Here is a 105,494-nt window from a genome sequence, read left to right as displayed (position 1 = left end):
TTTTTTTCATTGATTGGTTGTGGTTTCAATGCATATTGCAATTGTTTCTTGCATTTCAGGACAAGAATGTTTTACTGTATGAAATGATCCTGCTTTATACTACTCTACTATTATGACATTTTGAGGCGGTTTCATAGTGCTACCTCACAGAATCAACAGTTGCTTAGCCAAATAGTTTTTACACAAAATTACTTGTTTGAGAAGCAGTGAAAGATTTAGCACTCACTAGTCGTAAGTAGAAAACTTAAATACATGTACCATTTATGTTTGCCAATGAGATAGTCATTCAAAAAAAACAAGTAAGTAACGATTAAGCTTCTACAAGTGAAATCACCACATGGTTATCAATAATGGGCAAACCACATACCATTAAGCAATCTATAAAAAGGCCCCAAAACAAATAAAGTAAAATTATTTACAAAAGACAATAATCAACCTAATCTACAGAAAACAATGAAGTAATTTTTTAGGTCAGTTGATAGAGTGACAGCTTGCAGTGCAAGTGATTCTAGGTTGATGGCTATACATGTATGAAAGTGACTTTTACATTTGAAGCACAACATATTTAAACCTTGTTCATTTGTATAAGAAATATGATTTTGAAAATCTTTATTTTCAAACTTCAGCTTCATATTAGCTTTCATTACAGTGCAAGCAGAGATTGAACAGCATTGAAGATCATCTAAATTCTACATCTTTGAATTCTTTTCAGTCATATATATGCCATGGATGACCTGGAAGTATAAAAATCGGTAATAAATATACATAGTACTCATATTCAAAGTTACTGTGATTCATGATTCCTGTATTGAAGTAGACCTCTATTTAAGTAAACCCTACATTATATGGCTCATTGGATGTTTTTTTTCTTCAAACAAAACATCCCATTATGTTAAAATATTATGTCTATGTTACAACCTTCATTTAAGTGTCATGGGAACTGTAGTGCTACATTTTAAGCAATAAACACATATGGGATCTATCTACATTACACATGTAGAAATAATACAAATACATTTCTAAAATAAATTGACTAATGAGAGTTTATAGTGAATAATCAAAAGACTTTGAAAGTGGGGGTCCAAGCTATTAATTTCCTCATATTTGCAAAAATTTTCCACATTACTTCCAACATTTCCCAACAAAAGAGGTGGTTCCTACCTTTGGAACACCTCAAATCAATATTAATTTTTTTTTCTCCAGAAAACAAGGCATAAAAATATTGTATACAGAACCTCAAATACCTACACAATCTATTATCATACTTCATTTGAACAGAGCTTCCTGTTATGTATGACTTGTCTGGTAACTTGTATCATTCGTAGGTGAACACGATGGCTGCATCCAAAATTTTCTGGAAAATATCAAACATATTTCCTTTTAATATGGAAAGAGATACTGAAAATCAACATGGATAGACTTTTATCATACTGTCATGACTATGGTATAATTGTACATGTCCATGACAACATACTGTGCAAAAGAATTCTGATGACTGATAAAACTAGTTCCTTATCCTTAGTTACAGATATACAATGTAAGTCAACAGCTTGTATTTATGGATCTATTAAAAAAGTAAAAAAAATAGCACGATAACTTCTTAAAAAATTGGAAATTGTGTCTTATATAAGGTCATACAAATGTATATGTTAATGTTTAGATTAATTTCCAAATTATATAATTCATGTAGTTTATCCCAAGTTATGTATAAATGTTCTCATATGACTTACACGTACAATACCATGGAACATTAAATATTGCTTTTGATTGCTCTTGGTCAACTATTCTGCAATACTTGTTTCACTGGAGTTTCCTTGACCTTGTACATGAATTTATTTTTGTTCTCAAAAATGAAATATGAGGTACTGTATACACAAATAACAGATTCTTCAAAGGTTTTGTTTGTGTCACCCTATAATCAAGTAACTGTACAACTCATCATGTTCAACAAGTTTGTATCATAGACTGATTCATTTAAATGAAAACCAACAGTCATTGACTCAACAACTCTTCATGTCTTTATAAAAATGTTTGTATGGACTGGAACATGTATACAGTACACGTATAAGGCTTAAAAAAGTTTTTTGTGTACCATATCTCCTGTAATTTGAACTGCACTCATTTACTTAGACTACAGCACATGATTTAGACAAATTATAATTAACAAATACATGGTATATGAAAAACACTTAAGTTATTTATCATAATTCTTTATTATTGTAACTGTGTTCGAGCTAAATAAAATATTTGTATTTTCATCATGACGGCACTGTAAACAATAGTGAATACATATCATTAATGTTCGTTTGTTTTGACAATCAAAATGTCGACTTTAAAAATATAAAAACAAAAAATTATCGCCAAAAATTGTAATAAAATCAAATATAACAAATTACTAGCGACAAATATGCCGAAGTTCATAAGCAAGCTGCTGGTAAAAAAACACAATGGAGAAAATTTTAATTTGTTTTGTGTTTTTTTGTAGAAGGTTTGGAATTATCTCAAACTACGATTTTCAGGTTCATTTGTATCCACCTTAAAGTGTCACTTACTTTTTGGTGGAATATATGTCCACATGTGAGTACATGAAACTCAAATTCAGACGACCCCTTTAAATAGCGCTTATTTTTACTTACTTTACTTAGGGAAACAAAATATCTATACAAAATTTAATTTGATTTATGATTGGTTGGTTTTCTTTGACACGGATAGGATCGATTAGAAAACGTTTCGAATTTTTGAACCAAGTTACGCTTCCATAACTAACGTCGGGACAATTAAGGCTTGTCCAAGAAGCGTCAACCGTTCTAAATTGGTTATATTGTATAAATTTGTCAAAAAATCAAAATTAAATATTTTCCACGGCATGTACTTCGGTTTTTGTCAAGGACCAATCTGAACTTAACTGAATAAGAGATTAAGTCATTTCTTCCGTGAGCTGGCAATAATATTACTTTTGATTACTCTAATATTTTAAATTATGTGACTTTGTACAACCAATTGACTACATCAAGCCAAAAAGTCTGCGTTCTTATTAGTATATTTGAATGAGTGTTACAGTACTGAACGATAATTTGTGTGGGAATATCTTGCCCATTCATTTAATATCATTTCAAGGGTACGTTAATTAAGCTGTAAAAAAATCAATGATTATTTTTTCAAATTCAGAGAGATTCTAATCAAAGAATATCTACGAATTCCATTCAGTCAGCATGTAGGATCTAACAACACTCCATTCTGTTCAGATGACCCTTTCATAATCCTCGGGTTTTTGCCTTTGAATAATGCTTTCAAAATCATGATAGATGAAATCCAATTGGCTGATCAGAGAGGTCATCAGAGCAGAAAAAAGAATATAATAGAATGGAGTGTTGTTAGATCCTACATGCTGTGACTGAATGGAACAAGTGATAGGTCGTACTTTTATTAGATTGACAAAGCAACTATAACTTGAATAATTGAAAAATCTGAAGGGGACATTACCGTGTGACAGTACACCGTTTTAAAGAATACCCCATTACAATATTTTAACCAATAAGAATAGCTCATAATTCTTTAATATGATATAATTCAAGGAACACATTCCGATGGATAAAATGAGAACAAAATACTTTTTTTCACTTTAGAAGCTGGAGAAAAAAAAATAGTCCGGTCCTTTGTAAACTTAATTTATAAAGCACATGTATACACATAATATATGTGTCAAAACCCCTAGAGTATTTATGGTTCAGTAAAAATGACTTATTTGGTATTTTCTGTTTAGTATTATCACAATTTATACTTCTGGGGTTTTTTTTTTGATGATTTTTGACGGTTTTCGTAGTCAAAATTTATCAAAAAATGCGAAAAATGGGATTTTCGATTTGTCGGTGAGAAGTCATATAAATTCGACTTTACAAGTTATTGCTGTTCTAGTTGGTAATACTTTCCTCAAAAACACGGAATAGTTTATTTGTTGATATGATAGGGGTAGACAGTAATCTTGGCAGAGTGTGTGTACAATATATATGGTATGATTGAGTCCGTTTGTACCACGAAAACTCCATTAATATTCATTGTGGTAATTAGATGTCTCTTTTACTTTTCGCGCATGTGTGAACATTTATTCGGAAATAGACATCCGTTATTTGATAGAAGACGAACAGACACTATGGTGAGGTCTTCCTAGAACCTTTTTCTTAAGAACAAATGAAATTATACTGAATTACTTTATCGTCATAAACACATTTTGAGGCAAATTTATCGTTTTAGAATGGAGGGGTGATTTTGTTGATAGCTGCATCCTTCTAAGTTAGGTTTTTGTTACAGCATACATGTGACTCAACAGAATTGAAAGCATACTATATTGATTCTAGCTGCGAAACGCAGCTCTAACTATTTTTTTGGTATTTTCTTAACGTTAGATCGCAAAATAAAAAAAAAGTTCAAGAGCTACGATTTCATAGCTATATTGATCCTAGCTAGTCCAAATAATTATACCGTCTTGAGAGGCTAATTTTTATTTTGCTTGGCACTATTGTGACACAGTGAGGCATAAATATCAGTTTGAAATGCTTAATTAACAGTTAAAAGTTGATCAATTTCACCAATATTGGATCTCATGTACTTGGCGATCGCAATACTGGTATAAAAAACTTGTTCCAGTATTGTGATTTTGTTTTTTTCAAAATTTTGTACAGCGATGTTCATCCACCGATCGCTTAGGTTTGCATGTCCCTGGGGAAAAAGACCTACTTGGAAAGAATATAAAGACCTAGTCAAATTACTACAAGAACAAAGTTCACTTAAGACTAAGACCATTGACCATTTAAGACTGACTCTAATGACAGTAGCTGTGTATCACCACCTTAATATGTAATTTTATCATGATATTTTGATTTGTGTTTTCATTAAAATAGTGCTCAATTTTCCTCTAACATGTACGAAATAAATAACATACAACAGTTTTTGCAGTCTTTCATATCAAAGTCAACATTACTAAATCAATAAAAGTTAATACTGTGCAGAAATGAGTAATTACAAAACAGTACTTGAGTTAAATTTTTACAATACTTACATGTACTACAATACTATAGATATATATGTACAAGTACAATGTTTATTTTTTTTAAATCACAATACTGGTATACAATACTGGAACAATTTTTTATACCAGTATTGTACACAATACTGGTATACCAGTATTGCGATCGCCAAGTACAAGAGATCCCCAATTTCCCCTCTGCCAATTACTGATATTGTCTTTGATTAAATAAGTAAGTCATCCGGTGGTTTTTACTCACACCTGAAAGTTACCCTATTTTCAACAGAGAAATTGAAAATTTTAAAAACTTTAAAAAAAAATACGTATTGAAACAGTTGTTTCAAACACTTGCATCCAGCTGACAGTCACGCTTAGTTATGGAGCAGTCCGGTATGTCTGCGCACCTAAGACTTGCTGTCTTTTATAAACATAAGCTCATGGTTAACTGTCCTTTAAAATTTCAAATACTAAATCTACATACAATGTTTTTATAGGAAATCATTCTTTATCATCAGTGGCATTAGCAAATTTGATTTATTTGTTTTCTATATAACAAACATGCTGTTTTCTTGTAAACAATGAAAGTCCAGTCATTCTGGGCATGCCTAGAATAAACACCTGGGTATGGATAAAGGAATGATTATGAAATTTCAAATTAAGTTTTACAAATTGTTCAGAACATTCATTGAACAAAGCAAACTGTTTTAGTTGATTTTAACCGATAAAAGTTGCAAAACAATGGGTTCAAATTGTAGTTGTTGTGATATGTTAGTGATAATGTGATATTTAAGTGGAGCTAAATTTACGAGTTTCTTTCAGTAAATGAACTGATTAGGCAGTTATAAGGTTTAATAACCAATTCATATATATTTATTGTAAATATCTATGGTACAGTCACAAAATCAAGCTATTTATAAGATGCTCTGTGAGGTAACACACAAGGGACAGTAGAAGTTATCAGTTTTAGATATGTGTTCCTCCTGGGTACAATACTTCAAATGGACCCACTTGAGACAGCAATCCCACTGTGCCCAGTTAACAATTTTAAGGCTTATATCCATTCTCAGTTCATCTGGCTGACATTTTCCACACACAATGCAAGTTTCTGTATCCTCATCTTCAAGTTCGTCACCATCCTCTAAAACATTTAATTTCTTTTCAGAAGTTTTTGTTTTTGTTGTCTTTGCAAGTCCTTTTCCTTTAGATTTGTTTTCTTTTGAAGACCCCTTCCTAAATTTTCCATTTGTTTTATTTTGAACCGATTTGTTTGCTTTTGACACTGCATTTGATGTTGATGGAATTTCTTTCTCAATGCTAGCATATGGTGTTTCAATTGGTTTTCTTTTCTTTCGAGCTGGTTCTTCTATCTCAGTTTGACTCAACTCATCATTTTTCTTTTCCCTCTTCTGTGTTTTATTTGATTTAGTTTTTTCCTTTTCTGTCTCCTTCAGGATCAGTAAGTCTCTGAATGTTTCTTCAGTAATTGCTGCACCATAGTGAGGTACAAAAGTTGTTCTTTTCTTCTTGGGTTTCTCAGTTTGATTTGACTTCAAATGTTTCTACTTTCTGTGCAAACAGTACTTTGATGGACCTCATATCTGTACGTTCTTTCCTGCTAGGCGTGTTTGTTGATGACACTGGATTAATTTGTGGCACTGACCGTTTTGGCTGGACAGCCTCTGGGTTCAGTGGGAAAATCCCTGTCTTGCGGAGCGGAAACCCAACGTGATGTTTGCAATGGTCATAGAACTGTTGTATGCAGTGTTAATGAATGAAGGTAACTGATCACATGTAATTACTGAATTAGGTTTCTCATGCGTATGTTTGTGGAATTCAGTATTCAAACTTTTTTTGAATGAACTAAAGACAGACACGTCCAGGGGTTGCAACATGTGAGAACTATGTGGAGGGAGAACAAATAGATGAACATTTGATTTCCTGGCAGATTCAATGATATCAATGGTGATGTGGGTAGAGAGCCCATCATACAATAGAATTAAAGGCTGTTGAGTGACATGGACAAGAAAATGGTTATTGAAAAAATCCAAGAAAATCTCAGTGTTAACCCATCCATTAGGAGATGTATTGTATTTGGTACCAGCCATTCCTTTGCTTACCAACTCATGTGTCAGAAGCTGACCTTTATATATAATGTAAGGAGGTATGGTCTCACCAAGTGTGCTTACTGCAGCCACTAATGTTGTTGATGACCTTCCTGAAGTAACAGAAAACGCATCACAGCCACGACGAGAAAGTACTTTGGGTGGGGAATGGTCATGAGAGATTCCAGTCTCATCAACATTCCAGATTTGTGAGGGTTGGTTTGTAAGACTGTATTCATCGAGAATACATTTCAACTCCTCAAAATACTTTGTAATGTGCTCAGCCTTGACATCATTTCTGACCTTTTCTCTTTTTTTAGGCTGGACCATTTTGACATTAGAATTTCGGGACAAAAAAACATAAAACCAATGTTTAGTCGGAGCTTTGTTTCTTCCTTTTAAAGTGCACATATTAGCTGCCATTTGGCATTTCCATTATTTGCCATCGTGCATACCCATAACCTTTTTCTGCCATTTACACACAATGCCTTGTTAACTCAATCTCTTCTGAAGTTGTAAAAATGGTCGGACTACCCATTCTTAAGTTATCAACCCCTGTAATATTGTTTAATCGTAATCTGAGTGTGCTCTGTGGGATACCATGTCTTCTAGCTGCACCTCATACTTTCTCCCCTAATTCTGACATCATCAAAAGCCTCTTTAACATTTCTAAATTATAATTTGCTCTTTTTTTTTCTTTTGCATTATCTAAAATTAAAAGAAATTAAAGAAAATATTTTTTTTCTAAAAGTTTTTTTTTTCATCAACATCAGTATTAATAACACATTGAAATCTTTCCTTTATTTACTACTTTAGAATAATGTTCTAACCAATCAGAATATAGCACCATCTAAGGTCAATGTCAAGGTAAAGCAGACGCCCTTGTGTGATGATGGCAGATAAAACTTTCGTTTATCTTTATATATGTTTAAATTTGCATATGGCGAATCATATCCTTCAGAGATTATTAAGAAAGGAACATAGTTTTGAGCTAATATGTGAAAATGTATAACAGGTAAGCCATTCTAAATCACACGTAGTGCATTGTTTACTAGGTCATCATTTCATGGGTCATTACACATTAGGGAATCCCCTCTAATCCAGTCAACTTATTGACTTCTACATAATTTTAGAGATTTTTTTTAATAAGTTTACTTACAAGAGGTATTGAAAGAACAAAACTTACCAAATATGTCTTGTATTCTTGATTGATATTTTGTTTTACGGATGAAAACAGGTCATTATCAATTTTCTATTTACGGATATGACGTCAGAGCAGACATACCAGATGCGCAGAGTTCAGGGAAAACACTATGCAAAGAAAAAAACCCTGTTTTGCTATCATGTTAAAAAAAATTAGGGTCGATAGGTGTTGGGTTACATTAATAACCATTCTTGAGCCAATGCTTCAAGTCACTATTTGGAATTTCACTGCTGACATTTTGGAAATTTTGAGCATATTTCTTTTTTGGAATAATTTGCTTTCATATAAAGTTGAAAAATTATTTTATACATGTTAGATATACTGGTAAATGTATGTAACTAAAGCAATCTACAAACTCTTCAGACATAATATTTTGTCTTTTGTCATCCAATTGCCTTCGTTATATATTGAAATGTGTTTGTTTCTTTCAGGGACAACAGCAGTCTGGTGGTCAGGGAGGACAAGGAGATAAGAAAGATGACAAAGTATGTAACTTACTGAATGCCTAGATGTAAAATATGTGTGCTCTGTAACCTGCACCACTAAATTTTTACTTGCCATGCTGAAAGGAACTGTAGGTTTGCAGTCTGTCAGTCTGTCCTTCACACTGTACTTTTTAGCTCACCTGGCCAAAGGCCATGTCTTCCGTTTTTGTTAACAATTATACAAAACTCTTCTCCTCTGAAACTACTTGACCAATGGAAACCAAACATGGTATGAATGTTCCAAGGGGTATCCTGCATAGAACTAAGCCAGCACTCCACAGTTTAGTTTAGTTTCCCACTTTTGCCTAGGGATGAAAAATGACATAAATGGAAATCGGTGGTTGCTATAGTGATTAAAAATGAAGAATCTATTGTTGATAAAACATTTTCTGAAAAAAGGGGACTTTTAAAAGTATTTTGCAATGTTTTATATATTTTCAATATTGAAGGGGCTTTTTTTCAATGACAATTTGACTTCATTGTGAAAGTGAAAGTAAGTCAATTTTTCACCATGCTAAATTTAATAAGTGGATTACAAAGTGAAATAGCTCAAAATCTAACCGGCAATGCCCATATGAGGAAGGGGTTTTCGAAGGAAAAAGTTTGAACAGTTTCAGGGGATGAAATAAAAATTGCAGATATTTTGCGGGAAATTTGATATTTTTAAACCTGATTTTATGAACTTTTTTGCAAATTTTTGCATGGTTTCTATGGTAACCCTATATGCTGTGGGTAATTTTTTTCCAGAAAATTTTTACTGCATCCTGAAGGCCTTGGCTAGAGCTATTTGTAAATATATAGATTTACAGATGCTTGACTTTTTTTTAAAGTGATAAATGTTACAAAGCATCAGATTACAGACCAAAATTAGGCAGTTCTACAATACTGTGGAGTGCTGGCTAATGTGGGGATTTTTGATTCGTCAAAAAACATGGCCGCCATTACTAAAAATAGAACATAGGGGTCAGACAGTAGTTTTTCACATATATCTCCTAAACCGTTAGGTTTAGCTAAATTCTGGCTGGGTGAAAGTATTCAGCTTGATGAGATCTATCTCTGGTCAAAGTTTAGCCATTTTGGAGTTATAGCCCTTCTTCAATGATTTTTGCCATTTTTAATGTTATTTCTTTCAAAAATATTCTCAGACACTACTTGATCAAATGAAACCAAACTTGGTATGAATTTTGCTTGGGGTGTCCTGCATAGAACTGAAGTGGGGATTTTTGATCCATCAAAAAACATGGCAGCCATTACTAAAAATAGAACATAGGGGTCAGACAGTAGTTTTTCGTATACATGTATATCTCCAAAACCATTAGGTTTAGCAAAATTCTTTCAATAGCTGAAATGATCCATATTATTAGGACTGCAAAAGTCTTCAGATACAAGAGTTGTCAGATGACATCTTGTAAGAGTTATTGCCCTTGAAATGGGAAAGATGGCTCCTTTTTTTAACAGTTTTCAGTCAATATCTTGAAAACTATAATAGATTAAAAGAAACTTTCAATTGCTGAGAAGATCTTATGATAAGTCCTACCAAGGAATTCTTGAGTCAAAATTGTTGGACAACTTCTGGTTAAATTAATTGCCTTTGAAAGGCAAAATTCAACCAGGTGAGCGATTCAGGCTCCTGGGAGCCTCTTGTTTTCTAAACCTTGTAGCTATTGAGGCAAGGGGTATGCACAGTAAATGTTAAGTATATCTAAACTTGGAGAAGTAGTTCTACAACTGTGGTTCACAACTTCAATTAGAACATCCCAATGCATTAAAAATACAATTTTAATAACTATTTTACAGGAGAAAAAAAGAAAATATGAACCTCCAATTCCTACTCGAGTTGGTAAAAAGAAGAAAAAGATGAAAGGCCCTGATACTGCTAGCAAACTTCCTCAAGGTAAGGATTAAGGTGTTGGTTAGTCATGTTTGACCATATATAACCTCACTATTGATCTATTGATTTAAAAACTAGACAAAAAACTGTTACCAATGCTCACTAAATAAAAAACCCCATCCCCATTTAATAACATGAACTTTTTGACATCCTAATCGATTTGGGTTTATCTAAAATGGGAAATGCACAATTGGAATATAAAATCAGGATTATATGAAAGTTTCTTTAAATTCCATTTAGTTGTGTAGAATGAGAATGGTACCCCGAGATCAGGGAATGATAAATTCTATGCTGATGTGAGACCTACCACAAAAATTCTAATATAGAAGACACACTTATTCCAGTGATATTGTTTGCTTTAAATTACCTCCGATAAAAAGACTCCTCCCCACATGAAAGTCAGGGATTGCGCTGTGCTTTCCCAATGTCGTAATTTTGCGATTTTTTTTTTGGATCTGGCAACAACCAAAAAACAGTTGGCCATTTTCTTGGTGCCTAGTTTTTGTATATTAAAAATGACCGGAAGTTAGTCAGCAACCTATATTTTCTCCAGTTAAACAATTGTGTTGACACCTGGTCAGAGTTAATTGACCATAACCAATTCACGACTGAAACCAATCAAAGGAAATTGGACCAGGTGACTGTGTCTCACAATATCCTCATGAGAAGTGTAAATACATTATTGAGCCAATCGAAACTCTAGTCATCTGGTCAAAGGTAAATACAGTTTTGCCCATGTCATGGCATGTGCGGTGGATACATACAAGCTTCACAGCCCTGTTAAACCATATGATTGATTAAAAAACAGATTTACCTTATAACAGAATAAATTAACAATGATTATCCCATTCGGAAGTGTCTAAAACACTTTTAAATGCAAGAATTGATAAAAGAAAACGGATGACATTTGTTTACACTTTTACCATATGGCTTTTTTGGTAGTAAAATCGGTAAACAAATAGAATGGGGATTCCCAAAATCTAATTATGGAAACACTGAAGGCATTAAGTGATAAAATTCAGATATCAAATAGAGTATGAGGGAACAAAAGATACAAAATGTAATTAGAAAGGGCCACAATAAATAGTCCATGGTAGTTTGCTAGAAATTTTATCACTTGAAAAAATAATGAAATCCTGCTCTATACATGCATCAAGAGAGAATTTGGGTACATCTATGTCATGAATGAAGGGGTTATTTTGATGAGAACTTTTTATTTCAAAAAATAGAAAAAAAAATTTTTGCACTCATTTTGGCTCTAATATATGAAAATTGGCGTAATAATAATCCCAAGTGTTGTGAAAGAGTAATCAACGGAATCAAGGTTATAGCAGTAATCAAAAGAATGTAATCCAGGGACAAAGACCAGACATGGAAAACAAAATATGTGAATTTGAATTTTCATCTGTTTTTCCTTTTTTTTTAAAGTTTACTTCCCGTATTTTGCTACTGATGTTGTATGTTTGTTACGTTGTTGTTGAGGGAGAATGTAAATGACTTTTGTGGACATGTTTTGTCGATGTGTGATGTTTTTGAATGATTAATGTCCAAATTAACTGTTTATGTAAACCACAGTGATGTTGATGTGAGGATACAACCGAATAAACATTTATGTTTTTTCTATATTGGACTTATTCAACTTTTACTACCACTCGACCCAGATAATTATAGTTACAATGCAATCTAACATGATTTTGCAACACATACTAAATACAATACCAAGTAAGATATTGTTTTCCTTTGTAATCAAAGGATAGGATATTTCTGTTCAAAATTACACTTACTAAAATCTATTTGACTTGTCTTCTCCTTGACATGCTTTATAAAATTAATCATCTAAATTACAAATTCAGTGTTTTGTACAGTTATTCCAAATTTCCCAATTTAATAAAATGACGCATATTTTCCCCCTAAAAAGGATAGTTCAATTTTGAAAAGGCAAACAATATCACTGTATTCAATACTACATGTATATAAAGATTCTGTGAAAGTTTACATACTGTTTTCCCAAGGAATTTGTGAAGGCATGGTTATTTAAGTATGTTGAGGGCACTCAACCGTCACAGAGGGTTTCATTTAGGGGCACCCCACCTTGACACTAGGGCAATTTATTTACTGAGATCTGCAATAAACATCCTTCATCCTAGTATGATATTGTAAAAGTATCATAAATGGGTGTCAACACACCAGGAGTACATGTTGAACATGCAAATTTGTTGAACATAATTAAATTAAACTTGTAACTTGAAAGTTGGGTATGGCCACCTGGGGGCACATTGTAAAATTCATGATGAGGGCAGCATGGTGCTAGAAGATGAAGGCATGGTGCAGTGCCATGCTATATTGGTCTAGAGAAACCTCTATTACATTATGTGGTGTGAGAAGAGTAAGGGATAAGAGATGTGTACCACCATGTCCCCATTTTCATAAATTACTAAGTCCAATAAAGTGTTATTTGAAACTCCCTGATTGATTTCAATTAAAATCTTAAATAAGAGGTGTACAATGAGATAATGTAATAAATACTCAGTTATGTAGGAGGACTAACAGATAAGAAGTTGGTCTGTATTTCATATGTGTACTCAATAACTACACCAAAAATTTTTCAATATTTTCAAGTCGTCGTCTGTTTTTCTCAAGGTCAGGGTTAATTTTGAAAGTGACAAATAACTGTTGTTTTTTTCTCATTCAATTTTGTGGCTGTAAAAGGGAAATTTGGTTTGATTTATCCCTGATGCTTTTATAATTTTAATTTGTATGCTCCAATTTAAATGATGAATGATTATTGTTGAGATATAATCCGACTTTTTCCTTTCATTGTCAGATGTTGTTTGGTCTAACTATTTGAGAAAGGAGACGTATTTTCGTAACTGTATAATGTACACTTTTATTGTGTTATAAAGACAATGGTAACAAAAAACTGCAACAAAGTTCTTTAAAATGTGATTTTTTTTTCAGTGAAAACATTGCCGACTTTCTTCAGCCACGTTTTTGTTTATACTGAGAACAAGTTTTTAATGAAAGAAAGCAACTCAATATTTTCTCTAGAGGAAATATTGAGCTATTGTCATCACTTGGTGTTGATAGTCTTACTAAATCTATAACAATTTTTTAAATCTCTTCTCCTCTGAAACTACTTGACCAATTAGAACAAAACTTTGTATGAATGTTCTTTAGGGTATTGTGCAAAGAACTTTTGTGGGTATTTTTGATCTGTCAAAAAACTATTACTAAAAATAGAACATAGGGGTCAGACAGAAGTTTTTCGCATATATAATCTCCAATTCATTAGTTTAAGCAAAATTCTGACACTGGGTAAAAGTGTTCAGAAAGATGAGGTCTATTAGTGGTCAAATTTTCCTGTAAATTTGTTAAGCCTGTTTGAGTTATTGCCCTTTTTCAATGTTTTTTGGCTATTTTTAACGTTATTACTTTCAAAAATCTTCTCCTCTGAAACAACTTGACTAATTTGAATCAAACTTGGTATGAATTGTCCTTAAGGTATTCTGCATTTTTGATAAAAAAAACATGGCCATTGTTGCTAAAAATAGAAGAAAGGGGTCGGTCATTCAAGTTTTTCTCATGTATCTCCAAAACCGTTAGGTTTAGCCAAATTCTTTCGATTGCCAAAATGATCCGTATTATAAGGCCAACAAAAGTCTGCACAGGACCGAAGTTGTAGTAGGACTCCTTGTTAGAGTTGTTGCTATTGAAAGGTGGTAAATGATGTTTTTAGCAGTTTTCAGCTAATATCTTAAAAATTATGATAGATGGAAAGAAACTTTCAGTTGATGAAATGATCCTTATGATAGGTCCTACCAAAGTCTTTATTGAGTTAAAATTGTCATCACTAGTTGTTGTCTTTATACATTTGGTGTCATGACATTAAACTGAAGTATAACTGTATTAGTCTTTATGAAATTATACCACAGGGTACCAAACCATTGAAAGAAGGCCATGCTTTATTTAAAGGGTTTTGACTTGAACCTTTTAAGTAGTATTGGTCAAAAAGGGGGAAGAAACAAATACTTCATGATGCCTGGACAATAAATTGACTTAAAGGAGAAGACTATGTTATTGTGCAAGTCATAAATATCGAAACTAATCTTTTAAATGTTCATGAAAATTAAATTGAAGCAAAATAATTTCCTTTTCTTAACTAATTAATCACGATTTATAGTAAGGGAATTTGAATTTCCTGCGCCACCATGATCGGTTGAGATGTGACATCACGAAGTCGGTTTATATAGTGAAAGTAAATAGGTAATTCATTATGACGTCTGAAGAAATTCCCCCTATAATTTCAACCCAGAATAAACAGAAGAAAAGATTTAGGCACAACATGTAAGCAAATGTCAGTTAACTTGACAAACAATGGGATTTGCAGCCAGAAGACTAGTATGTCATAGGAAAATGTAATGGTTACTTCTAAAGAATGTTCATGTTGCCGGTCAAAAAACTTTTGGAATTTCTCTTTTATCTGCAATTGTAAGCTTGACAAAACAACATGTTTTGTTGATTAGATGAACAAGATTGTAGAAATATTTACAGAATATTCTTTGTTGACATATTATTTGCAGTACTTGTATCAGTACCAAACTGACTTAGTGATGTCACGAGCCAGTCAGAACCTATCGGTAAAAATCAATAAAGACTGCTTATGATTTTCATTCAGATAAGAGAGTTCTGCAAGATGGCTATCTACATATATTTCGAAGATTTCAAAGCGCATTTTGCATTAAAGGTTGTTTATTTTTTTGTTTACGTGGGTATGATATAAATCATAAGAGCCTAACTTAATGCAGAGGTGGTCTTTCCCTCTAAGTTAAGGGATTTCTCCAAAATTGTACCACAAGGCCCTATACCACCAAAGGAAGGCTTGGATTGATTTAAGGGGTTATGACTGGAACCATTTAGAATTTAGGAACAAAAAGGGGCTTCTTCAGTTCTGGTCAATTTTTTATCCTGTGCAAAATGTTAAATTTAAGTCCAGAGTTGTGTCATGCTTGAGTTCTTTGTCCACACTTGCTCCTACTGTTCAGGGCACAACCTCTGTGTTTGTATCAAGCTACATCCTGCAAAGCATTTATTTTAAATCATTTAAGTATTCTTGATAATTTTTTTTTCTATGCAGTTACTCCACACACAAGATGTAGGTTAAAGTTATTAAAACTAGAAAGGATAAAAGATTATTTGCTCATGGAGGAAGAATTTATTAAAAATCAAGAAAGACTAAAGCCACAAGAAGAGAAACATGAGGTTAGTATAGTGTTTTGAGTAAGACTTTTAATTTGTTTTGTATCCTTAAGGAAAAAAGCAGGAAATTAGTATTTATACCAGTATGATTTGAATAAATATTGATTTGAAAGGCTTATAACTATTTATTTATTTAAGCATACAAATGAATACTGTTAGTCTAAAAAAATTAGCCCTTTCCTACATATTTTCAGTAGCTAACATTACTGTATTTTTTTAACTTACTATTCAAGGTAGTTAAATATACATGACCCCATCTAATAACAAGAATTACTTAATACTTTAACTTACTGATTAGATATTTTGTAGGTTTACCTATATAAGTAGACACCTCAAAATATAAGACAGATAAGACAAGATTTATGTAAATGAACTTTTGAAGTTTTCCAAAACTTTCAATATTTTTTTGGGGGGTTTTTCGTTATTAGAATGCTTATGTGAATTTAAAAACTGCAAAGAGATTATGAAAGTAAAACTCTGTTTCTTCTGACAAATTTACACACTATTAATTTTGTTCCTCATAAAGAACCCACAAAATTGTAAATTTCTGATTCAAGAACTGTGATGTTGGATGTTTTTTCTACAAATACCAACAATTAAACCACCATCATATGATCAAATGTGTTGTGTTTAGGAGGAGAGAACTAAAGTGGACGAGTTACGTGGCTCCCCAATGTCTGTTGGTTCTCTGGAGGAAATTATAGATGACAACCATGCAATTGTATCAACATCTGTTGGCAGTGAACACTATGTCAGTATCCTGTCTTTTGTTGACAAAGACCAGCTAGAACCTGGTTGTTCTGTTCTGCTGAACCACAAGGTAAAAGGGGTAACATAGTATTGTATTAGGATTTATTTGCATCTTAAATTACAATATTTCAGTATTTGATATACTATTTTTTACAGCACTATGTAAAGAACTTGAATAACACCAAATGTATATATATATACAGCATAAAACTTATTTTTATACACCACATTAAATTTGCTGTTGTATAATGGTATGCTGCCTACATCCGTAGGCAGTTTGGTTTCCAGACAGTAACTTAGGTATAAGTGTATGGATTTTTATGAAATGGGTATCACGAGGTTCCATTCTACAAAAGGAAGTCTGGAATTGAATTTAGGGGTTATATTTTTAACCATTTAAGAAAAGCAGACCAATTAAGGCCAGAAACAGGCATTTTCCTTAATGTCCAGACAATAACTTGACTACAAATGAAAGGCCAGAAAAAAGGATTTGCAATGATGTCCAGATGATAACTTGACTACCAGTGAATTGATGTTTTTAGAATAGTATCAAAAGGTGCCATACCACAGATTGAATGGATTGATTTTGGGGTTTTTGACTTTTCCTGTATGATTTCAATTGATGTCTACAAATAAAATGCATTAAATACATGAAATAGGTGTTGGTACTTATATTGTCTTGCAAGACAAAAAGTTGACCTATATAAAATTTGTATGCATGTAACTTCTGGTGATCTTAATCTGGCATGTCTTGTAAGGGTCGATTCTTTAAAAAATCTCATTGTAAAGCGAAAGTAGTTAATCAACATTAAAGAAGACCCATTTTTTTGGCAGACTTGAGCTGTAAAAAAGTTTGAATATAACACAAGGATCCTTTTGTAATTTACATACAGTGATATAATTTGGCACTAATGTGGTCATTAATTGTCATTATTTATTTGAAAACTAATCAAGAAATAGATGAAATGAAATGAAAACAAGACATGTGCTTACCTGTGTATCCATTGAAGCTATTTTTAACCCAGGTGAATGTCCTGTCAGCAATCTTCGGAAGTAATAGTGAAAAATAATTAGATCAGAGTTATTTTCTCTGATTAAAACAACATTGTTTCACAATATTCTGCAGGTATTATTGACATTGATTGCTTCAGCTGCAACTTATTTCAAATTTGGCAGCTAAAGCAGCTTTAAAGTGCCACAAACAAGCATTTAATGATGTCTATACAATACCTTGACTGAAGGTGAATGCTCAGAATAAAGGGACCAAAAGTTGACTGTTTTGATTCTTGCTGAATTCTTTTTTGTGTCAAATTTTTAATCACAATCAAAATTCAGAGCTTTCCCAAGCTTGAATGGTGTGTCCATGCATCTACTTGCCCAAACCGTACAGGATTCCTCTTAAGCAGTCATTTCAAGTTGTGCAATGGGAAGCATTTTATTGATTTCAAGACTTGAAATGAGACCAGATTTTTTTGGCATTTCTGAATTAATGACAAAAATAACAAGTGCTAGAAAAATCACTGATAAAGTAAATATTCATGTAGATTTTTTTCTGGTATTTGTTGTTAGGCTAGGTCATATGACACTATATAATGACAGGCATTTTATCTTGTAATTCTTGAATGTTCAAGGAAAATTTTAACTGTAGTATTATTACAGAATGGGTGAGTTTACATGAACTGAAGATTTGAGGGACTCCTTTTTGGATTTTCAGTAATGAATTAACTTGTAGGGCATGAAGTACTTGCAGTAATGTGTCAAGAAATATTAAATGTGCCAAGCATGTTCCTTCTAATATAATTATCAGTCAAAACCTCCATCCTATCATCAGTATTTTATGATTAATAAACATGAAGTGAAGAGTAGTGATTTTAACCCAAGTAAAATTGGGAGGAGAATTCAAATTGATTAAAAGTGTCTAGTTTTGAAAATCTTGATATGTTGTTCAAGGAAATAATTTTTTTTTAAGCTGAAATTGGTTCTATTTTAGTATAATTACAAGTGTCAGACAATACTCTGTTGAAATACTTTTGAATGTGATTGCAAATTAACTTGGACTGGTTTAAAAAAATTGGGAAAAATGTGAAACAGAACAAAATTTGGTAATGTGTGTGAAGTTGGACGCTGTTTAACTATCGATTACAGTTTTTACTTCAGTAATCATTGATTGATTCAAATTCAGTCAGAAAAAAAAAAACAGTTCTAAAAAATGTATAATTTCATTTTATTTTACATCAGGTAATATTATAAATTTTGTTCATGCAAGTCAGGGATTGATTTTGGAGGTGTTTATCACATCCATGAAGAATTAGGGACTGAAACCAACGCATTTTGGAAACCAACATTGTCAAACATGTACTAGTATTCCTTGACTCAATGGTTTTTTTCCTTGCTTGAGGATTTTAGGGAATATAAAACTCTCACAAATATTTGTGATTTACATTAGTTAATTATAATCATGTTGATTTTAAAAACTATAACTCTTTTCTGTACTGTATCTTCCCGTACTGTAATTTAGGTTCATGCTGTAGTTGGGGTTTTATCAGATGATACCGATCCTATGGTTACAGTAATGAAATTAGAAAAAGCACCACAAGAAACATATGCTGATATTGGTGGTCTAGACCAACAAATTCAGGAAATTAAGGTATTGTATTACTTGATATTATTCCCCCACTTTATTGTATTGGCCTGTCTGTGTATTTCACACAGAGGTTGAAGATGCATTAATTTGAGAAATTTGTTATAAGGCCAAGAAAATAAATGTCTGTTTAAGGTTACCTTTCCTATTTTTTCTGCCTGCCTTGGCACATGTTGTTGTTGGTTTTTATGCCCCTGCAACAAAATGTCGAAGGGCATCCCTGTCCATCAGTTCATCCATCCGTCCATCCATCCAGATTACACATGATCATGGCTTGTCCGGCTATCTCCTCGTACAGTTTTTGAACTACACCTAAAATATTTTACAGGATATTTCTGCACATGATGAAGATGTGCAGGGCCAAAGGATTTTGATTTTCATGAAATTTTACAGAAATTGGTGAAAGTTACACTTAGTCATTTTACTCAGAAACAGGACTGTATGGCTTGTCCGGCTACCTCCTTGTACAGTTTTTGAACTACATCTAAAATATCTTACAGGAAATTTCTACACATGATGAAGGTGTGCTTGGTCAAAGGATTTTGATTTTCGTGAAATATTACAGAAATTGGTGATAGTTACACTTAATCATTTTACTTATTTTCGTCAAAAATAGGGCTATATGGCTTTCTGTAGTTTTTGAACTACATCTAAAAAAGATTTTGCAGGATGATACTACACATAATGAAGGTGTGCAAGGGCATAGAATCTTGATTTTTCGTGAAATATTACGGGAATTTGTGAAAGTTAGACTTAGTCATTTTCATCAGAAATAGGGCTATATGGCTTGTATGGCTATCTCTTCATCTATAATATTTTTTGCAGGATGTTTGTACACATAATGATGGTGTGCAAGGTCATAGGATCTTGATTTTCATGAAATATTATAAAACTGGGTGATAGTTGGACTTTGTTATTTTTGTCAGAAATATATCCCAAGCAACAAAGTTAGGGATTTGTTATGAGGGGTATTAACATTTTTCTGTGTCCATTAATACGTCCATTGGTCCTCTTTTTCTCATCGCAACTAGCCTGACACTGTGTGGCCAGGATACAATATGTAGATATGCATATATTGAGGAATTTCTGATCCCCAAATAGATCCCCAGACCATGAGTAACACAAGTCTTGGAAGGATTTCTGAATCACAAACCATGTCTTCATACAAAAATAAACATGTTCCTAATTTGGCAAATCTAGTGAGTGGGAGTATCATTAGTGTCTTACAGACACATTTGATTTACTAAAAAAAAAAAAAAAACACTAATAACAATTGAGGCGCTCCTGTGGTAAACAGGCCTTCTAGTTTTTTTTTTTTATGAAATGCCGTTAAACTATCATTTTAGTTAAGCACAATTGAAGTTAAAAAAATCTCCAATAAGTGTCTATATAAAATAGTCTTAAAAAATAAAATGATTTACCTCTGGACTTGTCCTATTTTTTTTTTATCCAATGGTTTGGGAGTTATTGGCTAGCTATTAACTAAAGTTTCTTTTTTGTTTTAGAGCTAGTGGCTAGCCAATTACAAAAGTTTCTTTTTTGGTTTGGGAGTTAATGGCTAGCCATTAACAAAAGTTTCTTTTTTTGGTTTGGGAGCTAGTGGCTAGCCATTAACAATTGTTTCTTTTTTGGTTTGGGAGTTATTGGCTAGCCATTAACAAAAGTTTCTTTTTGGTTTGGGAGTTATTGGCTAGCCATTAACAAAAGTTTCTTTTTTGGTTTGGGAGTTAATGGCTAGCCATTAACAAAAGTTTCTTTTTTGGTTTGGGAGTTATTGGCTAGCCATTAACAAAAGTTCTTTTTTGGTTTTGAAGTTAATGGCTAGCCATTAACAAAAGTTTCTTTTTTGGTTTGGGAGCTAGTGGCTAGCCAGTAACAAAAGTTTCTTTTTTGGTTTGGGAGTTATTGGCTAGCCATTAACAAAAGTTTCTTTTTTGGTTTGGGAGTTATTGGCTAGCCATTAACAAAAGTTCTTTTTTGGTTTTGAAGTTAATTGCTAGCCATTAACAAAAGTTTCTTTTTTGGTTTGGGAGCTAGTGGCTAGCCAGTAACAAAAGTTTCTTTTTGGTTTGGGAGTTATTGGCTAGCCATTAACAAAAGTTTCTTTTTTGGTTTGGGAGTTATTCGCTTTCCATTAACAAAAGCTTCTTTTTTGGTTTTGGAGTTAATGGCTAGCCATTAACAAAAGTTTCCTCTTTGTTTGGGAGCTAATGGCTAGCCATTAACAAAAGTTTCTTTTTTGGTTTGGGAGTTAATGGCTAGTCATTAACAAAAGTTTCTTCTTTGTTTGGGAGTTATTGGCTAGCCATTAACAAAAGTTTCTGTTTTGGTTTTGGAGCTAGTGGCTAGCCAGTAACAAAAGTTTCTTTTTTTTGTTTGGGAGTTATTGGCTTTTCATTAACAAAAGTTTCTTTTTTGGTTGTGGAGTTAATGGCTAGCCATTAACAAAAGTTTCTGTTTTGGTTTGGGAGCTAGTGGATAGCCATTAACAATAGTTTCCTTTTTGTTTGGGGGCTAATGGCTAGCCATTAACAAAAGTTTCTTTTTTGTTCAAATGATTTCCAATGCCAAATATATAAATGTCCCTTAGAGTTTCAGACTTTAATTGAAAATCAAGTCGATTAAAATTGACTGTGTTACCTAATTGGTTCTCAGTATGCAGATTCTGTGGTTGCAATGTATGGGACTGTCACTATTTTGTATGAATTTTTCTATGGTGAGCCAAACTAGGGAAAATTTCAAGTTGCCAACTAAATTTTCACATTCAGCCATAATATTTTTAATCACATGGAGAAGAAAAAACTTGGTTAAAAGAATTAATTATTTTGTATACTGGGAGATCACTCTTATGTTCAAAGACTTACCATAAACATTTTTTTGTTCACCTTGCCCAAAGAGTCAAAGGGTCATGTGAGCTTTTACCATCACTCCATTGTCATCATAAGTTAATAAAAATCTACCACTGAAACTACTGAGCAGAATTTTATATGAAATTTTGCTCAGATTTTCCTTGTGGTACCTTGCATGAAACTTGTGTTTAGATTTTTGATCCATCTAAAAACATGGCCCTTGTAGCTAAAATAGAACATAGGGGTCTGACCATTTGTTTTGACTTATATCTGTAAAACCAAAACAGATAAAAATCTGCGACAATTTTGGCTCTTTAGTTCATGATAATTGAATTACCAGCTTTGGGGTTATTTCCCTTATAATGGCTTATTATGCTTATTTTACCTATTTTTGGCAGTTTTTGGGTTATTTATTTGAAAAATTTAGCAGTCAGCTTGACAGTTTAAACTGATCCATCATTGGTGCGGATAATTAAGAAAAAGGATAGCGGATTGATGATTAATGTAAACTGGAAAAATATTAAGCAGAATAAGATCTATCCTTGGTGCAAATTTAAGAAAAATCTGTTGACTTTTGTTGTTGTTACGGCCTCTTAAAGTGTTATTTTTCCAGTTTTTCCAGATTATTAAGAAAAGGATTGCAGATTGAATAATCCTTAATTTTAATAGTTAATTATACCCTTGCAAACAAAGTTTGGGAGTATAAAGGTTTCACCCTATCTGTCCGTCCGTCTGTCTGAACTGTTTTATGAGCAGCTTGGAACATTGTTATGAAACTTTTTGGGATGTTATATAAGCACATGGATATATGCATACCTTCAGAAAGTTATGTTTGGACAAAATTGTAAAAATGACAGCTGTTGGACTTGCGGGTTTCCAGCAAAACTTGGTCATATACTCAATGGGGTGTTAAATTACCATAATAAGATGTGCAAGATGACAGTTGGAACTTAAGCATTTTTCACAAAATTTGGTCTGATGCCTTGTCCACAACTTTTCCTTAAGGACTTGCAAGATTGTTATGAAACTCAATGGAGTGTTAGATTACCATATGCAAACGCTCATATTGTCACGAATCAGTCATTTTCTGTTCCTGTGTTGTCAACAAAAAATAGTACTGATAGCTTTTTGGAGTTGGATGAATAAGAAATGGTAGGGAATTTTGTGTCAAATGTGTGTAGTCTATCCACCAAAAAAATTGTGTCCAATGTGCATCGTATGTTCACATTGCTCCCCAAATGAACAGGGATCAACAGTCTGTGGAGGGTATTAGTCCCATAAGGGGCTATGTCTAGTTAACTTATTATCTCCAATAATGAGAAGTGATTGGGATTACCGTGCAACATGCACCATAGTCGCATTTCCTCTTAGAATGGCACATTGAGTGACTAATGTGTCGCTTCATGTGTGTGCATTAAGTTTCCATCATTGATGGTGGAGTGTTGTCCACTACTTGTGAGATTAAAAAAGGCAGGAATGTGTCTTTTAACTAGGTTTTTATTAGCTGCAGGCGGATGTTTTGATTGCCATGTTTTCGAGGGGAGTTAAAGACCGGGGAATGAAGCAGTACTTTGTCGATTTTTTTAGATTACATGTTCTTGATCGCTCACACATTTGAAAGAACAATAAACATTGTTTTTAAGAATAGAAATAGTTTGATAATATCAGAAAAGTGTGGACTGGTCCCATTTGAAATTGAAAATGCCACCAAAGACATTTTTAAGCTAGACCCAAAACAGAAGAAATTATCTTTTCCAAAGCCTAAAAAAATATTAATATTGGTAATTACTAAAATCAAACTGCAATTGTTGTAGAAACTAACTTGGCAGCTGGACACGGTTATGAACCCCCTATTGAAAGTATTGATAATAAGTTTACGCCAGCCTTAGCTGCTATTCCGAATTCTGTCCCATGTTTTTTTGTCCCCCGCAACGCGTTGGAAGAGGACATGGAAATGCCGGACGTCTGTCTGTCTGTCCACCCTGTCACGTTTTCCGCACTTTTTATGCCCCACAACATACTGCTTGGGGGCATATTAATTTACCCCTGTCCATCTGTCTGTCCGTCCACCTGGATTACACATGATTATGTCTTTTGCGGCTATCTCCTCGTACAATTTTTGAACTACATGTATATTATTTTACAGGATATTTCTACACACAATGAAGGTGTGCAGGGCCAAGGATTTTGATTTTTGTGAAATATTACAGAAACTGGTGATAGTTACACTTAGTCATTTTACTCAGAAATAGAGCTATATGGCTTGTATGGTTATCTCCTCATTTAAAATATTTTTTGCAGGATGTTCCTATACATAATGAAGGTGTGCAAGGTCATAGGATCTTGATTTTCTTGAAATATGACAGAACTGGGTCACGTGGGTAATAGTTGGACTTTGGAATATTACAGAACTGGGTGATGTTAGACTGTAATTTTTGTCAGAAATATATCCCAAGCAACACAGTTAGGGACTTGTTATGGGAGGTATAAACATTTTTTATGCGACAGTCTATCCATTGGTCCATTTTTTTTCATCGCAACTAGTCTTGACTCTACCAAACAGAATTTCATGTGGCCAGAATACAATATGTAGATAAATATATTTAGGAATTTCTGATCCTCGTTTGTCATTGCAAGTCTTTGAAGGATTGAGCTGAACCAACAGACCATGAGTATCACAAGTCCTGGAAGGATTTCTGACTCTGCAAACCATGTCTTCATACAAAAATAAACATGTTCCTAATTTGGCAAATCTAGTGTGCGGGAGTATCATGTGTCTTACAGACACATTTGATTAACTTAAAAAAAAAAAAAAAAAAAAAACCAAACTACTAACAAATGAGGCGGGGGCTCCTGTGATAAACAGGGCTTCTAGTTTTTGTAGTGCTTTCTCCAATTGATTCAAATTTTATATGTAGTCTTACTATGAGAAGTTACAGATTAAGTTCAACTGGTTAGGGTTGAATGATTTTATGGAAGTTATGGCCCTTGGACTTATATATGTCAGGAAATGAAAATTTCAGTGAATTTAAAGTTTTCCTCATCTTTTCTTTTGCGGGGGAAATTCATTGGAATGCTGTTCTTTTATTTTTGTTTAGAATGGCCCATTGAAATTGAAAATGTTCCATTGAATTGAAGGGTAAGGTTGCCATAGTCCCATTAACAAAATTTTTAATCCCAATCACTGAATGAGTAAGGTTAACTTCGTTCTTACTTTTTTAAATCATTTTCTATAGAAATATGCATGTTCAACCAACAAAACAAACCATACACTTTTGCTCCATTTTTCATAACCATTAAACAAATTATAAAAAGTTATTGCTAATTTATACTACCAGTACATGCACAAGCATGTTAACTAAAAAGTCATGTTTCATTATAGATACAACTTAAAGTAACCTAATCCATGAAATCTTTAATTTGATTTTGAACAATTAGTACATACTTGTCCTGTAATAAGTATTAGTTTGCATAGATTAGAATCCTGCATTTTAGGTTATACCTTGGTGATATATGATAGCTATAACACATTCTTCATTTCATTAGCAGACATGACTTCTGAAAAATTATTCTTAATATATATGTATGTGGATCTACATCTGATTTATTTTCAGGAATCAGTTGAGCTACCTTTAACACATCCAGAGTATTATGAGGAAATGGGTATCAAACCACCAAAAGGTGTTATACTGTATGGTCCACCTGGAACAGGTAAAATTTACTGCCACCAAAAACTGCATGGCTTATTTAAGAGCACATCACTATGTATCATACTCTCCTGAAATGAGGAATGGTATACTGTTTTACCTCTGTGCATCCATCCTTACAAACAAATATTGTCAACAGAGCTCCAGATAATGAGAGTAATTACTCAAATAAAATGGACAAAAACCATATTAGGATCACATTCTATGCATTAGAATTTCAGATCTGTAGCACATCAACTTCCTGTTGAGTAACTTGCATATTTTTCAAACATTTATGGTAAGTTGCAATGTTTTTGTCACACTTTTCTCAATAACTACAGTTTTCAGCCACTTGATAACTTCCTGTTTTAGTGATAACTGGGGTATAATGGGTGCTCAGATACCTTGTTTCATCTATAGGTGAAAATAAATTTGGCTCCTTATGTCTCCCCTATCGGCTTCAGCAGAACGGGACTTTAGATTTGCACTCTGTCAGTTTGGAAAAAAGTTTTCTGCACATTTTTTCTACACACTTACAGATATTAAGCTGATTTTTGGTTTGTGAGTCAACCTTGATGAGTTACAGATCAAATGCAAGTTTCATTTTGCTTTGCTGATTTTTGTCTGAGTTATGGCCCTCGAACTTCGAAAAATATACCAAAATATAAGTTTTCCACACTTTTTTTTTCTAAACGCTTGCAGATCTAGTTAAGGTTTGGTTCTGCTTCACTTATTTTTTTGTCAGAGTTATGGCCCTTGAATTAATCAAAATTTAAGTTTTCTGCAGTTTTTTCTAAATGCTTGCAGATATTTAGATGAGTTTTGGTGTTCGTTTACCTTGATGAGTTACAGATCAAGTTAATATTCATTCCGTTTGGTAATATTTTCCAAAGTTTCAAAATCAAGGCCATTTCCTCAGTTTGTCAGTTATACTGGATGATCAAAGGTAGAATTTCTGTCATTGATATAAACAGCCAGTAGTGGACTATGTATTGTTTTGCAATACTCTTAGAAGGCTTGTTTTGCTTGACAGGCCTTTCTAAACCTTTTATAGACAAAGGTTAAGAGTTAAAAATCAAGTCTTGATAGGGGTTATATCAGTGCTCGCCTTTAGCCACAAGCTCAAAGCCCACAGCTAGTAAAAATTGATTCTAGCTTGTGAATGATGTGTACTTTTCTTGTTTCGGGGTAATTGAATCTTATACTGTCATCTGCTATTCGGGCTAGTTGTTGAGAGAAAGTAATCAAGAGAACCAAGGTTATAGTGGTAATCAAAAGAATGTAATCCAGGGCCAACACCAGACATGGAAAACAGACACACACAACAAAGAACATTAAGTAACTAAAATCATACATACAAAGTAACAAAAGTAAATGAGCAACTCGGACTCCACTAAAAACTGGGAGCATGGACCAGGTGCACCGGTAGGGTAAACGTCCTCTGCTTTTCTAGAAACACCCGCCGAGTTGCTCATAGAAAGTCAGAATGAGAATTTTAAATAAAGGACTGTTACCTCTTATAGGCATCTTGACTTTTTAGGGTTTCCATCTCAAAAACTGTAAAGGATAAATAAAAATATTTTGATAATAAGAGTTATCCTTTTAACCAGGCCTACAGATATCATCATTCAGAGGGATTGAAGTCTCAAAGCAAATCTGTATAGAAGCCATTGTCTGTGAAAAGCAAAATGTTAAGGCCAAATCCTCTTTAACAGCTGAATAGTTTCTAATGAAAACTAATGTATATAGAAATTAAGTATCATTAGTATACATGCATTTAGAAAGAAAGTTGTCCCTGTATGCTAAATGGGGGAGGTAATCAAATTTAATGGGCTTTTACATCAGCACAGTTCTTCCAAAACCACTTGGTGGATTTTTGTGAATTTTACACAACTGCGAAAATATTTGTGGTCATATAATTGTATGGAACTATTGTCTTCTCTGTCATCATTGTCAATATTGTCGGGTGGCATCCATAGACATGTGATAATTTGATAGTTTGTGGATCTTGATAAAATTTTACAAAGAGTTTCAAATTATGAAAGAAAGGTGCCATGTAGATATTGAATTTAAGAATATGGTCCCAACCGTCATGGAAGTAGGGGTTAAAATGGGGCCAAAAGGGAATATTTTACTACATGACTCAAGTATAAGCATATGGATCTATATGGCATTGTAACAAAATTTTCTATTCCACGAATATCAGACTGAGATTAATTTTGTGGGTTATGACCTATGCTGATTAGGCATTTCCACTAAAAGTGGCTGAAATCAATAGTTTTACTTACCGTATATACTTGCATATAAGTCGATCCGCGTAGTAGTCAGAACCCTCTTCTCAGCCCAAAAAATCTGGAATCTAGACTTGACTCGCTTATAAGTTGGACTGAACTCGGACTGAATTTTTACAGTTACAATATAACAATCAGTGTAAGGAAGGGCAATTTTTGGTGGAAAATATGAAGAATGATCATGTGCTTGTTGTTTTTTCGTGCTGTGGAAGTATTTACATCCAGAGCGTACGTTGTGTCCGACCAACATAAACGTGTATGTTTTTTGTAATCAAATTACTATTATTTGAAATGATTTACATAATAAATAAACAAGCTATTTGAGTTGTCATCATTCAATGTTTACCGGTGACCCAAGGGAGACAGCTAATTTGTTTATACAAATAAATGACCAGATTAGAATAGGTAAAAACTAAGAACTGTGAAGAACAACTTTTTAACAGAAACTTGGACACTTTTTGAGATCAAAGGATTTTAATAAATTAATTACCCATTAAGGTGGTCAAAGGAATGATTGCTTATTAATGTTATAACACCCTTTTAACCGGTAATCATCTTTCATTGTTTTCTTTTCAATCAAGTCCATCTAGACAGTTCTCGTTGACATTTACACCATACCCATTATCGTTATATTGTAATGAAATTACCAATAATGATTATGTTAACATCTTTTTCTTATAATTTAAAATCAAATTTGAATTATTTCTTAATATTGCTAATATTTCTTGTAAACTACGGTACATCGCTTAGTCATGTTTCATGCCATCTCTTTGGTATTCGGATATATTCAACAACCATGTGACATGCAAGTGAAAATAACAAACACAAGAAGCTATGCAGGAAATACAAATTTTATTAAAGATAGTTTAGCTGTAAGGCATAATAAAAATAAAACTGCAAATATTCATTTATTTCATCACTTTATAAGCATACACAACAATAACAAATATGACATATAGGTCAAATTTTACAATACACAAGTATGGCGCCAATAAGTAAGTTTTATTGAAATAAAGACTAAACATTGATCTATCATCAATTAACAAAGAAACATGACTGTTAAAGGTACGTGTCATTTTTGTGTCAATACCTTGATTCTCCCACTTGCTCCGACTAAAATTGTTATCCCACGGCCAAGATCTCGTTTATAAGTCGGAACCCCTCTGAGCAACCCCAAATTTACTCCCAGTATATACGGTAGTTCCTGTTGAATAGGAATAGGGGGTAAAAGGGGCCAATAGCAATTGTATTAACTCAACTGTATAACTTATGTACAAATGTAAATATGTATGGATCTAAGTTTATATACCAACATAATCAGACTGGGATTGATTAGGAGATTTTTTTATGTATCCACGTCAGAATGATCAATAACCAGTAGATTTCTGATTCATGGGCAATAACAATAATGTATGGATCTCTGTGAAAAGTACAAATGTACTAATAGGCTACATACAAGTGGTTTTGAGTAGTGTATAGGAATTAAAAGGCCAAAAACGGTCCAGAATAAGCATTTTTTCACATTTGTAGAAATTACTGATTTATTATAATAACAAATTATTAAGTTCTGGAATAATTGTGAAATTTAGAAAATGTCAGAGTAAAAAGATAATTGATAAAACGTATCCCTACTAAGGGAGTCTAAATGTAACCCCCATAAGTAAAGGTTAGTTTTACAAATATAAAATAATTCCAAATTTAATAATAATTTGTTTGTACAGTATCTACTGTTTGATTTCAGGGAAGACGTTACTGGCTAAGGCTGTGGCTAATCAGACTTCAGCTACTTTCCTTCGTGTTGTAGGATCTGAATTAATTCAAAAATATTTGGTAAGTATACAATTAATGTTGATTATGTCTCAGACCTTTATAATTTTTACTTAATTCTTTGAAATTAACATTCAGCATTAACTTGACATGATTGACATCTAAATATCCATATGAATATGTTTTAGGGTGATGGCCCGAAATTGGTAAGAGAATTGTTTCGTGTAGCAGAAGAGCATGCTCCATCAATTGTGTTCATCGATGAAATCGATGCAGTTGGAACGAAAAGGTAAAATAGCTTTAGAGGGCTGCCAATATTACATGAATACATTAGTGTAGTGAGTAGGTTGTCTATTTTGTGCTTTTGCCTAGTCATGAGATGTTTAATATTTTGAATTGTGAGGGGGGTTTGATCCTTCAGAATCAGGAAAATTCAAATTGGTAAAAAGTTTTGGAAAATCTTATGTTCATCATGGAAATTATTTCCTGATACTGAAATTTGTTTTATTTGAGTGTTTATGATGTAGGATAATACTCTGTTAAAATAGTATTTAGCGGAAATGTAAAATACCTTTAGGACAAGTTTATAAATTTGGGGAAAATGTGAAACGGAACAAAATTTATAAATGTATGTGAAATTGGATACTGTGTAAGTATCAATTACAGTTTATACTTCAAAAATTGGTAGTAATGATTGACAGTCATTGTATACATATTAGGGAGAATGGTAGTAATGATTGACAGTCATTGTATACATATTAGGGAGAATGGTAGTAATGATTGACAGTCATCGTATACATATTAGGGAGAATGGTAGTAATGATTGACAGTTATATACTAGGGAGAATGGTAGTAATGATTGACAATGACAGTTATATATTAGGGAGAATGGTAGTAATGATTGACAGTTATATACTATGGAGATAAGTTCTAAATAATATAGAATAATATAGGAAATGCAAATGTATGACAACAATTTTATTTTAAATCATCTCTTTTGAAATTTTGTTCATGCTACAATTTTCACAAAAATTGAAAACCACCAGTGCTAACAGCACTTGGCTTTACTATAACAAACATATTTGCAGTCGTGTAATAATATGGGGCTATCATTCTCAAGAATTTAAGTTTGAGAAACAGTGTTTTTATCATATGATGTACATGTATTTTAATTCAAGAACACAAATTAATAATCCATGAAAATTTGTTAAAGTGTTTTTTGTTTTTTTTTTCTCTTAATCTCTAAATTTGGTCATTGGTTTCATAAACGTCATGATAACAGAATGCATACCAGATGTTGATGAGTTGCTCATGGGTTATTGTTAGTAATTGTCAGATTAGGCCAAGGAAAAAAAAATTCCTGTGCTTCAACAAGTATGCTTTAAAAATCTAGGGTTGGTAGATAGGCAAAACTTTTGACTGGTTTGTGTTGTAGTCACATTTAGACTTGAATAGTGCTTGTAAAAAAATGCAAAAGAAACTTTATGGTAGGCTAAAAAAAAGTATGGTCGGTAACACAGATTTTAGACCTTAACAGTTCTATTGTGAACATTCAGTTTTGGAAGTAAGGACCATTTTATAAAACTGTTGTGTTTCTCTCAGGTATGAATCAAACTCTGGTGGGGAGAGAGAAATTCAAAGGACCATGTTAGAATTACTGAATCAGTTGGATGGATTCGATTCCAGAGGTGATGTAAAGGTACGAAATATTTTTATTCTTTATCTACCAATAGATGCTTTCATTGTCATTTACTACCTAATCCTTTTCAAATTTATTTGTCCAAAAGGCAAATACCAAATTTTACCAGTGTTCCTCTTGAATTCATGTCCAACCTCTTGTTTCTATTTATGAATCTTTGCTATGACTCCCTTGATGATCTTCTCCTGTATCCTGATATCCTTTTAACTTGGCCAGTATTACCCATTGCAGGGAGTATTGCCCAACTTGGGTAAACCCTGGTTTTCCCACCTGGGTAAAACTGGACAGTCAGTACTTTGCCAACCATGTAATTATGCAATGTTTACTCTACTAAATTATCCCTAAATACTGAAGTATATTATAATTAAAGCTGTGTATGTGACAAAACTCATGTGATCAAAATTATAATGACTTGATCCAAATTAATTTATTGCAATCAATTACGCAGAAGAAAGGTATGTAATGGATTGCAAATTACTCAAATAATTGATTTCCAATTATTGCTACTTTATGTAATTGATGTGCAAATCTGCCTTAGAATGGAATTTAGTTGCATTTGCAGAATGATGTTAATTCTACAATACCTTTTAGGTAGGGATAGTATAAGTTCTTTGTTGGTGTTGCAGAATGATATTGCCCGGTTTAGGTCTGGGTGTCAAAAGAATAGGCCTGCAGCGGTAAGCTTGCCGTAAAAGGCGACTAAATAGTGCTCAGAACCCTGGCCGTGGTTTGAGCACTCTGCCCACAGAGCAATTGGGTTGTGTGCCCCAGATGGTGGAATGGGATAACCCTGGCATGTTCCAAGCTGGGGTCGTTAGGCCATAATACAGAAAACTTGACCAAAAACCCTAGTGGTGCAACGTGTTGGGAAAGATGCAACGTTCCTTGCACGTTAAAGAACCCTCTTGTGGTATTCTCCCGGAGTAGGAACCACAGGGCTCCACCACAAGAGGCTAAATTGCCAGACCCTACCCACTTCTCCTTATTTCCAGTGGCAATCAAAATTTGTCGACCCCTTAATCTTTTTGTCCCATCCCATTTTTCATTTCATTATCATTTCATGTTCATTTTATCACCCATTTCACGTTCATTGTCTGAATATAGCTGAAAGATTGCTGCCAACAATCAATCAATCAAAATGATATTAATTCTACAATTCTTTTGAGATTGGAATAGTATTAGTTCTCTGTTGGTGTACAGCCAGAATGATGTTAATTCTACAATACCTTTGAGGTTGTGATAGTATTAGTTCTCTGTTGGTGTACAGCCAGAATGATGTTAATTCTACAACACCTTTGAGGTTGGGATAGTATTAGTTCTCTGTTGGTGTACAGCCAGAATGATGTCAATTCTACAATACATTTTATGTTGGGATAGTATTAGTTCTCTGTTGATGTTGCAGAATGATGTTAATTCTACAATACCTTTGAGGTTGGGATAGTATTAGTTCTCTGTTGGTGTACAGCCAGAATGATGTTAATTCTACAATACCTTTTAAGTTGGGACAGTATTAGTTCTCTGTTGGTGTACAGCCAGAATGATGTTAATTCTACAATACCTTTTAAGTTGGGATAGTATTAGTTCTCTGTTGGTGTCCAGCAAGAAAATATAAAACAGTACGAGAAGAAAATTTTACGTACCAAATTTCCTGCTCAGTAATTCATTTTAAAGTAATCTTGGGTAATTACTCTTGTTTTTTCACTAGATATTTAATTTTCCAGGTGAGGAATTCAGAGACTCTACTTTAACTCCACTGTGAAGGAGAGTTGATATACTGTTTAACTTCTGTTTGTCCATTTGTCGAAGACATAATTTTGTTGCACTTGTCACAGTTACTTGATTTTTGGTATTCAACTTCAGTTTAATGTCTCATACCACACTGACCAAATAAAGACCTTACCAACTTATTTGATAATAAAAAAACCTGTCGTTTAACGTATCATCCATAGATATTTGGTGTCTTGAAAAAAAGGTGTATACCGGTAGATCTTTATAATTTTTATACGCGCGTCAAAATTTTGGCAGGACATATTATGGTATACAAACATCTGGGATCTGTCTGTCTGTCTTAAACATGCCATGCTGTAACTTCTAAAACTTATCCAGATTTTTTTAAACTTAACATAGTTGTTTCTAATGATTGTCAAACGGTCTGTATACTTTTTGGTGAAAATTGATTATTGCTTGAAACTTAACACACTTGTTAGTTGTATTAATCTGAAGATCTGTGTACTTTTTGGTGATGATTCTTTATTTTATTTTTGAGCTATTGATTTTTTTGTTGAGTTTTTTAGTATAAAAGTGGTGTTTTTATTTTTTCACATTGCGAGGTCTGTGAGGGACTTCAGAAGGTGCAGTAATCTTTAAAAAAATATGTATGGGAAGTTGGGTCACAAAAAACTGCCATCCAACCTTCCCATGCATTTATTGGTGGAATAACCCTTGGGAAAAAAAACAATAATGGGAATTTATTTTAGAGAAACATTATACCATGAAAGCTAAAAACAATTGTTGTAACAATTTTTGTTTCTCTCTTTTATCTGAAATATTGCTACTGGGACGTCAAACCCCAACAATCAATCAATCAATCTCTTTTATCAACTTTTTGTTTTATGGAACTTTAAAATTTTCAATTTATGTGTTGACATGCAATTATCTTTGTTCCCTTAATCAGAATTACTGCTTCAATTTGGTATCATATAAACATGTAAGCAATTTTTGTCGGTGTCTTATGTAAACTTCGTTTTGAGCAAGAATAAGGAATGAGTCAGGATATACTTGGCATGACATCCTGTATATCCCAAAAATCAATATTTTTTATGACTCTTTTTCTTGGCAAATATTTGACCTTTTTTCCTGTGACTCTTTTCCATTTACCCTTAACATTTACACCCCCCCCCACCTCTATACAATGTAAAAGGGATAAATAGGAATTAAATATATGCCTGACCAGTCATTACCTCATAGTTGCTACTCCTTCAGGACCATTCAATTGGTTTTGATAACTTTATTCTAAGGAGAATGTACAATGTGCAAGACAATCATTTCGGAACATTGATTTTGTTAGCCTTATTTACCAACTGAATTCGGCCCTGCGTAGTTTTCCCAAAATGATGAAAAATATTTTTCCCTAACAATTGTCAGGTATAATTGATTGGAAACCAGGTAAAAGAAAACCTGTGTAAAGTTCCTAGAGGTGTATTATGGATTTTTTTCTAGCATTCAAATAGAGGACCCTTTCTCAAAGAAAATTATATCAAAATCATGCTATATTCCCGAAATTTTGACTTTACCTATCTAACTCCAAGATGACAAATTTGTTGATTTTTTTTTCCCCCAAAATGCCTGAATAAGGCATTTCCCAAAATACCTAGATAAACTCCTGTCCAGTATTTCTCAGCTTCAGTACTTAGTTTACTTAAAAATCAGATGAACATTCATTTTTGCAGGTAGTAATTGGGAATACCTTTTTGTTAGGAAAGCACCATTTTTTGGTTCCAGATTTGCACATTAGACCCAATTCTATCCATGTTGCCAATTATTCCCTTGTTGTGGAAAAATTGTCTCTCGACTCAAAATATTACAAAAAGAAAATTTATGAAACAAGATGCTGAAGGCATTAAAAATATAGGAACATTATTCAATAAACAGAAGAGTGAAAGTTCTCCAACTAGTAGTAAAGGACAGGTCATTTACTTTCATATTGGGGAATGTGAGGAAATTTCTGATTTTCTCTTGTTTTTTTTTCCAACATCTTTCTATGTAGATAGGGAAAAAAATTCGAGACTCCCTTCCAGAATGTAATAAAATTTCTAAATTCTTGAAGTTGGAAGTTTCAAGTATGATTTTTTTTTAAATTTCTGCATAAATGTGTTGCCAAAAATAAGTCTATGCATCATCATCATCATTCATACAAAAGAAACAACCTGGAGCAATAAATAGAGGTGTTTAGTACACATAACATAGAATTGTTCTGTGAAATGTAAGGACCCAGACTGCCGATGAGACCCTGGGTTCTTGTAATACAGATAAAGCAAACTGTGATTAAAATTTTGAGGGTAATTAAAACACCAGTTTTTACATGTTGTCAAAATAAGTATTAAACCTATATCATTTATCCCTTGCACAGTGTTTATAAACATATTAATGATGTGCTCCTCTTTTTTTTAGAAAAAATTGACAAATATTTAATATTAATACTCCTTGAAGTTAGTCGTATTTCAGCATTATATAAAATTTGTAGATAACTGTAACCCAGTCTGTAGTGTTTTAACTTACTTATTGTTTTGATACATTTTTCATATTAGGTTGTCATGGCAACAAACAGAATAGAAACATTAGATCCAGCTCTTATTCGACCAGGTAGAATAGATAGAAAAATAGAATTTCCTCTACCAGATGAAAAAACTAAGAGAAGAATTTTTACCATCCACACAAGTCGTATGACACTAGCCGATGATGTCAATATAGATGACTATGTAATGGCTAAGGATGACTTGTCAGGAGCTGATATCAAGGTTTGTAAAAAATAAGCCTAAATAATAGTAGGCTGTGAAATTAAAAATTGTATTTGGCTAGTGCAAAATACTGAGCACTCCTCAAGATGGCAAGTCTTGACAAGCATTGTAAAGACCCTTGACATCGTTTCACAAAGCTCACAAAAGTATTACGAGTGCTTTCTAAAATGATGCCCTGAAGAATGTTTCTTGTACATTGTTGAAGGGTTGTACTTAAACCAAGCTGGCTAGTAAAAAATAATATTTTGCAAGTTGAAATGGAAAGTTACTTGCTGATTTAGCAAGAAGTATAAAAAAAAGCTTCACACTTGCTGTGAGAAAACTGTCAACATCTATCAAAGCAGCTGGATCATGATAAGTTGATTATTTAATATAGCTGATATCATTACTGTAGTATCAAGTAGTTCAGAATTTATACTGGTGAATATTAAAGAGGTATGGATGTTTTCAAAGTTCAATAATTCTATTTCCTTTTCTGCTAAAATAAGAATAAATGTTAAGAGTGTTTTAACAGGCCTCAAAATTCCCTTTTGATTTACCTACTAATTTTGAAGACACAATTTTTTTTAAATCTTGATACAATGTAAAAGGCATTTTGACAATGGCTAACTGCTGAATGTTATGTAAACACAATTTGTTACACAAAAACTGGTTAATTTGATGTTTAAACCATGGTGTCTTTGAACTGATTTAAGTTGTTTTGTCAGATATATTGTATCATGCTATCCTGCATCCATAGACATTTGATGTCTTAACAAATTCTTGAATAATCACAATAAAACATTAAGAGCTGCAACAAGCAAATGTCTAAGCTTATCCCAACTGTTCAGGATTCTCTTGGTCGTATCAAGCTGTTCCTCTGAAGAACTCTATTTTTCACTTTTCGTGGAATAATATTTAAGAACCCCTTCTTTAATGAACTTTTCACAATTGAACAGTCTGTATACTTTTTGGAGAATACTCTGATACTGTTACTTTTTCATATTTTATGCTTGATTTTTTTCTGCATGTCACTCTAACTTGAAAACTCTTGTTCAGTTCATCTTCAAACATTACACAATTGTTTGGTATGATGATCTTAAGGTCTGTAAAACTTCTTGGAGAAAATTTCTTATTTTGTGGGATGTTTTGAAAGAGTAATCAAGGGAACCAAGGTTATAGCGGTAATCAAAAGAATGTAATCCACGGACTAAGACCAGACATGGAAAACAGACATACACAACAAAGAACATAAAGTAACTAAAATCATACATACAAAGTAACAAAAGTAAATGAGCAACTCGGACTCCACTAAAAACTGGGAGCATGGACCAGGTGCACCGGTAGGGTAAGCGTCCTCTGCTTTTCTAGAAACAACCGCTGAGTTGCTCATAAAAAGTCAAGTCCGGGGTAGACAAACGAGGAAAGGAAAACTATGACCCGTTGAATAAATCAGTTTTCATGGTGCTGATGGATACACCATAACGATCCACAAGTTCATGATGGTGACCATAAAACTTCTGTAGTGATGACTGCTATCTTTAGATGACCTTGTAGCAACATAACCCTGTTCCAGAAGCCTATTTGTTAGAGTTCTAGCGCGATACAAAAAGTCTGCGTAGTTTCGGCAAGCTCTGGCATAACATATGAGTTGTGATATGAACACTCCATACGCAGGAGCCGAAGGGATGTTGCCACAGATGAAAGGAAAGTTGACAATTCTGAATGAAAAGTCATCACGTTTGTCGTAAAGTTTGGTCAATAGTTTTCCTTTACCATCGATTTCTAAGTGTAGGTCAAGATATGAGGCTGACTTCACAGTGTCTGTAGTATCCTTTATCTCAAGTTCTTTTGGGTAGATGCGATGTATCAAATCCCCAAAATTAGGATTGTTTAAAGATAACACATCATCTATATAGCAGAAACTGAGATTGAAGGATCTAGCCAAACAATATTCTTTCTTTCTGATCAGATCAGCTATAAAGTCAGCCTCAAAAGAGTGAAGGAATAGGTCAGCTAGTAAAGGAGCACAATTTGTTCCCATTGGAATGCCGACCGTTTGTTGAAAAACATGTCCTTCACACTGGACAAATATGTTGTCGATTAAAAATTCCAGTATTTTGTAAACATCTTCCTCTGTATATTGGAAGATGATTTGGAATTATTTCTTACAAAGGATGAGGAATCTCTACCAAGAACTATATATTTGTATCTAGGTGTACCATCTTTTTTGGAAAAACAACGATGTATAATGTTTTTAAGTCGGGATTTTAACTGAGTATGGGGAATAGAAGTATACAGTGTTGAAAAATCATAGGTTTTAATGCTATTATATTCAGATAATAGTCTTGAACTGATTGTCTCCAAAAGAACTTTCGATTTTTTCAGGATCCACATTGTATTAATACCACTACTAGAGTAACAAGTGTTGTGGTAGGACTGTAGACCCTCTTTGACAGTTGTGAGTATAGAAGTTAAAAGTTTTGAAAGAGGTTTGGTGGTACATTTTGCAGATCCAGCTATGAAACATTGGTATGGATTCTTGTGAAGTTAAGGAATCCAGTACATAGACGGTAAATCACAATCATCGTCCTTGGTAGAGAGACCAAAAGAGGATAGCACAGATTTATGGTTTTCCACAATCTCCTCTTTGGAAAGAGTGGTAGCAGTGTAGGTCTTATCACTGCTATTATTTTCTACATCTACCTCTAAAGGCACGCGTGAGTTTTTTTTATGTCTGATTGTTTGATGTTTGTATTTTTTTTTTTTTTTTTTTTTTTCAGGCAATTTGTACTGAAGCTGGTTTATTGGCTCTGAGAGAACGAAGGATGAAAGTTACTAATGAGGATTTTAAACAAGCCAAGGAGAATGTTCTGTATAGGAAGAATGAGGGAACACCAGAAGGACTATATCTTTAGTCATATTTATTTCATTTCTGAATGGACACTTATATATAAAATAAAATAAAAAATGTTCTTTCTTTTTTTAGGCTCAACTGGGACTGTTGTTTGCCTTTGTTTTAAAATGGGATGGTGTTTTCCAGTTTCGCATAGGTTGTACCGATAAACTTGAATCTTTGAGAAAATGTTTATATTCATAGTTAGAAGCTTCCTTCGATTTTTTGAAATATTCTGACTGATCATTTGAACTCCATTGCAGCCATTTGTGTGATACATGATGAAATTTGATCAAGATCTATTCAATTTTTAAGACTTTTTTATATATTTTCATCTCTATGTATTCTCTTACAGGTACGTGTATATATTTATGGACTATTTGTGGACCACTTGACAGCTTAGTACCTTTGTGAAAATGTGTCAATAGACAAATCTTTTATGTGCATCCCAGGCCCCATGATGTTTCTAGAATAGTTATACTTGGAGTTTTTCATTTGTTTCACAATTGTGTTATTTGGAGTTTTGGGCATCACTTGGTCTAGTTCAAATTTTCATATATGAATCAGTTATTTTAAAAACCAGGCTCCTAGCAGATGTAGATTTAGTGAAGTTACACATGTGATTAAATATAGTATTTTTTGCCTGAACCAAGTCTGTATGAGCTTTTTTCTTGAAATATATCGTAGGGCTCATAGCTTGACACTTTCCACTTTCTATAACTGCACAGTATTTTGATCAATGATGTATGAAAAGATACAACTAACACTTTGTGAAAAACATCAACTAGAACTCCCATTCCTAGCAATAATTTGTGTTTTAGAGGATTTATATGAAATTTTGATGTACAAAGTTTTGCATCTCAAAAAAAAGGTTTATAATGAAATGGAGGGTCCTGACCCCAACACTGAGAAATTGTTAGTATATGTGCTCAGGAATCAAAACTATTTCATAATCAAAAGGATATGACTGATTATTAATCAATGATGATCCAAGGTTCACATTTTTAATGAAGATTTCAAAGTTGTTGTAAAATCAGTTACATTGACCAAACTCATTTACACAACTAATGAAAAGAGATGGCAAACCTAGCTTTCAAGACATTCATTCCAATATTTTTCAACCAGCAAATTCTTCTATCTTTTCGTGAATAAAAAAACAACAATTGAAATCTGGATAACGGAACTCTTTTAACATGTTTTAAGGATGACATACTAGTGATACAAAAACTTTAAATTGGACCGAATTCTTATGGTGTGACCATATTTTAGCTTATCCATCTGCACCATGAAAACTTGTCATAGTTTTCCTTTGCTCTTTCGTCTACCCCGGACTTGACTTTTTATGATCAACTCGGCGGGTGTTTCTAGAAAAGCAGATGGCGCTTACCCTACCGAAGCACCTGGTCCATGCTCCCCGTTTTTAGTGGATTCAGAGTTGCTCGTTTGCTTTTGTTACTTTGTATGTTAGTTACTTCATGTTCTTTGTTGTGAATGTCTGTTTTCCATGTCTGGTCTTTGTCCCTAGATTACATTCTTTTGATTACCGCTATAACCTTGGTTCTCTTGATTTTTCTTTTAAACCTCTGCGGACGTATCAAACTACTCCCTTCAAGACATTTTATTTTAGTCATTCTATTTTGTAAGGGAGCATTAGAATGATTGACTTAAACCTCGTGAATTTTAGTCTCGTTATACTGTTTGCTTGAAGAGTTAGGCTATGTAGTGGTAGAGATGACCATTCTTCTGCTTGTACTTCAGTTGGCTAGAGTCGTACCCGTCTTTTATCTGTTACTGCTTCTCCCCACAGACTGAATTTTAATCAAACTTTTACGCAATACGTTTTGAATATAAGTATTGAAGATTTTATTTTAGATTTGGATCTAAATGTTTTATGAGGGGAATTTCCATAGTGAAACATGGACTTAACCTTTTATGCATATAGTAGAAATAGAAGGATATGGTGAAACGTAATAAATGCACCCGCGTATAACCCAAATACAATATATAAATAAATACTTTCAAAGATCACCAAGTGTAAACAAACCTTGAAGTAATCCCTGGAACTCAGCATTTAGTAGGCAAGATTATATGTAGTGTATCCCTACTCAAAAATCACTTAGTTTTTACGCAGGGATGCAATTAAGAGTCGAATATCTCTGTGAAAACAAGGTTTAATTTGAAAATCTTATTCTTTACTAATCTTTCACGTGCGGTTGATAAATTCATAGGATTTTGTTTGAAAGAGTGGCTTTATAAACTACATATTACCGTAAAAAAAATGGGTGAGGAATACCACTTAATTGAGAAACCGAAGTGCTAATACATTTTTGTATCAAAAATTTGTATGGGTGAAAAAACTCAGTAAATGCTTTTAGAAGTTTGTGAAATCAGTACTCTGGTGCAAAAGGTATTCTGTAAGGAATTGGTATAGGTGACGCATGCTTGTCGGCAACTCCTCTTACACCACTGAATTGAATTTACTGTCTTTATTACATAATCCAATTGTGCACCTCCTATATTTAGAATTCTGATCCAAATCATAATTTGTGCTTTCACATAACTAAACACGGACTTCCTCATTTGTGAAAATTGGGTAACCTACCCTAATGTCTCAACACAACAAAAATGATGTTTGAAGTATTTCCCAGCTGTGACTGCTGTTTCGTCCTTTGATTAAATTTCAAGGAGTCTTAAACTTTGCAGACCTCCTATCTTTTTGTATCAATGTAAGGCACCATCTACTTATCCATTAATCTCCCTACATCAATGAATTGTATTCAATGAAACTACCACGGAATCTTTATTATACCCCACCTGCTAAGTTGGTGGTATATAGTCATAGGGGAGTCCGTCCGTCCTCCCTTTCGTTACACAGGTGGGACCTATCACTTATCCGTTACTACTCCTACACCACTAAATGGAATTAATGTTCCTTGGTGTATCCTGCATAGAACTGATGTGGGGATTTTTGATTCGTCGAAAAACATGGCCGTTGTTACTAAAAATAAAACATAGGGGTCAGACTGTTTTTTGCATATATCTCCAAAATCGTTAGGTTAAGCTAAAATCTGACAAGGTAAAAGTGTTTAGCATGATGAGATCTATCTCTGGTCAAATTTTGGTTTTAATCCGTTAAGCCATGTTGGAGTTATTGCCCCTTCTCAACGATTTTTGCTATTTTTGGTGTTATTTCTCTCAAAAATCTCCTCTGACACTACATGACCAATTGAAACCAAACTTGGTATGAATGCTCCTTGGTGTATCCTGCATAGAACTGATGTGGGGATTTTTGATTCGTCGAAAAACTTGGCCGCTGTTACTAAAAATAGAACATAGGGGTCAGACTAGTTTTTTGCATACATCTCCAAAACCTTTAGGGTAAGCTAAATTCTGACATAGAGTAATAGTGTTCAGCATGATGAGATCTCTCTATATGGTCAAATATTCGTTTTAATCGGTTTAGCCATGTCGGAGTTCTTGCCCTTTTTGATGTCTTTTTGCTATTCTTAATGTTATTTCTTTCAAAAATCTTCTCCTCTAACATTATTTAATCAATTGGAACTGAACTTGATATGAATGTTCCTTGGTGTATCCTGCATAGAGCTGATGTGGGGATTTTTTATCAGTCAAAAACAAATGGCTGCTGTTACTTACAATAGAACATAGGGAACAGACAGTAGTTTTTCGCATATATCTCTAAAACCGTTAGGTTAAGCTAAATGCTTTCAATAGCTGAAATGATCCTTGTTATTAGAACTACAATAGTCTTCAGGGACAAAAGTTGTCAGACTACTCCCATTTTTCGCATTTGTTTGATAAATTCTGACAATGAAACTCGCCAAAATTCATCAAAAGAATCCCAGAAGTATAAATTGTGATAAAACTAAACAGAAAACATCAAATAACACATTTTTTACTGAAGCATTTTACCGCAAAACCCTAAGCGCAACTTTCTTGGTACTACTGTAAAGCTGAGACATTGGGCTACATGATGATACATACATATGTCAGTTTAATACTTTCTGTAGAAAAAAAAGACGTTCGTATAATAACAAAAAAATAAAAATAGATTTTTGTCTCAACGAGGTATAAAAAGTAGCCAAAAATGCAAAATTGCTTCAGTTTATTTTCTGGCGACAAAGAGATTCGTAAATGGGAGGTATAAGGGTACCTAAAAATCCTATTTTGGTTAATGAGTGGGGAGTGCACAGGGGGTTATCTCAGCCCACGTACTATAAGTTCTACCAAAGACTTCATGTGTCAAAATTGTTGGACAACTTCTTGTTAAATTTATTGCCTTTGAAAGGCAAAATTCAACCAGGTGAGCGATTCAGGCTCCTTTGAGCCTCTTGTTTACATAATCTCATTGTGCACCTCCCATTTAGATTTTTATTCGAATCAAAGTGGAGGTTAAAGATGCGTGTTATCAAATTGTTAGTAACTTTTAGTTTAATATTGAAGATGTTTCTTCCGTTTTAATCTATTTTCATACGAACACCTTTCCACCTTTCTAGAAAGGTCGTATTATAGTATACCGATGTTCGTCCGTCGTTCGTACTTCGCACTATAACTCGAAACCACTACCATTTTTGTGGTGAATTGTTTCATTCTTTATATTAATTATAAATTTTTGCTTTTTTTTTTTCGTTTTTCAGTTATATAGCTTAACTCGTACAAAAATGGGGGGGGTATTTTTCGGACTATAACTCAGAACCCTTGCAACAATGTCATTGAAACTTCGGCAAATTATTTATTTATATTGCTGTAAGCTCCATTTCAATTTTAGTAAATTTTGAAAATATTATTGATTGTTGTGGATTTTTAACTTTCCGTTGTTTTTGGACTGTATTCTTAAAGAGGGTCCCATAATTGCACAATAACTTAAAGACTCTTATCAATTTTTTTTGCATTGTTTTTGTTTTTGTTTTTGTTTTTGTTTTGTTTTTTTCTTCTATTAATTATATTGAAGGATTCCCTTTCATTTTTATATACTATATTAAAAACGTTTTATCAAAATCAAATTCAGAGCTGTCCATATTTGTCCCATCTGTTCGGGGTTCGACCTCTGCGGGCGAATTTAGATGCACTCTGTGGAGCATTTTATCAAATTTTTAATAAATTTTTAGATGCCTCATCGCCGACACGTGTGTACCTATCTTTTATATGATACTCATCCTGGTACATTAAGAGCTTACTTAAAGGTGTGTTGTCACTTATTGAAGACATTTTGGGGATCTCCAAAGGTATTTACTGATTTCGTATTTATGCTATTCGCTGGTGCATTAGTTTCGTTTCACCATATTTGTTTATTTTCTTTGCTAGACCACTGAATGGAATTTTAATGAAACTTTCACAGAATCCTTATTTAATATTGAATATGCACACCTTCCTTTTTAAGTTAATCTGATTTTAATATGAATGTTTTTGCAAAATATAGATTTCGTTAGTTCCCGACATGGGGTACCCATCTCTTATTCGTAACTCATTCTACACAATTGAATGAAACTTTTAAAGATAATTTATTATTCCAAAGCGTCGAAATACGTGACCAAGAGTTTCTACCACGTAGAAAGTTAAAACTTTTAATCACAATCAAAATTCAGAGCTGCACAAACTTAAATGTTGACGTAAAGTGTCGGTACATACTTAGACTTGTACATATTTGTTTTATCTCCGTGTTCAGGGTTCGACCTCTTTGGCATACATTTAGAAAATGGATCAAAATCACTGTTCAAATAAGGAAATGAATGTTGTTTATTTAATCCTTTACATAATATATATATATATAAATTTTATTTTCTGTTCACATCCAAACAAGTTTGCTTTATGATTTCACACTTAAAAAGTAAACAAAACAAAAATACCTCCAAAATTTTAGGGTATGCTAAAAGTGCAGGCAAATAATATTTATTCAAGATAAAAGGCATAAATGTTGACCGACAGTTACAGATTAATTACTGGTTGATATAAGCACTATACATGCTTTGACAGCTACAGATAATGATGATTTAAAAGTGAAATTGACTAGGTAATGAAAATGCCTATAAAATTGTAAAAAAAATTAAAACAGCTAAAATTATTTTTTTAAAATGTGAGTAATTAGACTGTTTCGGATAAAATATTTACTGTAGCCTAACATGGGATGGTCCACAATAGCGATAAGACTTATTTCCAATGGGATCCTTTAAAATGAAGAGACTACCAGCACACACCAAGTTTGGTACAGTTAAATTTCAGAGTATTATAATTTATCATAACTGAACAAGTAGGCTAGAGGCCATTTATACTTTGATAATTGAAGAGTATTACATAAATAAAATTAAAATATTTTTTTTTAAATATTAAAGAAAAGAAACAAGGAAAACTTTACTTTTATAGCACCATCTATAATACAAGTAACTACAAAATTACCTCAAACTTTCTTTTCATAGAGTTTCAAGAGCAGAACTTACAAAAATCAGAATAAGCGCTCATTCTTTAAAAATAGAAGTCGGTCGTTATAATAAGACACCACTTCTGCAAATATTGTAAAACAGAAGTTGAAAATGAAAATCATTTTATTCTGAAATGTCCTCAATATGATACACTTAGAGGAGGAACTTTTGTAACATTTATGTAACAGTTACTGCAGATCCAAAACTCACCAGGGAACTGCCTAATCCAAATAAGCATACTACATGTACTACCCAATCACTTTGAAAATTTATAAAAGAAGCAAATGATATTAGAAAAAAATGACAGGACAGTACAGGCATTTTAAAGCTTTCAATTATGCTTGAAACTTTCATGCAATGACTTTTGTATTCTTATATTACCAATTGTGTTTACTTGAATGTGTTTTATATCTTCTATGTATTGTATATATGTTTGTTTGTGATATACGCCAGAATATGGCAACATCATCAATAAAGAATTTGACTTTGAATTAAATATGGACTGAAATTTTTCCATCAAAAACGTGTTGACTTGACATTTTTTGAACAACTTTTAACAATTTCTGGTAGTGGGTTCCAATCCTTAATACCATTGTAGAAAAAAAAGAAGTTGATTATTGGTTAAAAAATTCTTATTTCTTGATTTCCTATTAATAGATGTTTCATTTCTAACAAAATTGTGCAAATAATTTCGACATATATTATAATAAATGTTAAATACATGATTAAGTCTTAGCTGTTTGACTCTATTACAAATATTTAAAAAGCTTAATTTTTCAAATTCAATATATGCCACACTCTTTCTAGAATGAAGTTGTAAAATAAATCTTACAATCTTAGTTCATACCGTCATGCACATCCATAGTCAAAATGACACTGAAGCAGAGAAGAACATAGTGTTTTCCTTGTTTGAAGGTTTAAACATGATTGTTTATTTCTATATAGAAATTTAAGCCTTTGATTTAGAATAGAATTAACAATCAAATCCCCAATCAGAAATTGATTAATTATAATTCCCTAATATTTTACAAAATTTTTGGATTCAATATTAATACCATATAGCAAGAGACAGCAAAAACGGCTGGCAATAGTGACCGTAGTTTCCGACTTGGTCCAAACAATATACTCTCCGTCTTTCCCAAATGTAGGGACAATTTATTGTCTATTAACCACTCATGTCAAGACTCTAGCATTCCAGATCATTTGCGAGAGATAACTACGGGATCTTTATGTGAATATAAAATAGAAGTATCACCTGCACATATTTATACTTTACAATCTGAGTCAATGCTAGTTTGAACATCATTGACATATATTAGAAATAGTAAGGACCCAGTAAGCTCCCCTGAAGGACACCATCAAGTAAGACTTGAACCATGGTATTGGTCGTACTTCAATAACCTCCAGTTTATAAGATCGACAGTGTCAAAAGCCTTTTGTAGGTCTACCGTGCCTGTAAAAATACCAATTGCTGTTTGACTTTTGCTGTCACCAATTAAATGAATGAGATATATATCTGTTGAATTAGAACTTCTGAAGCCCGACTGAAGTTTAAATAATAAATTATTCGAAATAAGGATTTTTTCAAGTTGCTTATAAGCGGCCTTTTCCCAAATTTTTTAAACAAAACTTAAAATATTACTAGTAGCTGGCCTGTAATTTTCGGGCTAAAGTCTATCCTTTTTTCTTTAAAAGGGGCTTTACATGTTCAACATGTTTTAGACTAAAATTTAAATCTGATTTTCTTCTATGAACATAAATTGATTTTTCTGTACTGGACGTGGCACTCAGGGGCCGGTCCAGGATTTTAGATTAGGGGGCGCACAGTTAAAATTTCGGGGAGCGGAGCGAGGAAAAAAATTTTTTGAAATATTCTTCTAGAGTAGGTGCAATGTAGATATCTTTTGTTACCCCTGACAACCCCTGCTTTGCAAATTTTAGGGGACGCACGCCCGCCACGCGCCGCCTGAATCCGCCCCTGGCACTTTACAAACCTTTAGCACTTGATAGCTTTTCAACTAATTTTGCAGTTTTATTTGTAAAAAAAATATTGAAACTATTAGATATTTTATTGTTAGCATGTCTATATTTAAAATTATATTTGGATTTGATTTAGGATCTTTTGAAATCATGATTTTTTACGATTCTTCCAAAGTTGATTTGGATTATTTTTATTCTCTTTAATTTGACTACTAATGTATTCTGATTTTGCATGATCTTTGGACAAAATTTCTGATTTTACTATTCTTTTTTTTATGATCGTCCTTCCTCTAGACATCTCATAAATAGATAATAATTTATCTCTTTTTTAAATATTTTTCCAAATTTCTGCTGTCATCCAGGGTTCTGTTGTTTGTTTAACCCTAATGTCTTTCGGGGGGGGGGCAACTGTCAAGAATATGAATAATGATTGATTGATTGTTGGGGTTTAACGTCAGAGCAGCAATATTTCAGCTATATTCAGACGATGAACATGAAATGGATGATAAAATGAAAATAAGAATATGAATAAAAAATCTCTAAAAAAATGACATGGCCTCGTATATATCTGAGACACAAAAACACATTTCCTATTCAGCATCAGTAACCTCAGATGCTCTATAAAATCATCTTTATAAGATTTCACAGATCTAACTTTAACATATTTTTGTTTATTATATGAAACAAATTGGAAATTACAGTTGCAAGAACTTGAATCAAATAAGAACAGGCAAACTTTTAAAGAACATGCTTCACATTAAGAATCTTTCCCGGGTGGGGGGGGGGGCGGGGAGTGGCTTTTCTCCTTTTCATAACATCGTGAGCATGTGTTCAGTTGCAAAGGAGTTTTGTTTTGTATGTAAATTATTTTAATGCACCACAATTACATCTTAATTAGTTATCGTTAATATTTACTCAGAATATTTTTTATAAAGTGTTTTAGATCATTCGCGCCATTAATTAGTACTTTGTTGACATTTTATCACCTGTCACAGATAGTCACGCTTTCACAGATACTCACTGAGTCCGGAAATCTGATTGGTCACTACTTCCGGGTACCTGTCAGTTTGAACATCGCAACAAACCAAACATGTGGAGTTGTTTACCTGCACTCATGTGTCAGGTTCATGATTTGATTAAGTGGCGTAGAATCTCATGATTTTTTGGATAAATAATCAAATGTATAGATATTGACATTATTCATTCAAGAAAAGACAATGCCAGGAGACAGTGTTAAGGTAGCGGTCCGTGTCCGTCCTTTCAATCAGGTAAAGTTAGATTTATATGACTTTATTGACTAATTATAGTAAGGGTCCCGGAAATTCGAGCCAAATTTGTTGACTTCTTGCATTATTTTGGCAAATAATACCAAGAACATGTTTTTCTGGACCCCCTATTCAAAATATGTACAATGTACATGTACACCGGGGGAAAATAAAGAAATAATATTCACGGTACTACGAATCACCGGAATGCCCCGTAATCTTTATGAAATTCATCATGTAAAGTCATTTGAAGGGGCATTTCGGTGATTTCAATGGGCATTCCGGTGATTTGTAGGGGCATTTCGGTGATTACGGGGCATTCCGGTGATTCGTGTTACCCTAATATTCATGGAATTGATATTTCAGTATCTTCTGGTGCTTGTCCTTTCGGCATAGTCTTGAGATAAAATTAGATGTTTATGTTTTGACACATATGATCTTATCACATCGGAGGGTGGACATGGGGTTGGGATACTCCTACAACGTAAGAGGTTGGAATTCTGTTCCTCCATACCCCATGGCACCAAGTCAGAAAATAGCTTGCCAGACAACTTCTGGCATTGCTTGAGTAGGGGGTGGGAATAAAGCAGTAGTTGGTGGTTGAAAGGATGGTGATTAGTGGTGGATGGGAGGGACACAACCGTTGAAGAGGAGGGAAACGGTGAGTGAAAAATACATATTTGTATGGGAAGCAGGGATTATGGTTGGGAACAGTAACTGGGGGTAAAATGAAAGGGGTCGGAATATATAGTCAGAAGGGTAGGAGGTGATGGTCTGGGGTGAAAGGGGATGAAGTACCACACCCCCCGGTCCACCCCCTCTAACATGTTGGTAGGCAGCTTTGAAGTAGAGTTCACTAACTTGGTGTCAAAGTATGTGAAAACATTTCCTACACTATCTACATGGGTAATAACATAATTACTGAACAATAATTCAATCCATAATCAAGTCAAGTCCAAAATTAATCTTACAAAATAGCTATTATACCAAGGAGCAGCTGGACCTGACACATGAGTGCAGGTGAATTGAGGTCTGTTAAAATGAAATCTTGCCAAAGATATTTTGAATGAAGGTAACCTGTATATTGCAGCAATGTCACTAAAATATAAGAAGTATTTATTGAACATTCTGTAACAGACGGGAAACTAACCAAATACATAATGATTAATGTCTCTTCATAAAGGATTATATACACTTACCACTTGTTTTAGTTCTAGTACTGGTCTTTATTTCATATCAGTTTTAATGTTCATTTAGAAGAATAGATAGGTACAATTTATTTACATTGTACATGTACATGTACACATAAGATTTGAAGTTTCAGAACTAGATACAAGATTTGTTAATAAATATATTTTTTGTTATTGAAATTAGAATCCCAGCTAATGCTATAAGATTATAATATTAAAGAAAAATCTATGCAGGTCTATTTTTGGTATAAGTAAAAGTTTTGTTTCTCATTACATATTTTGTAAGCACAATTTACTTCCTTGTTTTGAAAAAAAAAATCATAGACTTGACAGGTACAGAAATGTATGTTACATGTGACATATGCTTCTGACAGCAGTATACATGTGTACAAAATATTTAAATTTTAATACATGTGTAATGGCATCCGCGAACAAAATATCCCTGGCATTTATAAGTGCATGCAGGGACTTCATTTATATATAATATACATGTACATGTACGTTGTATATTAACTATAATAGTAATATAACCAGTCCCTGGTGCGAGTCATATGCACTATCTGTTAGTATATGATATACATAGTGAATATAACATGTTAATTTCTGTATCGTAGGCTGTATCAACCCGCCCCAAAGGCCACAAGCCCGCCAGGTGATATAGGTCTCGGGTTGATACAGCATGGGATACAGATTTTAACATATCATGTTCATTATATCATGTATTTTTTAAATATTTCAAGTGTAGTCTGTGAAGGGGCCTGTGGCCCTTGGGTTGATATAGGAGTCTCGGGTTGATACAGCATGTGATACAGATTTTGACATGTAATATTCAGTATATATTCAGCTTATCTACATGTATCTACATGTACTGTGATGTGTATAGAAATTCATTTTTTGCTCTTTTTCTTAACTCTTTTTCTGAAATACTTGTAGCCTTGATTCAAGACAAGACAGCTAAACAATAGATTTTCTGTGTTTACAGGGAAGAACTTTATCCATGTGTCTCTTTTTAATAAAATGCAAATATATTTGATAGAGTTGCTATATAATTGGCAGATTTTTTTAAAGATAAACATTTGTAAATACATCTAGATATTTGAGATACAAGTAAATGTTTTTGTTGTCAATGATGTTTTTATAATTTATCCCACCAGCTGGGCTAAGTTTCATACATGTTGTAGGCTTTGTACTAAAGGTAACCTTTTGTTAAGTTGTAAAATAATAAAATCACTAATATTATAAGTAGTTAGTACTTTAAATTGTTGTTTTATTTATTGTATGACTGTAAAGAGGGCTCTTGACATCAAATAAATGTTTGGGATAGAATTGTCCCCCCCTTGGAGTGACATTCCTTTAGTATCAAACAGGAAATTATCAAATATTTATTTATTTGTCAGAATAAATCTTAACATCCATTGTAATCCCTGTCAAATAAGTCACACGCAGAACTTCATGAATTTATTATGAAACAGAAATCCTACGGGTACTGAAGTACTGTAGAAAAAAATTTCTGTTACCATATGTGTAAAATATCACCATAATATGACTTATGCTGTACTTATGTTCTTAGTCTTTGTGATACATGTACTTGTCATTGATGTTTTGATTATTTGATATGTTATAAACATGAAATTGTATATGTAGTCTTATTGACTACATTGTATACCCCATACATGTATGTTGAAAAATGCAGGAATTAAAGTACATGTATTAAGTAAAGATTGAGCTGTCAGGCATTCTGGGCCATCACAATCATGTTTAAGACTCCAGGATTAGAAAACAAAAGATATTTTATTTGAGTACAATACATTTACATTATGTACATGTATGTATTAAGAGGTTGATTGTTGTATTATGCACAACAACTGAAAACTTGAATGTTAAATTTGAGAATTAATAAATAATACAGAACATTGACAAAGTGTTTCATTCCATCCTGTATAACAATTTGCCCCACTCTGACTTTGATCTTTGATCTTGAAATCCAGATGATACACTGTTGACCATCAGAGTACATGTACATGTTTAAATATCTAGATACAATACATGTACATTGATTATACTTACAAAACACAAAATTGTACAGAACGAGACATGCCGGAACTGATCACTGACATTGTGGTGTACCACTCATAGAGTAGCAGTGAATACCTTTTTAGCTCACCTGTCCCAAAGGGCCATGTCAGCTATTGCCTCCACTTGACGCCCATCATCGTTAAAATTATTTTGAACTCTTCTCCCCTGAAACTACTTCTCTAATCACATGTAGAACCAAACTTGGTATTAATGTTCCTTAGGATATTCTGCATAGATTGATGTGAGGATTTTTTATCTGTCAAAAAACATGGCTACCATTTTTCTAGAAATAGAACATACATATAGGAGTCTGACTGTTTTAAGTCTTTTGCATTTATCTCCAAAACCGTTAGGTTTAGCAAAATTATGACAGGGTAAAAGTATACAGCGTGATGAGATCTATCTCTGGCTAAGTTTTCATGTAAATCTGTTGAACTTAGTTAGTTACTGCCCTTTCACAAAATATTTTTGCTATTTTTAATGTTATTGCTTTAAAAAAAAACTTCTTAGGAACAACTGGACAGGATTTAATGAAAATTGATCTGATTAATTTTTAGGTACATGTATGAGCATTATGAAATTTTACCCAATGGCCATGAAAATACATGGCTGCTTTTACAAAAAATAGACTGTTGCTTATTAAGCCTGGTAAGCAATTCAGGCTCTTGAGAGCCTCTAGTTGTCTTTAAGATATTTTCAAATTTTTCCAGTATTGAAAGGGATAGGGCTCATCACTCTTAATAAAAAAGAAAGTAACAAAACATTTACTTATTCTAAATAAAAGAGTGGTACACCACAATGTCTGTGTTCAGTCATGGTATGTCTGTTTCTAAACTGTACCTCAATGTCTGTGTTCAGTCATGGTATGTCTCTTTCTATACTGTACCACTGTGTCAGTGTTCAGCCATGGTATGTTGCTTTCTGTACTGTAAATACTAAGTCTCGGTATATGTATGTACATGTACATCTAATAAATATGTGTACCAAGCATTGTCAAACTCTATTGTTAATGACTGAAGGATGTTATATGGAACATTCACATGGATATAATGAAATAATGGACTTATAGTACCCAAGATCTGACAGTTGTTTTTCCCTGAGTTTAAAAAAAATTCAGGATATATGAAATGTATACTTTTTTATAGATCACTTAGTGATTTCATTTGTAAAATTAAGTAAAAAATATCAGCATAGATATTGTCCTTCTGCTTATATATTTACAATACATGTGACTGTGTATGATGATTCTGTCATTTTCACAAGCCAAGCTCAGCAGAACAAGTGAAATGTTAATATTTTTCTCACACAAGTTTAACAAATTATATACATTTTACATGGAAAAAAATGATGAAAGTAAATGACAAATTTACTGAAAAGTATTTCAGAGCTTTTATAGTAATTAACAACTATACATGTATGAAGAACTTTGTTCAATACACATATATTATTCTTTATGTATTTTATATTACTTTCAGCGGGAGAAGAATGCTGGGTCAAAATGTGTCATATCAATGTCTGGTCAGTCAACTACTATAAAGAATCCTGAAAATGGTGATACTAAGGTTTTCTCTTTTGACCATAGTTATTGGTCCCATGCAGACTATGATGAAAGTGAGGAAGGAATATATGCGCCAAAACCTAACTCCAACTATAGTGATCAGGTGAGCAATCAGATACCAATTTTGTCCATCAGTGTATATAAGAATAGTGCTACTGTTCAGGTAATAAAATTTTAAAACATGTAATGTTTAATACCAGTAAACATCCGTGATGGACTTTCTCATTAACTATTACATGTGTTTTCTATCTATGATATTGTCAATGATACATGTACATATATACCGTAGTAACACAATCAATAGAAATGGAAGTTAAAATACTTTGTTATATTTACATGTAGATGCATGTAATTTTAAAATGTCCATTTGAGTACATGTACATATGCACAGACTACCGAGTCTATCTTTTTGTTTCCTCATTTACATTTATCTGTCAGAGTAGAGGAAATGATTTGATTGGCCTTTTGCCATAACAATATTTGTTGTAAATTCTTCTGGATTATTTGTATACACCTGAATTCCAGGGTATTCTTCATACCATTAGATGAATGTCCTTCTTACTTTTACTATTTGTTCTTGGAAGCCAGACCTGTTTAACTGAATGAAGGGTCTGAAAAAATGTCAGAACTGGTCCAAAATATATACTTCTGAATGTGTTAGTCACTTGAATCAATACATAAGTGAATCAAGCTATGCTGTTGAGTTCTTTTATTATTCATATGTAGATTAGTATGCTACATGGTATGCTCTACACGCTTTGTAATATAAAAAAACTAGTATGTTGAGAAAAAAATGTTGAGTTATACAGTATATAGGTGAAATCTTGAATTTAGTTAAACAAGAGATTATACATTATAATCAACATAGTGCAAATTTCCAATGACCGAGCAACATACTTTTGCCATTCAGACCATTCAAAACATTCCTGACTTATACACATTGACTGAAGTGTCTTGAAGACATTACAGTGAAAACATAGATAGTGTGGTACAGTGAAAACAAAGATAGTGTCACTAGAAGACATTACAGTGAGAACATAGAAAGTGTCGCTAGGAGACATTACTGCGAGAACATAGTGTCGCTAGGAGACATTACAGTGAGAACAAAGATAGTGTCACTAGAAGACATTACAGTGAGAACATAGAAAGTGTCACTAGGAGACATTACTGTGAGAACATAGTGTAGCTAGGAGACATTACAGTGAGAACATAGACAGTGTTGCTAGGAGACATTACAGTGAGAACATAGATAGTGTCACTAGGCGACATTACTGGGAGAAGATAGATAGTGTCACTAGGTGTCATTACAGTGAGAACATAGATAGTGTCACTAGGCGATATTACAGTGAGAACATAGATTGTGTCACTAGGAGACATTACAGGGAGAACATACATGTACATTTGTAGATAGTCTTGCTTATATGCCCTTCTGAAGTATTTTATAGCACTTTTCTATTTTCAGAGACAAGTTTTCAATGACCTTGGGAAGGGTGTGTTAGACAATGCATGGCAAGGATACAATGCAGCTCTATTTGCCTATGGACAGACTGGGGCAGGCAAGAGTTATTCAATGATTGGATATGGACCAAACAAAGGAATAGTTCCTATAACATGCGAGGAGCTGTTTAAAGCTGTTGAAAAGAATGAAGATAAAAGTAAACAATTACAGGTTTGTTAAAATATATAATACAATCTCAGTTAGGTCCAACTGCTTTCCTTATCTGCAGTTGTTTGTAGTATAGCAAAGGAGAAAATATCAATAAGACAGTGATCCTAGTACATGTAGTATAACTCAAGACTGATCCTGGTACATGTAGTATAACTCAAGACATTTATCCTAGTACATGAAGTATAACTCAAGACTGATCCTGGTACATGTAGTATTACTCGAGACATTGATCCTAGTACATGAAGTTTAACTCAAGACAGTGATCCTAGTACATGTAGTACAACTCAACATCATCTGGATATCAGATCATTTTTTTTATAATTATATTCAATACTATGTTGAAACCATGCAGTACTTTGTCAATCCAAAATAAATATCATTGGACCCAAATTGTTCCTATAGTTCAGATTTCAACATTTTGCGACAGGGTATATTTTGTATTTGATTTTTAATGAAACAGATTTTTTTTCTATTAAACCTTACAATGAACTGAATATTTGAGGAAGAATAAGATCAATAGTCTTGTCGATGGACTCTCAGGTTATAATCTATTAACATCTTATGAATATTTTAATATTTAAACCTATTGTTAACACAAGGCATATTGTTGATTGCTCAAGTATATAAGCAATTGCATTTTAATGTGCATTTAAATTATGTTGTGTATTTGTTGGTGTGATAGTGGGAAGAAATATTTAATGTTCTTAAACACATATTACTGGTTTACATATAAAAATAGGAGATGTTGTATTACTGCCAATGAGACAGTCATCCACTAAAGTCAAGCAATGAACAATTTAATTTCTACAGGTCACTACAGTCTTCAATGATGGGCAAAACCCATACCATAAAGAAAGCCGTAAAAGGGGCCCAAAATAAATGATGTGAAACTATTCATAAAAGATGAAATTGACCTAATCTATAGTAAAAACATAAAACAAATGACAGTGACCATAACTAATCACTGGACTACAGGTCCCTGGCTTGGGACAGGCACATTAAGTATGTAGCAGGGTTAAACTTGTTTGTGAGTACTAAATCCTCCCCCTAACCTGTGACAGTGATGGGAAAACACAACATTTAAGGGAACTATAAAAATCTGTTGTATTTGTATTAAATTGTTAAGATACTGGTAGTTACAGAATACAAACACTTGAACAAATAGGACAAAAACAACCTGTATCTACCTACTTACTGTCAGCTTGTTCATGCCACATTGTTCATGCCACGTTGTTCATGCCACATTGTTCACAGTTTACAATTGTGTAATAATGCAGATTTTTGCACATGCTTTTCTTTCTTATAAAATTGATAATCCTAATGGGAGCCAGTTAACACAGGTTTTACAGCTTAGCCATAGGCCAGGCTCATACATACAGAACATTACTGTGCACATGATTTAGTCATAATAAGTATAAATATTTATATTTCATCAATTGGTCTTATGGCATTGTGCCTTATACACATTTTCCCTTTTTAGAGTGTAATTGCAGGGGTTTCATTATTTTGTTGCAATGCAGGTACCTTTTGGTTTTGTAGGAGGTTCTTTTCATCATTTTCTTTTATAAAAATGTATGAAATTTTAAAATTCAGGAGTTACCTTTAAGGAGCTAAGACTGGTAAAAGTATCTTGTATCACCTCTTAATGAATAGCCTGTTGTATTTGTTTTGATTGCTGCTCAGTCTTGATTCTCTTAATTGTGCTACCACACTTGTTCAATGTAGAATTTGTAAATAAAACATTTTTCGGTTTCTCTGTTTTAAGGGTCCTTAAGTCTTTGTTGATCATTCAGCTATACATGCTAAAAGTCAATAAAGTTTTTATGACTTCGTACTGAATACACAAAGAATGACTCTTGACACTTAATAAACTAACAGCTTGATACCGATATCCATAGAATTTAAAATTTTATGTAAGGATTCTTATTTCCTTGTTTAATTTGATATTCATGTGACTTTAGTTGGTATGTACCTGAGAAAATATGCATTATGTATATATCTTACAACCCCAAAAGGGGGCACAAAACAGACATTTTGAGTGTAGGTACCATACCACAAAAGAAAGTCTGGGATTGATTTTGGGGGTTTTGACTTGAACTGACTGGAATGAGAAGCTAAAAGGGGGCAAGAAATAAACATTTTCATTTTGTCCACACAAGAATATATGTCAGGGAATAAATGTACAGGTAATTAAGACAAGGAATGTAGTTACTGTCTGGGGACTCCAAAAAGGAGATAATCCAACTTCAGGGTTTTACATGTAAAAACCTCCTAAGTGCTTCTCCACTTAAACCGCTCAAGGAACTTTGATGAAATTTTATAGGAAGAATAGACATCATACATAGATGTGCATGAAAGAATATACATTGTAGTTACTGTGGGGGACTCCAAAAGCGTACATGAAGTAAGATGGTTATTGACAGATGCTCATAAATAGAGATGATTCAACTTTTTTAATAAAACAGTTGAATTATATTACATGTTGAAAGCAACAGTTCCACTCATTGGACTCACATTTCTACATTATTTCTCTATATTCCTTTCCTTGCTGATGTGATTTACCCATCTGTTAATTTGGTATAAAAAAAATTCAGCTCAACAAAGCAACTGCAGAACAATACAATTCTACTTATACTCTAATACTTCTTCTGACTGATTGGAATTTTAGTCTTTCAACCATAATTCTTACAGAGACTTAAATTACTGTTTTTATTTAAAGGCCAGTATTAGTTATGAAATTATAGGAATATTGAAAATCATTATTCATTATAAATATATAATTTAAACAATTTGTATCTAAGTATCCTAAGCAAATAAATCAGTTATAACAAATTTATTAATTTTATTGATCCTGATCAGTAAGTGGATTTACCAAATACACTCAGTTACCTTTATCTATGAATACTTTTATTTCTAAGTTGTCCAAATGAGTGGGATAGGGCTACTTTGTTATTCCTAAGTACGTTTATCACCTAATTTGTGCATTTCCACCATATTATTTTAAGTAAATGCATTGCTGAAGATGTGCCTTTAAGCAAAGTTATTTCTAATTACATGTGTGACCTAAGTAGTGTCTTTTTACCATGTCATTTCTAAGTACAAGTATGGCCTAAGTACTGCCTTTTACCATGTCATTCCTTAGTACATGTCTGGCCTAAGTAGTAACTTTTTACCATATTATTTCTAAGTACATGCCTGGCCTATGTAGTGTCTTTTTACCATGTCATTTCTAAGCACATTCATGGCTGAAGTAGTGTCTTTTTACCATGTTATTTCTAAGTATATGCCTGGCCTAAGTAGTGCCTTTTTACCATGTCATTTCTGAGTACTTGTATGGCCTAAGTACTGCCTTTTACCATGTCATTCCTTAATACATGCGTGGCCTAAGTAGTGCCTTTTTACCATGTCATTCCTTAGTACATGTCTGGCCTAAGTAGTGCCTTTTTACCATATTATTTCTAAGTACATGCCTGGCTGAAGTAGTGTCATTTTACCATATTATTTCTAAGTATATGCCTGGCCAAAGTAGTGTCTTTTTACCATATTATTTCTAAGTATATGCCTGGCTGAAGTAGTGTCTTTACCATGTCATTTCTAAGTATATGCCTGGCTGAAGTAGTGTCTTTTTACCATGTCATTTCTAAGTATATGCCTGGCCTAAGTAGTGCCTTTTTACCATGTCATTTCTAAGTATATGCCTTGCTGAAGTAGTGTCTTTTTACCATATTATTTGTAAGTATGTGCGTGGCTTAAGTAGTGCCTTTTTACCATGTCATTTCTAAGTATATGCCTGGCTGATTTAGTGTCTTTTTACCATATTATTTCTAAGTATATGCCTGGCCAAAGTAGTGTCTTTTTACCATGTCATTTCTAAGTATATGCCTGGCTGAAGTAGTGTCTTTTTACCATATTATTTCTAAGTATATGCCTGGCAAAAGTAGTGTCTTTTTACCATGTCATTTCTAAGTATATGCCTGGCTGAAGTAGTGTCTTCTTACCATATTATTTGTAAGTATGTGTGTGGCCTAAGTAGTGCCTTTTTACCATGTCATTCCTCCATATTTTTATGTTGAAGATATAGTTCAGTATGTTATTTCTATATATTTTTATGTTCTTAGTTGTGGTATTATTCAGTATGTTGTTTCTATATATTTATATATTCTAGGTATCATTCAGTATGTTGGAGATTTATAATGAACAAGTTCGTGACCTTCTTGTTAAAGCTAAGCCTCAACAAGGAGGTCTAAAAATCAGACAAAACCCACAGAGCGGATTCTATGTTGAAGGACTTAAGGTAAGCAGACAGAATCAAATGTTTTTCCTTTCTAGTCAACTTATTTGTTTGTTTTTTTTAAGCAACAGAGGATAAGTAATGTCATTTTCCTTTATTGTTTTTATGTAAATGAACAATCACCATTCATATATGGGTTAGTCTAGAAAATATAAACTTATGATTTATTGATATTCCCTCATTGTGACTTTTTAAGGAGTATATTTTATTTATGATACTTTCAGCAAGTACCTGTGAGGAATTACAAAGAAATAGAAAATTTGATGGAGCAGGGGACTGTCAATAGAACAACAGCCTCTACTAACATGAATGCCACTAGCAGTAGGTCACACATGGTGATTACAATCAGATTTGCTCAGGTATGGTAACTACTTATTATTGTGATCATTCCATATATTGTATTCAATGTAATCAATCATTGGTAATCACTATAATCATTCCATCAATAGTTGTCACTCATGACTTGGTTTGGGTTATTTCTCACGAGTGCCTAGGTTATCTCCAGTAGTTAGTGGACCTCAGTCTCTGTCTTAATGGTTACAGCAATTTTACCCTAATTTAATTAGCATTTCGGATATCAACATTTTTGTGTTAATCTAAGGATGGTTTTCTGTCTGCAGATTCTTATACTTGATACCATTTGAGACTGTTTTAGTAACATATTCTCAGGAGATATAATTAAACACCTTATAGAAAGGTAGTTAACATCATAGATTTATGGACAAAATCACATGAATAATTAATGATGGAAACAATGTATTTGGTTAGTCTATAATTAGTTTTCACATGGTAGTAATGTTGTTACTTATTATGAAATATTAAAAAAGGTGGCACAATATAGTTTTCAATATGCATATGTTTATTTCTTCCTTCATTAAAACAAAATTTTATTTCATTTTGAATCATCCATAATCAACTGGTATGAGGCAGGTGTAAAGTGGTTGAAATCATTCAACAGAGTCATGTTTAAATGGCACTTTTGAAATGAAAAAAAAGTATTTGAATTTAATCATGAAAAATTTTAAGTTGCTAATATTGTTAGTGACCAGTTGCACTTGTAATTTCAGTACTTTATATTTGCATATGATTTGCACAGTTATATATTAATACTCCACTTTATGCTGCAGATCAACATTGATGATTATTCAGTTTCCGATTCAGGCACAGGGGCTCGTTACAAGACTATATAGGTCATATACATATCCATTAGCAAGCCCCTAATATCTATGAATATTCATTGCCAGTTGTTTAATCTGGTTCCTAATCTGGTTCCCAGTTCAATATCATAAGGAACCAAAGATCACTACAACGTACCTCTTTTAGAAAATATCAAACACATGTCTATGATATGTGTGTTTTTTGCTTTTATGGGGATGGGAAGTTTGCATTAACAGATGAAATGATCAGTTAGCATTGAATTTATGTAATATTACACAGTTTCCGATTCAAACACAGGGGCTTGTTACAATAGACTATATATAGGTCACATATATATCAGGATGCCTATATCTATATATAGCCATTTTCAGTTGTTTAATCTGGTTCCGGGTAATTGGAAACATTCGGGTCACCAAGATTTTAATGGAAGTCACCTGATTTTAGAGCATATCGCATTCATGCCATTTTGGATGTTGAAAGTAAGCCCTGAAGACTTCAGTCTTTAATTATTTTTTACCATTTATCAAGATGTGAAACAACTCATAAATCTTGGTACTGGTATTCTGTATAATGAATCTTTGATTCTGGGTCCATAGTATTCTGTAGATTCTGGGTCAAATCATGTGGTACCGGTATTCTGTATAATGAATTTTGAATTCTGGGCCCATAGTATTCTGTAGATTCTGGGTCAATTCATGTGGTACCAGTATTCTGTATAATAAATCTTTGATTCTGGGCCCATACATGTAGATTCTGGGTCAAATTATGTGGTACTGGTATTCTGTATAATGAATCTTGGATTCTGGGCCCATAGTATTCTGTAGATTCTGGGTCAAATCATGTGGTACTGGTATTCTGTATAATGAAATTTGGATTCTGGGCCCATAGTATTCTGTAGATTCTGGGTCAAATCATGTGGTACCAGTATTCTGTATAATGAATCTTTGATTCTGGGCCCATAGTATTCTGTAGATTCTGGGTCAAATCATGTGGTACCAGTATTCTGTATAATGAATCTTTGATTCTGGGCCCATAGTATTCTGTAGATTCTGGGTCATATCATGTGGTACCAGTATTCTGTATAATAAATCTTTGATTCTGGGCCCATACATGTAGATTCTGGGTCATATCATGTGGTACTGGTATTCTGTATAATGAATCTTTGATTCTGGGCCCATATTATTCTGTAGATTCTGGGTCATATCATGTGGTACTGGTATTCTGTATAATGAATCTTTGATTCTGGGCCCATAGTATTCTGTAGATTCTGGGTCATATCATGTGGTACTGGTATTCTGTATAATGAATCTTTGATTCTGGGCCCATATTATTCCGTAGATTCTGGGTCATATCATGTGGTACTGGTATTCTGTATAATGAATCTTTGATTCTGGGCCCATAGTATTCCGTAGGTTCTGGGTCAAATCATGTGGTACTGGTATTCTGTATAATGAATCTTTGATTCTGGGCCCATAGTATTCTGTAGATTCTGGGTCATATCATGTGGTACCGGTATTCTGTATAATGAATCTTTGATTCTGGGCCCATAGTATTCTGTAGATTCTGGGTCATATCATGTGGTACCGGTATTCTGTATAATGAATATTTGATTCTGGGCCCATAGTATTCTGTAGATTCTGGGTCATATCATGTGGTTCATTTTTTGTACTGGTATTCTGTATAATGAATCTTTGATTCTGGGCCCATAGTATTCTGTAGATTCTGGGTCATGTCATGTGGTACTAGTATTCTGTATAATGAATCTTTGATTCTGGGCCCATAGTATTCTGTAGATTCTGGGTCATATCATGTTGTACCGGTATTCTGTATAATGAATCTTTGATTCTGGGCCCATAGTATTCTGTAGATTCTGGGTCATATCATGTGGTACCAGTATTCTGTATAATGAATCTTTGATTCTGGGCCCATAGTATTCTGTAGATTCTGGGTCATATCATGTGGTACTGATATTCTGTATAATGAATCTTTGATTCTGGGCCCATAGTATTCTGTAGATTCTGGGTCATATCATGTGGTACTGGTATTCTGTATAATGAATCTTTGATTCTGGGCCCATAGTATTCTGTAGATTCTGGGTCATATCATGTGGTACCGGTATTCTGTATAATGAATCTTTGATTCTGGGCCCATAGTATTCTGTAGATTCTGGGTCATATCATGTGGTACCGGTATTCTGTATAATGAATCTTTGATTCTGGGCCCATAGTATTCTGTAGATTCTGGGTCATATCATGTGGTACCGGTATTCTGTATAATGAATCTTTGATTCTGGGCCCATAGTATTCTGTAGATTCTGGGTCATATCATGTGGTACTGGTATTCTGTATAATGAATCTTTGATTCTGGGCCCATAGTATTCTGTAGATTCTGGGTCATATCATGTGGTACCGGTATTCTGTATAATGAATCTTTGATTCTGGGCCCATAGTATTCTGTAGATTCTGGGTCATATCATGTGGTACTGGTATTCTGTATAATGAATCTTTGATTCTGGGCCCATAGTATTCTGTAGATTCTGGGTCATATCATGTGGTACTGGTATTCTGTATAATGAATCTTTGATTCTGGGCCCATAGTATTCTGTAGATTCTGGGTCATATCATGTGGTACTGGTATTCTGTATAATGAATCTTTGATTCTGGGCCCATAGTATTCTGTAGGTTCTGGGTCATATCATGTGGTACCGGTATTCTGTATAATGAATCTTTGATTCTGGGCCCATAGTATTCCGTAGGTTCTGGGTCATATCATGTGGTACTGGTATTCTGTATAATGAATCTTTGATTCTGGGCCCATAGTATTCCGTAGGTTCTGGGTCATATCATGTGGTACTGGTATTCTGTATAATGAATCTGATTCTGGGCCCATAGTATTCTGTAGATTCTGGGTCATATCATGTGGTACTGGTATTTATGTATAATGAATCTGATTCTGGGCCCATAGTATTCTGTAGATTCTGGGTCATATCATGTGGTACTGGTATTCTGTATAATGAATCTTTGATTCTGGGCCCATAGTATTCTGTAGATTCTGGGTCATATCATGTGGTACTGGTATTCTGTATAATGAATCTTTGATTCTGGGCCCATAGTATTCCGTAGGTTCTGGGTCAAATCATGTGATATTCTTGTTTATTAGACCTTTTATTATCTACTTAGTAGTACTACTTAAGTGGAATCTGCGTTCATTTATTCTTCAGATTCTTTCTGTATTCATTTAATTTTGGTATATTGTCAGTTATCTTGGTGTTTGTCACAAGTAATAGATTTTAATCCTTTTCGGCTTTAGATTTCTTCATATGTGCAGTAGGTATTTGATTTACTTCAGGGTAGGCTAAAATCAAACTCTAATTTATGTAGTTAACATTTCAGTCTTTTTCATCTAAAAAGGCTTTTTTATGTGACTGATACATTTGTTTAACTAACTGTCACATGTGAATAGGCATTTTAGCTCACGTAGACCAAAGGTCATCACTTAGCATCCATTGTACATTTAAAAAAAACAATCTCCTTCTCTTAAACCGCTCAGGGGATTCAAAGCAAATTTAGTCATCATTATTATCAGGGTGTCTAATTTAAAAAATTGAGTCTATTGTGCTGATCCAGCAACTTATAAATGTATTGCCGCCTTGTCTGTTTAAATAACATGGCCACTTATTTCAATGTATGTCTAAAAAACTATGAGAGATGAAGAAAAATAGAGGACTTTCCTTCTTCAGCTTGAAAGGCTGTTCTAAATCTTCACTGGATCCAAGTAGTAGGATAACTCCTTATTAGAAGTATTTCCCTTGAGAGGCAAAAAAAAATGTGATTTTTGTAGTTTAGCTCATAGCTTGGAAACCACAATACTGGTTACTAGAAAGAAACTTTCTATTGGGGAAATGATCCTCATGACCAGAAAAGATTCAACTGAGTTGTGGTAAGAAAAGACTACTATCAAAATAATGACCTTAAAGGTCAAAACTAGCCATTTTGCAGTTGTGCTTGTATTTTAAGAACTGTAGCAGATAGGGGAAAGGTTTTAATTGTTTAAAAAGTATTTTTTTATTTCTGATATCAGATATATTTATGGCCAAGACGTGAATTCCAGGTGAGTAATTCAGGTCCTTTTGTTACAAGATTTTATGACCCATCTATATAATAAATCCACTTCCAGTTTACTGTTTGATTGATTGTTGGGGTTTAACGCCTGAGCAGCAATATTTCAGCTATATGCAGGCAATCCAGTTTACTGCAGACTACATCTGTCTGTTTGATTGATAGCTGTAAATTGAGAACCTTCTTGATAACCAAATTTCCTTGAATTTTAAGGAGAATTGAACTGCTCTTGTTCAGACATTTTGCAATATTATAATTTACTCAGCAGTCTTATTTGTAGGATACAAGGCATACCCGTTCATTGGCATCATGTTTTCGGCTTTCTGAGTGAATTGCTGTCAAATGGAGTTGAGTTATCTTTCATTGTTTCCTGATGACACAACTTTAAGGCCTATTACATATTTCATGGCTTGCTGATGACACTACAACCTGGCCAAGTTATTAGATTGTGTTGACTATCTCTGTTGACAGAATCAAATTTAGAGCATAAATTAGTATTTATTTCAAGTTTAATCTATTCTGAAGTCAGATACTACAAATTATATTTGTTTCCTCATGAATTTCTGTAAAACAGTGATTTGATTTAAAAAAAAAAAAAGCAAAACCCAGAAGATGGAGATTAAAGTACCAGTCCATAATGATATTAAGACACTGCCAATAGTAGATGTGTTTCATGGTGTATACACCATACAGATGATGGTTTTTGGTCTATATGTGCTATAGAAGATTGATAGCTCTGTTCTAATTATTTTTCGCCATTACTTTTGAAGATTGCTGACAGGACATTCATCTGGGTTAAAAATACTTTAACCTTTGTAAAAAAATAACAATAAGGGATACACAGGTAAGCATGTGTCTTGTTTTCATTTCATCTACTTCTTGATTAGTTTATTAGTTTTTAAATAAATAACGACCATATTTGAGCCACATTATGTCACAATAGGTAAATTTCAAAAGAATCCTTGTGTTATATTTGAAATTTTTTTCTTTTATGGTTCGAGTCCGTCGGTCTTCCTTACCGTTGAATAACCACTTTCGCTTTGCAATCAGATTTGTTTTTAAAGAAGCGACCCTTACAGCACATGCACAGATTAAGGTCACAAGAAGTCACATGCATACATATTTATCTAGGTCGATTTTCTGTCTTGCAAGATAATAAATATATAGACACCAGTTTCATGTATTTAATGTATTTTATTTTTGGATTTCAAATGAAGTTATACAGGAAAAGTACAATTTAGTAGAAATAATTCAAAGTTAAGGTATATTTCAACAGAAACAAAAATTTACGAAAATGACAGCTAATGCAGCTTTAAGTTTGGTGGGTTTTTGACATGCATGAATACCCCCTGTCTGATTTTTAAAAAGACTGCTACTGAAAGCTTTTTAAACTGGAGATTTTACTATCCACATCACTTTATTATTATTGGAAGTAAACGTATGCTAAAAAATGCACACCATTGAAAATCAATAAAGGTACACTCCTGCTTGGAACAATGCATAGTACAGATTGTCAGTATAGTAAATATTTGTCTACATCCAATCTTTTTATAATGATATCCAGATATTTACCAGCAGTTGAAAGCATTTCAATTTATTAATACAAGTTTTGTCTGCATTTAACAATTGTATAGTATCATACCAAATGAAAAGCTTCAATACCCCAATAAAAGTTTGTCAGTGCTCTTTGTACATTCTCTACTGATCAATACTTTAGCCTTGTTTTTTTGTAATTTGTTGTCAGACTTGCTCTGTCTAGGTATAAATGACATTTTTTTGCTTTTTTCCCTGTTTGGGACCATAGCATTGGGCTTTCCACCTACTCTTTTGTCCATTGTAAAAATTATTCCACATAACTTGAAAAGTTTGATTTAAAACTTGGATGGATTGAAATTAGCATTAAAAGTGAAAATTATGTTATTAAACCCCCTTTCATTAGACTATCACCTTGTCTGTCTGTATATTACATGCATTTTTCTGTAACCAATTTCTCAGCATCTATTGATATTTGGTGTATTGCTTTTGCATGATGACTTGTACCATAGGTTGAAGGGGTATCGTTGGCATGATCTTGTTCCTATTTGTATCCAGATATAGAGTATAACACACCTAACTGAAAACAATATACATGTACAATTGAGCAGTCATGCACCTACAGTTTTTGTTTTATCATTTTCACTCTTTTTTAACTGGAAGCTACTTCACAGCTGTGACATTATACCATTGTTATAAATACTGTAGATTTTTCCTGATTTTTAAGATAATTATTTCATGTCATCACAAAATATTTACCTTTGCCTCCATCTACTTAGTTTATCTAAAAAAATTCAAAGACTAATCAAATGATATATCCCACATTATGTATTAAAAGGAATAGATAAATCTCGAAAATAAACAGTTTGAAGCTCTGTCATTACTTAAAAATGGCTAAAATTTTGAAGTTTGACTATTGTTATGGGAGGAACTGGTCTATGTACATGTCCTGTACAATTAGTCTTCTTTTGAAGTTTGACTATTGTTATTGGAAGAACTGGTCTATGTACATGTCCTGTACAATGAGTCTTCTTTTGAAGTTTGACTATGTTATGGGAAGAACTGGTCTATATACATGTCCTGTACAATTAGTCTTATTTTGAAGTTTGACTGTTGTTATGGGTAGAATTGGTCTATGTTCATGTCCTGTACAATTAGTCTTCTTTTGAAGTTTGACTATTGTTATGGGAAGAACTGGTCTATGTACATGTCCTGTACAATGAGTCTTCTTTTGAAATTTGACTATTGTTATGGGAAGAACTGGTCTATGTACATGTCCTGTACAATGAGTGTTCTTTTGAAATTTGACTATTGTTATTGGAAGAACTGGTCTATGTACATGTCCTGTACGATGAGTCTTCTTTTGAAATTTGACTATTGTTATGGGAAGAACTGGTCTATATACATGTACATGTCCTGTACAATTAGTCTTCTTTTGAAATTTGACTATTGTTATTGGAAGAACTGGTCTATGTACATGTCCTGTACAATGAGTGTTCTTTTGAAATTTGACTATTGTTATGGGAAGAACTGGTCTATGTACATGTCCTGTACAATGAGTGTTCTTTTGAAATTTGACTATTGTTATTGGAAGAACTGGTCTATGTACATGTCCTGTACAATGAGTGTTCTTTTGAAATTTGACTATTGTTATGGGAAGAACTGGTCTATGTACATGTCCTGTACAATTAGTCTTCTTTTGAAATTTGACTATTGTTATTGGAAGAACTGGTCTATGTACATGTCCTGTACAATGAGTGTTCTTTTGAAATTTGACTATTGTTATGAGAAGAACTGGTCTATGTACATGTCCTGTACAATGAGTGTTCTTTTGAAATTTGACTATTGTTATGGGAAGAACTGGTCTATGTACATGTCCTGTACAATTAGTCTTCTTTTGAAATTTGACTATTGTTATGGGAAGAACTGGTCTACCGTATGTACATGTCCTGTATAATAAGTCTTCCTGGTGTATGACCTTTATTGTCACACAAACTTCTTACAGTTTATATCATCCATTATTTATGACAATGGCACATATTTACATTTCTAACATGACTGTTCTGAAATTCCTATACTGAAGAAAATTATCACTTTGTAGATCCTTTCCAGTTATTTAGATGCCTTCAAAGGGTTTAATTGTTTGATTTACAAAATTTATCACTGCAGAAAATAATCTTTTTTTCATAAATTGTGAAACCTTTTCTCATAAAGGGAACTTTTTAAGATAGCGAATGGTAATAGCAAATAATAAGCTCAAAAAGTATTAACCTATAAACATGTTTCTTTTGTGTACAAGTAACTAAGTGGATATACTCACTTTGCTATACTTTGATAAGCTGAATAGTTGTTATTGTATGGTCCCTGTCCACAGTCAGATACTTAAAGTATTCCACAATCTTGTATAGTGTTTTTTTCAGGTACCTATCAAAGTTTGTTTTTCCTGAAGGTTGGTTTCATCTGTATATCAGGGTGCTCTTTCTCCTTGTTAGTCAAGTAGTCTGTGTACATGTAACTGTTTCTTCTTGGTAATTACTCTCAATAAAAGATTAAATATACATAAGACACCACCTGGTGATATTATAGTTTCCACCAGTTATTACTCACCATATCACCTTCAACCTAGTTTTAATTTGAAATATTAGTAAAATTTATTTGTACATATCTGTTGCATAAATCTCAGAAATACTTCATTGGAACAAGTTGAAATTTGGTATGTGACTTGTACCATGTGTGAACTTTTCTACTCACTTGCAAAAGGATTTTGTTGCTATTTTAGTGTCATATAATTTTTTGTAGCTGAACTCTCAGCAACCCATCATGAATATGATTTGAAATTGTGAATTCAGCTTCAGTTTGATGGTTTTGCATTTTTGGAAGTTGGGATATCCATGTCCTATGAAAGCATTTCTTCTAGCTTCTCCAATAATATTTCTCTTATTTGACTTATTTAAATGTAGTTTAAAAGTCAGGAAAATGCTTTTTCATTGTTGTTTATTAACATTTTGGCAAGTGTCCCTGTTTAAACATTAGTAGGTTAAATTACACCTTTTTCATTTAAAACCAATTAACTTCCATATCACATAACAATTAAATTCCCATTTTAATGGTTAACTGTATGAATTAAGTTATAATAGAAAATACATGCATCTAAAGGAAGTATAATGGCTGTGGTGACCTTCTTTAAGTATATAAGGGAATTGATTGATTTTTTTATTTCCAAAAGGATCATAATTTTTTATACATGCATGTAAACAAGCATATCATCTTAAATCTAGAATACTGCTGTATAAGGGATATCAAGTATGTTTTTTTAATAAATTTTTAAAAGCCTTTCACAGTTCAAGTTGAAAATGTTTTCTATGACAATATAATGGAATACATATCTAGAGTTAAACCGATTCTAACATATTTTTAGTTTGTTTTTATTGTCATCACTTGGCATCAGATGTTGTCTGTTATTGTCATCATCTTTCACAATTTTTCAAAACCATTCTCCTCTGATACTACTGGACCAATTACAACTAAACTTGGTATGAATATTCCTTAGGGTATTCTGCATAGAACTGATATGGAGATTTTTACTATTTTTAATGATATTACTTCAAAAAATCTTCTCATCTGACATTACTAGACCAATTAGAACCAAACTTGATATGAATGTTTCTTAGTGTGTTCTGCATAGAAATGATATCGTGATTTTTTATCTGTTGAAAAAACAAGGCTGCAGTTACTTAAAATAGAACATGGCGGTCAGACAGAAGTTTTTTCACATATACATGTATCTCTAAAACTGTTAGGTTTAGTCAAATTCTGATGAAGTAAGAATGTTCAGCATTATGAGATCTTTCAGAAGTGAAATTATCATGTTTATCTGTATATCCATGTTTGAGTTATTGCCCTTTCTTGACATCTTTTTGCTGTATTTAGTGTTGTTCCTAAAAAAAAGAAAATTAAGAAACTACTGGACAGAATTCAATGAAAATCGTTATTACATTATTATTGTTCCTTAGATGTGGACATTAGGAATTTTTATCCATGAAAAACATGGCGGCTTTTACAAACAACAGAATGATGCTTATCCAGCCAGATGAGCGATTCAGACTCTTTAGAGCCCCCAGTTGTTGTATTTTCCCACCCCTGTCCCAGGTTAGGGAAAGGGTTGAGCATTTACAAACATGTTTAGCCCTGCTGAATACTTGATGTGCCTGTTCAAATCCATGAACCTGTAGTCCAGTGATAATCATTGTTTTTTATGTTTATTTTTATTAGTTTTACATTTTTTCTATACAGATTTGGTTGATTTTGTTTTTTTTATGAAAAGTTTCACGTCATTTATTTTGGTGCCTTATACAGTTTGCCTTATGGGTTCAGCTTGTCATTGAAGATGGTGTGGTGACCTGTAGAAGTTCGTTTGTTGCTTGGCTTTTGGTGAATGACTGTCTCATTAGCAATCACACCAAATCTCTATTTATATATATATGAGAGTTTGGCAAAATCGTTTCAATATTCTTGAATTAAAAAAGAAAACCTATGTTATCTATATACATAACAATATTTAGGTATTCCAAACTGATGGAGGGAGTAATACTAGGAGCAGTGACATCAATTTGGTAGATCTGGCAGGAAGTGAACGAGCTGACTCCACCGGGGCTACTGGAGACCGTCTAAAAGAGGGTTCTGCAATAAATCAAAGTTTATCTACCCTGGGAAATGTCATAAGGTATGTAGTTACAGCATGTTATTTTCTTTGGACCTGTGATTGTTACAACTTTTAAACTAATTAAAATTCTTTTCTCTTTCATTTTGAATTTCCAGATTGCATAATTAGCCAGCTTAAGATCTACTGCCAATAATTAGAAAGCTTTATATATAACTTTGAATGGAATATGATCTTCAATATGATTTTCTATGATTAATTTCAAATGGTTGAACAACCAATACTCAATTATTTAGAGAATAATTGAATGCACCCTAGTTTTATTATCTGCTTACAATAGAAGGCTAATATGAATATTACCTAGAGTATAAGGTATATTTCTTTGTTAACATAATATAGAAATAAATGTGTCAAAACAAGTCATTGTATATATTTTTTAGGTATTTGTACTTCTGGGTGACTTAATTTTTTTATGCATTCAAGAGCAGCATAAATATATGAAAGCTAGAAATAAACATGCAATTTTATTATCACTTTAAGTAAGAAGCATAAAATTTCTGATAGAGTCAAATGTTTCAGTATATTAACTTTACCACATGCACATTATATAGTAGATAATTACTTATTTATGCAGTAGTTTTATGGTTAAAATCGTAAGTGATTGATTTACAGGCATGAAATGAGTTTCTATATATGATGTTGAAAAAAGTTAAATGTTTTTCATACACCTGTCTGACTAGATGGGACATATTATGGAATTTATGGTGTACTGTTTCCGTCTGAAGCACAAACTCAAAAATGTTGAAACCAATTTTTGTGAAACTTTGGTGAATTGTTTCTTTGTATAAGTGTGAGCTCCCTTTTAATTTTTATAAATTTCTGGTTTTTTTTGTTTGTTTTTGAGTTATAGGACTTAATTCATACAACACTGGAATGATTTTGTGTTTTCAGACTAAAAAAAACCAGCAATGTCAATGAAACTTTGTTTCTTTATAATAATGAAAGCTCACTTTTAATTTTCATTAATTTGGATTTATGTGACTTTGTTCATAAAAAAGAGAGAACAATTTCACAGTTTTTGAACTAAAACTTAGTAGTTATTGTACCCATTTTCATGAAACTTTTAAAAAGTATTTTTTATTAGTGTTGTTGTTAGCTCCCTCTTCAATTGTAATGAAATTGTGACTTTCTTTTTTCGAGTTTTTGGACTTAATTCTTGAAAAGGGGGATTTCCCGTTTTTGCACAATAACTTCAAAATATTTCAAGCAATTTTCATGCAACTATTTTTTTTTTTTATTTTCATTTAATGATGTAATTTTTTTTCATTTTTATATATTTTGTGTCAAGTATTCAATCACAATGAATTGAGCTTGAATTCTGTGTCTATAACCCATCTGTTCAGGGTTTGACCCTGTGGGCACTCCATAATGGTCCTTAGAATAGTTTTTTTATATGACTGAGACAATTTGGAGGTTGTATATTAATGTGTTGTCTTCATCCAAAGACAGGTGGTTTATATGTGATAATTTGATGGTGATTCTTGATGAAATTTTACAGCAAGGTTTCATTGAACAAAAGTGAGGTTGGTAATAATTTTAGGAGATATGGCTCTACTGTTAAGGAATGATGAGCCAAAAATGGGGGAATCATGCATTTTACCAAATTTAATTATATTACTTATAATTAATGTATGGATCTGTTTAGAAATTGTACCACAAGGTCCATACAACAAAAGGAAACTTCTGTCCCCAGCTGCTTAGGATCAAGGGTCCAAAACAAGCATTTTATAAAATAATTATATAACTCAAATAAAGTGTGAGGATCTCATTAGAATTTGGGTCATGAGGTTCCATATCTCATTGATCAAACTTGAATGGATTTGGGGGGATTCTAACAATAACTTTTGAGAAATAAGGGGCTGAATAGAGCCTAGTTTCCAGACAATAGCTTGAGTAGATGTATCACTATGAAATTATATTGCAAGGTACCTCAAATGGATCGTTTTGTATGATTAAATAGGCCCTAACCAATAAGGAGTCATCAATAAACATTTTCTTAGACTTTGTATAAATTCGTGATTTCTTATTTTCTAATTTAATTTCTGTAATGTGTATTATTCTGTTATTTATATATGCCAACCTGCCCAGCTTAAAAATTACTGCAATTTATCCTTGCTGGTTATAGAAAAAACATAGTAAAGAATTCATGGTTTTGCTGTGTTTTCTCTCATTATCTTATCAACTCTAATTAATAATCTTTCTTATATTAGTGCTTTAGCAGACTTGGCGATGGGTAAGAAGAAGGTTCTTGTTCCCTACAGAGATTCTGTTCTTACTAAACTCTTGCAATCAGCATTAGGTGGTAACAGTAGAACAATTATGGTAAGTAATACTGGTAGTTAGGATACCTGAAGAGGAAAGTTTAGAGTGAGATCCCTGATCAGGCATTAAACATCACTGCCATTTCTGTTAAAAGTACACTGGGATGAAACCACTCAAGTTATATGTCAAAAATATAATAGATATAGAAACTTTATAAATGGGATCATTCTTCTCCAGCCGAACGAGCTTTCCAAAAGCTTCCATATAGTTGGAGTTGTAGGATGACTCCTTATTATCCTTGAAAGGCTTAAAAGTACAGTTTTCGTTTGCATTTTTTAGCCAATAACTTAAAAACCATATCAGATGCAAGGAAATTTTCGTTGATGAAATATCCTCATATTCAGACCTTCCAAAGTCTTTTGTAGGATGATTCCTTCGAGTTATTGCCCTCGAAATACAAAAAAACAAATCATTCTTTGAAATTTTGAATTACTACAATTGAAACATGCTATAAAATCTGGTTAAACCAACCTTTATTTTGAAATGCCTGTATCAAGTCAGTTTTCCAACTTTCCAGTTTTTGCCTTGATATTTCCGTTTCCTTTTATACTATTCCTTTTGACTACTGGCTAGATTTTATTGGTTTGGTAATTTTGTTATTTTTCCTTCATTGATGAAATGGATCCTTGAAGCAAGGGCTTCAAAAATCTTCATTGAGTAATAGTTGTTGGATGGCTCTTTTATCAGAGTTATTACTATTGAAAGGTGAAAAATGAGTGTTTTTGCAGTTTTAAGCTTACTTTGAAAATCCTATTGTTAGTCAGGTATTAATTATCATGGTTTTTGTGCATAGGCCAGACCATGAAATTTGGATCCGAACTAATAGGAGATTCCCATTGATGTGTTTAGTAATTACTTCAAAACCACAAAGTCAAGAATCCACCAACATGTGTTTCTTCCCTGATCCAGAAAATTGGTATCCATGAAATAAAGTACTTTCACAGTTTATCTTAGAAACTTTCCAATTCCTGGAATGAAAGTTGTAGACCTTGATGTTACAGGTCCTAGTTGAAACTATTTTCTCTTTTTTTATGCATAGAAATAGTCTTAAACAATTTTAAACTGTATTATGTATTTCATAAATAAGATATGTTTAAGAATTGTATTTATCATTTTAGATTGCAGCCTTGAGTCCTGCAGATATTAACTATGATGAAACATTATCAACACTTAGATATGCTGACAGGTAATGCTTGTTATAGTATGGTACTATCAATGATTAAACAAATAATATGTTATTATCATATCAGAATCAGTCCTAGAGATGATATGTTACTGTCATGTCAGGACCAAGCCTAGAGATGATGATATGTTACTGTCATTTCAGGATCAGTCCTAGAGATGATGATATGTTACTGCCATATCAGGATCAGTTCTAGAGATGATGATATGTTACTGTCATGTCAGGATCGGTCCTAGAGATGATGATATGTTACTGTCATGTCAGGATCAGTCCTAGAGATGATGATATGTTACTGTCATGTCAGGATCAGTCCTAGAGATGATAGGTAACTGTCGTGTCAGGATCGGTCCTCGAGATGATATATTACTGTCGTGTCAGGATCAGTCCTAGAGATGATATGTAACTGTCATGTCAGGATCAGTCCTAGAGATGATATGTTACTGCCATATCAGGATCAGTCCTAGAGATGATATGTTACTGTCATGTCAGGATCGGTCCTAGAGATGATGATATGTTACTGTCATGTCAGGATCGGTCCTAGAGATGATGATATGTTACTGTCATGTCAGGATCAGTCCTAGAGATGATAGGTAACTGTCGTGTCAGGATCGGTCCTCGAGATGATATATTACTGTCGTGTCAGGATCAGTCCTAGAGATGATATGTAACTGTCATGTCAGGATCAGTCCTAGAGATGATATGTTACTGCCATATCAGGATCAGTCCTAGAGATGATATGTTACTGTTGTGTCAGGATCGGTCCTAGAGATGATGATATGTTACTATCATGTCAGGATCAGTCCTAGAGATGATATGTTACTGTCATGTCAGGATCGGTCCTAGAGATGATGATATGTTACTGTCATGTCAGAATCAATCCTAGAGATGATGATATGTTACTGTCATGTCAGAATCAATCCTAGAGATAATATGTTATATTCATGTCAGAATCAATTCTAGAAACAATGATATTTTAACATTGAATCCTAGAGATGAGATGTAACTGTCATGTCAAGATCGGTCCTAGAGATGATGTTAGTGCCATGTAAGGATCAATTATAGAGCTGTTGTGTTGCTGTCATGCTAGGATTAATCCTAAAGAGGTTGATATGTTACCGTCATGTAAAGTTGACCCTAGAAATAAATCACACAAAACGGATCAAACAATAACTTGAGGATGTTTAAGAAAGTACAGATTATATTGATAAGAACTACTTATTCATTAACGTTTAATATGTCTTTTTGACCAACTAGTATAAATAGAAATCTAAATACCATTGTACCTTTACTGCATTGGCTGTAAACATGAATTGAAAATAATTTTTTAATATTGTTTTTGTATAGGGCAAAGAAAATTCAGAATAAAGCAGTTATAAACGAAAGTCCGACTGATCGTTTAATAAGGGAGTTAAAGGAAGAGAATGCTAGACTGATGGAGCTCCTGAAGAAAAGTGGTATTGGTGGCAAGAAACTCAGCCAGGAAGCAACACAAGGTAGAATGATAAAGATTTTATGAATCTGTGTTTGTTTTTTAAAGGTTTGAATGATTGCTTTGAATGTGATGGTAAAGTAATGGTTGTCTTTTCCTTACTTCTTTAGATAAATATAATGTTTAAGGTAATATGTGTTATGAACCATTAATGTGTGACTAATTAGTGTTTGCTATACTTCTGTCATTAATGTCATTATTTTTATTACCTTGTATTTCTGGTTACTTAGGTGTAGATATTGTTATTGCTGATTATTAAGTGTTTTCTCTAATAACCTAATTTTTATTGTTCATTGAAGTGACAAACATCATCATGTATAAATAAATTTTCTTAGATTGTCATATAACAGTGCTGTGGACAGCTATATATTTTAAAAACCTTAATGGGCCTAGAAGGTATATGGGTATATTATTAATCAAAGGGGAAAAATGGTGTAATATATTTAATACCATACTTATTTAAGCAAAAATTGGTAAAGTTTTCTCCAATTTGATGGGGTCAAAGATCAATGCTTTGATAGGGCATACAAGTAACTTCTTGTATAGTCTGTATTGGAAAGCAACTGAAATGTAAATAAAACATCTTTAGAACTTAAGAAATACATAAAAGAACTATTTCTGACAAAAATTGACAATTCTACGCCTCAACAAAAATGTTCTCTAAAATGCTTTTAAGTGTGTTTAATAAAATGAAAATAAAATAATGAAATGATGACACAACCTAGAATTTTACTATATCTAAATATTGTGTACTGAATAAGAAACCAAATAAACTCAAGGTACTTGTTTTGATCTTTGCAAAATGAATTTGAAGTTGCTATTTTTAAATATTTCAACCTTTAATTGAACTAAAATTGTATATTATTATATTATTTTCTGGCCACTTAAGTCTAGATTCTGACTTTTGTAAGAATACATGTATATTTTCAAAAGTTAAATACTTTTTTGCAAAATTTTTTTTTAATTTTATTTATAATTTACATATACAAAATTTTGTTTTTGCATTTATCTTATGACAAATTTTAAATATGTGTTTAATTTATGACTCCACATATTATAACTAAAATTGAAGTATAAATCAGGAATTCTTAAGTAATTCTTAGGCCCACTGGAATATATTGTGACTCAAACTTTTTTTGACAATGCTCAATAAAAAAACTTTTTTTTTTTTTTTAAATAATCTTAAATTTAATTATACATATTATTATTTTGGAAGCATGAGCATGTACATGTATCCTTTAAACATTTAATACTTTTTGAAATGGTTATTTTTGCAAATGCTAAACACATATTATAAATTATAAAAGAATCAATTGCACAAGAGTGTGGCACCCTTTACCAAATATACTCATAAACATAATAATACAGATTTTGTAACAATTTGTGAAGAATCATAGATTTACCAAAGTTAACAACATGATATTAGATATAGGTGTTTACCATCTAAAGCACTTTGTTTATACCTGTCCACAGTACTTGTATTTGCTGTTCTCACAGTGTCGTATAAATTTATGTATTTTTTTACCAATTGTTTTCTAGTGTAAATATGTTTTGCACTTTTTAATTTGACATCAAGTTCACATTAACCATATTTGTGATTTTTAATGATTTTAAAGAAGAGGAAACTTCCCAGGAAGGTAAGAATCAGGAGCACTCTGTTTTGCATGTTAAACTTGTAACAATTTTTTATTCATAAATGCAGTTGAAATGCTGGTCTTACAAGTTGAATATTGTTTTTGTATCAGTTAAACAATGAAGTGTTTTATCACTCAATATCCAGAGTTTTCTCAATACCTGACCATATTTGTTCAAGAACAATATTTTTCTGCAAGATCATTAAAATATATTGTTTAACTATGCAAGGCAATATATTTAATTTTAGTCTTAACAAAGCTCTCATCAGTAATTGTTGTCCAAAATACATTTATTTAGTTTACAAATAAGATGGTGGTAGATTTTAACTACATGTACATTTCTTCTTCAATCTGGATATAATGAACATAATTCTGTTAACATTTCAATATTCACTGGAATGTTTCTTTAGACCTTTTAGATAAAAAGTGTTGTCATATTAAGGATATTCCTGTTTTTAGCCATGGTAGATTTCCTATTCTCACCCACAGGTGAGAAAAAAACATGCAATGTTAGTGACATCACAATAAAATGTTTTATTTCATCTTGTTAATTCTTTGGAATTTCAACAATTCTGACTTCGCATACTAATTGCAAAATTAATTATAAAAGTGAGAAAAAAAATTTGTTTTTGTGATTACATGTAATTGGTATGAAAGACAGAATACTTGTAATTTGTTTTTGTTTTATAGAATTATCACGACAAGGTGAATCATACATGGGTTACATGGATGACTTCCTTCTTGCTTCCAGTTTTCTCTTTTAAGTGAAGCAATTTATACAGACAAGGTTATTGTGATGATGAGATTTTACTGATTTCTGCTGATATTTTTTTTAATTAAGTTCTGATTATATTCAGCATCCTACAAAATTTTTTTTTCTTTTAGAAATTGACATGTCAATATAAAGCATCGTATTTAAGTTATCAATAATTATAATTCAGCTTTGATATGTCCTAACCTGTCTGAAAATTATAAATTGATTTCATTCCTCAGTTAAAAATATGATGTTCAGTTATGCATGAGTAAAACAACTTGTCTGGCTGAAATCTGGCCTCCCTCATCTTTGTGACCCTGTAATATATATAAAAGCCTTGTGCATGCTTCCATTTTATTATTGGTCACTACTAAGGCTGCATGCTCACAATTTTTAACTTTTGTTTCATCTTCTTTTTGTTTCTTTATATTTACTTTATTGATAATCTATGATTGATTAATATAATTAATTAAGGTAATGGTATACATGTAGTAGACAATTTGTGTTTTTAATTTTAGCTGAATGTTAAAGACTGAAAAACGTCTTGTTATGATAGTGTTCCTTTCTAAAATCTATTCGTCATTAGCATGAAGTTTACTATGTATGCATGAACAATATAACATTTAATATCTTTATCAACATGTACAACGGTCTAACCATTTTTTCTTCATTTTATACATTTTTAATTTACACATATTTATAGTTGTTACCTCTTTTTTTACACTCCAAAATGCAGTGTATCACTCCAATTCCTCTAATATAACATTATTGTACACAATATACTTGATTTAAGAATGATAAAACATTACAATTTGTTATCATTCATCCTTCTTTTTTTACCTCAAAATTACTGTGTTGATATGGGATAAAAATGTGTGTTTATACATCTTTTGTAATGGAGGTTTGTGTTCTAATAGTGTATTCATTTCAGAACTTGAAAGAATGCTACGTGACAATGAACGAAAAATGGAGGATATGCAGCTAACATGGGAACAGAGATTAGAACAAGCAAGGTATTTGTTGTTGTCAGGGGAACATATTAGTATTGATGATTACTGATGAAACTAATGTGTCATGAATACAGTGCTAAATGTGATTGGTTGGTTATTAGTTTTAGCTTTCAGCTTTAAAGGGAGTCCTCTTAATATGTGTTACACTTAAAAAGTAGAGAATTTACTAAAGTATATATTGAGTTTTTACTCATAACTTTATTTTACTGCGGAAATGTAGAAAGTGTAAGTATACTATTCAAGCATGTCTTGTTGATGCATGGTTGATGGCATAGATTGCTTAGTCAAGTGTTTTTTTGAATTAGTATTAACAAAATTAAACTTATCGTATCATGGTTTAATATTTAAAGGTTAAAATCTAATTTTTTTAATATAGCTCACTGACTGTGAAATTTTATTTCAGAAAGGAATGGGAGCGACAAAAGGGATCCACTCCTAGTAGTAGTGGAAAGATTAAAGAATGGGAGAACTTACCATATATTACTAATGTAAATGAAGATCCACAGCTGTCATGCGTAATTAAGCATTGCTGTAATAAAGGTGTGTATAAATTCAAAACTAATGGTAGTCATTGATATATTTTGGCAATAACCCATGAAAACAAGCTGTATTATAAAGCATCAGTTTCTATATGTATTACTTTGTATGATGTATTTTGATTGAGTATTAACTTTATGAATTGTTTGATTGAATGTTTGGGGCGTCCTGACATTATGGACAAAGTCTCCAACATCTACAAAAATAGATGGTTGGGGCGTCCTGACATTATGGACAAAGTCTCCAACATCTAGAAAAATAGATGGTTGGGGCGTCCTGACATTATGGACAAAGTCTCCAACATCAAGAAAAGTAGATGGTTGGGGCGTCCTGACACTATGGACAAAGTCTCCAACATCTAGAAAAATAGGATTCTATGTTAAATTGAGACAAGGACCTTACTAAGTATGACATTGTATGTGTAAGGATAGGTAAGGGAAATTTCATGTAAAATGAAAATTTTATAGTATTTGTGAGTTATATAGCAAATATTTCAGGCACAACTCTACTTGGGAAGACAGGGAATCCTAAAGCCAAGATAGAGATCAGAGGATTAGGGTATGTGTACATGGTATTAACATCTAGATAGATATACACTATGTAGGAGCCATTCACACAAAACTTCTCTCCGGGCTAAACTCTAACAGTAGTTTATATTGAAATTTCAAGATAATTTCCTCATAGTTCTTCCATAATCCAATCACATTTATGAGTATTTTCTTTTTTGGAATTGATAAATAATGTAGAAAATGCTTTATGTTTAAATTTTGCATTAGTTGTCTATTTCAATGAAAAATATTATAATAACAATTTCCTGTACCCCATTGAGAGTTTGTATGTTGAAATCACCTTGTCAGTTTGTCATTCTGTCTGTCAAATTTTTTGTCACAATAATCTTGGCTGTCGATGGATTGATTTTAAATTCGGTATATGGCTTTGAATAGGTGGGACATGTGTTGTAAGTAATTTTGGTTGCTGTCTTATATCAACTTCCTGTTTTGTGGGACTTTGTCACAATATTCTCATCTCCACTGGACAGATCAATTTCAAATTTAGTATGTGGAGTGTACATTGTGAGCAATATCGGTTGTTGTGAATTTTCTGGTTTATGGGACTTTTTCACTCTGGAATAATCTTGATTTCCACAGGACAGATTGATTTAAAATTTGGTATCACAATTTTCAAAACCAGTAGATGGGCCATACATTATAAGCAGTTTTTGTTTTTGTTGCTATCAAATATAAACTTTAGTTTCATGGGAATGCCATACTAGTTGGGCTATGTAATCCTAGCATGACAATATGTGCAACTTCATGTAATTTATCCTAATCAATTCTTTATCAAGAACTGTGAATTTTTTATATATGCTTTAAGTCATGAACTTTAAGTAAGCTGAAAGGTATTTTTCACATATTTGTATAGGTGTGATAAACAAGACGCTGTAACAGCCACTGTAACTTGACAATTAGGTGTCATGTTCTTTATCTTATCTAGGCAGGGGGTGATTCATTGTATATCCAGATAATCAATCAAACTGTTACATATGTTAGGTTATCAAAACAACTCTTCCTATGTTCATTTCCTTGGATCTGCAACTTATCGTAAAATATATTTTGACTGGTTATAGCGTAAAACTTCAGGCAGGAAAGTTTCCTGTACTGTTCTGTAGTAGAATGTAACCAAAATTTAAGTGTTAATACCTCCGGTGCACAACTTTCATTTTAACTTTTATTTTCCAATACAGTTTTATGAGGCCTACTGAAGGATTTCCAATCAAAAATATTTGGGATTGAAAAAAACATGAATCACTAATTAACTGCCTGGTTTTAAGGCAGAGCTGTATTTAATTACAATTAAAACATTTTTGTCTTTCAGAATACAAGAATCTCATGCAAATTTGATAAATACTGGTGCTGAGATGTTTCTTGAACCAACATCTAAAACAACAAAAGTCTATGTCAATGGTCATAAGCTAAAAACAAAGTCCAAACTGAATCATTTAGTAAGTAAATAGTTTTCTGTGTAGACATCTGGATCAAATGATTTATATATAGTTTTGGTTAAAGTTATGTTATTATTTTTATGAACCCAGTTCATTCACTTGGTGATGTACAAGCAAGCAGATGGCAAGGGGCTGCAAACTTGTCTGTGATGTAACTTGCAGGATACAAGGGGGCAGTTATTCACAGTATTTTCATATGGGGAGTCCTCACTTCCACTGAAATCTAAAAATGGATCCGGGTGAAATTTCTCTAACCTATACAATGTTGCTAAAATACTCCCATATAGCTTTGAAATTTTGAAATAAATACCACCATGTCATGCGCCATTTCTGTCCTTAAATTAAGGCTAAAAAGGGGGATACATTTTCAAACATCAATTTTTCAGTAGCCATCCTAAGCCTTAATTGCCCCATAAAATACACATATATGGGCTGTTAGCTTTCAGATTCAATAGTTTTGGTTCCTTACTGTTTGTACAATTTTTTCATGAAAATATTTTTATTATTATCCACCAATCTTAAATGCTTTTGTATTTTCTCCTTGGCTTCATGTTGGTGTAAAGATCTGGCTGAATACCGAGGAGACTTCTATTAAATGATTTCATATTGAAAAGTGTCCATTAGGACTAGATCTATTTGTACAGCATTATTCATAATGCTTTTATTATGCATGATTTAAGGAAGTTGTTTTTTTAAATTAGTTTATGTTGAAATGAATTAAAAGGAAATCTTGTTTTTAAAGACCTTTCAGAGTACTTTATTCTTAAATAGTTACTTTGAGAAAAATGTAATTTTTTCCAGGACAGACTGAAGTTTGGATCAAGCTGTTTATTTCTGTATGTTGGTTTCCCAAATGAGCGTCATGCCAGTGATCCTATTGAAACGTATCATTTTGACTATTTTATGATGGAGCTAGCTGAACATGATGGTGTTGCCATGGATATTTCTACACCTAGAGTTCATGAGTCCACTGAGAATCTCCAAGCTGTGATGGCATTGCAGGAGTTTATGGATCTGATGCCTCTGGTTTCAGAAGCTAATGCTATCAGTGAGGAACTGAAGAAGGTATGTTATGTACCTGAAGTACCAGAGAACACATGTTGGATTGATAAGTATCCCATAGATCGATGTTGGTTTGATAAGTATCTCAGAGAACGCTGTTGGGTTTATAAGTATCCCAGAAAACACTGTTGGTTTGATTAGTATCCCAGAGAACACTGTTGGGTTGATTAGTATCCCAGGGAACACTGTTGGGTTGATAAGTATACCAACTGGATATAACTCACACTGATTTGATTGCTACTCCACATACCAGAGAACACCTTTGGTTGATAAGTATTCCAGAGATTTTCAGTTATTGTTGTATACCTCATCAACAATTACTCCTAGCTCTCATAAGGTGATGACAACTGAACATTTATGATTTTTTTTAAATACAGACAGTTGTTGCTGGAAATGGTCAGAATTGATAACTATTCTGACTGAGGTGATGATAAATATTTATTTCATATCAGTAAAAAATCAGTAATTTCAATTGGATAAACCCTTTCCAGATGGTATTAAGTAATCTAGAGTAAAAAAGTTTTACCAGTCAATACCATGATGTGAAAATGTTCTCGGGCATTATCACATCATGATAATTCCCGGTTACGAGTTCAGAGTTACATCCCCTTATTTAAACACATTCATGATCAAACAGTTGTCAATATAAATATGGTGAGCCGCACGTCTGCTCCTAACACAGACATAGGATTTGCATTGCTTTCTGAAAAAGAAAAAAAACCAAGGATAGGGTTCCTCATTGAAATAAACATAATAGTTGTTGATAAACTGGTCAATATCGTGATATTTAGACTGCCCACAGGACAGTGGTAATGACTAAGACAGTGATAATGACCGAGCAGCAGACAATGTAATTATTGCTGTCACAGTCAATACCACTGTCCTGTGGGCAGTCTAAATATCACGATATTGACCAGTTTATCAACAACTATCATATGAAAGAATTTAAAATGTGTGCTAATTTGTCTTGGAGTATTGTTATATATTTGATAGATTTATTTTTACAAATAAGTGATAATTTGTTTTTCAAATTAAGTTTCATTTTTGTTTAAAAAATGTTATTGCTTTCAGCATGTTGTTTTTGATGCTGAAGTGAAAAGTGAAGCTAGTCATGACCCAAGAGGTCAAGCCACAGGAAAAGAGGTCATTATAAAGGTCACAAACAGAAAAACACAAAAGGTAAATATACATATATCCATGAATATAATTTATCATGATGAACTATTGTTTTGCATGATTTCCCCCCCCCCCCCCACATTTGATGTATATATTTTAAAATGCACATTTTAAAAATTGGTTTCAGACCAATAAAAAAATTAAGCTTTAAATATTTTACATGGAAGATTTATGAATGTTGTAATGGATGTATATTGATAAGAATTTTAATGTAGGTATGGATGTGGTCTCGCAGTAAATTCTTGCACAGAAAAGATTTAATGGATGAGATGTATGTAAGATATTTGGATGGAGAACATGTTGTAGTTACCAGGGATAAAGATCCTTTCTGGGATCCAGTAGAAGATGTATTTCTAGGAAGGTATACACAGTTACGGCCTTTTGTAGGATGCTTGTTATAATACGATTGATATTATTGTGTAGTTGTCACACTGGATGTGAAAAGTTTGAATAAATAAATTGTTATATATGAAACCTAATACTGAAATGTTCTGAAAAAAAAAAAAAAACATTAAAAACCTCGACTTCTATGTTCCACATTCCAAGTTTTGTGTTTTTTGGAATTCAAACCATTTTTTTCTTTAGATTTCTTTATATTGTGAGAAAAAAAAACATATATTGTACTTTACTGACGCTTTGTCCCATTTCTTCACAGTGCACATATCTTACTACAAAGTTTATCCTACTGTGTAGAAGTAGATGAACACTTCACTTTACACAATTACCATGGAAAAGAAGAAGCAGTAATTCAAGTTAAACTCTTGCCCTGTGATGATAAAGGAGAACTATATGGTGAAGATGATATTCTGGAACCAAATGAACTGATAGGAAAATCTTTTAACATGATATTAATGTTACCACAGTGTATGGGAATAAAATGGACCATGGAGAACCAGTCTAGGGGAGTGTACTGCAGGTAAGTTGGCCTGCTAAAGATTAGACCATGGAGAATCAGTCTGGGGGAGTGTTCTGCAGGTTAGTTTGCCTACAAAAGATTAGACCATTGGAAATCATTCTGGGGGTACTGTGGTTTGATTATGGGTATTTATTTTTTTGGTTTTCATGTGTGGTATAGAACCACGAAATAAAGAAGTCCATAAACAATTACTTGTATCTCCGTCAATGAACTCAGACAAAAAGACTGAGGAAAATTTGCATTGTACAAACGTCATTGGGGAAGAATTAAGCTATATAAAGTTATCCACATCTTGTGAACCCTTAACTGTTTAATTAAAGGAGAATCAATTGTTTGAGAGCACTAGCCTTGGGGCTATTTTGGTTTCTGTGATGTTAGTTTAATCATAAATATATTGTTATATTCCTGGCTGTTTCCATTCCTTCCAAGCAAACAGATGTCATATAAGTAAGTGTCATTTGGTAAACTATGGGTTTTACCATTTTTCATTTAACTAAGACCTAGCAATGGCACTTGAGTTTTTCATTCAAAAGAATTTTACTTTCTAGAACTTTTATTTTCTGGTAAACAGATACATGAAAAAGTCATAATTTCCCTTCTATTTGTCATTAAAATCTGTCTCAATTGACAGTGCTTAATAAATGTTCGTTGTTAGTATCCAGCAAAATAAGTTGGCTTTGGTAATAATTTTACTGGAAAAGCAGAGAAATGGTCGGTTTAAAAACATACTAACCCACAAACCATAAATTCAAGTACCCATTGAATTCCTCTACTTAGGAAAAAACTGAAATCACAGTATTTGGCCTACCAAAGATAAGACTATAGGTAGTCAGTCTAGGGAAATGTACTGCAGATTAGTTGGTCTTTAAGAGATTGGAACACAAGGGAGTTTACTGCAGGTAATTTTGGCATCAAAAAGATTGGACCATAGGGAATTAGTTCAGGGGTTTGTACTGCAGGTGAGGTGCTCTTCAAGGGATAGGACCAGAGGGAATCAAGTCTAGGGGAGTTTACTGCAGGTAAGTTGGCCATCAAAAGATTGGACCAGAGGGAATTAGTTTAGGGCTTTATACTGCAGGTAAATTAGTCTTTAAGAGATTGGACCAGAAGGAATTAGTTTAAGGCAATGTATTGCAGGTTAGTTGGCCTACAAGAAATTGGACCATAGGTAATAAGTTAAGGGCTATGTACTGCAGGTGAGTTGACTTTTACAGTAAGTTAAGATTTCATAGGATGATAGATTGAAAATAGTGATTAACCGAGGTCTGGTCTGGAGACTGTCGAGATTTAACAAGTGTGTGGACTCCAAGCATTCTCAGCATGAGTGTTTTTGTTATGATTATTCATAATAACCAATAAGATTATTCTATTAGTTGTATAGATTAAATCAATGGTATATTGTTATTTTCAAGTAAATTCCAAATTTTGTGATTTGCAGATTGATTTTCCAAGTCATCAGCATTAAATAACAGAATTTATTGCACATGTGAATTCTCCCAATTTATAACATAAGGGAACATTGGATAATTCGCTGCTATCTATGTAATAATAATGTCCTAAATGGTTATGGAATTAATGGTTTCACTAGGAATGAAGTATGTTCATCCTCTCTAATGTCATTGTCTTTGTGTTTTAACTTACGTCATAAACATCCTATTTCAGAACTAAATTTTTCAATCAGCAACAGACAATCTGTTCAAAGACAGTATGGGGTAAAAGTTATGCAGATCTAAAACTCAGACAACAGATCACAGTGAAAAAAGTTACCGATCAATTCCTGAACTACTTACAGTCAGAGTCATTAGTACTAGAATTATGGGGAACTCAAGGTATGTGTAGCCAGCTTTAGATATTAAGTGCAAGTTCATCACTGACTGGGGTCAAAAATTATCAACTTCCTGACTAATACAAATATAGTACCAAAACTATAGACCTCCGTATGATTCATAAATATTATAGACCTCTGTATGATTTATAAACTATAGACCTCTCTATCATACATAAACTATAGACCTCTGTATGATTCATAAATGCTCTTGTTCTTTATTCACAACTAATAATTAATTTTTATACTCCCCACTTTAAAAGCAGGAAGTATATAGTGATCGTGGTGTCTGTCCATTCATTAGTCAGTTTGTCTTCTCTTAAAACTACTGAATGGAATTTGATGAAACTTCCACAGTTTCTTTATTACATAATGCCATTGTGCATATTCTATTTTTTTTTTTCATCTGAATGTTTTTCCATCTGAATGTTTTAATCACTTATTGGGTAACTTAAATGGTTTCTGCAGAGAAAAGCACTGAGTATCACATAGTAAGCTTTGCTCACAGACCTCAACCAACTAATCACTCGTGTACATTGTAAATACAGTAGTGTTCGCTAATAATGTACAGCTTATAACATACAGGCTTGTAATGTACAGCTTATAATATACAGGCTTATAACATACAGCTTATAACGTGTAGGCTTATAATGTACAGGCTTATAACGTACTGCTTGTAACATACAGCTTATAACGTATAGGTGAATAGTGTACAGCTTATAACGTACAGGCTTATAAAGTATAGGCTTAAAACGTACAGGCTTATAACGTACAGGCTTGTAACGTATAGGCTTATAACATACAGGCTTATAATGTACAGCTTATAACGCACAGGCTTATAACGTATAGGCTTATAACGTACAGGCTTGTAACGTATAGGCTTATAACATACAGGCTTATAATGTACAGCTTATAACGCACAGGCTTATAATGTACAGGATTATACTGTACAGGCTTAAAACAAATTACAACATATTTCCCAGTCCCAGTGTTTTAGAACTAATGCATTTCGTCATTGATATAACAATTTTGTTATAGCAAAATCAGGGATATAACGAAGTATTGCTTATGGCCTGGCGAAGAATTATTGCTAAGTTTGCCTGGATAAAACGAAGGGTCAATTTAATTATGTAAACATCCTACACATTGTCTGCTACTCAAGATAATTGCTTAATCAACAATTTCACAGTTGATAAACATACAGTTAGAAGATCAACACCGGTGGCATGGCTAATCTTACCTGTATTTTTGTTTTATTACTCAGTAAAATATTAATCAATAATGTCATCCAAGCCATTAAAATAATTAGCCTAAGAAAATCCCAGCTTGTGAACTTTTGTCACTTTTGATTCAATTATTTACTTTGTTGGTATACTATCAAAACAAGTTTTTCACACTAGTACAAGCAATTTAATATGTTATGTAAATTGCTGCATTTTCAATTGGTTTGATGATTAAAATGCCTCACAATTTTTAAATTGCCAGTATGAAGGGGAAAGCAACTGTTCTCTGTAATATGTAGCAAGTTAACCACTGGCTAATATTTTTGGTGGGTCTCGCATGGAAGACAGTTCAATGGTGTAAATAAGGACAAACCAATACACAAAAGAGAAAGTATGCATGTTTACAAAAACAACCAAAAAATAGTTCTTTTTTATTCATTATTTATGATAAATTCACATAACAAAACAATTATAAAATTTACTACGAGAAATAAAACCATCAATATTGTTATGTCTTAAGCGATAATACCACTTTTCAAAATCAAAAAGGGAAGTAATCCTAATTTTGAAAAAGGAAGTTTCTGATAAAATGAACGATGAATATAAGGAAGTAACTAAGACGGTTCCCTGAGATTCATTATAAATGAAATCCAATGAAATCTACTGTACATATAGTTTTAAAGTCAAGGTGGAAAATATCGCAGCGAGCCAAATTCATGACAGGATATTGTATGAACAATAAGAAATGTATGATCCATTGATTAGTGTTTTGAAGCTCACTGACTGGAGACACTCTTGCTATTTTCTTGAAATGCTCTCATATTTACAATGTTAATTATCCTTTATTTACAGTTGATGAGGACAAGGAAATCCATAAACATAGCAATGGAGTTAGTCAGAATGGTTCTAATGAGGTAAGGTCAAAACGAACATGGTTATTTCCCTTTAACACTCCATTACACAGCACATAGTTCATCAGGTAAAGTTTTAAATCAGAACTCAACTTAGTATTGTCCCAGTCTTAGATCAGTATACCAATTCAGAATTTTTATTTAAGACAATGGCTTACCATTGTGTAAAACTTGTTTGCAGAAATTTTTTTTAACATTTTATGTAATATTTTTTTTGTCTTTTTGACAAATTACAAAAATGTATAAGACTTATAAGTAATGGTATTGGATCATTCATGATTAGTGATAGAAGTTATGGTGTAGGGCTTATTGGGCTAGTATTTAACACGGTTTTAATTTAAATGGCACTTTCACATACATCATTTTTCATGACATTTTGGGAAGAGTTTTGAAAAACCAGTACTTTTGTTTTTAATGTGTTAAATAACAAAGATTGGTGAAGTTCATGGTCTGTATCAACATTCTGTCTTCTATAAATAATGTTCTATATACTTCAAATAAATTTTGATTTATGAAAAAAAAAATTGAAAACTGTAAGGATTACTTAGATACCATTTATCTCAGTGAACTTTGCCAATTTAATGCCTTGTTTTGCTGCACTTGTCTAACAAATAATTGTTTCCCTTTAGGATGGAACTGATATCCTCTCACAGTTACAAAACAGGGTGAGGTTACACATAATTAATGCATGTACCCATTTACATCACAGATAAGTGGGTGTTTTACAAAATGTTTGCTGTCTGTATCTCTTCCTATATAAGGTTGGACTAAAACATCATGTGGTTATAAAGTACATTATGTAGATGTTATTAATACAATAAGATTTCCAGTAAAATACTGGGTTTACTTTCTCAGTATTTTTTTCTTAGAAATATACTCACAAGTTAGTGCTATAATTTAGTACTTTAAAAACATTACACACTCGTTGCTTCTTCACCAAGCATGTTGTATCTAAGGAGATAAAGTGATGAACAATTGGAGTCAGAATGTCCGAGTAGAGTAAGGGACGAATGGTTGGAGTCAGAATGTCCGAGTGGAGTAAGTGACAAATGGTTAGAGTCTGAGTGGAGTTACATGCCTACCTGTGGGCCTTAGTGAGCTAGCACAATAAAAAATATGGTTCAGCATGTTCAACTAGTATAAAGCAGGGTCTGTTGTAAATTGTTCTTGTCCCGAGATGAATGAAATATCTGCCATTGGACATTAAATAATCAATCAATTAAATACATTACATATCTGTTATCTATTTGACCAATACAGTAACATTTGCACACAAGATGTTAAAACACATTAACTGTTATTTGAAAAAAAAGGGTTATCTGATGATTTCAATCAGAAAATAACATTTTTACAATACAAATTTAACAAAGACCTCAAAACAAAAAAAAATGATCTGTGTCAATGTTTAACTAATAACTTGTCAAACTGGATACAGGGTATGACCTGACACTACATAGAAATCTGCTAAAGAAGGTCTACTGTTTCATGTAATTTATTTTAGCATCTCGGGCTATTACAAGATGTGATTTTCTCAAATTACAGAATTTTGAAAATGATACACTATAATGGTTGAAAAAGGTGCTTTTTGAGAAAATTTCAGAGTGGAAGAATTCAGTTTATAGCAGAGAAGCATTTCCAATGATATTTGTTGCTAATATTTTGACTTTGTTCATTTTGATTCCGTTTACCATTTGAAAACTTAAAATGCCCGAGTAACGAATTGTTAATTTGTATTGATGTAAGCTTCCTTTCAATTTATTTTTATAAATTTGTTATTTAAGTATTAGTCTTTGTAAGAATTATTCAAATTCTGTAATATGAGATACATCTCAAAAAGGCTACTTATTTTTAGTTTTGTTAATAAGTTGTTTTGTGGGCCTTTATAATGAAATAAGAGATGAGCCTGAAATGTTAGTCAGCAAACTGCCTGTACAGTTCCATGTGGTAGTCACATCATTCACTTACATTAGTCAGCAGGCTGCCTGTACAGTTAGATGTGTTACCATTACATCATTAACCTATGTTAGTCATCAGGCTACCTGTACCATTCCGTGGGGTACCGTCACATCATTAACCTACGTTAGTCAGCAGGCTGCCTGTACACTTTCATGGGGTACCGTCACATCATTAACCTACGTTAGTGAGTAGGCTGCCTGTACAGTTAGGTGTGTTACCATTACATCATTAACCTATGTTAGTCATCAGGCTGCCTGTGCAGTTCTGTGGGGTACCGTCACATTATTAACCTACGTTAGTCAGCAGGCAGCCTGTACAGTTCCATGGGGTACCGTACCATCATTAACCTACGTTAGTGAGCAGGCTGCCTGTACAGTTAGGTGTGTTACCATTACATCATTAACCTATGTTAGTCATCAGGCTGCCTGTGCAGTTCCGTGGGGTACCGCCACATTATTAACCTACGTTAGTCAGCAGGCAGCCTGTACAGTTCCATGGGGTGCCGTCACATCATTAACCTATGTTAGTCATCAGGCTGCCTGTACAGTTCCGTGGGGCACCGTCACATCATTCACTTACATTAGTCAGCAGGCTGCCTGTACAGTTAGGTGTGTTACCATTGCATCATTAACCTATGTTAGTCATCAGGCTGCCTGTACAGTTCCGTGGGGTACCGTCACATCATTAACCTACATTAGTCAGCAGGCTGCCTGTACAGTTCCGTTGGGTGCCATCACATCATTAACCTATGTTAGTCATCAGGCTGCCTGTACAGTTCCGTGGGGTACCGTCACATCATTAACCTACGTTAGTGAGCAGGCTGCCTGTACAGTTAGGTGTGTTACTATTACATCATTAACCTATGTTAGTCATCAGGCTGCCTGTACAGTTCTGTGGGGTACCATCACATTATTAACCTACGTTAGTGAGCAGGCTGCCTGTACACTTCCATGGGGTACTGTCACATCATTAACCTATGTTAGTCAGCACACCTAATAATCAGAACAAAATAATTATTTAAGAATCATTTTTTGAGAGTGCCCTTTTACACCAATTATATATATTTAGAGATGTTATCTGTGCCAAATTGCTCAAATTGCACCAGAATGGGGAACTCATTTGCACTGGTCTACCTGTGCTGGTATTAGGCATGATATTATGTACCATGAAGAAACCTGTATGGTATGCAGGAGTACAAACACCACTTTGATCAGGGCCATATATAACTCTGAGAAAGAGAACTTTTTTATTGTGAAATGTAACAAGTAAAAAAAAATTGTTTAAATGTGTGGGAAGGGTTATGATCACACCTAAGTTCTTTAACTCTGCAGTATTTTTTGTGTCTCCCCCAAGGCAGGAGTTTTTGGCCTCTGTATTTCTTATTTCGTTTTCACTTTCAGTTTTCTTTCATGTTGCTGGAGTCTATAAGGGCTTCTATTTCGCTGTACCTGTGTATAATGTTGTTTTGGGGCCAGCTGCTGCCTGCCCTGTTGTGTGAGTGTTTCCTTGTCATTCATTAAAACACATGGGTGACCTTGATTTGACATTTTTATACGCCCGTCCAAGTTGGAACGTATTATGGTATAATGTTGTCCGTCCGTCCATTGTCAACACTCCGGACAATAACTCAAAAACACTTTCAGCAACTATTATGAAACTTTGGTGAATTGTTCATGTCTATTGACGTAAGCTCTCTTTCAATTGTTATAAATTGCAGATTTTTCGTTTCCATGTTATGAATTTGTATACTTTAAACAAGGGTGATTTTCAAGTTTTCTGACAATAACTCAAAAACTCTTTCACCTACTTTTATGAAACTTTAGTGAATTGTCTATATCTATTGATAAAGCTCCCTTTTGATTTTTATAAATTTCAGATTTTTCGTTTCCGTGTATACATAAAAGAGGGCTTTTTTTCAAGTTTTCGGACAATAACTCAAAACACTTTCACCATTTGTTATGATAATGCCAAATTTTTGGTGCATTTTTTATTTACTGTTTTTTTTTTAGGAGGGTGGAGGGGAGGATATTTGACAGGGCTCACAGTTTAAGTTGATCATATAAATTCATTAAAAGCATAAGGACAAGTTAAAAAGGCAACCAACATATCATGTGCTTAAAGCAGAGCTTTTTATTCATCCCATTGGGATTGTTATCTCTTAGATATATTATATCTATTCTTGTTATATATGGTGAAATAAGTTGCCAAGGAGATGTGTTTGTTATGATGAATTAAAAAATACTAGCCCTTTATTTGACTATTGTTTCAGTTTTTCCCTATGTGGTTTTATTTTTTATGTGTATTGAAATTGAAATAAAATATGAAAATGATTGAATATTGATCTGTAGCTCTTTTTAAAGATAGAAGTCAAATAATTTGTTAAAATGACTCCACTAGTTTATATACTGCCTGTTCTCACCCTGGCTAAAGGAGGACAGGAGTCATACTCATTCTTCAAAATTTTTGAAGTTTTACCATACATCATTATAAGAGGGGAAATTGAATACAACAATAATTGGTGCAAATGAGTTCACTTGAAAAAGTGGGTGGTGCTAATTAGTTGTTGCCAAAAAGTAGGCAAAACTGGTGCAAATAGATGTCTTCCCTAATGTTAGGATTTGGATCTATTAGAAAATAAGATTGCAAGGAATGTCTCTAATTTTTTAACTGGTTATACAAGATGACCTGGTTTGGGGCAGTTACCTCTTTGCTGTAACCTGCCACAGGCATGGTCATTTGGTATTTTTAAACAAATTAGAAATATTCCTGAAATAATTCAATATGATAATAATAATGATGTCATTTGGTAAGTTTCATAAATTAGAAACATTCCTTAAATAAATTTGACTATAATCAGTTTGGTTGGCTCTTTTATGGTTTGAATTTTGTGGTCTAACTTGGTGCTATGACGTCATTGATATCAAATTTTCTGCAGCTGCAATTTAAATGATGTCAAACAAAATAATGTTTAAATATCAGCCCTCTTCCCTATTTACACAGGAAAATGGTTGGAACTTATTTGGTTCACTAAGTTGTAACCAATTTTGGATATTTTTTACAATTCATAAATCAAAAGCTGGTTTATTTTGCATACTTGTAATTTGTTAAATATAATAGAAAACCTGTCCTTAATTTCAAGTAAAGGTAATTGATTTGCGTCACTCCTGTCAATTATATCTTGTTTTTTTTTCCTTTTTCTTAAAAATACTGAGGCAGTAGAATGAATGCTTTTATTCTTGCTAGAAAATAATCAAACTTGTGTAAGGAATGTTTTCAATGGTTATATTTGTGTGAGAAATGTTTTCAGTGGTTATATTTGTGTGAGGAATGTTTTCAGTGGTTATATTTGTGTGAGGAATGTTTTCAGTGGTTATATTTATATTTGTGCGAGGAATGTTTTATATTTGATTATTATCAATATTTTGTTTTTAGGAAGAAGAAATTGAGGGTTTACACACCATTTGTGATTCTTTGAAGAAAGAAAATTTCAATCTCAGAAAAAATTTGGATGCTCAGAAACAAGCAACAGCCTTTGCTAATGCAAGAAAAGGTAAGCTGTATTTCTGTATTATAACTAAAACCATAACAAAGTTTTCAAAAGTATAGACATTCATACACTATAATTTCATATATATTCTTGACATCTTGCAATAACTATAGAGTTATTGTTGAATTTTGTTGAACTTCATTTAGTTAGAAGTAGGTTCTAGTAATTTAAAGATATTTACTTGGCTATACAGGAGGTGGAATATCAGCTTCCAAGTCAACACAGAAAGTGGGGTTAGATGTAGATCTTGCCAAGGCATTAAAGGATTTTTTCCGAGACATGAAACAAGTCCAACATGGTATACAACAAATGAAACAGAATGGTAAGTTTTGTGTTTGATACGGTATGTTTAAATTGTTTCATATTCTGTTGGAACTTATTGTGAGACTGAAGGCAAAGTATCATACTTCAGTTGTAACAGTGTAGGCAAGTATAATGTTTCAGTTGTTAGATTTAGGCAAGTATAATTATTCAGTTGTAAGACTATAGTATTGTGTGTTGTTTGGCATGCTTTTTATTTGGTTGACTGCTTGAAATTAGAAGTTTCCTTGGATAAATATACATCAGCTGGATGGATTTATATAAAGTTAATAGAAGTATTACATTTGTATTCAGCATTGTTGATTGATCTTGTTTTTTAGTCGCTAATATTGTTAATTTCAGTACTTTACATTTGCATATGATTTGCATAATTACATATTACTACACCACATTATGCTGCTGCTCAGTGCCATAAAACCATCAATTCTAGCTTCATACGAGATCAAAATGTTCCTCTTAAGTATCATACACATGTGTTCTTAGTGTGTTTTTTGCGTGTATGAGAATGAGGAAGTTTACATTAAAAGATGAAATGACCGTTAGTATTGAACTTAATGTAATATTATTGTCCAATTCAGACACAGGGGCTTGTTACAATTGACTATATAGGTCAAAAACATTATCTGAGCCCAGATATCTATATATAAAGTCATTGCCAGTTGTTTAATCTGGTTCCTTTGACAATATCACAAGCGACCCAAAGATTGCTAAAAATTTTAGAAAAACTTGTGGAACAAAAACTTAACCTGCACTTCCTGGTAACCAGTTGATTTGATTAAGTATCATTTGGGTCATCAGGGTTACGAAAGAGTAATCTTATCAAGGGAACCAAGATACGAGCAGAAGTCACTCGATTTTAGAGCATATAGCACTTGTGCCATTTCAGATGTTGAAAGCAAGCCAAAATCAGTGGCACAGAATATTTGTCGATTAGCAACTTTGAAGACTTTAGTCTTTGATTTTAAGTTGTTGTACACTATCACAAAAGCTTAAACATTTATTTCTGCCAATAAATACATGAAATTATAGCAGTTGAACTAAATATTAAATTGATATAATGATTATAACAACTGATGAAGCATCCTTTGTTTAACTTTATATATGCTGTAGATGAGCTGTTTTTTTTTCTTTGTTACAGTTGATGAAGTCAACAACAGCAAGGAACAGAATGGAAATTTAAAAACAGCTTTAGAATTGCAGCAAAAACATTTACAGGATATTGATCACAAACTTGCTGACAGTGTTAAAATACTTAAAGAAAGTGTTGCTTCTGTTATCAAGAAGTCTAAAACATGATATATATCTTACAAAGGAATTTATTGTTAGAAAACAAAGGAAGTTTCTAAGAAGATGATATTGATTTTTTTCTATTAAGAGTTATCTCCCTTAAAACCAGATTACTCTGTATCAGTGGGCTATATGCAATAAAATGGTGATTGAACATCAATTATTTCACTCATTTTGTACAAATATTTTAGCCATTTATCATTATAGGTACTTATAAAAAGATTGTGATGAATTAAGTGTGTGTTTTTTTGGCAATTCTGTAGTGAGTAATTTTCATAAATTGAAACTTATTTTGAGGAAAACCCTTAGAAATCGTTTGTTTAAAGCTAGCCAATAGAAACATGGACAGATAATCCTGTAGGAATGATCCTTTACATACTTATTGTTTTAATATGAAAAATAGGGGTAGCATCTGTAATTTATTTTAAGCCTGGAAACACTTATGTTTCTATGAAGTAGCCTGTTTCTGCTGTAGATGTCTAACATTGAGATATTCTTCAAAGGGCCTATCAGTAGTTCATTTACAAGTTAATGCCATTACTCAGCCAGGAATCACTAGATAATAGGTGTTGTAAGAGGAAATCTTGAAAATATGAACCCTCTTTTATTGAAATGAACAGTACTATCAGAAATGGCATTATGAAGTTGAAACTTCAACCAAAACCTGTTAACAACAAAAACCTGAGTCAAGTTTTCTTAAACCTTTTTCAAGACTTTTTTTTATTTTTGTTTTGTGTCTTACATTCCGTCGTACAGTAGCAATAGATATTTGTCATTCTGTGCTGTGATCCATTTGTTGTATATTGTACATTCCGTCCTATATTAAGCCTTTGTACAAAGATGTCTTGAAGGTATATTTGGAGATAATTATTGCTGCAGTTTCTGAGCTCTATATTTTTATTGTTGTAAACTATGTATTTTTCAAACATTCTTAGATTATTTTTAAACTGTCAGGCACGTAGCTGCCGTTACGCAAAAAAGCTTTTGCCTGCACTTAATTTTGCCAATTTTTTTATTTTTTATTTTTTATTTTTTTTTTAAAATAAAATACATCCAGGAGAGGCATAAATGATGCTCTAAAACGCTATCTCCCTGGAGCTTTGGGGGGCTTTGCCCCCGTGAACCTGCTGGGGGCCTTAAGGCGGCCCCAAACCCCCTGCTGTAATTTTGCCTACACTTCAATTTGGCCTCAGCTACACACCTGACTGTAATTTCATGTCTAATTGAAATTTAACTTGGATTCATTGTAGTGAAAGATTTCCCACATACATGTACTGGTACATGGAATCATCTAGAATGTGCAGTGTATGCTGATAACATTCTAAGATAGTAGTAAGGGTTTTAAGTTGTGATATGAATAAGTGGACAACTACAAGTTATGTTAAATGTCATACATGTAATGTTCATCACCTAGTAAAATCAATGTTGTTATAAATGATGTATAAAGGTGCAATTACTGATGCATATTTGTAGATGTTATGAATTTTTGTTTAATGTTTATCTACAAGATTAATTAAAAATGGAAATATCTTTGTTCCTTAAGATCTAGAGTTGTAAATGTCCAGCAAAATGTAAACACTCATAACATATAACATTGTTTCATACATCAGACAGGAGATGTGATGGAGATGTTTGTTATGGCTCCAACCCTCTTTCTATCTCGTGCAGACAACGAAATAGACAATATACACACAACTCAATTCAAAAGAGAACTGATTCGAATTAAAAGAAGGGAATCAAGTACTAAGCAATTTACAATAAGTGCATGACTACCAGTAGTTACTGACATGCTAGCTTCAGACCTCAATTGAAGGAGTAATCATGGGAACCAAGGTTATAGCGGAAATCAAAAGAATGCAATCCAGGGACAAAGACCAAACATGGAAAACAGACATACACAACAAAGAACATTAAATAACTAAAATAATACATGCAAAGTAAAAAAGCAAATGTGCAACTCAGACTCCACAAAAAGAATGGGGGCATGGACCAGGTGCACCAGTAGGGTAAGCGTCCTCTGCTTTTCTATAAACAACCGCCGAGTTGCTCATAAAAAGTCAAGTCCCTGGTAGACGAAAGAGGAAAGGAAAACTATGACAAAATGAACAAATCCGTTTTCATGATCCAGATGGATACATCGTTATGATCCATGAGTTCATGATGGCGACCATGAAACTTCTATAGTGATGACTTAATCTTGTAGCAACATAGCCCTGGTCCAGAAACCTAACTGTAAGAAGTCTAGCAAGATATAAAAAGTATGCGTAGTTACGGCAAGCTCTGGCATAATGTAAGAGTTGTGATCTGAAAATATACACAGGAAGGGATGTTACCACAGATGAAGGGAAAGTTGACCATTCTGAATTAAAAGTCATCACGTTTGTCGTCAAGTTTGGTCAATGGTTTTCCTTCATCATCGATTTCTAAGTGTAGGTCAAGATATGAGGCTGACTTCACGGTGTCTGTAGTATCCTTTATCTCATGTTCTTGGTTTAGAGTAGATGTGGTGTATCAAGTCACCGAAACTAGGATTGTTTAACGATAGTACGTCATCTATATGGCGGAAACTGAGATTAAAGGATCTGGCTAAACGATTTTCTTTCTTTCGGATCAGATCAGCTATAAAGCCAGCCTCATAAGAGTGTAGAAATAGGTCAGCAAAAGTTTACGCCTCACTGCACATCAATCATAATACTTTGTGTCTTTTTGTATAAGAATATCGTGAACTAAATCGGGGACCATTACCATGGCAATTATTATGTTAGAAATAAAGTGCTTATATGATTTCGATACTGGAGAGAATCAATCTATATTAATTCAAACTGAGACTCTAAAGAGTCGAAATCGTTCACCATGAGAATTCAATTAGTCGTATCATTTGGAAAAAAAAATACTTAAAAAGAGGCCCCTGTATGGCAAGCCAAAGTGGACAAAAATCAATATTTTGTAATATTAGAAAATAAATGCTTAATATTACAAAATCATTCTTTTAGTATTTAAAAAAATTAATATTAGAAATTAATTTTGTAATATTAACAATTAATTTTCTAATATTACAAAGTCCAGATTTAGTAATATTATAAAATATCACACTTTTTGAAATATTACAAATTGAATTTGATATTTTAGAAAATGAATTTCTATCAGTCACGTTTTTTAATATTACCAAATGATTTATCTAATATTGAAAAATCGTAACTGAATACAAAAAATCCATTTTCTAATCTTAGAAAATCAATTTCTAATATTAAAAAATCTTTTTTCAATATTAGAAATTCAACTGAATTTTTAACATTAAAAATGATTTTTTTTTATATTAAAAAAAGGGTTTTGTTATATTAGAAATCAAATTTGTAACATTAAAAATGAATTTATAATATTTAAAAAAAATCATTTTTTGACTCATAGAAAACATCAATTTTTGTCCACTTTCCCCTGTATATTTTCATTCCTGCTAACCGCTGAGCCATCTGAGTGACGCAAAAAAAAAATGGATCAATTGTAAAGAGCTTCGGAGTGAACATTCCTATGAAATTGGTATTTGAGGTTTCAGAGGAGTGGATCTCTAAAACAAGAAAACATAAAAAAGCCAAAACAATCATCAAAAAGGACAATAACTCCAACAATGGTCAACAGATTTTCACGAAAATAACTCCATAGTTAGATTATTTCGGTCTTACTGTACTAATATACGCCTGGACACGCCCGGAGAATATCAAAGTTCACAAGCTTTAAAGTCGGTACATGTAAAACATAAAAACACAAGCTCTAATGAGCTTTTAAAACCGACGTAATTTTACACTTCGTTATATTTCTCTTACTTTGATCAAGGAATGTTTTGTGACTTTATATCGCGTAATTTAGGATGGATTAGCCAAAAAATTGCAAATCTTGCAAAACAAAGTTGTTCGGTTTATTCTCGGCCTGGGACCCAGAACAAACCTAAATTTTGAAAAATTTAACAATATCAATATGCTTTCGGTGCCAGATAGAGTGAACCAACTTAGAATTAACCATGTTTTTAATATTTACCATGGTACTGCACCTGAATATTTGTGTGAAAATTTCCAAATGAATCAAGGAAATGCGAGGGGTGCTTCAAATTTAAATTATAGTATACCTAATTGTAAATTATGTAGTAAAGATAGTTTCACGTATCATGCTATACAAACTTGGAACAAATTACCACTTACTGTTAAAAATATAACAAACAAACATTCTTTCAAAACTGAAGTTAAACTCTTTGTAGAGGAAGAAGCCAAAAGGAGAGAAGAAAATGAATTTATTTATTTTTAACTACCAAATGTCACTTTTTAATATAATAAATTGTATTTACATAAACAGTTAATATTTTAGCAAATGTGAAATGCTTCATGAGTAGATTCAAGTATTTTTCATGTATTTTTTTATTTTTAAGGACCCCATTGGAAATAAGCATTTTCATAAGTATGGCATTATGGGCCTTGACAAATTTTAGGGTTACATATAAATGCTAATTTTTATTCATGTAATGTCTGTGTACGTTTATGTCTATGTGTATGTGTATACTGTATTGTATGTTTGTATTATATGCGCTTGACTTGTCTAAATAAGTATAAATAAAATATAAATAAATAAATAAATGAATAAATAAATAAATAAATGAATATGAATGACAAATTCAACTTTCATTATCTGGAATGTTTTATGAGACAATATTCTCAATAATTATGGTTAATGTGCTAAGTTATATACATAATCATTTAAATCGAGTAGCCCGGCCATGGTGAGAAGTTCATTTGTTTTGTTTTCATGAATATTTACGTTGTAAAATGAAGGTTACTGTAGATAATCCATATTTTATAGACTTGAATGCTACATTGAACCATTACGGTAGAAATCAACGAATGTTTAAATTTTTCATTTGTATATAGCATATCATCCTCCCAATTCAGGGTTTTGAGTGGGAGCGAGGGTGGACTCCAAACCCTGACTTGGGAGGATGATAGCATATATGTCATTATTTCTGGTTAATTAGGCACAGTTTACTGTTACACAAGAATGTAACCGTATCTACCCAATAGACTAAATACCGGAATGCAATGTCGGATACGGGACCGCAATTTTCCCTTTATAACTCTTACTCTGAATGTTACGGTTTTATACATATATAACTTTATTGTTACACAAACTCGATTTGCCGCTTAAATAGGGAACTTAGGAATTTTTTTAAAGAGATAATTTTTTTGCATCGCCGACCTATACTGCATATGATGGTTCTGTTCCCTCCCTAAGCCTTTTATATAATGCTTGTGCAAAATTGGCAGCTTGGATATATAGTGGTACTAGACAGGATTCAGTCGGAGCGATAGTCAACACTTTGGCTTGTTTTACTAAATTTTACTTATTTTCATAATTTACAGATAAATAAAATGTAAATCTAAATGGCATATAAAAAGGCATAATAGTACCCAACATTATTCAACATGTACCCAGCAATCATAGACACGTTATATGATTTTTGTATATATGTTCTCAAAAAAACAAGATAGACTGAAAGTCAGACACGGAAGAAAACATCAGCAATGCGGTGTTGTTCCATACTGAAGAATTCTTTTTCATTTATCACTGCATTTGAAACGAAATTGTAAGAATTTAAATCAAATCGAGTATGTAGCAATATCGTGTAACTGTAACATTCAGAGTTAGGGTTACACACGCAAAATCATGGTCCCGCATCCATCATTTCATTCAGTTACATTCTTGTGTAATCGTGACATTTGCCGATTTATTAAGGCTTCATAATATATGAAATATTACGAAAACTGAGATTATTGGGAAAACCACTTAATATATTTTACATCGGTTGGTACAGTTTAATGTTTTTTTCATGGATTCATTTTAAAGTTTAAGGTATCGATACCTTTAGTCATGTTAGATATAACTCAGCCGTAACTAGGGGCTTAAGTTAGAGGAGGCAGGGTTTTGGGTGGCGGCGATGGAGGCCCCTAGAAAAGGGGGTTCGGGGGCAAAGATTTGTAATGGCATTAATTTGGACCTTTTCCAGGAGTTTGGGTACACAAATCTTTCAATTGATGTAATTATACTTAAAACGAAATTATTTGTTTTTTGTTTGTATCTTTGACATTATTCCACATTTTCTTTTTCTATTCTAAACTGCACTATTGGTCAGAGTTTCCTTTACAAAATACATGCAATTTTGATAATCTGACAGATTTGAAATAAAACAAAGATGGACACAATATACGTTTATTGCACTATTTTGCTCCGAATGCAGTGTGGATTTTCTTACTACCATCCATATGGCTACAGCCCTTTAATTATTGATTCCATAGGGTTCCATACATTTTTACACTGATATTTTTGGCTTTAGCTTGGACCATATTATACATTTGGATATAGGGGACCATTCAAATCAACCTGAATACACCTAGGACTCTCCGCTTGACATATCGAGGACGATGTACGATTAATTTTTTCCGCTAATCTCCATACATGCCTAAATGTCCTCCCGAACACCAAAATAATCCTTGAAACTTATAGAAGTGTGGTTTTACACTTGGTCGAGTGTAAAATGGCAAGACACAGTAGACAAAAAACACATTTTTTTAATATCAACAATTCTTTTTCAATATTAAAAAAAAATCAATTATTTAAAATTTAATTTATGACATAGTTAAGACAAAGGAGAGATTTTATTGTCATTATTAGTCTGACGCTTGCAAACATTTTTAATATTTAAAAAAAAAATCATACAATTTTGACATAAGAAATGGATTTTTGATATTAAACATTGTATTTTTTAATTATTTTTTTTTATATTAAAATTACGGCCTTCACTTCGTCTTGCCATAGAAATATTCAGTCATGTAGTTGATGCTGTGTTAGGGATTTGACCCCTGTTGATATTTCTTTAATACACAAATGGATATATTGTGCTGATAGTTTTTACTGGAATCCCTTCCTTTTTAGGCTTCTTGAACTTGCCCTGTTGGATACAAGTATTTTCCCTGTTTCATTGTTAAATCGTTCAATACCACTAAAGCAAAGATAATAATAATTTTATGGGTAAGAACAATATCCATGAAGTAATAAGGGGCAAAAGTAACATGTTTCGGGTTTTAATGCATTGACTTGAATCTATATAAAATTGGTATTTGGTTCCACACCACAAAAGGGAGGTTAATGACTGATATATAGGATAATAGCCCTTCCCTTTTAAGGATGGAGGACAAAAAAAAGAAATTGGCATTTTCTTAGAAGTTTATTTGTCGTCATCACGGTGTATCCATCTGCACCATGAGAACCGATTTGTTCAACATGTCAGTTTTATTTTTTCTTCTTTCCTTTTACGTCTAATCATTTAATCACAATCCAAAATAAGAGCTGTATCAAGCGGTCATCACAAGCTGCGCCCTGCGAAGAATTTTATTCCACTTTGTTAATCTACATTTCTTTTTTCTACGTTATTTAGGGAGTTAAGGTAGCGGGCATCATAGGGAAAAATTGTATTGTGAACACAGATACCGGATCCCACCATACCCACCTTCCCCCGACCACAAAAAATATGGGAATTTTCTAATGAAAACTCGAACTTCCACTCGAATTGTAATTAGATAAATGACTAAAAGAATTTCTAAAATTTTAACCAGAAATTTTATACTCGAACGTTAACTCCAACCCGAAATCGAACTCGATGATAAACCACATCCTATTTTTAGTAATAGAAAAGGGAACAAATATGGTGAAAAGCAATAAATGTACCATCGTATAGCCTGTATAAAATAGTTTAAATACTAGTCCGAAATTGCTCTGACGTATAACGGCTGAATTGCCAGACAAGCTGGGCGGTGGGACGCCAGAACTTGTCCTATATCAAAAACACGGGATTTGTAAATTCAAGGAAATACAGTTATTGATGTTGTATGTGCGAGAGACAATACTTTTGTTCATGCTTTTCACTAGCTTACTCTATATGAAATTTGTACCTTGCTTTTTTTTGTTTTTTTTTTTAACGAAATCTCAATATTGAATTCCATGATAGTTGAAGATCACAATATTTTTATTTTTTTTTTTAATTTCCATTCTAAAAAACATCAATTACGACAGAAAAGCGTATATATATGAGAACCACTATTGGGGATTATCTCATTACAATATCTGTAGATGGTTCTGAATGACCGCTCCTTGATGCACTCTGCATTGTGGTGATGTAGGTTCATGGCTGCTGTGCGCAGAACATGAGGAGAACTGCTACAAATGAGAAACTATTTTTTCTGTTCTATTATTTTCTGTTAACAAATTTTATAAGTATATATTTTTTTTTATCTATTTATAAAACCGATCTCCTTACACGTAACACTTCATACTGTAATAAATATTCTATTATATTACTCACGTTCTAATTTATTTACTTGTGTTATGTGTATTGCATCTTTGTAATAATATTTGTATTTTGATGTCTATGTATCTTGCCTGGCAAGGATCCACGATTTGTAAAATAAAATAATGTCTTATTGTCTTAAGTAATACACAATATTGCTAATAGTATAAAATTTCATTACATATCCAGTTTTAACTTTTCAAAACCAATAAAGTAATAAATTTAAGTCTCGATTTTTTTTTATATGAAACGAGCTCTGACGTCCCACGGCCCCACCTCGTCTGGCAAATCAGCCGTTGGACTTCAGAGCGATCTAGAACTAAGTTAATACTTACAGAGAACTATAAGCGTATAAGCTCTGAAAGGACCCGACAACATAAGTAATAAAATCCACCGTAACAATACGATGACGCTTCTTCAAAAGAGCTAAAAAGTCAAATAACGACACGAAGACACATTATGATGACCATCAATGTCAAATACTACTGACATTAGGGTGAAATCCAGGATTATGCTGCAGGTGCAGCAGACAGGATATTTCGTGCATTCATCTGTTCTCGATAGTCATAAATTCCCGATAGCGATGCGCATAGGCAATATGACATAAAACGCGAAATCGCACATGTCGTCTATTCACTAAGAATTAACCTACTGAACACTTCCTCGCTTCTATCGGGCTTTGATTTCGCCATGTTGCGTGTAAAGGTATGTATAATACACACCTTGAGACGTCTAGGTTTCCCACACGCACGATACCCAAATGCACGCTAAACGCTCACGAAACGCACAATAAACGAACGCTTCTATCGTGCATTTAAACGACCGCTCGCAGCTCCTTGTGCTCGTTTAAACGCACGATAGACGAACGGTGAAAAATAATAATAATAACAAGTAATGAAGGAAAAAATAATAGAAAATAAAATTATCA

At 32.9% G+C, this 105,494-nt stretch overlaps 2 protein-coding genes and 1 long non-coding RNA gene across 9 annotated transcripts; 2 read left to right on the top strand and 1 right to left on the bottom strand.

The window, feature by feature from the left end:
- Positions 1 to 592: 592 nt before the first annotated feature.
- Positions 593 to 3,266, bottom strand: LOC148623449 (uncharacterized). 2 transcript variants are annotated; one of them, XR_015919429.1, is made up of 3 exons: positions 3,195 to 3,266; positions 1,249 to 1,354; positions 593 to 734 (listed from the first exon to the last, which is right to left on the bottom strand). It is a non-coding gene; the product is annotated as an uncharacterized LOC148623449 (long non-coding RNA). The 2 variants fall into 2 exon arrangements; XR_015919430.1 differs by lacking the exon at positions 3,195 to 3,266 and adding an exon at positions 2,553 to 2,632.
- Positions 3,267 to 4,090: 824 nt separating this feature from the next.
- LOC148623448 (26S proteasome regulatory subunit 4) lies at positions 4,091 to 39,135 on the top strand. Its single transcript, XM_088565245.1, has 12 exons — positions 4,091 to 4,153; positions 8,761 to 8,814; positions 10,612 to 10,708; positions 15,840 to 15,964; positions 16,596 to 16,781; positions 19,230 to 19,358; positions 25,816 to 25,912; positions 29,920 to 30,008; positions 30,134 to 30,234; positions 31,548 to 31,644; positions 35,952 to 36,161; positions 38,924 to 39,135. The coding sequence occupies exons 1-12, from the start codon at positions 4,091 to 4,093 to the stop codon at positions 39,056 to 39,058; spliced, it is 1,383 nt and encodes a 460-aa protein (XP_088421371.1). The 3' UTR covers positions 39,059 to 39,135.
- A 9,352-nt stretch (positions 39,136 to 48,487) lies between these two features.
- Positions 48,488 to 97,215, top strand: LOC148623447 (kinesin-like protein KIF28). 6 transcript variants are annotated; one of them, XM_088565238.1, is made up of 25 exons: positions 48,489 to 48,718; positions 53,457 to 53,642; positions 55,002 to 55,208; positions 59,374 to 59,502; positions 59,724 to 59,858; positions 70,871 to 71,031; positions 73,239 to 73,350; positions 74,469 to 74,536; positions 75,878 to 76,026; positions 77,639 to 77,659; positions 78,347 to 78,361; positions 79,342 to 79,423; positions 79,824 to 79,960; positions 80,455 to 80,515; positions 81,833 to 81,959; positions 82,761 to 83,024; positions 84,093 to 84,200; positions 84,413 to 84,558; positions 84,853 to 85,113; positions 86,776 to 86,942; positions 89,014 to 89,075; positions 89,702 to 89,737; positions 94,461 to 94,578; positions 94,769 to 94,897; positions 96,035 to 97,215. In XM_088565238.1, the coding sequence occupies exons 1-25, from the start codon at positions 48,668 to 48,670 to the stop codon at positions 96,190 to 96,192; spliced, it is 3,090 nt and encodes a 1,029-aa protein (XP_088421364.1). In that variant the 5' UTR covers positions 48,489 to 48,667; the 3' UTR covers positions 96,193 to 97,215. The 6 variants fall into 6 exon arrangements, with proteins under 6 accessions (XP_088421368.1, XP_088421364.1, XP_088421365.1 ...); XM_088565240.1 differs by lacking the exon at positions 48,489 to 48,718 and adding an exon at positions 49,140 to 49,376; XM_088565243.1 differs by lacking the exon at positions 48,489 to 48,718 and adding an exon at positions 49,635 to 49,787.
- Positions 97,216 to 105,494: the final 8,279 nt, after the last annotated feature.

Source organism: Perna viridis, chromosome 2 (genome assembly GCF_037379345.1).
Source record: "Perna viridis isolate PV_CMFRI_1.1 ecotype Kerala chromosome 2, ASM3737934v1, whole genome shotgun sequence".
In the NCBI taxonomy this organism is placed as follows: Eukaryota; Metazoa; Mollusca; class Bivalvia; order Mytilida; family Mytilidae; genus Perna; species Perna viridis.
Note: the sequence above shows the minus strand (reverse complement) of the source record. Positions and strands in the feature narration are given on the sequence as shown.

Bases quoted from the DNA above. Each gene is read 5' to 3' on its own strand.
- LOC148623448 (XM_088565245.1), top strand. From the start codon at position 4,091: ATGTGTGAACATTTATTCGGAAATAGACATCCGTTATTTGATAGAAGA. The intron at 15,965-16,595 runs GTTAGTATAGTG...TGTTGTGTTTAG, and splicing joins CACAAGAAGAGAAACATGAG to GAGGAGAGAACTAAAGTGGA. The intron at 31,645-35,951 runs GTACGAAATATT...TTTTCATATTAG, and splicing joins ATTCCAGAGGTGATGTAAAG to GTTGTCATGGCAACAAACAG.
- LOC148623447 (XM_088565238.1), top strand. From the start codon at position 48,668: ATGCCAGGAGACAGTGTTAAGGTAGCGGTCCGTGTCCGTCCTTTCAAT. The intron at 84,559-84,852 runs GTATACACAGTT...ATTTCTTCACAG, and splicing joins GAAGATGTATTTCTAGGAAG to TGCACATATCTTACTACAAA. The intron at 89,738-94,460 runs GTGAGGTTACAC...TTTTGTTTTTAG, and splicing joins TCTCACAGTTACAAAACAGG to GAAGAAGAAATTGAGGGTTT.